This window comes from Oncorhynchus keta, chromosome 34 (genome assembly GCF_023373465.1).
Source record: "Oncorhynchus keta strain PuntledgeMale-10-30-2019 chromosome 34, Oket_V2, whole genome shotgun sequence".
Classification (NCBI taxonomy): domain Eukaryota; kingdom Metazoa; phylum Chordata; class Actinopteri; order Salmoniformes; family Salmonidae; genus Oncorhynchus; species Oncorhynchus keta.
The window spans coordinates 53,220,513-53,364,691 of NC_068454.1; the positions used below are offsets into that span (position 1 = coordinate 53,220,513).

At 43.7% G+C, this 144,179-nt stretch overlaps 4 protein-coding genes across 10 annotated transcripts; 2 read left to right on the forward strand and 2 right to left on the reverse strand.

Moving 5' to 3' along the window:
• Nucleotides 1-3,220: 3,220 nt before the first annotated feature.
• Nucleotides 3,221-42,070, reverse strand: LOC118367278 (protein dopey-1-like). Of its 5 annotated transcripts, none has more exons than XM_052494074.1 (39): nt 41,949-42,070; nt 40,130-40,325; nt 39,742-39,923; nt 39,163-39,333; nt 38,780-38,969; nt 38,285-38,383; nt 37,887-37,986; nt 32,749-32,858; nt 31,841-31,955; nt 31,399-31,519; nt 31,176-31,295; nt 30,820-30,925; nt 30,309-30,338; nt 27,181-27,402; nt 24,984-25,479; nt 24,453-24,736; nt 23,551-23,703; nt 23,312-23,412; nt 20,448-20,722; nt 18,930-20,210; nt 17,844-18,747; nt 16,584-16,695; nt 15,136-15,318; nt 14,459-14,584; nt 14,209-14,343; nt 13,313-13,368; nt 12,834-12,938; nt 11,942-12,008; nt 11,434-11,578; nt 10,970-11,049; nt 10,332-10,441; nt 9,977-10,126; nt 9,801-9,862; nt 9,504-9,656; nt 9,205-9,341; nt 8,756-8,811; nt 8,193-8,357; nt 7,706-7,835; nt 3,221-3,840 (listed from the first exon to the last, which is right to left on the reverse strand). In XM_052494074.1, exons 2-39 carry the CDS (start codon nt 40,265-40,267, stop codon nt 3,547-3,549), a joined length of 7,464 nt encoding a protein of 2,487 aa, XP_052350034.1. In that variant the 5' UTR covers nt 40,268-40,325; nt 41,949-42,070; the 3' UTR covers nt 3,221-3,546. The 5 variants fall into 5 exon arrangements, 4 of the variants coding, with proteins under 4 accessions (XP_052350034.1, XP_052350035.1, XP_052350033.1 ...); XM_052494075.1 differs by lacking the exon at nt 41,949-42,070 and adding an exon at nt 41,648-41,863 and having other exon boundaries at nt 3,221-3,837; XM_052494073.1 differs by lacking the exon at nt 41,949-42,070 and adding an exon at nt 41,648-41,863.
• A 154-nt stretch (nt 42,071-42,224) lies between these two features.
• Nucleotides 42,225-60,448, forward strand: ube3d (ubiquitin protein ligase E3D). 3 transcript variants are annotated; one of them, XM_035750580.2, is made up of 10 exons: nt 42,225-42,396; nt 45,296-45,501; nt 46,499-46,589; nt 47,005-47,239; nt 48,092-48,164; nt 48,522-48,600; nt 48,844-48,952; nt 49,165-49,352; nt 50,847-50,985; nt 60,151-60,448. In XM_035750580.2, the coding sequence occupies exons 1-10, from the start codon at nt 42,320-42,322 to the stop codon at nt 60,169-60,171; spliced, it is 1,218 nt and encodes a 405-aa protein (XP_035606473.2). In that variant the 5' UTR covers nt 42,225-42,319; the 3' UTR covers nt 60,172-60,448. The 3 variants fall into 3 exon arrangements, with proteins under 3 accessions (XP_035606473.2, XP_035606474.2, XP_035606475.2); XM_035750582.2 differs by lacking the exon at nt 42,225-42,396 and adding an exon at nt 43,042-43,609; XM_035750581.2 differs by lacking the exon at nt 60,151-60,448 and having other exon boundaries at nt 49,165-49,396; nt 50,847-50,983.
• Nucleotides 60,449-101,344: 40,896 nt separating this feature from the next.
• On the reverse strand, nt 101,345-103,109 carry LOC118367280 (trophoblast glycoprotein-like). The gene has a single exon (XM_035750583.2). The coding sequence runs from the start codon at nt 102,593-102,595 to the stop codon at nt 101,459-101,461; it is 1,137 nt and encodes a 378-aa protein (XP_035606476.1). The 5' UTR covers nt 102,596-103,109; the 3' UTR covers nt 101,345-101,458.
• Nucleotides 103,110-107,686: 4,577 nt separating this feature from the next.
• On the forward strand, nt 107,687-140,218 carry LOC118367282 (inhibitor of Bruton tyrosine kinase-like). Its single transcript, XM_035750585.2, has 26 exons — nt 107,687-107,855; nt 108,980-109,921; nt 111,484-111,580; nt 112,423-112,547; nt 115,196-115,306; nt 115,878-116,048; nt 116,332-116,449; nt 116,587-116,767; nt 118,971-119,094; nt 119,405-119,582; nt 119,910-120,063; nt 120,285-120,920; nt 121,074-121,160; nt 121,362-121,444; nt 121,737-121,774; nt 122,013-122,109; nt 122,440-122,541; nt 122,720-122,837; nt 128,041-128,101; nt 128,323-128,444; nt 128,647-128,759; nt 128,853-129,132; nt 129,208-129,462; nt 129,708-129,902; nt 138,721-138,853; nt 139,126-140,218. The coding sequence occupies exons 2-26, from the start codon at nt 109,592-109,594 to the stop codon at nt 139,249-139,251; spliced, it is 4,035 nt and encodes a 1,344-aa protein (XP_035606478.1). The 5' UTR covers nt 107,687-107,855; nt 108,980-109,591; the 3' UTR covers nt 139,252-140,218.
• The last annotated feature ends 3,961 nt before the right edge of the window (nt 140,219-144,179 follow it).

The window sequence follows — 144,179 nt, forward strand, 5'->3', positions numbered from 1 at the left end:
TTGAAGCATGGTGGTGGCATCATCATGCTGTGGGAATGTTTTTCAGCGGCAGGAACTGGGAGACAAATCAGGATCGAAGCAAAGATGAATGGAGCAAAGTACAGAGAGATCCTTGATGAAAACCTGCTTCAGAGCACTCAGGACCTCAGACTGAGACGAATGTTCAGCTTGCAACAGGACAATGACCCAAAGCACACAGCCAAGACAACGCAGGAGTGGCTTCAGGACAAGTCTCAATGTCATTGAGTGGCCCAGCCCGAGCCCGGACTTGAAGGAAAAATGGGAGAAACTTCCCGAATACAGGTGTGCCAAGCTTTTAACGTCACACCCAAGAAGACTCGAATCTGTAATCGCTGCCAAAGGTGCTTTAACAAAGTACTGAGTAAAGGGTCTGAATAGTTATGTAAATGTGATATCAGTTTTATTAAAGATAATTAACAAAAAACATTTTTTAACTGTTTTTGCTTTGTCATTATGGAGTATTGTGTGTGGATTTATTAGGTTAAAAAAATGATTTAGGCTGTAACCTAAGAAAATGTGGAAATGTCAGTGAAGGGATCTGAATACTTTCCGAAGGCACTGTATATACAGTATATAAATAACAGCCAGGCCTCAGAGGCAGCATGGGACCAGGTAAAGATTGTCCACGAGGATGACTACTAAATTTGTAAGTCCATACAATAAGACCCCTTTAGTATATGGTTATGTTTAACTGTGTACATAAAATGAAACTATCTTTACATTTTAATCTGCCAATCAAGAATGTTTTGGGCCTTTAATGTACCGTCGTGGCCAAAAATTTTGAGAATGAAAAATATTAATTTTCACTAAGTTTGCTGCTTCAGTGTCTTTAGATATTTTTGTCAGATGTTACTATGGAATACTGAAGTATAATTACAAGCATTTCATAAGTGTCAAAGGCTATTTTTGACAATTACATGAAGTTGATGCAAAGAGTCAATATTTGCAGTGCTGACCATTCTTTTTCAAGACCTCTGCAATCTGCCCTGGCATGCTGTCAATTAACTTCTGGGCCACATCCTGACTGATGGCAGCCCATTCCTGCAAAATCAATGCTTGGAGTTTGTCAGAATTTTGGGGGTTTTGTTTGTCCACCCGCCTCTTGAGGATTGACCACAAGTTCTCAATGGGATTAAGGTCTGGGGAGTTTCCTGGCCATGGACCCAAAATATCAATGTTTTGTTCCCCGAGCCAATTAGTTATCACTTTTGCCTTATGGCAAGGTGCTCGGTCATGCTGGAAAAGACATTGTTCGTCACCAAACTGTTCCTGGATGGTTGGGAGAAGATGCTCTCGGAGGATGTGTTGGTACCATTCTTCATTCATGGCTGTGTTCTTAGGCAGAATTGTGAGTGAGCCCACTCCCTTGGCTGAGAAGCAACTCCACACATGAATGGTCTCAGGATGCTTTACTGTTGGCATGACACAGGACTGATGGTAGCACTCACCATGTCTTCTCCGGACAAGCTTTTTTCCGGATTCCCCAAACAATCGGAAAGAGGATTCATCAGAGAAAATGATTTTACTCCAGTCCTCAGCAGTCCAATCCCTGTACCTTTTGCAGAATATCAGTCTGTCCCTGATGTTTTTCCTGGAGAGAAGTAGCTTCTTTGCTGCCCTTCTTAACACCAGGCCATCCTCCAAAGGTCTTCGCCTCACTGTGCATGCAGATGCACTCACACCTGCCTGCTGCCATTCCTGAGCAAGCTCTGTACTGGTGGTGCCCCGATCCCGCAGCTGAATAAACCTTAGGAGACGGTCCTGGTGCTTGGACTTTCTTGGGCGCCCTGAAGCCTTCTTCACAACAATTGAACCACTCTCCTTGAAGTTCTTGATGATCCGATAAATGGTTGATTTAGGTGCAATCTCACTGGCAGCAATATCCTTGCCTGTGAAGCCCTTTTTGTGCAAAGCAATGATGACGACACGTGTTTCCTTGCAGGTAACCATGGATGACAGAGGAAGAACAATGACTCCAAGCACCACCCTCCTTTTGAAGCTTCCAGTCTGTTATTTGAACTCAATCAGCATGACAGTGATCTCCAGCCTTGTTCTTGTCAACACTCACACCTGTGTTAACGAGAGAATCACTGACATGATGTCAGCTGGTCCTTTTGTGGCAGGGCTGAAATGCAGTGGAAATGTTTTTGTTGATTCAGTTCATTTGCATGGCAAAGAGGGACTTTGCAATTAATTGCAATCCCTCTGATCACTCTTCATAACATTCTGGAGTATATGCAAATTGCCATCATACAAACTGAGGCAGCAGACTTTGTGAAAATTAATATTTGCGTCATTCTCAAAACTTTTGGCCACGACTGTACTTCCAATGCCTCAACATGGACAGTCATTACAGTAAACAGAAAAGTTGGGAGGGAAATGTTTGATAGACACAATTTATGTTCATGTCTGCCCTCTCTTGCCTTGCACTGTACATATTGCCAGAAATTCTACCTCTCAACCACAGGAGACACCACGCAAGCGCTCCCTCTTTGTGAGGATGTTTTCATGCTTGAGGAAGACATCCAAAAAGTCCTCCTGCTGCAAAACCTTGTAGAGGAATGTATTCGTCTTAATATACTAATTTCATTGTAGTTTGTCTTTTTCAAATCTATCTAATATCATATTTCACAAAGTGGTGGATGTAACTGGTCAAAATGTGTGTCAACATTCTAGTTATTCATTCGATTAGTCATCCCCAACCCTATACATGAAATTATGCATACAAATGGCACACAGACTATTTATGTACAATAAGAGAGAGAACATGTTAAAGGCCCAGTGCAGTAAAAAGTGATTTTCCTGTTTTATATTTCCACAGTTTTGGTGTGAGAGCAGTTTGAAAAGACAGTGTGAATATCAGCCTGTTTGGTGGGATAGACTTTTGGCCTGACTGGTGAATAGACCAATAAGAAAGAGTTCCAAACCTCTCCGCAAATAACAGCTAGCTTTCAGTTTTCCCCTCTCCACTTCCAGACAGTCCTAGCGAAATTCTTGCTTGAGAAATTGCTCTTTGCCAAGAAGCTATTCATATTTTTCGACAATTTTAATTGAAAACAATCACAGTAAGAACATGTGATATTGAGATAAAAACAACTGCACTGGACCTTTAAGTGCTTTCCACTCTTTATGATGCTCAAACCATTTCAAATAACTTGTCTGTCCATGGTGAGGGTGAGACCAAGACACACATGGCATGTAAGATCTCATGGTAAGTCTTTAATTCAGTAAGTCACAACAATATAGAATTGCACAGCATCTTCACATTGTCCCAGAAAGGGCTTGCACAAACTGTAAGTTAGTCTTTACAGCTGCCCTGTATATACAATTAATTAAAAGCCTTTGGAAAGTAAAATACAGTCATTATAAATAGAATAAATAAAATGTACAAACTTGATTTATTTTTAGTTCCCATGGTTTATGTCCCTAATATGTTCCCTTATATACAAGATGAGTTGTATTCACTAGTGCTTTTTAATAATTTATTTCCATTCGGAAAATACATTTCCCTCTGTCCCTCTGTGTTCACGTCTTGATAAGGCCCTCTAGAAAGTCTTTCTCCACCATCTCCTCAATGTTCTGCCGTGCCCGACTCCAGAACACTTTTTGGCTCTCCAGCTTGCCCTCCTTGTTGGGGAAGGAGGGCCCAGAGTGGCTGGGGGCAGCATTGCGGCTGCTGGCCTTACTGTTGAACACCTGGCTGAGCAGGTTGAAGAAAGGGAGGAGCTGCTCCATACTGCGGATCACGTAGAGCGTCAGGGTGAGGTGGCCCGGTTCCCAGGACAGAGTACGCAGGGAACAGTCCTCCTCTGGGTTCTTCTATGCGAAGGAATGGATGGAAACAGATGACAGCAGAATGATCAAAGAGATGTGATTTTATATAGCTATGACTACACATATTAAACTCAACAAAAAAAAGAAACGTCCTTTTTTCAGGACCCTGTCTTTCAAAGATAATTCGTAAAAATCCAAATAACTTCACAGATCTTCATTATAAAAGGTTTAACTTCTCTAGGGTAGGGGGCAGCATTCGGAATTTTGGATTAAAAGCATGCCCAAATTAAACGGCCTGCTACTCGGGCCCAGAATATATGATATGTACACAACTGGTAGATTTGGATAGAAACCACTCTAAAGTTTCCAAAACTGTTAAAATAGTGTGAGTATAACACAACTGATTTGGCAGGTGAAAACCTGAGAAAAATCCATTCAGGAAGTTGTTTTTTTTGTTGGTTTTGCAGTTTTCTATTCAATGCCATTACTGTATCCATCGACTTAGGACTCAAATTGTAGTTCCTATGCCTTCCACTAGATGTCAACAGTCTTTAGAAATTGTTTCAGGCTTGTATTCTGATAAATGAGAGAGTAAGACCAGTCTGAATGAGTGGACCCTACCGTTTCACAGAGCTTTTTCATGCGCAATCCCGAGAGAGTGCCTTTCTTGTTTACCTTTTATATTGACCATCTTATTGTCCGGTTGAAATATTATAGATAATTTAGGCTAAAAACAACCTGATTATTGAATATAAACATCGTTTGACATGTTTCTATGAACTTTACAGATACAATTTTGATTTTTTTGTCTGCGTTTGAGCCTGTGGATTACTGAAGAAAACACACAAACAAAACTGAGGTTTTTGGATATAAAGAGACTTTATCGAACAAATGAATGTCTTCTGAGTGCCACCATATGAAGATCATCAAAAGGGATTAATTTTATCAGCGCTACAGGGAGACAGGACGGACAGCTGATCGTCCTCACAGTGGCAAACCACGTGTAACAAAACCTGCAGAGGATCGGTACATCTGAACATCACACCTGCGCAACAGGTACAGAACGGCAACAACAACTGCCCAAGTTACTCCAGGAACGAACAATCCCTCCATCAGTGCTCAGTCTGTCCGCAATAGGCTGAGAGAGGCTGGACTGAGGGCTTGTAGGCCTGTTGTAAGGCAGGTCCTCACCAGACATCACTGGCAACAACGTCGCCTATGAGCACAAACCCACCGTCGCTCGACCAGACAGGACTGACAAAAAGTGCACTTCACTGACAAGCCGCGGTTTTGTCTCACCGGGGGTGATGGTCGGATTCGAGTTTATCGTCAAAGGAATGAGCGTTACACCAAGGCCTGTACTCCGGAGCGGGATCAATTTGGACGTGGAGGGTCCGTCATGGTCTGGGTCGGTGTGTCAACATCATCAGACTGCCTGCAATGACAAGCTCAATCTCAACTCTGTGCGTTACAGGGAAGACATCCTCCTCCCTCATGTGGTACCCTTCCTGCAGGCTCATCCTGACATGACCCTCCAGCATGACAATGCCATCAGCCATACTGCTCGTTCTGTGCATGATGTCCTGCAAGACAGGAATGTCAGTGTTCTGCCATGTCCAGCGAAGAGCCCGGATCTCAATCCCATTGAGCATGTCTGGGAACTGCTGGATCGGAGGGTGAGGGCTAGGACCAATTCCCCCCAGAAATGTCAGAGAACTTGCAGGTGCCTTAGTGGAAGAGTGGGGTAACATCTCATAGCAATAACTGGCAAATCTGGTGTAGTTCATGAGGAGGTGATGCACTGCAGTACTTAATGCAGCTGGTGGCCACACCAGATACCGACTGTTACTTTGGATCCCCCCTTTCTTCAGGGACACATAATTCAATTGTTGTTAGTCACATGTCTGTGGAACTTGTTCAGTTTATGTCTCAGTTGTTAAATCTTATGTTCATACAAATATTTACACATTAAGTTTGCTGAAAATAAACCCAGTTGACAGTGAGAGGACAGTTGAAGTCGGAAGTTTACATACACCTTAGCCAAATATATTTAAAACTCAGTTTTTAACAATTCCTAGTAAAAATTCCCTGTCTTAGGACAGTTAGGATCACCACGATCTCGGCATTATATATATACAGTTGAAGTCGGAAGTTTACATACACCTCAGCCAGACATGTTAGCTCAGTTTTTCACAATTCCTGACATTTCATCCTGGTAAAAGATTCCGGTCTTAGGTCAGTTAGGATCACCACTTTATTTTAAGAATGTGAAATGTCAGAATAAGAGAAAGAATGAGAAAGAATTTATTTCAGCTTTGATTTCTTTCATCACATTCCCAGTGGGTCAGAAGTTCACATACACTCAATTATAATTTGGTAGCATTGCCTTTACATTGTTTAACTTGGGACAAACGTTTCGAGTAGCCTTCCACAAGCATCTCACAATAAGTTGGGTGAATTTTGGCCCATTCTTCCTGACAGAGCTGGTGTAACTGAGTCAGGTTTGTAGGCCTCCTTGCTCACGCACACATTTTCAGTTCTGCCCACAAATTTACTATGGGATTGAGGTCAGGGCATTGTGATGGCCACTCCAATACCTTGACTTTCTTGTCCTTAAGCCATTTTGCCACAACTTTGGAAGTATGCTTGGGGTCATTGTCCATTTGGAAGACCCATTTGCGACCAAGCTTTAATGATGTCTTGAGATGTTGCTGCAGTATATCCAGAATTTTCAAACATCATGATGCCATCTATTTTGTGAAGTGCACCAGTCCCTCCTGCAGCAAAACACCCCAACAACATGATGCTGCCACCCCTGTGCTTCACGATTGGGATGGTCTTGCAATCCTCCCCATTATTCCTCCAAACGTAACAATGGTCATTTTGGCCATACAGTTCTATTTTTGTTTCATCAGACCAGAGAACAGTTCTCCAAAAATGGTTTTATATGGTTTGTATTTACGTACTATTGTTTGTACAGATGAACGTGGTATCTTCAGGTGTTTGGAAATTGCTCCATAAGATTAACCAGACTTGTGGAGGTCTACAATTTTCTTTCCTGAGGTTTTGGCTGATTTCTTTTGATTTTCCCATGATGTCAAGCAAAGAGGCACTGAGTTTGAAGGTAGGCCTTGAAATACATCCACAGGTACACCTCCAATTGACTCAAATTATGTCAATTAGCCTATCAGAGGCTTCTAAAGCCATGACATGATTTTCTGGAAAGGCACAGACAATTTAGTGCGTCAACTTCTGACCCAGTGGAATTGTGATACAATGAATTATAAGTGAAATAATCTGTCTGTAAACAATTGTTGGAAAAATTACTTGTGTCATGCACAAAGTAGACCGACTTGCCAATACTATAGTTTGTTAACAAGAAATGTGTGGAGTGGTTGAAAAACTAGTTTTAATGACTCCAACCTAAGTATATGTAATCTTCCGACTTCAACTTTATGTGCTTTGTTGGTGTGCCATTATCTGACTTGATTGCCTGCCAGAATTTTTTTCTTTTTCAAATTAGCAGCTGACATTTACATTTCTCAAGTTTAATTTTTGTTGTCACGTGGGGAAAGCGCCCTAGCGCTCCCATTGGCTCAAGGGTGTGAAGTTATCCCTGACGCTCATCCAAGATTCTACATGTTGAATCGTGAAAGACTGCCTCACTCTGGACCACCGGCAGGTGTCCCCTGGAACACACCGCGGGGACTGCAGCTGATGTTCACCCACTGATGGCCTTCGGAAAAGATTTTCAGGCTGCTAAACTACTGACCTTAGGGGTACACTAAGTTGTCCCAAATGTCAGTAATAGCTAAAGTTACCAAGGTCATTGCGATTGGTCACTTTTGCTAATGTGGGTCTATGTCTAGCCTTGCATTATGTTGCTTTGAAGGTAGACCAGAGCAGTTACCTTGGCTCGTTTCCTCAGCAGCTTGGCTAGTCGGACAACGTAGGGTTTGAACTCTCTCTGGTGGGTCCCCTGGCGTCTCACCTCCAGGCCCGAGTCATCAGATGCCTCGGGGATAAAGGCCCAGCGGTACCTAAGAAAGAACACAACCAATGCCCAAACTTTACACACACACAATCCTTTTCACACTTCTGAACAAAAAAACACACACAATGTATGACAGAAAGGACAAAGTGACAGGAAAATATAGGAGCTATCACTGAATGATTTCGTTCAGTACAAAACGTGTGAAAAGGCTTGAGGACCTCACTGGGTAATAGTGATGCGACATACTTTCATGTGTTCTGAAACACAATCTGTGCTTAAACCTTTTATAACCTTCCAAAAACAAATCTAAAGGAGAGAGTGCAGTGTGCATTATACAGTCTTCAGATGAATGTACTGCATGCGAGTGTATGAACCCAGGCAGGAGTAGTGGGCTAGTACACACATCTGGAACTGGGGCAGGCTCTCGGAGGGCAGTGCCAGGGCCAGGTCCAGCAGTTTGCAGGCAGACAGGTAGAGGTTGAGCCAGCGCTGGCTGTTGTAGGAGGTGGAGAAACCGTTCCCTCCAGAGTAGGTGGTCTCCAGGCCAGCCACCGATGGACCCGACGTCCTACAGGTCAAACCCAGATGGAAACATGACCAACGCATACACACGGCATAGACTCAGACGGAACGGACCAGTTTCCTGGACACAGATTAAACCTAGCCCTGGATTCAAATGCACTTTCTGTCAAACTGAGAATCTCCATTGAACATGCGTTTAAATTCAGGTCTACTCTTAATCTGTGTCCAGGAAACCAGCCCTACAGGTTGAGGATACACATTGGTAGTGGAAGTTTCCCCACCATACAATCTAAAGCGTGTTGAGCACCTGAAACTCAATAAATCCAATCCATCATCATCATCATCATCATCACGGCACATCATTTCTATGGCAGGAAAAACACACATTCTCTCACTGTCATGTATTAATCAATGTCCACTCCCATTTGGTGGATTGACAGTTACCTTGACATGTCCTCATCTGCAGTAAGCTCCTGCTCCATGAGTAAAAATACCTGAACCTGAGAGGGAGGGAATACATAGGTAAGTAAATAGGAAAAAAGCCACACACTGTTAGGATTATATATAACGATCTATTACCTTGGTCGACGATCTATAGTACAGTAGTTCGAGACAAAGGGGATGATCGCCACAACTCAGTAATCGAAAAAGTATTGCAAGAACAACAGTTGGGCTTATTTATCCAATCAAGACACCCATTACTTCACTTAAAAAGCCGACATTATCTCTTGGAAATTCTATCAAAATATTTATAAACAGCGGGACAAACAAACGCAGAGGTGTTTGAGGCTTGGCGTAGGCCTTCATCAGGCTGCCCATCGGCAGATGGCGCTTGTGTCTGTGTGTGACTAAGTGCGGTGTGTGTTCTGTAGCGTGCTCTAGCTCTCTCTCACCAGTTCAGTGATCATGGTGGGCCACAGTGAGGTGAGGTGTTGAGGAGACATACGCAGCAGTAGAACTCTGAAGAACAGGAACACTTGGGCATGGAGGATGGGCACCTGGGGCAGACGCAGACTCTCCACCAGCCGCTCTGATGGGGGAAACACGCACTCATGCAAGTCAATACACCATCCGCTGTGTGTGTAAATATTTGAAAACAGAAGGATGTGTGTGTTTGTGTCTTAGTAGTGTGTGTTTGTAAGCTTGGAGGGGGGGTGTTTGCGTGCGTGCCTGTCTGCATGTACGTGTTTACCCTGTATGTCAGGTAGGTATTTCTGGTACTGGTCCACCTCGCTGCTGTAGATGGTGAAGGCCAGGCGTTTGAGCAGCATGGCTCTCTGCTCCAGCTCTGCGTCTCGGTTAGAGAACAGATTCAGAGAGCTGCTCTGAGCCACCGCCACACGAGCTGCAGACACACACACACACGCCTTAAATACTATACTATAACAGTTATAATATAAAGTCGACCCATATATTTACCTGTAAACCTCACATACAACTACACACAGAAATTCTCATTTAGAAGAATCAGGCTACTAATTATACTTACTCATAAGATCTCTAAACGTGGTCTTGTCGTGGGTCATAAGATGATCAATGATGGCTCTCCAACTGGAAAATGCAGGAGAGGATGTCAGATAGAATCCTATTATATGAAGCACATATAACAATAATACACAAACCCCTGTCCCCTCCCCCACACACACTCAACAATTGTCAACTCACTGGCTGACACAGGAGGAATCCATCTGGAAAAAGGTGTGGTCCATGAAGAGGTCGAAGGCTTCTTTCTTCCAGGCCCGCCGGGTGTACTGGTACCCACTCAGGCTGCTCAGCAGCTGGATACATGCCCGGTAGCTGGGGGCGTTGTGGGCACTGCCAAGGAAGAGGGCACAGAGACACAGTGCACATTAGAGATAGGACCCAGACATGACCAGACCAGGAAATACCGGGCCCTAGTCATACAGCGTGGGAGTGTTTCCTAGGCAGATCTCATGGGCATGTTATTTAGTAACTGAGGAGCCGGGAGTGCTCAAGGCTCTAGCGGAGGAGTGTAGTGTATTGGCTGGTCCATCCCTACCTGTGGTTGCGGAGGTAGGGCACGACATAGTGCATAATGTTCACCAGTAGAGGTATCACCCTCTCTTTCTCGTCACTGTAGAACACCATGTCTAGGAGATGGGCCAGCACCTGACAACACACAACCGCTACTCTCAATACTCGGCACTGTTCAGATAGGATACATGGAAACAGCGTGCTACCCTAAAAAGTACTATAAAACCTAGCACATTGCGATATTGCTTTAAAGATACATCCGTGCGCTACAGCAGACATAAAGCGACCAATAAACACTCACGCACCGCAATGAGTAAACAGGTAAACAAGTAAACATGAGTGACATAAGCTTAAACAACGGGAAGAGAGGGAGGGCTGTTTATAACACTAAAGCAAGAGAGGCACAGTCAGTGGCTCCGGTTTATATTTGGCTTCAACAGCGACTGTGGCCAGAGAAGGATTTATTGCTTTGCTAATAGTGATTGAGGTTGGGCTTGGGGAGGGAGAGCTGATCGTAAATCAGCTGAGTGCGAGTCGACTGTGTGTGGGTCCCAATAGCAGAAGCAAGGCTGTTGGTAGCCGTGAGTAGAGAGGACGCACGGATGGACGGACACACCCCGACAGACAAGGCGGCCAGACAGAGCAGAGCGCTTGGTGTTTTACCTCCGCTAGCAGTGTGAGGGCGTGAACGCTGTACACAGATGGAGTGAAGCTGGACGCCTCCATCACTGTGAGCATTAGATCTGAAACACACACACGCGATTAGTGGCACATCATATGCAGCAGACACACATGCAGACGCACGCTTATACGTGAGCACAATCAAATGTCCACACTAACATAACCTACCATTTTGAATGCATTCCCAATACATCAGGTCATTGTAAGTGGTATGATAGTGTGGATATTGAAACACAGCCATACATTGTCACACAAGAAACACCTCTGAAATCGGCACATTCCTGATTAAGGGTGTGTTCATTAGGGGCCAAATGGAGGAAAACGGACTGAATCAGGGAGGGACTTCGCTGGACTTGTCCAATAAGAATTTGGTGCCCCAATGAACATGAAGCTGACGTATTGTACACAACTAGCACAGACAGCCAGGGTCCTCTCATCGCTCCTACCCTCTACGTCTTGCTCCAGGCTGGTCCCGTCCACCACGATCTGTGGCGACGCCTTGACCTCCAGGTTCCTCCTCAGCCACGTGGTCTGCTCCAGAGAGGAGCCTGCGATGGTTCCGATGGCCTCCACCACCTTGTGGGTCACATCCTGCACACACACACACGGACACAGACAGTGAATAATCATACTGGCTTCATTACAATACTGCCATACCACTTAAGTAAAACGCATGCCCAATACATTGCTTCAATCCAATTGGTATGCTGGGGTAAATAATGGAACGGAACTCTTGAATTGAATTTATTTGGGTAAAAACATGTTCAGCAATATGTACATTGTATTCCCAGAAGATAGCACATTCAAGTATTATTCAAAACACTTGATTCCGAAGTGGTCCTCGATGGGGCTTACCCCAATGAATATTATCTTATATTTTCTAGGAGATAATTGTGAATGTCATCTTTAAGACAAAATAAATAGTGAATCCTTTTGCATGGGACTGAGGCTTACTTGCAGCTCCCGCTGGTCCTTCTTGCTCTCCAGGTTCGGGTTCTTGAGGATGAACTCATTCAGAACTCTGGGGAAGAGACAGATGGATAGGTTAGTCTGGTAGCTGCATATGTACAGCGTAGATAAGGGGACGGGAGTGATGTTGGAAGGGAGAGAGGGCAGAGTCTCCGAGAGTGTTGTAAAGCTCAGTTATATAGTAAGGAATCGCAGAGCTCTTCCCCTTTGTGGTTGTAGCTTCCAAACAACAGGCTCACAACGTCACGTGGATATCCACGTATCCAGCAGTGTCAACGATAGCTTGCAAGATTCTCCCTCCTCCTCCAATTAGCTAATTCGAGCCCTGAATGCCCTGAATGCTGATTGGCTGAAGGCTGTGGTATATCAGGTGCTTTAATTACTTCAGTAAGCAGATTATAATAGTAATAAGGCACCTGGGCATTTGTGGTATATGGTCAATATAACACGGCTAAGGGGTGTGTCCAGGCGTTGCATTGCGCGTAAGAACACCCCTTAGCCGTGGTATATTGGCCATATACCACACCTCCTCGGACCTTATTGCTTAAATGTATCCTTGTGTCTTCATCCCCTTATTGAAATTGACTGGTCTTCGGTAGCTTGATCACTAGAGGTAGTGCCTGGTATAATTTATATTTATTTTATTTAACTAGGCAAGTCAGTTCAGAACCAATTCTTATTTACAATGACTGCCTACCCCGCCCAAACCCGGGCGACACTGGGCCAATTGTATGGCGTCCTATGGGACTCCCAATCACAGCCGGATGTGATACAGCCTGGATTCGAACCAAGGACAGTAGTGACGCCTCTTTCACTGAGATGCAGTGCCTTAGACCGCTGCGCCACCCCGGGAGCTGGTGTGTGTGTGTGGTCTAACCCCAGTATGAGGAACTGTCCAGGAGCAGGCAGCCCCAGCTGTACCGAGTCCTTCAGTAGGGCCAGCAGAGACGGCCAACTGTCCACCAGACCGGACACAGGGATCCTACATGGACCGACAGGCAAGATACAGTCACAAACAATGTTCTAATGATGGGTCAAGTAATAATTTAAGTCCGATACCTTTATAATCAGTTTCGTAACAATAATAGTAACGCTACAGAACTCAATGAATTAGACTATCGAAGTAATGAAATTATCTGAAATTAAATCAATTGTATTCTAAACGATCAACACACTTGACATACAAAAATGTCAAACTAAACATGACATCGCATGAACTAAACTACAAAAGAGGTGAAACTCAAACTAATTGATTGTTTTAGGATTCACATGGATTTTCATTGCCAACATCTCATATATTTGCTACCTATGCTCAACACACTTGACAGACAGGTGGAGGAGGGCAGTTGGTCTCACCTCTGAACGTAGGCATAGAAGAATTGCAGCATGCACACCTCCAGAGACAGATGCTTCTACGGTGAGAAAGAGGGAAGACGAGTGAGAGAGGGGGAGAGAGGGTTGAGGAAGAGGTGACACTGGACTACATTACATTTCATTAGAACATAATGAGGTTGTGGCAGGGAAGCTGCCAGTTTACTTTGATATACTGTAACAATAACATGGTATCTGTCCAATCAAATCAAAATCTAATTTTATTGGTCACATACACATGGTGAGCAGATGTTAATGCGAGTGTAGCGAAATGCTGGTGCTTCTAGTTCTGACAGTGCAGTATTATCTAACAAGTACTCTAACAATTCCTCACCAACTACTTAATACACATAAATCTAAAGGGGTGAATGACAATATGTACATATAAGTATACGGATGAGCGATGGCCGAGCGGCATAGGCAAGGTGCAGTAGATGGTATAAAACACAGTATATACATGTGATATGAGTAATGTAAGATATGTAAACATTATTAAAGTGGCATTGTTTAAAGTGACGAGTGATCCATTTATTAAAGTGTCCAGTGATTGGGTCTCAGTGTAGGCAGCAGCCTCTCTGACTTAGTGATGGCTGTTTAGCAGTCTGATGGCATTGAGATAAAAGCTGTTTTTAAATCTCTCGGTCCCAGCTTAATGGTAACATGTAATAGTAACAGAGGACCGACATTAGAGTGAATTCGGACTAACGCAAGCAGGAGGCTAGGAGTCGTGCAGCTTTTTACATAGTCATAAACTGTAACAAGGTTAGCGTAGCACAGTGTGTTCTAAGGGTATGTATTGGGAAACGAATATGCCTTGTTTCAACGGTAAAACAGAGCATGCCAGTTTAGATTGCAGGCTATTGGGAGACCGCAGCACCAACCTTCTCTTTGGCAATGGCCGGCGGCTGCTTCAGGACCTCTTTGACCGTCTGCATCACGGTCTCAGTCCTCATGGCGCTGACCGACCGTACCAGCTCCACCAGCAACAGCTGCTCCTCACTGGCAGTGGGGATCACCTACACACACACACACACACACACACACGGGGTAAGAGACCTCTGCGCCCTGCCATTAACCACAAAATGTATGTGTTTAGTAAGGGTTTCTGTCATGTTGGTTTCTGGAGCTTACCTTGTAAGCGGTAGTGGTCTTGACCTGCTTCCTCTCGTTCCACACGTAGGCGATAGCTGCCATGAAGTGAGCTCCATGGTTCATGGAGATGGGTCCTAGCAGCTCCAGGATCTGCTGACGCAAGTTCTGAGGAGAAAGAGGATCGATTGAGCGCTCTACGCAGTGTCAGAAATAAGACCAGGCCGACGGGCAGTGGACGGTCCATCCTCCTTCAACAATGTTATGGTCCTGGGGAAACACACATGTTGTGCAAGCTTTTGTTCCAGTCCAGCGCTAATGGATACTTCGCCAAATCCTCAAATCAGGAGTACTGGGCTGAAACAAAAGCCTGCACATCCTGTAGGGGGCATAGGAGCAGGATATTTACGAGCTAGTAACATAGGCATTTTGCTGCATCCACTATGACACCTGCTAAACTGTGTCCACTACCAAGAAAAACTTTGTTTTGATTATATTGAAGAACAATGATCTGGGTATCAACTGCAGGCACTCTTTTCACAGTATCGTGTAGACCCAGACTGAACTGTGCTGGCTATTATCACATTGTCCATTTCAGCACAGTTCCAGCAACTCTGGATGGATGAGTAACCAGAGCAGCTCAGTACAGCTTGGTTCGGCTCGCCTTAGTTCGATTCAGTACTGTGAAAAGGCTTAGGGTCAGGGTGTAGACGCAGTACCTTGGTGGATCCCAGGTTGATGTTGGAAGTGGATGCAGCGGAGGCGGCGGCTGGCCGGTCAGAGCAGTCGGCCTGGTACAGGACGCTCCACAGCAGGGTGACGGAGGACATGATGGTGTGGAGGATGGACAGGATCCCTGAGCGAGCCTCCGCCAGGTGCTTCTGGTCTACACTCGCCTGCAGCTGAGAGGAGAGATAGGGACATGGAGATACAGTCACTGGTTAAAGTCTGCACACCCCTTGCAGTCTTCATGTTTAGTTGCCTTAAAATTACATCTGAAAAGGGATTACATTTGATTTTTTCACCCTACCAACATACACAACCTACTCCACATTTTCAAAGTTAAAGAAAAATGATAGAAACATGAACAAATTCATAAAAAAATGTAAAAGGAAGATGTATTGTCCTCACACCCCAGGGTTAACACTTGGTGGAAACACCATTGGCAGGCATATATTTTTTTTTGAATTGCTCAACTCAGTAAATGTGGATGGGAGACATAGATGGACAGCAATATTCAAACCTTGTCTCTACATTTCCAAGCAGATTTTCAAGTCAGGACTGAGACTGGACTGTTCAGGAACACTCACCACCTCTTGGGAAAGCCATTCTGGTGTGTCTTCGGCATTAAAGCTTGTGTAATTGTCACACTGAAAAATAAAACTCTATCCCAGGGTAGAGAAACCCCTCTTTTGGGTTTCCCTCTAATGTTTTTACCTGGGCTTTGCTTCTTTCATATTTATTTTGATCATGACAAACCTCCCAGTCCCTGCCGGTGACAAGCATACCCATAACTTGATGCTGCTACCACAAAAGCCATGATAATAGCAATCACGGTTTGAATATTGCTGTCCATCAATGACTCCCAACCAAATACACTGAGCTTGAGCAATTTTGACAATAACAATGGATATATGTTGCCCTAAGTGCAAAGTTGGTAAAATCTTATTCAGAATGATTTCCAGCTTTAATGGCTGCCAAAGGTGCTTCCACCAACTATTAACTCTGGAGTGTGAGGCAATCAAGACATTGTATTTTTTTATTTATTAATTTGGGAAAATGTCCTATAATTTTCTTTCACTTTGAAAATGCTGTAGTAGGTTGTGTAGATCTGTACAGATAATGTCATACTCTTTAGATACAATTTTAAGGCAGCAAATTGTGAAGACTGTGCAAGAGGTGAGCAGACTTTCACGAGGCACTGTCAGCACACGCAAATCCTGTGACAGAGTAAAATACATACAAATACATAAAATGATGGAAAAGAACAAGCACACATAGCTCTCTGAGAAGATGTAGGGAGGAATGAGTCAGAGTGCGTGCATGCAATGAAGGGGGTCTATCGATGTGTAAATATGTGACATCAGCATTAAATCAATGCAGATATGACATGTCTGTCTAATAATATATGCCATTTAGCAGCAGCGTGGCTGACTAGCGCCCTCACCTGGTGATACTGGGAGGATGGGTCCAGTAGACAGTAGTGGATGATGGCTGTCACTCCTTCCAGTACTGTTAGAATCAAATCTGGCGGGATGCACAGGGCCATCCACTGAGGTCTGGAAGAGGGATAGTGGGGAAAGTATAAATGAATAGTCGCCGTTTGGTATAAAAAAAAATATTTTGCTGCAAACAATTCATGTTGTCATAGAATATACAGTAACAATGTAGAATCTACTAAGTCATTAGTCAAAGGTGGGTAATTTGAGGCAACTGCTGGTCAAGAGAGCCATTTTGTGGCAGCATCACTTTGTGGCAGCATCAATTTCTTACAAACAAACCCTCTGCTACAAAGCAGCTGTAAATCTATTGCCATGGATATGTACTTCAATTAACCAATTCATCCTCATACTTCACTTCACTAGCTAGGTTCATCCAATAGGCGACAGATTTTCAGGTGAATACTCAAAAATCGTTATAAAAGAACTGTCACAAAAACTGTTAAATAGCAAATGTGCCCACTATGGTCTTGGCACGTGCGCTGTAGACAACAGTTTGCAGATACCTATATGATGACATTATTATGAAGATCAGTTTTATTTGTCAAATGGCAGCCAAGCATCAATTATCATGTCACCAGAATAAGACGAATGATATTTATTGTAAAGGCGCACCAAGCTCATCACCGTGCACTTTCACCAACCTTTTGAAGTTCATCATAACTTATTTCATCTGTAGCCTAATAAACTGCATGCTTTCTACGAGTGGTAGTGGGAGGACCACACAACATATCATCCATCGCGTGACTCCAAGTTTACTTTGGTTATTATATCAAATATTTGCGCATAAATCCACATTTTACTGACACAAAAAGGTCCCACCATGTCGAATCAACCAATTGTCCCCCGACATTTATGAAATTGTCCCAACATTTCCTGTTTCTATTAGCCCGGTCGTGACTTCAGGTAATTCATGAAACGTTTGGATGGAAACCTGGTTACTAACAATCTGCTTGTAATTGTCTTCACACCAGATCCTGGTACAACAATATTCCCACTTTTACACTTCAGTTATTTATCAGACACTTTCATCCAGAGTGACTTACAATCAGTGCATTCAACTTAAGTAGGTAGACCTAAAAACACATACAAACCCTTCAATACAGCCACTAACCAGTACTGATGGATGGGTGGATATGGATGTCTCAGCACCATCTCAAAATGCCTAGCTCATATGCGCCTATAAGAAACTATCCTATAGCAGTTACCTGGTGTCTGTGATGGCGGTCTCATAGCGGTACTGCTGAATGAGGTTATCCAGGTTCCTACAGAGCTGCAGTGTGACCGAGGCCACCACCCTGCGCAGTACCTTGCCCATATAGGGCAGCGTGGCCGTGATCAGGCCGATCCACTGCGGGTGCATCTTACACGCGTGGTGCTGGTGCAGCGCCCGGATCACCGCACACAAGAACATGCCCTGCGCCGTGATAGGCTGCCCGTGAAGGTACTGCAGCGACGTCATTGGCTGCTGTGGGTTCATGTGCTCCACCTCGCCTCCCAGCAGTTCGAAGCCCGACCCTGCCCCGCTCCCAGTCCCTAACGTTACACCCCCTAATGTTACACCCCCCGGGACGACCACGGGCCCCCCGTCGGCGCCCTCCTCGGCGGGCACTAGGACCCTGTGCTCCAGCACCACCAGGCTCTGGAGAAGCCTCAGCAGCTGAGACTGAACGGCGCTGCAGCCGTCCATTTGATCTTCTGAGAGGTTGATGACACTGTCCTCTGAGAGACCCTCCTCCTGGGAGGCCACGTTGACGGAGGCCGCCCGCTGCTCGTGCCACTTCTGGGCCGAGAAGATGGAGGAGAGCAGGCAGTGGAGCACCACCTTCTGGACCTTACACTTGGACAGCACGTCGCTGATGAAGCTGGTAAAGCCTTTGGCCGAGCCGCCGGTCACCTTGGACAGCTCGCTGAAGAGGAGGGTGAGGACCTCCAAGCTGGTCAGCTGCATGGCCCGGTTGCCCGCCAGGTCGGTGGCAGCCGTGCCCACGTGGGCAGAGTAGTAGGAGCGCAGGAAGTAGAGGCAGAGGGAGATGATGATCTCTAGGAACATGGCGCTGCGGAACGAGTGGGAGTGGCTGTCCTGGGAGATGGGGCAGTAGAAGTCCTTACCTGGGAGGAGAAGGAGATTGAACACCACATTATTCTACATTCTAATAACAAGAAACATCCGATTGTATGGCTTTTAGGGTAGCTCTTATCCAGCACAACTTACACCTCTGGAATACGTTTGAATTGTTTAGTTAATTTGTGTTTAACTGTGTATTTATGGATCTAAAAAAAATATGACTTGCCCATGACGGAGACGCGGTGGCGTGCCAGCAGGTTCTGCAGCAGTGACAGCTGGGGTGTGTAGGTGTTGTTGATGCTGGTGGTGGAGATGGCGTCCACGAAGTCCGATGGCACCGCCCGCAGCATGGCGGCAATGGCCGAAAGGGCGTGCAGCGCGCGGGATGAGTCGTACAGCTGCAGGTAGAGCAGCACGTGCTGGTAGAGGGGGTGGATGTTGAACCGAGGCGGTGAGGCAGAAGCTCTATGCCCCACTCTCCCGTTGGGACCATTGTCCCCGCTCACGTCTCCAACCCCACTGGGCGAGCCGGTGTCACTCTCGATCTCGGACACCTCACCTTCTCCGCAGCTGTACCAGTTCTCCAGATCCAGGCTGTCTCCGAAGAAGATGCTGGGCGGCCGGAGCTTCTCGGCCTGCACAGCTTTCCTCTGCCTCTCCTCGTCCTTCCTCTTGCTCTTCTTCACTTTGGGCTTTGCGCCGGGGGACTTGTCTTGCAGACGCTCCATGATCTTCCCCTTGAGGCTGAGCTGGGTGCTGCTGTGGGAGCGCTTACGGGCCCGCTGGTCCACAACGTCCAAACGGAGGCTCCGGTCGTGAGGGGTGGCCGGGCCCGAGCTATCCTGTAGGGTAACGATGGAGGGGGACGAGCTGTGGCGAGTGATGACCTCGTGGTGCCTCTCCCCCTCCTCCCCTGTCTGGTCCGGTGGGGTGACATGGAAGAACCCCAGGGTGCCACCCGCTAACATCTCAAGGCGGTGAGAGGGGGCGTGGGGGCCTGAATCGAGCAGAAGACCGGTCGGCGTATCTGACGAGGAGCTATCGGAGTCCGTCTGCGCCCACGCTTCAGAGGGGGACGGTGTTTCAGGTGGCCCCTCCTCCTCTCCCATACCCACCACCCTGTCTATCAACTCATTTAACACTGACAACACAGCCTCTTCTAGTGAACCCTCCTCATCAGGAACCATACTGTCTGACTCTATAAGGAAAGGGACTTGGTCGGAACCACATCCGTTCACTGTGCTGCAGGTGCTGTCTGGCTCCTCAAAGCTGCCATTGTCTATGGAGGAGGAGTGCGAGCTGCTGGACTCAGAGCCGTGGTGGTGGGGTTCCCCCTGCTGGTCAGGAGGATGGCAGTCACCCCTCATCACCAGGTTCTCACTGCTCAGGCTGAGCAGGGACAGGCTGTCACTCAGAGGGTTGACTGTCAGGCAGAAGGGCTCCATGTCGCCCAATGGCAGCCCTCGGAGCCCTGACTTCAGAGAGTCCCCTGGCATCTGGCTGAAGTCTGAGAAAAGGATGTGACATACTGTTTATGCAAATAAATTAGGGAGTCGAAATGAACAGAACTAGATTCCCTCCAAACCAACGTTCACCAAACGACACTGATCCTTTAGAGCTATAGACTTTTCTTCCAGCCCAACATTAAACAATCATGAGATGAGTGTTGAATCTATTAGTGCTGGGCTGGAACAAAATCCTGCACTGTCCTGTATCTCTTCACGACCACCACCCCTCTACTCACTGTCACAGACTCCCGAGTCCCTCATGTAGATGGGTTCTGAGGTGTCCTGTTCGGCCTGGTCGTTGTGGTTAGGGACCTCCTGGGCCCAGTGGCGCTGGGCCTGGACCCGCTGGATGGACACACGGTGGGTCTTGGGGTGCAGAAGCAGCAGCAGGAGGGGCTCCAGGACGCGGGCGATGTCGTGTCTCTGGAGCACCTGGTTGAGCCAGGCCCGGCTCACTGCGCTGGCCGACGCATCCCAGTAACTTAGACTGTCCAGCATGATAAACAGAGACCTGGGAGGGAGAGAGAGAGAGAAAAGAAGACAGAAGATATTCATTTGTAATGGCAAAGGGGTAGCGTTTCTTTGGTGTGTGTGTGTGTGTGTGTGTGTATATATATTCCCTCCGCTTCTGTAGTTAATGCATTGGTAGTACCCAACTCGCTAACTGCCTGGTACTCAGCACTATTGTCCCTCTAATCCGACTGACAAAAAAAATTACAGCAATAATCCCATCAAACATTTCAAGACTGAATTATAACAATCTGAAAGTGGTGATGGCGGAAGTTCATTCATCTTCATCAATGGCGGTCAAATTATTTTGGGTGGGTGTTTGGGAGTAATCATGCTTGTAAAACTCAGCATTAGGGTACAATGGTTGACCTCATTGTGATCAATCAATTCGAAGAAAGAAATTAAACAACAGGTTGAAACTGAGTGGGAAAACATGGTAGTCATGGATCTTGTTTCAAAGCCGCAACAAATTGACAGCTGATTATTAATTCAAAGCATTTAAGACGTCACATGCGCATATTAGAGCTCATGCATATGTATAAGCCTATAAATCAAATCTTATTCGTCACATACACATGGTTGGCAGAAGTTATTGCGAGTGTAGCGAAATGCTTGTGCTTCTAGTTCCGACAGTGCAGTAATATCTAACAAGTAATCTAACAATTTCACAACTACCACACAAGTGTAACGGAATTAATAAGAATGTACATATATATGAACGCAAGCCCCCCAAAAAAGCCTCAATTAAAATAATGATTGTGCTGTTATAAAATACATATAGCTCTGCCTAAGGCTATCTTAAAGCTTATACATACACTGAGTGTACAAAACATTAAGGACACCTGCTTTTTCCATGACAGACTGACCAGGTAAATCCATGATCCCTTATTGATGTCACTTGTTAAATCCAGTTCAAATCAGTGTAGATGAAGGGGAGGGCACCGGTTAAAGAAGGAGTATTAAGACTCAAGGCAATAGAGCCATGGATTGTGTATGTGTGCTATTCAGAGGGTGAATGGGCAAGACACTGAGTTTTCTAAACATCTTGTGTATATAAATGCCCCTATGCGGTTGACCTCAGACAGTGACGTTTATATCTCACTCTAAAATACTGAGCAGCTGTTCTGTTCCTCTTGAAAGATAATAAAATATCTACTGCTGCACCGTACAGGCGCTGTACACCCCGGTCTCATCATTACCAACACTCCAATCTCTCCTGTCATCTGTCACTGGAAGGTCTATTCTCCTGACTGTCAGGCCTGCCCCCTCTGACACTCCATCAACAAAAGATTTAAGTGCCTTCTAACGGCGTATGTTAGTAGGTGCCAGGCGCACCGGTTTGTGTCAAGAATTGCAACGCTGCTGGGGTTCACACACTCAACAGCTTCCCGTTCGGATTGAGAACGGTCCACCAGCCAAAGGACATCCAGACAACTTGACAACTGTGGGAAGCATTGGATTCAACATGGGCCAGCATCCCTGTGGAACGCTTGACACCTTGTGTCAACACTTGAGTCCCAACGAATTGAGGCTATTCTGAGGGCAAAGGGGGCTGGGGGTTTACTAGCGATGTTCCCGAATAGATTTCACTTGGTTTTCGATGTTGTGGCTTAAGTGGGCTACTGTCCGTTACCAAATTAAGCACTGGGTAGCTTGCAAGGACAGGGTTGGAGTCTGGCATACGTAGTTTGAGCTGGTTAATGCGTGGAGTGAAAGACATTCTTATAAGCCCACAAATTTGTACATGCAATCCCGCTGTAGCCTACAACCGGAGTAGCCTACCCGGCATGATTGAAAAAGGAAGCATGGGAAAGCGCATCCTCCATATCCTATTTACACTATTAGAGTGCATACGGATTACTTGTCTTTTTTCCCCTGTTCCTGCCTAGCTGATAATGGCACCATTCTAAGTCAAAAACAATCATTCACAGTTAAAGTTGCCAAATAACTATAAATCAACCGTACAGGACCTCCATGTACGCACTCAGCTCAATAATCGTTTGGGGAAAATGTCCTTTCTATTTTATTCTGGCTAAGATCAAATATATTCGTATAACTCTAAAATAATATAATGGTATGGGAATTAAGCATATCTTGTCTGCTCAATGAACTAGTCTACAGCCTAGGCTGCCATTCTATGCTATTCAGTTCTTCTGAGACACATTCCATTCATATGTTTCTTCATGGATTTATTGTCATGGCGTATATTAATAATCCACTGAGCGTCAATCTAAGTAACCTCATTTAAAAAAGATCCCTATCAAAATAGGGTCAGATTATGGTAGAGACATGTTTTTAGCATGGGCTGCATCTCAATCCATCCAATGTCAGCAACAGTGGCATTTGTCGGACCATTAGACATCCCGAAAATCGGTCCTCTCACAAAAACATCTGTAGCCTCCGAAAGGTATGTGTGTGTGTGTGTGTGTGTGTGTGTGTGTGTGTGTGTGTGTGTGTATGCGAGAGACAGAAAAAGAGTATGAGACATGTATCACATTAATATATGAGCAGCTGTTTTGTCCACACTTGATAAAACAAGGGACAAAACCAAACTTTTACAGTGGCAAGTCAATAGAGAGGGAAGGCCTACCTGTCAAAGGTACGGTTGAAAGGGGAAGACTTGGTGATGTTCAAGTCTCTGGTCAGATGCCAAAGCACAGAGAACTTCACATGGGCCTCGAGACGGATTTTCTGAGAAAACACACAGAAGTCTTTAGATGACGTGTGTGTCGGAGCATATTCCTTCAGGCATACAGGACTCTTACAAGCATACCGTGAAGCTGTGTGTGTTCCTATGTGTCTGACTGCACATGTACTGGGCAGACCAACCTTGTCTCTGTGCATGAGCTGCTGGCTGATGACGTCCTCACAGGTGCTGGAGGAGGGCACCAGGTTGTGGAGCTGGTAGAAGAGCTCCACGCTGCGCTGGTGGTGCTGAGGGGCCCCCTCCCCCAACTGTCCCCAGAGGATAAGGGCCACACTCTGGAGAGGTGAGGGGGAAGGAGGAGGGAGGTCGTGTTACAGAGAGACCTAAAGCTTGTGTCATGGTGAGAGATTTCTTAGGATAGGTTTATTACCATTTATCATGCTGAAAAATGTATTTATCAACATACGTTTCTACCATTTATCATGCTGAAAAATGTATTTATCAACATACGTTTCTACCATTTATCATGCTGAAAAATGTATTTATCAACATACATTTCTACCATTTATCATGCTGAAAAATGTATTTATCAACATACATTTCTACCATTTATCATGCTGAAAAATGTATTTATCAACATACATTTCTACCATTTATCATGCTGAAAAATGTATTTATCAACATACATTTCTACCATTTATCATGCTGAAAAATGTATTTATCAACATACATTTCTACCATTTATCATGCTGAAAAATGTATTTATCAACATACATTTCTACCATTTATCATGCTGAAAAATGTATTTATCAACATACATTTCTACCAGAGACCTAAAGCTTCCAAGATGTGTCATACTTATCAACATACATTTCTACCATGTATCATGTTGAAAAATGTACTTATCAACATACCTTTCTACCATTTATCATTTGACCATTTACCATGGTGAGCAATGACAAAGAGAAAGTTTCTTCCATTTATCATGCTGAGCTACACTCTGTGTCCTCTGTACTGAACCACCTCTAAGCATCTCAACCATATCAGATGCAAATAAGCCACACATTTCCTCCCTGTGACTTACCTTGAAGAAGTCCGTCTTCTCTGCGATGTACTTCAGGATTCCCTGCGTGAGTGGTGGCCTGATCACCACAGCAACGCGGCCCTGGCTGGGGCTCATGGGCTGGGTGGAGTCGGGGTTACCGCCGGCGATGCTGCCCTCGGCGGTGACCATGGCGACAGACTGGGTGAGGCCCACCAGGTCCATGACCAGGGAGATGGCCACGGCCTGGACGCTGAAGTCACTGGCCAGGCAGCAGGCGTCCATCAGGGTCTGCAGCCACACGGCAGGACACATCTGCTCGCTGTCTGCAGGAGAGAATAGAAACGATACCGTATTGAGAAAAAGGGAGAAGACATACAACAGTAAATAGCTATAGTCCAGATGTGCTCATCTAACACAAAGTAGATATGCTTAACATATGGAGAAGGGTATGGGATTATCATATCAAAATGGAATGTAGTTAACCGCTTCTCCAGCCATAGTGGAAATCTGTTAATCTGCACAGAGCCGGTATTGTAACTAAAACGTGGTCAGACTGTCCGTCTGTCTTACCAGTCTGCTCCTTAGGCGGAGGCGTTGACTTGAGGTTGCCCTCGGCGATGTAGACGGGGAAGCTGGAGCACTCCAGGAAGAGCTGGCAGGCAGCGGTAAAAGCCGCCAGACACTCCCTTTGCCCCGGGACCTCAACCACGTCACGGCCGTTGTGCTGGGCACCGCCCTCTGGTTCCGCTCGCACCACATCGCTCCTCTCGCCCCCAGGTCCCTCTACCATCCCCGGGGTGATGTAAAGGGTGACCAGGCGAGAGAGGAAGTGCTGGAAGTGCTCCAGGCAGCACTGCATGACGGGCTTGTCCTGCGGCTTGTTCTGGGAGGCTGGGAGGGAGCTGCTGCAGCCCGTCTTGAGGGAAGGCTGAGTAGGTGCTGGTTCCTCAGAGGCCTGGTACTGGACAAAGTCTGTGAAGCCACTCTCGGAGGAGCGACTGCTGTTGGGGTTCTCCCCTATCTCAAACACCTCACCAGTGGGGAGCTCCAGAGTAGCAGGCAGGGGCTGGGGAGAGAGAGCAGGAAGAAGAGAGGAGAAAGGAGAAGAGAATCAAACACAGACAGTAACAATACATATCAGGAGTGGAAACAAAAGGTGTCCATCTTAAAAAATCTGGAAACCGAAAAGAGTACCCCTGTATTAGGATGGCCAGCGGGGACCAAAGTGCATCATAAGAGTGCAGATCTCTCAGGAGACTAGGAGGGAGAGGATTTCTAAGCACTCCCTGACAGACCCCCCTCCCTCCACCTTGGGCACCCACAGCAGACAGGGAAGTGCACAGCTGATGCCCCAAACTGAATGGACTCCTCTACTACACCCTACATACAGCTCCCTCCCTGCATCATGCCAGCCAGCTTAGGACAGATCGACAGACAGCCCCACTCCCACATTGCCATGCCACAAGAAAGCTCCAGGGCATTCTCAGCATGCAGTGTAGCGGGCTGAGGCTACACATTCTGGCGCCAGGACTCAGATGGCAAACTACGTCCTGTAAATGTCCCCAGGAGGGTAGCTGGAGAACAGGAGGAAGGGAGAGAGGGAAGCCTTCCACACCAATGGAGCAAACAGACCCAAGGGGAAGCCATCGGGTGGGCTGATCCTCCTCAGAGAGAAAGAGAGGCTCAGCTGTTTGTTAGTTACCACTTGTGTGTGTCTCTATGTGCTCCCCTCCCCTGCACCTCTCCCAGGCCTCTACCTCCAGCCTAGGATTCTGTCAGCTTTTAGTCAAGCCTTACTGAGCACTGAAACACTACCAGACCGCCAGGTAACAGACAGGGGGGCGGAGAAAGTAGACTGATCCAAGCTTCTAACACCTCTGTCTGGGGAGAGAGGGAGGGACAGTGCTCCAGCTTCCCTCCAGTCCTGGAGCGGGGACCACCCAGCCAAATTGAGGGGGTAGAAGGGTGGGGGCCAGCTCAGGGACCAGGGAACACCATGAGGGCCTTGGATGGTTGTTTATGTTTTTGAGGGCGAGGGAAGCAGACCAAACTGAGGAGCCCTGCTCTGATGGCTTTATTTGGCAGGAAGTGAAAGAAGTGACATTCGTGTACTACCAAAGGTAGTCAGTCATCAGTTTGGAGCTGACAGATGGACAAAGTTTTAATTTTCAAAGTGAGAATCAATGAACGTGGGTGTGTAGGGGGAAGTATGTTTGCTTTTGAACATAATTTGGTTCCATTTCATCTCCGCTGGACAAAGACAAAAGGCAAAAACTATTTAACCTTCGCATGGATTTCACATACTGTTCAGAGATAAAAAAGGAACCGTTTTCTTTTATGATCAACCAAACGCTCAGAGACAATACGCTAAAGCAAACTGTGTTAAGGCAGGGAAGAACTAGGATGACAACAGGATGCTTTCAGATTGAAGCATGATTGAAGCTCATTCATCACCACCAAAAGCTTTACGGGATCAACTGGAACTGGGTTAAAAGCGTAAATCTGGATAGACAGTTAGACAGTTGGTTGTCATGAAAAGGTAGCCAAAAGATGATCCTTATTACCTGGGAAATGTCTGCAGAAAATATTGATTCATCATAAATCTAAGCATCTATTTTACATACATTCTACATATGCATACAATGATAAAAAAAAAAACTCACATATAAACAACAAAAGCTATAGAATATGCTCTGGCTGTAACAACCAAGGTTAATCTAACTCGTATAGGTGTCCCGGGCTGGGGCACCATCTCAGTACTTCTTACCCGTTTCTCCTCCTTAGCAGAGGCTGTGGAGGCGAGGGGGCCCGTGGGCAGGGACAGGGGGGACACCAAGGGGGGCTGCACCTTGCTGAGGATCTTGGAGCAGAGGCGCAGGCAGTGGGTGAGCTCCCCAAGGCCCAGGGCCGGGAGGTGAGAGGTCAGGGCACAAACCATGCGCAGCAGCAGCTGGGGAAGGTGCTCCGTCTGGATCTCTATGTAGGTCTCCTGAAGGGAGGAGGAAGAGGGTGAGAGGGCTCTGGAGAATAGGGGAGTCGCCACTCGCCTGGTGATGGAAATTAGATGCCTAGATTAATCTGGTCAATGCATCACATTACTTGATTTGTGTTTAAAATTGTGAATAGTCCCTGTCAAATAAATGTAATAAAATAAATCGTCAGCATCAAGTATGTCTGAGAAAGCTCTTGTTGGAGATTGAAGTAATTAAAATCAAATTCCGAATCTATATTAGATGTTTATTATTATTAGTTATCGGCACAACGCTGTGGTTAGTCTCTCGATTCTTTAAAATAAGTCTACACATTAGAGAAATAATCTGTGGTTGTTTTGGACCCCAGTACCACGTCCAATGAGTGAAAGGGGGACACCTAGTCAGTTGTATAACAGAATGCAAAAAAAAACTCAAATGTGTCTGAATACTTATGTCAATGGGATATATTTCTGCATTTCATTTTCAATAAATTTGCAACACATTCTATGAACATGTTTTCACTTTGTCATTATGGGGTATTGTGTGTAAATGGGTGAGAACATTTTTTTTTAATCCATTTTAAATTCAGGCTGTAAACAACAAAATGTGGAATAAGTCAAGGGGTATAAATACTTTCTGAAGGCACTGTATATCCTTCCATCAAGACAAAAAATGGAGGCAAGGCAAAAAAAAGGTACATTTTTCTTTTCTTTTTTATTGTTGCCTGCTGCATCTCGGGCTCTGTAGTCGTCACGCTGTTTCTCTTTACAAGAATCCAACCGTTCTTACCTTTCTAACAGTACTAAGCAGGTGCTTGTAGGACTTCAAATGTATAGCGCCTTCAGAAGGTATTCACACCCCTTTTCCCACATTGTGTTGTGTTACAGCCTGCATTGAGATTGTGTCACTGGCTAGGACGAGGGAAGTATTTTTGTTAATACAAATAAATGGAATATGGCTAAGCACAGGCAAAATCCAAGAGGAAAGCCTGGTGCAGTCTGATTTTAGAAATGTTTACAAATGGGTTAAAAACGAAAAGCTGAAATATCTTGAGTCAATAAGTATTCAACCTACTTGTTATGGCAAGCGTAAATAAATGTAGGCGTAAAAATATGTTTAACAAGTCACATAAGTTGACTGGACTCACTGTGTGCAATAAGTGTTTAACATGCTTTTTAAACGACTACCCCCCATCTCTGTACAGTTATCATACAATTATCTGTCCTTCAGTCCAGCAGTGAATTTCGTGCACAGATTCAACCACAAAGACCAGGGAGGCTTTCCAATGGTTTGCCCAGAAAATAAAAAAGTTGACATTCGAATATCCCTTTGAGAATGGTGTCAGTTATTCATTTTACACTCACTACAAAGATACAGATGCTCTTTCCAAATCAGTTGCCAATGCCCAATGGTGATTTCAAAACAGTTACAGAGTTTAATGGCTGTGATAGGAGATAACTGAGTGAGGCTCTAACACTAACATAAATCCAAAATACTAAAGCTTGTACAAAACATAAATATTCCAAAGCATGCATCCTGTTTTAAATAAGGCACTTGTAATACTGCAAGAAATGTGGCAAAGAAATTAACTTTTTGTCCTGAATACAAAGCGTTATGTTGGGGCAAATCCAACAAAAACCCATCTGCGAGTACCACTCTTCATACTTCCAAGTATGGTAGCGGCTGCATCATGTTATGGACTAGTGAGTGCTTTGGGGATAAAAATTAGCAGAAACCAGGCACAGGCAAAATCCTTGAGGAAAACTTGGTTCAGTCTGCTTTCCAACGGACACTGGAAGACAAATTCACCTTTCAGCAGGACGATAACCTAAAACACAAGGCCAAATCTACACTGGAGTTGCTGACCAAGATAACATTGAATGTTCCTGAGAGGCCTAGTTACAGTTTTGACTTAAATCTGCTAGAAGATCTATGGAAAGACTTGAAAATGGCAGTCTAGCAATGATCACCAACCAAGTTGACAAAGCTTGAAGAATTTTTAAAAGAATACGGTGGAAATATTGTACAATCCAGGTGTGCAAAGCTCTTGGAGACTTACCAAGAAAGACTCACAGCTATAGACGCTGCCGAAGGTGATTCTAACAAGTATTGACTCAGGGAATCTAATCAAGATGTATTATTGTTTTATATTCGTTTAAAAATATATATATTAGGCTTTGACATGAGTATTTTGTGTTGACAGTTGACAAAAAATTACAACTAAATCCATTTTTATCTCACTTTGTAAAAAATTAAAAAATATTTGGAAAAAGTCAAGGGGTGGGAATACTTTCTGAAAGCATTGTATTTATATGAGGATGGTACACAATATTACACATTGTTTTAGTAAAAGCCATCAGAGGCTTTTACCCTTTGAAAAATACAACCCCCACTAAAATATTTAATCATGAGCAGGCTTCCTCAAATCATTGTCATCTTACATTGTACCTTTTCCTTGAATATTGTAATGGGCATTTTCTTTACTTTAACAAAATTAATGCTAAAAGAAAAAAGAACAATGGGCAAATGAAGAATAAACTCACATGAAATGTTCAAAAAGCCATAGGCTACTTAAAATATGTGAGCAATGGGAGCATATTATCCTGTGCATGCAGGACAATGAAACACCAGGCTGAAATGTCATTTTCACAACATCCCCCACCAAACTAGGAATATATATATAGTATATTCCCACAAAAAATACAAATTCTATTGGTCTAGGTAGAAATTCCATATTTCAAATAATACAGGCCTATTTCACTCACTCTGGAGTACAATAACCATAATCAAAACAAGAAAAATAACTGAAATACAAATTTGGCTTTAGGAATGTTGCTGGGACGTTGCTAAAATGTTATCCAAGCCATAGTAAACCAGGCAGGCGGGATGAAGGGTGAAGAAGCAGGAGAGAGCCGTACTTTACCTGGCAGATTACCCTCATGCTTCTAGTAGGCTTCAAGGAGAGAGAGAGCAGACAGATTGAACAGACAGGAGCAAGCAGAGCATAGGCCAGAGGACACTGTGTGCAGAACATACCCACGCACAGAAACATCTGCACGCACGCACACCTGCGCACGGCCACAAGCAATCGCACACAGACACGCACAGTAGTACAGGTGTCAGGGGCTTTCCAACCTAGTCTGAATGGAAATGAAGAGAATCATTCTCTCTACTAGAAGATGCAATTACACAGAAGACAGGCAGGTCTACAACCTGTTAATACATTGCACGCGCACACACACACACACACACACACACACACACACACACACACAATAAAGGGATTGCCATGAGCACTCACATTCAGAAACAGACCTATAATTAGTAAATATTCTATTGTATGAGTGCTGATATTTCAATGGCTGTTGTTCTGTTTTGAGAGACTATAGTACAAGTGAGAAAGGAAGGCGGGGTGAGAAGTGTGTGTGTCTCACCAAGGACACAATGTCCAGTAGGAAGTCCACCAGCTGACAGAACTCCACCAATGAGAGCCCTGAGGAATCCGTGCTCCCAGCATTCCCTGGTCCATTTTCTGCCTTCCTGCAAGATGGACAGAGTGACCCATTTACGTCAAACTCAGTTCTCCCATTTACAAACACAAAACAGGATGGTGTTCATCCCGCAAAAAAAAAAAAAAACAGGGTAAAACTTGTCCAATAAGAAATGCTTAAATTTATTGCCTGTTGCAAAACATTTTGCTACGATGTGGCCTAATGGACACCGACTCGGGTTCCATCTCGCAATCTTACTATGTCAGCATACACACATGGAGCAGCACATGCACACAGACCTGCAGCAGTCCTCCAACCAGCGACTGATGTAGTCCCACATGTAGTATGGCTCAAAAGAGTTGAAGAGGAGATTGGCCGTTTTGATAAGCTCTGCAGTTTTCTTGTTCTCTCGCAGTTTGCTGAGGGAAACGATCAATGCGACCCTTAGCTTACAATGGTTATTAAAGCTTTGGCTTTTTTTTTTTTTTACACACACACACACACCACACCACACACACAAACCTGCTGAGATGAGCATGGTCCTTGCTGAACGGGTGGTGGTTCTGCAGGTCCAGCTCTGCTCGGCACTGTGTGTGTAATGTCCTGAACACCTCGATCAGAACGTCCTCCAGGATGGCTGGTCCTGGAACACACAGGATTACAAATCAGTCACTGATCATGTCCATTTACAAATGTATCTGGAACAGTCACAGGGAAAGAGGGTCATTAGGCACCAAATGGAAGGAAATGGACTGAAACGGGGAGTGACTACCTGGATTTGTCCAATAAGTGCTAATTTTAGTTGTCCGTTGTGAAATGTTTTGCTATGATGTTCCCTACTGAACACAGACCAGTAGTGATATGTGGGTCACTATGACCAAAATGTTGTGTGTGTTCTATTCAGTGTGTAACAGTGACATGAATGATATTCACTGCATTGATCTGATGTAGTAAGATACCGTACCGAGTTCAGGTTTGTCCAGCAGGCTGATGAGAATGCGGAAAGGCTTGAGGTCATGCATCAGGACGCTCTCCTCCTCCCCACCTCGGGCCTTCCCTTGCAGGATCCCCACCATTGCCTGCACACACACGGTCAAAACTTCTGGATCAAACCGCATTCAAAAAAAAAAACTGAACGACCAAAGCAACTCCCGAGACAAGACTGCAGAACATGGTTAGCGATATAGTTTCTGGTTGAGATTACATTTTTGGGTTAGGGCCGGAGGACATTTTCCACAGCAAGTCTTCTTTCTGCCCTTCAGTGTGTGTGTGTGTTTCACACGCCTCGTCTAACACAGAAGCGGATGGGGCCCACGGAACAGGCGGTCCCCTGCAGTAGCCCCATTTCCCAGCGGGGGGAGACCCAACAAGTGTCCATGAGCAGATGGCAGATGAACAAATTAAAGCCCTGGTCTGTCTGTCCCAACCCCTGGAGTAACAGGACACATCACATGTCGGTCCCCGCCGTCATATGGGCCAATGCTGTTGGAGCGTGACATTGCATTACAAGGGGGAATAGTGTGTGAGTGTGTGATCGTGGCCCAGGCATGGAGCAGAGTTTGGGAGAGCTTCAAAGGGAAGGCCCCTGGGATTAGGAGGGGTGTGGAAGAAGGGGGCTACAGGCAAACCCCTAAGGGTGTGTGTGTGTGTGTGTGTGTAGGTGGTGGTGGGGGGGGTAGTTTAGAGATTGAAATGGGGCACAGAGGGGGAGCAGTAGGGGTCTGAATTTCACCTGCTGAAAAATGTAAGGCATTTACCTTGTTCCCTTTCAGAAGACCCACTCAAACTTTGAGGTTTTTGAAAATAATAATTTATGCAAATAACTGTGTGTGAGTGTGTAGGTGGGTGGGTTTTTGTGCGTTCAAGGCATACCTGGACCAGCATGTCTTTGGAGTAGGTATTGAAATAGTGGGTAGCGTGGTCCTCAGGGTTGCTCTGTCGAGAGCTGCGAGGGCCTGTCCTCACACCATTGTTGTCAAAGCCTAGGAGTACAGTACAGTACAGTACACACACACACACACACACACACACACACACGACGACAAAAGACAAGGGAGAAGAGGGTGGGGTGAGATTGAGTTACCAGTCATTCAGCAAACAATCAAGCTTTTCTGAGTGTAAAAACATGAGCCCTGCTCAGCCAAGTAGACACTTACCAGCATTTTTTTTTTAAATCCACAGCGAGTAAGAAGCAAATAAGACAAAACAAAGTAGGGAAATAAGCACTGGGATATATGACAACAAGACATGTTACTGCACAAGACATATGGCCAGATGATCATTCCAACAGGTAAAGTCCAACAGCTCAACTGTACGAAGTTGTACAGAACGCATGCAGTGGTATGTATGTGTGCATGTGCTTGTTTGTGCATGTGTACCAGGGTTCCCATTATGAAAATGTGGCGCCGGACTTTTGACCGGCAGCACTTTAATTTACCGGAAATATACTGGACCAATATGCATTGGGTGCATGACCTGATTAGGGCTTCCACCCACGGTGATCAGAATGACATAAATCACATTTTGATTATGGTAATTCATATTCACCCCAGACTTGACTGCCCTTGACCAGCACAAAAACATCCTTTTAGCATCGAATAGCCCCCGCGATATGAAACTTTTCAGGGAGGTCAGGAACCAATATACTCAGTCAGTTAGGAAAGCTAAGGCTAGATTTTTCAAACAGAAATTTGCTTCCTGTAGCACTAATTCCAAAAGGTTTTGGAACACTGTAAAGTCCATGGAGAATAAGAGCACCTCCTCCCAGCTGCCCACTGCACTGAGGATAGGAAACACTGTCACCACCGATAAATCTACGATAATCGATAACTACAATAAGCATTTTTCCACGGCTGGCCATGCTTTCCACCTGGCTACCCCTACCCTGGCCAACATCTCAGCACCCCCTGCAGCAACTTGCCCCCCCCGCTTCTTCTTCACCGAAATACAGACAGCTGATGTTCTGAAAGAGCTGCAAAATCTGGATCCCTACAAATCAGCTGGGCTAGACAATCAGGACCCTCTCTTTCTAAAAATGATCTGACAGAATTTGTTGCTATTACTAGCCTATTCAACATCTCATATCGTCTGAGATCCCCAAAGATTGGAAAGCTGCAGCGCTCATCCCCCTCTTCAAAGGGGGAGACACTCTAGACCCAAACTGTTATAGAGCTATATCTTTCCTGCCCTGCCTTTCTAAAAATCCAAGTTAATAAACAGATCACCAACCATTTCGAATCCCACCGTACCTTCTCCACTATATGTCAACGGAATTTCATAATTCCTATATGTGTTCATTAATTAAAATCACTTGTCTGTTTCTAAGAATTTGTAAGATTCTTATTTGCATAAAATAGACAGGGACCAGTCTTATCAAAATTAGATAATAGTATTTATTCTCGGAGCGCGCTGCCATAGAACCAAGAACAACAGTTTATATACAAAATATGACATCATTGGTTATAGAATGAATCTCCTCCTCTCGACCAAAACAAAGCAGGTTCAAAAGTTTATTCCAACCCACTAGTGCACAATCCTGACACACACTATATCAAGATTAACTTCTAAAGTCTCACCATTATCTACCATTACTTAGTAGACAGTTCCAGAAACAGAAAACCTGGAGAGGCTCTCGCTGTCTTATTTAACAGCCACAGAGTTATAGCTGAGTGGGTACTAATGATCTCCTTTGCTTACTTCAAACACACCACACATACCTCTCCAACTAAGTTGGAATGGTGTTTATTATATTTAATTACTCCTTGTTCATGCTACATAATCTATTCCTTATGAATTAACATTATTAATCAGATATTGTAAAACAGGGTAGAGTTTAATTAGTTATAGTTATATATATATTTTTTTTAACCTTTATTTAACTAGGCAAGTCAGTTAAGAACAAATTCTTATTTTCAATGACGGCCAAGGAACAGTGGGTTAACTGCCTGTTCAGGGGCAGAACCACAGATTTGTACCTTGTCAGCTCGGGGATTTGAACTTACAACCTTTCGGTTACTAGTCCAACACTCTAACCACTACCCTGCCGCCCCATTATTTAAATATAGATATTGTTTAGTCATTATTCATAAAATTCCTATCACTATGCAATCTGGTTACCAAGCTGGTCATGGGTGTACCTCAGCCATGCTCACGGTCCTAAACGATATCATAACCGCCATCGATAAAAGACAGTACTGTGAAGCTGTCTTCATTGACCTGGCCAAGGCTTTCGACTCTGTCAATCACTGCATTGTTTCGGCAGAATCAATAGCCTTGGCTTCTCAAATGACTGCCTCACCTGGTTCACCAAGTACTTTTCAGATAGATTTCAGTGTGTCAAATTGGAGGGCCTGTTGTCTGGACCTCTAGCAGTCTCCTATGGGGGTGCCACAGGGTTCAATTCTCGGGCAGACTCTTTTCTCTGTATATATCAATGATGACGCTCTTGCTGCTGGTGATTCTCTGATCCACCTCTACGCAGACGACACCATTCTGTATACATCTGGCCCTTCTTTGGACACTGTGCTAACAAACCTCCAAAAAGGCTTCAACGTTATACAACACTCCTTCAGTGGCCTCCAACTGCTTTTAAATGCTAGTAAAACTAAGTACATGCTCTTCAACCGATTGCTGCCTGCACCCTCCTGCCCAACTAGCATCACTACACTCTGGAGGGTTCTGACCTAGAATATGTGGACAACTACAAATATCTAGGTGTCTGGTTAGACTGTAAATTCTCCTTCCAGACTCACATTAAGCATATCCAATCCAAAATTAAATCTAGAATTGGCTTCCTATTTCGGAACAAAGCATCCTTCACTCATGCCACCAAACATACTCTTGAAAAACGGACTATCCTACCGATCCTTGACTTCGGCGATGTCATCTACAAAATAGCCTCCAACACTCTACTCAGCAAACTGTATGTAGTCTATCACAGTACCATCCGCTTTTTCATCAAAGCCCCAAGTACTACCCACCACTGCGACCTGTATGCTCTAGTCGGCTGGCCCTCACCACATATGCGTCGCCAAACCCACTGCCTACAGGTCTTTGCTAGGTAAAGCCCCGCCTTAGCTCAACTCACAGGACACCATAGCAACACCCACCCGTAGCACGTGCTCCAACAGGTATATTGCACTGATCATCCCCAAAGCCAAAACGTACTTTGGCCGCCTTTCCTTACAGTTCTCTGCTGCCAATGACTGGAACGAATTTCCAAAATCACTGAAGCTGGAGTCTTATATATCCCTCTCTAACTTTAAGGATCAGCTGTCAGAGCAGCTTACCGATCACTGTACCTCTACACAGCTAATCTGTAAATAGCACACCCAACTACCTCTTCCCCATATTATTACTTGCACATCTATCACTCCAGTATTAATGCTAAATTGTCATTATTTTCACCTCTAGGGCCTATTTATTGCCTACCTCCCTACTCTTCTATTGCCTACCTCCCACACTGTACATAGATTTTTCTACATTTGTTTTCTATTGTGTTATTGACCTTACGTTTGTTTATGTGTAACTCTGTTGTTTTTGTCGCACTGCTTTGCTTTATCTTGGCCAGGTCGCAGTTGTAAATGAGAACTTGTTCTCAACTGGCCTACCTGGTTAAATTAAAAGGTGAAATAAATACATTAAAAAAATAAAAAATAACATGCAATTCTGATGTGCACTTTGAAGATGTTAGAATAACTGTCCATATTCACTTTTCCTCAGCCAACAAGGCGAGCGAGTGACAAACAGCCAAATCACTAGCCTATGTCAATCTACTATCCCCTCCAAAGTAGAAAAGTTGACCTATTCTATTGGTCATCTTGTCGTTCTGTGCGAGAAAGAAATAACCTATTCCCAAACGAGAGCTGGGACTGTTGTGGGACAATAGAGCCTAAATTCATATAACCAGTAGACCTACATTTAAAAAATAAATAAGTTAAAAAGCAAAGATTCCGATGCAAAAGATCAGAACTTTGAGCTTAAAATGTTGATCAACTATTATTTCTTCACATTATAAGCGCAGCAATGCGCACAAGGCAGCAGGTTAAGCGTGAATGTTTGTTACATTACGCAATTAGTGGGAAAACACAGTGGTCGAAAGCTCAACGCACATTCTAGTGGTTTCATGTGACAGGGAGAGAGGAGATCTGATATGCAGCCTCTTAGCATGGGTTGCTAATATGACTAGGATTGTGCCTTTGGCTACTGGACAACGAAAGAAAGTTGAAAATACCTGCTCTTTCTGTGACAGACTAACCAGGTGAATCCAGGTGAAGGCTGATTCCTTATTGATGTCACTTGTTAAATCCACTTCAATCAGTGTAGATGAAGGGGAGGAGACCGGTTAAAGAAGGATTGTTAAGCCTTGAGACACAGATTGTGTGTGTGCCATTCAGAGGGTGAATGGGCAAGACAAAAGACTGCAGTGCCTTTGAACAGGGTATGATGGTAGGTGCCAGGTGTACCGGTTTGTGTCAAGGACTGCAATGATGCTGGGTTTTTCACACTCAACAGTTTCCTGCGAGTATCAAGAATGGTCCACCAGCCAAACGACATCCAGCCAACTTGACACAACGCATTGCAAATTGGTGTGACACACTGATGAAGCCTGCCTTCCACTGGCTATGCCTTTGCTGTTTGAGATGATGTAGCAGCAGCTATCGCACTGTCTGACAGATTCTCCACTGAAAGGCTGTGTCTATATGCTGTACGAATGTGACAAATAACAAATATATTGAACACGCGCAAATTTAAATCCACTAAATTATGTAAATTAACTTATAGACCGATAAGCATGACCAGTGAAATGTATTTACATAGACTGGTATTTCCATCAATGAATAGGCTAAAAAGCATTATTTCACAATGGGATTTTTTCGTCTTCTTCTTCTCCTGGACAATTGGCCGGCGTCAATTTTATTAATCGGATTATCAAAAAAAAATGTGTCTGCCAACAGCCGGCTATTACCGGCTAACGGAAACCCTTGCATGTGCATGAATGCGTCTTTTACCCAGCAGCCAGGCGTATAGTCTACGGTTGAGTGACATGTCCCTCCTCAGAACCACGTGCAGCGCTGCAGAGAGGATCCGAATCATGTCTGGACGGGTGGCCTGGAACAGCAACACACACAACAAAAATAAGGAAATAATAGGAGATTTCAGATGAGTTCTGACTTAGAAGAAAGGATGCCATCATTTGGGCTGTTTGGGCTCTGAGGCACATTGTGCTTCGATGATTGAATAGAGAGGTGAACAGCCAAACAAGCATCCTCTGAGTCACTGCATGCTCTCTTTCCCTCTAACTAGATGTCAGATAGCCTCATCATCAAGAATGGCCAGTTCCCAAAAGTGCTGTGACTGCGGTCTTGTGTGCTGAGCAGTGCTGACAGTTGAGCATATCTGTCCTTACCTGACTCATGTGAAATGGGAAGCAGAAGAGGATCAGGTCCAGGGTGCTCCTCTGGACCAGAACACTGGAGTCCTGCACTGATATGCTGACTGCCTCCACCTGCAGGGAGCGACACAACACACAGGGTTAAATCAAGCCCCATTTACATCTATCTAATGTACTGCAAATAAATGAGTGAATATGTAGAATTTCAGAACAACCATACTTGGTTGACTCCTGTTGCATTTTCTGCATGTTCTTCAGGAAAAACTAAGGGCCTGAAGTTTTTTCATGTTTTTATTTTTTTATTAGGAAAAACTCTTGGCCCTACTCAATACAAGTAAGTTCACATGACTTAATTTCTCAGTCTGCATCATGAATACACTACTAATGATTTCTAAATGTTCCCCAAACACAGGCACTTCAAGCTCTACTTGGTGCGTGTGTGTGTCTTGGGGGGGTTGGGATAAAGGAAAAAGATAAGGGTCTCTGAAAACAATTCTTCTTTTCGTGTACCATGAGCTCGATGTCACTGCCCATGACGTAGAGCTGGTCCTCCATGGAGAGTTTGCGGTTGAGGTGTAGCAGAACAAAGGTGACCCCGGGCAGACGCACAGCGGGGCTGGTCAGGATGCTGCCCCAGAGGGCGCTGTAGAAGGCCGACTGCTCCACCGCCACAGCCACCTTCTCCAGCAACGTGTTGGTCCTGGAGAGGATTGCATCGAATTGAAATCAATTCATTTGGATTGCATACTTTGACAAGACAATTTAATCCCAGATGATTGAATTGTTACTAAGGTTGATTCTGACTGAATATATTTGTATTTTTTCTCTCGTAATTAGCAATTCACTTCATTCAATGACATCCATTTCTCTTTCTCCAGCCCTCCATCTCTTACCTATCATAGTATTCAGAGCCCTCCTCCAGGCCTGGTAGTACCCCAGTCAGCAGCCCCTGCAGGCCAGGTTTGAGGGTCTTTCCCAGGGGCAGGTAGTAGGTCTCATACAGGCCCAGCAGCACCGGCTTCACAGACATAGCAGCATTGGAGAGTAGAGGGAACAGCCCAGAGCTGAAACAGAAAGCAGGGTAGAGGTTTTAGGCGGTGGGGTAATAGAGTAAAGGGGAAATTATAGGGTTGATAGGTCAACTGAAGAAAAATAACTATTGAACAAAATCCACATGCATTAATTTTATTATCTTACTAGTTCAAAGGAGATGGATTAAGGGTAAGGCCCTACGGTAGACTAGCGTTTTGTTCAGGAGGTGTACTTGTACATCAAGCTGCCTCACGCTATAGAAGCAGGAGAAACAGGCTCCTGCCCTATGGACCCTTCTGGCTTGGACAAGGCTTATTTACTTACTTAACTAGTTCACATTCAGTTTATGACATGTTCACCAGTTACAATAAAGCTACTGTACTTCTCTACTACTACTACTGTCCTAAACAAGTGTTGACATCCTGTAGCCTAGTCAGTACCTGTAGAGGAAGAGGTCTTTGGCCAGCCTCTTGGGCCCTATGATCTTGAAGATGAACTCGTAGGTCTCCAGGGCCTTGCGATGCACCCCGCTGGGCAGAGCTGGGTGGAGGCATTGAGCCAGACGCTTGCCTATCGTCAGCTTCTTGGGCACCACCTGGTACTTAGCATTGCTTTGCAATACCTGAGAAACAGATTCAAACATCAGATGTGGGGTACCAGCTCAATCTACATCTTTCCACAATAGCTGGCGGTAAAAATGTATGCATTTAGTGCATTAGAGACTATGCAGATCCGGTTTTAATTGCAGATGTGGTCATTGTGTATCCATTCCAAAACAAAATGTACATATGTGAAATATCCAAACAGGTAAATGTTTGTGGTAGTTACCTTGTTGAGTTTGCCCAGTGCAGAGATGAGGTCTGCCCATTCGCTGGAGTACTCAAAGTTCTTGAGGGCCTTGTCCACCGCCGCCACATAATTCCTGTACTTGGAGTCACTGAGCAGCTCCACTTCCTCTGCATTCATCCTCCTGGGTGGTTATTCAGCTACTTGCCAACACCAGGCTCACATACACACATCACACCTGGAGTGAATGGGTAAAGGGGGGTTCGTTACTCTGAGTCATAGTGCGTGGATTAATCAGAACTTTACGTATGGAAGCATTAGTCTCAAACTACATGTGTCCTTAATGTGCAGGCCGGCCAATCTGTCAGAATGAGAGTTACAGAGGAGAAGCACATGGGTTGATGATGGTGCACAGATGGAGCTGTTTATTAACCAGTCATGTACAAATGACACATGTTACTTAGGAGCAAAGTCTGACAGATTACAAGAATTTGATACGGTTAATGTTGGCATGTGAAGATAGTGCTAAATCATTGGTGTCTTCTTCCAGACATGTCTTAGTGAAACAGATTCCTTGGGGATGGGAGAGGTAGATAGATGTGCTTCAACAGACAATATAGAAGTCAAGTGAACAAAGAGATGTACATGAGAGAGTTGGGTTCCAACTACAATCAAATCACATTTTATTTGTCACACACTTCGTAGACAACAGGTGTAGACTAACAATGAAATGCTTACTTATGGGTCCATTTCCAACAGAGCAGAGTTAAAGATTAAAAATAATAATAAAGAAATAGTGGCACAGTGAACAGCAAATAAAAATAGTAAAAATAACATGCCTATATATAGGGAGTGCCAGTACAATGTCATCCTTTCACCAAAAATTGATTTTTTTTCATGGCATTTCTATCAGGGAAGTGACAGACCTGAGTGGTACAGTACATGCATCACATGTCAGCCCTGCCCAGTGCCTCACAATGAAATGTGTTATTGGTGGGGTGGGCGACACAGGAAACTATGGTGGGGTGGGCGACACAGGAAACTAAATGACAGCCCTGGTCTTTGTAGTTGCAGCTATATGGATCTCTAGCTAGTTGTCACGAGTTGAAATATTTGGCAAGACAGCCTAATTTTAGGACGACACACCTACTAGATATACTGACAAGAACAATAGAACGACATGCAAATTATATAAAACGCTAGATCAATCTATCTAGCAAGTCATCTATTTAACAAGATGGATACAAAAAAATATATAATTAATTTCTATAGCCAACAAGGTGAAACACTTAAAAAAGGCATAGGACATAACTCGCAACCAAATATGAATGACATCACCTATCGTAATAAGTCCTGCGTGGTCAGCAATATCGAAACCTGCCCTCCATGTAAGTTAAATGTGCTAGCAAGGCAGCGATACAACACCCAGGTGGCTACAATAGTACCAAGTAACTTAGACGTAACGTTACAGCCTGACTAACTCCCGATGTTGTATCCCGAAACTAGCGTAGCAACGACTGTCTTATTTAACGGCCGCGACAGCCGACGATAAATGCTTACCGTTAGAAGGATATTTGTAAACCCACACTGTCAGTAAATGTATCCCGCTTGACGAATTAAAAATACAATAAAAATTCAGCCTGCGCCAAATGGCTCAGTGGGAAATGTATCCTTGATAGCTATGTCCGTATTATTGATGATGTTGTTGTTGCTGCTGCCGGGCCCCCGACGTCGACTCGGTTAAACCGTGTCACTTGTCAAGTAAGCATACAACGCTCACGGGTTAAATAATAAGTGTATCCTACATATTTCAAGGTATCGATGTCTTTGCTTGAAAAACAAACCAACATCAAAACCACACCTGCCCTACGTTCAGGTTCACAGAGCCAAACAATCGCGTTCACAGTTGTCCCAGACTGCGTTGCAGATTGCTTGCACGCCTCCTTCATTTGTCCGACTGCAATCCCTCCTGGCGGTAGAAAGGTTCCGGCTCGTGTTGATAGCTAGTGGAATATATGCCGTAGAAGTCTTCGCTGTTTTAAATTTATAGGCTGATGATTTGTATTGCTACATTTGCTTTAATTCGCCATACTGACAATCAGATGTACGAAGCCATTTCGCTTTGGACTCCGTTACCTCTATTAGAGCGAAAAGTCAACTGCACGTGTCTTCGTTGTTAAACCAGGTTAGCCAGCTAGCCATTGTGAGCAATAGAAGATAACGACACACACCATGGGCGAAAATGCCAAAGGAGCTGGAGTGTTTCTCGAACTAAGGAAACGGCTGCAAAGTGGTCTTCTTGTTCTCTGGTAATTATTTGCGAAATAGTTAGCTACCACTAGCTAGGTATCTAGTCTTAGCTAATGTCGGCTGGTTGCGCTCGCAGGACATGATTGAGGACGAGTTCCTGCCGTGAACAAACTGCGCAGAACAGACGCATATAAATGTATTTAACATCTCAAGGACCACACACACGTGTGACTCTTAGCCTACATTTGTACAACATCAACTCCGAGCCCTATATCAGGGACTTCATCAGGACCTGGATGATTGTGGGTGAACCACGAATCGTTTGCGCTGCTGCAATGGTGTAAAACAATTGTACTACTGTTCGTCAACTGAATGCACCACTCCGTTCATAGAGCGGTGGTTACGTATAACACCCGAAGTCATCCAACCGTTATAGTCAGGGGTGTAAGTGTTGCTGGTGCGTAGCGACGCTCCGCTACTTCTCGTGACTGTGATATGTCTCGCAAGATCACTTTGATGATTTAATTAGTATTCTACATGACAAACCGAATATAATGGCATAGATAATGTCCGGTTACTGTTATACCAAAAACACCTATTTTTTTAATGTCAGTTTTAAGATAATCGTGCTGAAGTTGTTGCATTTTTGTTTTGTTCTGTTGGAACCCCATCTGCTAGAAAAATCGATTAAATAGTAGTTAGGCCGGTTAGCCATCCCTAGAAGGTCTAAATGAATATTCCCATGGAACGGATTGGGATTAAATGGTTGGCATGCATGCAGCATGGGTGTTTAATATGTAAAACGCGAAGGATTATCATTCACGAACGAATCGCGATGACGGCCTAATTTATAGTAATTGGTGTTTTAGGATTTAAAAAATAGAGCGTTCTCCTTGAGCCACGTACATACTGTGATTGCCTACGCGGTATAATCGTGTAATTTGGATGATGCATTGTATGTATATTCTAAAATGATTTTTATACAATAGGCTTCATATCGGTGCCAACTTTCATTCAGGAGTGACGTAATACAAAATTGCGCTCCGTTAGGCAACCTAAAATATTGCGCTACACCACTGTTTTTAATAAATGCAAAGCAATTGCCGTATGTGGTCAACTGATAATACCAGCACCGTTTTGATTGAGACAGCATCATTGCCTGTCTTGGGTTACGCATGGGAGCTCATCTTGATAAATCAGTCAATGTCCGATTTTTGTTTTCAGTGAATCTCCGTTTGGATATTTTGTTACAATTAGGCTGGGAAATATTAGGTGAGTGATGATCATCTTTAGTCTAGCAAATGAAAGCAACTCAGATATTCTCTACACACACACATGCATTAGGCCTACAGCCTACCTGTTGAGCTTCGCTAATGTTTATTAATCTATTGGGCCAACATGTTCTCATGGATGTAATGCTATATTTTGACACCAGGTGGGGTTGTGGAGTAGGAAATTAACATTTTCATCAACATTTTTTTAAATCAAAATAAATGGGCCATTCAAGCTGTGGCAGTGAGTCCGACTTAACATGGAATTGAGTCCATAAAACATTGACATAAGTCATAATGTTTTGTTTTAATAACCGGCCGTGATTGGGAGTCCCATAGGGCGGCACACAGTTGGCCTAGCGTCGTCCGGGTTTGGCCGGTGTAGGTCGTCATTGTAAATAATTTGTTCTTAACTGTCCCTGGCTAGTTAAATAAATAAAAAAGAACAGAATCAACTGCCTTTGCATAGGTAATTAAGACAGTTTATTTGTGAGAAAGTGTTAAAGTTAGCCATTGTTATGTAAATGCAGTCTGAAAAGTTCCAGTGGCCTGGCTTTTCCCTCAAGCAGGTCTAGTCATGGCCTAGTGAGACACGGGTGCTGTCCCGTGTAGCAGGAAATAGAAAAGTCTAAGCCTTTCGGGTTAAACACTTGGGTAAATCCTGAATGAAAATGCACCATAAATAGAATCGTGTCCAGGTGCTGGATCCTTTGGGAGCCTCTACATTTGATACTCGTAAACATTGGTGTGGGATTCTGTAGGTTAGGCCTATAGCCTAGTCTGTGCTTTGCTGCATTGCCTAATTGTTCTATAGTTGGATAAAAAGAGCAGGTTTACTGTTTAGAGACTCCTTGTTTTACCAGTCGCTTGTGTATTGTCTGGTGTGACAGGCTGCTACTGTGGTTCCTGGCTATAGTTCCTTCCAGTTGTTTGCTGTTGCTTCCTCCACTCGGTTGGAAGTGAGAGAATTCAATGCAGCCAACCAAGTTGTGATTTTAAAGCGGCCTTCGCTGGGTAATGTTCCTGGGGGACAGCACTTGTGTCAAGCATGGACAGAGACACATTGCATGGCTAGTGAAAATAATTGCATCGAACCCAGAGATTGAGCAGAGGGCAACGTATCTTCCGTGCATCAGTGCATCAGGGCTGTCACTGCAAGATAAAAAAAATCTGGATTAGCCAAACATTGTACATGCACTTTACCCTACACACCATTCCTTTTTTCTTCCTTTGTCTCACACACACACACACACACACACAATATATCGCTTTATTTCTCTCTCCCTCTATGTCTTCAGTTGGCCTACGGCTGTTTTCCTTTGCCCTTCTTCCATCAGAGCAGTGAGTGCATCCTCTCTCTCTGCAAATGTTCCTCTAACTCATTAGACTTCTACTTTGAGCTAAGACAGCAACAGGCAGGAGGTAGAGGAGGATAAGGACAAGTTGGAAGGTTATGATAACTTCAGAACTGTCACACACACACACACACACTGGTCTACCATTCACTTGTTTGTCATCCACTTGTCAAGGAACGCAGTCCCATTTGTGTCTCAGCCATTGCGCAAGAGGCCTGCATTACGCTGAATCATTAATCCAATTGTATATGTTTTGTTACCAGGTTTACCTGTCCATATCAAAATATGACATGTTGCTGAACATCATGTCTGTCTGTCTGTCCCTCCCTCAGGAGAGATGTGGCGAAGAGCTATGCAGAGGTGAGGGTTACAGGAGGAGATTCGTCTCTCCACATCCGGACTCCTCGGGGCCTGCTAATCGTGGAGCTGCCAGCAGGGGTCAGCCTCGTGGAGGGCTCCTGCAGGGAGGCACCTGAAAGAGGAGATGAGATACACTTCAGAATGCGCCTCAATGTGGACCAGCACACAGATGACACAGGTAATGGTGAGGCTAGCTGTATGGACACACACACACACACACACACACACACACACACACACACACACACAACAAACAGAGACAGAATTACTCCCATGTAAATGTTTGTTTCTCACATATCATAGCCTAATTACCATCTCCACTTCAGGTAAGACAGAACAGTATCAGTAGATAATTTCTTATTTATGGCTGATTATATAATATATTCTCATCTGGCTTGAGTCAGTTACTCCGTGGCTGTGAAGCCTTCCTTCGAACTGAGACAGTGGAGGAGTCCTCCTGTGTATCCCCTGTAGCCTGATCAGCCCACACAGTACTGATCTATAAAGGACTGAGTCATGAGCTCAGTAATTTGCCCGTCATGTCTGGTGCCTAAAACTACACCCACTGATGGATATACAGACACTGTGAATCTTTGACCTGAATCAGCTGTAACCTGATTTTTCGTGGAGTAATACTCTACCATCTTCCCTGAGAAAGAACTGAGTGCATGTTTTGGTGCTACTGTGCAGGGAACGGAAAGCAAAACTAGAGTTTCTTATTGGTTCAGGTAGTCAGTCTGTTTTCTTCCGTTTGGTGTCAAATGAATACACCCCAGGTTTACTTTGTCTCACTCCATCAGGTCTTGCTTATATTAACTGTAGAGTCACTGCACTGACCTGGGAACCGGAGGAGATTCCCCCCATGTCTCTCTCCCAGAGAGAACAGGGCCCGTATCCACAAAGATATCTGATCTACGGGGGAAAATTGGATAAACACTGGGGTGGTGGCGGACTGGCAGAGGGGAAAGCAGCTTGGAAGAAAGGTGGCAATGAGTCTGTTTTTGAGCACTCCTCTGAAAAGCTTTGTGGATATGGGCCCAGACCCCTAATACCCCAGGCCTTCATCTCTCTGTCCGCATTCACTCTGCTTATCGACTTTTACTCCGTCTCGAGGTGAAGCTCTTTTCCGCCGATAAGAGTTGTTTATGTGCTCTGTGGCTACTCTCTCCTAACAGGGGCCCTGGGGAGTGTGATGGAGAGGCTGCAGGTCCGTGAGAGTTATTCCTTCCACTGCCAGTCCTGTGGGACCAGGGTGCTGGAGGAGAGGTGAGACGACCACAGGGAGGAAGTTGGTTTGTTGGTTCATTTACGTCCTCCGTTCAGACACAGGAAGTGGTGCCGCTCACAGTAGTGGAGAATATGGGTTCAGTCAGGGAGATGGATGGCTGTTTGAGCTAAAGGACAATGCTGTGCTCTGTCTCATCTCCTAATGTCATGTTGACATTGGATAGGTGGATACACGCACACCCACACACACCTGCCAAAACGTAGAGAATACATATGTTCGTGACATTGTCACGGAAAATGGGTAAAATTGGAATATTGCCCAGCTTTCCCTGTTAATGCAAATATCTTTTTGATTGATTTGTGCAAATAGGTTTTTGATTGAAGTTATCAATTCATTTCATCAGTACAAATAGTCTCCATTGTATAGCAATGTAATGTCATTGATTTTTCTCAGGGTGTTCAAGCGAGTGCTCCCTCTCCCCAACTGCAACTGGAGCTCCCTGGTGGATGACTGGTGCTGCCATCCGGACCCCTTTGCCAACCTGAAGCTGCTGCCCCGAGCGGAGGACTGTTTACTGGGCGACACTCACTTCCTTGTGCCCCTGGATAGAGGCTGTGAGGAGACTCTCACCCAGGAGCTCAGCCCCATCACCAACAAAATGGCTGAGGGTCAAAATCAGGACACACCGGTGAGAGGAGGCAAGGGAGGAAGGAACGTCCGTGGCAGAAGATCAATGCCGTTTTAGCAGTGATCATCACGTTGATGGTTGTTAGATACATAATTAAAGATTTTGGCATTTCACTTCGCTCTCACTCCCTCCCCAATGTGCTGTATACTTACCGAAAAGTAAAGCTAAAACATTGGTCATTTTCAAAAGTTTCCCTCATGTTTGTCGGGAAGTGTACTGTAGTTACATCAGTAGTGTCTGTGCTTCAGGCTCCTTGTTAGTCTCACACTATCTGTATACCCCCATCCCATTGGGCCTGAGACTGGCAGGATGAGATGGACACACTCTACTTCACAAGCAGCAGCAGCTAGCAGCACTCCCTTTTTAGAGAGGAAACTTGAGGAGGCGGGCAGACAGGCAGCACATCAACACACATCGTGAGCCACTTTAACTCGAGCCTACAGCCAGGCCTGGTGTTTGAAGCCAAGCTTCTTTTTTTCTCTCTGCCTCTTGCTCTTTCTCTCTCTCTCTGCCTCTCTCTCTCTCTCTGCCTCTCTCTCTCACTCTGCCTCTCTCTCTCACTCTCTCTGCCTCTCTCTCTCTCGCTCCATCACTATCTGGAGTGGGATTGATTTCGCTCTCCATCTATTAGTCACTATCTGTGGCTCAGCCTGGGCCTTTTAGTGTGGCTGTGGTTGAGTGGATGGGAAGTGGAAAGAGGGATGAGGAGAAGATTTATGCCTGCCCATTGCTCTCTCCTCTTTTTAGGTTGTTTGATTGTAGTTATCGATTTCCGTTTTGGAGGAACTTAAATTAGAACTGTGTGTTCTTGTCTTTTAGCTTTATTTTGTATTTTTCTGTTCTTTTTTGTAGAAACCCAACCGCAGGCGTACGCTTGTCTCCTGTAAAAGCTGCACAGCCGGCCTGGGAGAGGTTGTGGCACCAGGTACACAACCGTTTTTATAGAATAGATACTGTATATTGTAAAAAAAAAAAAATCAACAGGAATTTATTGATTTGCTGTCATACACACACATACACACACTGGTTGGGAGCAGCACAGCGTCTACCTTAGTGGCACTACCGGAGCAAATTTAGGGCTTAACTTCCTTGCTCAAAGGCACAAAGGCAGTGAATGGCATGGGACCAGCAGCCCTTCATTTGCCAGTTCAATTCCCACTTGTATCATTTACCCTGGGACTTGAACCATAAGAAAGTTGCATTGCATTAGAAAAGATGCCCAGGTCAGGTTCTGTCTGCATGGGGGTTGGCTCAATAGTAACCGTTTCTGTAAACGTTGCAGGGACCTTGAAACTCTACATCACAGAGGTGACGGTGAGACCCAGTGTGGGAGACAGCCAGTTTGATACCTCTCCAGACAGGTAACTATGGTGCTGCTTCTCAGACTGGTGCATGTTGCTGTAACATCTGTGGATACTCATCCTCATCATTCGGATACTCAGCTCCTCAAAGTGCAAATCGATGTAAATCTATAGTTTTTCACTATGCAGATGCAATATATGCCCTTTTGTTGCTACAATGCCAGTGTGCGATGTAGAATATTATTTTAGACATAGCTAGGTAGAATTCTTATTGAGGGTTAACCATGCCCTACTCTTCCACAGGTCACTGTTCCTGGAACAGACAATTGCTGCCAGACTGGTGGAGCTGTCCTCCTCACAGAGCGTGTTTCGTTTCTCTATCCAGGCATCAGATGGAAAAGCCTTCATATTGGTAAGAGGTGTGTGTGTGTGTGTGTGTGTGTGTGTGTGTGTGTGTGTGTGTGTGTGTGTGTGTGTGTGTGTGTGTGTGTGTGTGTGTGTGTGTGTGTGTGTGTGTGTGTGTGTGTGTGTGTGTGTGTGTGTGTGTGTGTATTGGGTGTGTGTATTGGGTGTGGCTTTAACAGAGCGGGTGTGAAGTGTTAAATAACTTCTTCTGATCCTCAGCTCTGGCTCCTGAACAGCGACTCCCTCATTGCCTCGTTCTCTGCCACTCCGTCATCGACTGTCAGAGGTGATGCTGTCACATCTCCCGGCCACCGCCAGTGTTCTGAGTATCAATCACCCACTGAGGCTGGCAGCGCCGTCAAAGTTCTCTATCTCCCCTGTTCTCTCTCTGCCAGCACACACCAGGAGTAAGACAGCCTACATACCCATCTCCTGCTGCATTTCTGATAGAGTATGATTTATTTTTTTTTGAGTTGGGGGGGTCTTTCAGTGCAGTTTGTACAGGATATTTGACTATAACGGGTATTTGTACTATTGGTATTATTTTTATTATAAAATTGTGTTTTGCAACTGAGAACAGAAATGAGTCACGGATAGATGTGGTGGGTGCTCCATGTTCCTCCGTGCTGAGTTCCCCGCAGGAGGATTCTTCTCTTCTGTTATGATTTCCTTCTTCCTCTCCCGCTTCACCTTTTGTCTTGTTTTGCTTCGTATAACGTGACAGCCCCTCCAGCAGACTGGCAGCAGAGCTGTAATTAACAAACTGTAGATGAAAGGAGAGGACTCCTCTCCGCACAGCACTCCAGTACAGCGTAGCTCAGCACATCACCGCTGTTGACTGTGTGTAGGATGGGAAATTGCCTGCTGTTTTAAGTGTGACACTAGCTCAGGGGTTGGAGAGCCCTGACCTACACTAGCTTAAACCGGATCACTCCTCCAACATTTTGGAAGAAAACAACGTGGCGGTTGGCTGACACAGCTTGTATGAAGGTGGGGAAGTGTTAGAGAAACATCTGTTTCCTCTAGGCCCTACATACTGTTACATCCGTGACATTCATCCCTTGACCATGTTTTAATTCAGTCAGCCGTGTAAGTCACTGAGCACCGTCTGTCTTGGTTGAACGCACTGGAGGTGACGTTGGAGATGCACGCCAGTAACGTGTTGGGTGGGAGAATCAGTGAATCTCTGCTTAATTGAATTGTGACTGTCACCGAGGGCGATGACTTGATTAGTGTGGAGTTGACGGCTGCAGAACTAATCAAATTTACTACCAGCGGTGTTTTCATTAGGACAAACCGTAGCAAAACATTTTGCTACGAATACGAGGGTTTCTCATTGGACAAGTTCAGGTTAGTCCCTCCCTGTTTCAGCCCATTTGTTTCTTTTTGGACAATGGTTCCTAAACACTACACCCTTGGGTGACCGTTGAGGTTTTATAACCAGCGTTCAGATTTTCTTTACTGTAAAAGCAGTAGCATTCACCGTATACTAAGTGAGTGTTACTTTCTATACTAAGGACTTATCAGCATTTTAACTCAGAGTGTCTGTCGCAGAGCCACTGCACAGATGGCCAAATGTAATGAAAAAACCTAGATCGCTTCCACGACCTGTGACAGGGAATCAATCTCTCCCTCAATTTCTCATTCCTCCATCCATTTCAAACTCTCACTGTTCAACATTACCCAGTGATAGATTATAATGATTTGATTAGCATCATAATGCTTCAAACTGGGATTTATGTCCCCTTGCCTAGAAGATGTGAACCTCGGGGAGATATTTGACTTTTTATGTATTATTCTGACTGATGCAGTGTTGTACATTTTCTCTCTTTCTTCGTGTCTTTCTCTCTGTCTCATTATTTTTCTTTCTCTCGCTATCCCTTATCTCTGTGTGTGTCCAGTGTTGTAGACACCTGGGAGAAGGACATCGGTGTCCACCCCCTAGAACTGCCCCTGACCACGTGCCAGGAGCTGTTGTCGGTGCTGACAGCCAGTACTTCCTGTCTCCCTCCGTCGCTGCATTCCATGAACTCCTACCAGGTGAGAGAGCCTCTGGGTAATGAAGGCAGAGCTTGTCCCCTTGGCAGGATGAACATGACACTGTTTTATTCCATATGGCTGATATCCATTATTTACAGCCTCTACCCTAGTAGCTATCGTTGTGACCATTTAAAGATTTTAAAAAATGTAAGCACATTTTCGAAAAGAAGTTCAGAGGGATTTTGTGACAAACTATTCTTAGAAGATGCTGGAGCACCACCAATACTACTGGGCAGTCTAGCGTTTTAGTGCCCACAACAACAGTCTCCTCTACAGTACAAAAAGGGAGAGTTTTCTTGCACCAAGGCAAGACTAGGAGTTGTAAAACTTGGCTGACTTCACCAGGGACTCTCCAGAGACATTCCAGACAGTTGCACAGTAATTACCACCATTGTCTCATCCCTGCCTCTTTACCTGTCACAGCAGCACTCACCTGCGAGCACGACATCAGGTTTGAGAAGTTGAAGTAGCCTAACATTTTTTTTAAATAATGTAAACAAACATTTGAGATCCTGCATATTCAACGTGGCTGAAAATAAGGCCACTGGCTCCTGTCTCATTATATAGTTATCATGACTCTGGGCCCTTTGATTAAAATGCTTACCAGTTTTCACTTCCCACCACTACTATGTTACCAAACCTCTACGAGACTGCTTATTATATTTCAGCACTCCCTCTCTTTCTCTCCCACGCTCTGCAATCTCATATTTTGTGTTCCTTCCCTCTTTCACAAAACTCTGTTACTTGCCCTCTGGGTCTGTACAGGGGAGGAGGAACTCATTTTGACTCTGGCAGACGCTATCAATTCCACTTAGATGGAGGGGATTGGAGAGAACTTCTTTCCTTACTTTTTCCATTTATCTTCAGTTTGTCGTATTTCAGTCTGATAGGCTTGTAGGGTGTTAAGAGTGAGTCATTCGGTACATTCCAGGTGTTGCAATGTCTTTTTAGTTAAAAAAAATATATATATATTCCAGAGAAACCATCAATTGTCTACAGTTGCGATGCCATACTCCCCCATGTTACCATGTTCCCAAGTCCCGTTCTTCACTCAGCTGGAAAGTCTGGAAATCGAGGATATCAATGTCTTGTCCTGACCGTGAGTGATTATGCTACTGCTGAAAAGGGACTTGTTTTAGGACGGGGGTACTTTAGACTGACTGCATGTCACTAAAATGGGGAAGAGACGAGAGGGACTAAGGGGAGTGATGAAGAGTGTCTGATTTAGCCACTTAAATACCTCCACTAGAGAGATGGATTCACTGCTCTGCTGTAGACCTAGGAGTACCAGAGAGTAATGCGATCACGTAGTCAGATAGAGTTACAGCGGATGAGGGCTGAAAACTCCCAAATTGATAATGTAGCCCTAATAGTGTGTGTGTGGGCATGTGAAATGGTGAGTGGGCCTTCCAGTGCCAGTCTATTGTGTTAGCCCTCTTAACCAGATCTAGCCTCTCATTACTGGAGGAGGAGGAATGGTGTGTTGTCTGGGATGTTGTGTTCCACCTCCGAGCTGTGCTGCAGTGTAATGGGGTGTAAAGTACTTCCAGTGCAGCGTGCCACCCCTGCCACAGACCCTCCCCGCTTGCCAGCTCATTAATCTCCCACACAGAGAGGCACACTGGAAGATAAAAACTGGACAGAAAAAGGCAAGGGGCAACATGCTGGAAAAATGAGATCTATATCAAGTCTCACCCTGACGATGTCTTGCATACTCCTGTGTCGTATTGTTGAAACGATTTACCTCCCTCAGGTACACGCGCCTGAGGGAGGTAAGGGAATGCATGAAAAATGGGATTTGTCAGAAGAAGAATTCTCTGCTAACCAGCACTGAATGGCTTGTGACACTCAGTCAGTGTGGCTGGTCCCCATAATTTAGATTACTCGGTCAGTTGCTGTGGCACTCCTCAATCAGTAGTTTAGACCACACTTTCAGAAATGCCTTATTCCCTACAGAACACAGTTTCAGTGTAGGCAAACTGCTTTCACTTCATCAGCAGCACCATTCACACATGTCATTTGTGCCCCCCATTTATATTTCTCGTCAAGTGGAGTAAATAATATTCCCTCTGTCACCTCGCCAAGATGTTGAGTGTTGTGGTAACAGAACGCCTGTACGAGAGCACCGAAGCTGAGCATTTAGCTTCTGAGGCTGCTCTTTTCTAGTCGTATCAGCCTTTTTTAATGCTGACAGATAAACACCCCGCTGTGAATACTACTACCTCTGACAGAAAAAGAGCCATAGTACAGTGATGGAAAGGAAATAAACTGTACTGGCAAATGCAATCTCCTGGTACGGGAAGAAGTGTTTCTCTCATGTATCTAAAAGAAAATAATAATCATATCCCTAGGAGAGTAGACGTTTTTCAACGAGGCGGGCTGAAATTGTATTTTCATTATTAGAATTTGTAGCTGCGGTGAGCTCACGACGAAGCTGTGATGAGAAACCGTTTCACCCCTGGGTAGTACATCAGCACATCACAACTATTCTTGGAATGTATAGCAGGACCTTGTGTCAATAATAATTCATTTAATTGAAAGTGTTTGTCTCACACCCAAGGTGGCATTTTCTTTAAAATAATAAAAACAATCCAAAGAAACAGAACATGGCCACGGACAAGAAACAAAGCTATATACAGGTATCATCAGGTCCGGAGGACATGAGAACGGAATTAGCAGAGGTCCGTGAAAAGCTTTTGTGAACAGCATTGTCTTGAGCTGTGTTTTCAAGGAGGACCGAGACACTGCACTAATAATGTCTGGAAGAGACTGTACCATAATAGTGTGAGCCCTGTCATCTATAGTTTTTTAGTCTGCTTCGGGGCTGCTGAAGGAAGACGGACCTGGAGGGAGCGAAGGGGGCGTGTGAGGCAGGAGGATAGAACAAGGTCAGACAGGTACTTGTGTCCAGAGTTTAGGATAGGTTGGTAGGTGTGAAACATGATTTTGTAGTTGATGCGTGACTATATGTGGAGCCAGTGGAAGTTGAATAGCGCTGGATTGATGTGCTCACGGGGGAGGTGTGGGTGAGGACACGTTCTGGACATATTGTAGCCTGTTTAGGCACCTGGTAGCTAGTAACAAAAGGGGTGTTTTTAAAATGAAATAAAACTGTGGATGAGTTGCTCAGCTGCAGGTTTTGATAGCATAGGTTGTAACCTGGCAATGTCTCAAAGATGGGGAAATTAGACTTTGGCCACACTCTTGATGTGGGCTTCAAACGAGAGCGGACTAAAAATATCACACCCAGGTTGTGAACCTCACTGGAGGGGAGGACCTTGACACCATCAATATTAAGGCTGTAGCTGCTGATTTAGTCAATGATGATGCGACTGCCAATCACTCGCATAAAAAGACATCTTCAGTATCGGTGTCCCTTCCACGGGAAGGTTGAGCTAATGTAGGCTAATGCGATTAGCATGAGGTTGTAAGTGACAAGAAAATTTCCCAGGACATAGACATATCTGATATTGGCAAAAAGCTTAAATTCTTGTTAATCTAACTGCACTGTCCAATTTACAGTAGCTATTACAGTGAAATAATACCATTATATTGTTTGAGAAGAGTACACAATTTTGAACAAAGTTTATTAATAAACAAATTAGGCACATTTGGGCAGTCTTGATACAAAATTTTACAGAAATGCAATGGTTCATTGGATCAGTCTAAGAATTAAGACATATACGCTGATGCCATCTAGTGGCCAATATTTAAATTGAACCTGGGCTGGAATAATACATTATGGCCTTTCTCTTGCATTTCAAAGATTGTTAAAAAAATACGAAAGAACGGTTTTTGGTTTTTCTTTGTATTATCTTTTACCAGATCTATTGTGTTATATTCTACTACATTCCTTTCACATTTCCATAAATGTCAGTGTTTCATTTCTCCTTGCTTCAGGGCCTGAGCTACAGGCAGTTAGATTTGGGTAAGTCATTTTAGGTGAACATTTTAAAAAGGGGCTAATCCTTAAGAGGTTCTGCAGGAAACTAAACGGCATTGTCGTTGTTTGTCGGTTTTTGTGGAGACATACAGCTGAGTGTTATCAGCATAGAAGTGAAAGCCCAGTCCGTGTTTCCTCAAGATGTTTCTCAGTGGCAGCATGTAGATGCAAAACAATAGTGGCCCCAGAACAAAGCCTTGACGGGGACACCTTGTTGGACCACAACTGTCTCACCTACTAGGACCGATGGCTACAAACTGGTAGCGAGCAGTGAGAGAGAGACTGTTCAGGTCCTGACAGGCCCAGGTGTTTCTCCATGCAGTCCAGCAGGATGGTGTGGCTGACCGTGTCGAGTATGAGGATGATGGCAGGCTCAGAGTTAGCATTCATGAGGAGGTCATTGGTGGCCCTTACCGGGCCAGTCTTGGTGCTGTGTCTAGCTCTGAAACCCAACTGGAAGGGCTCAAGTAGGTTGTGAGTGGCCGGGTGGTTTTGGAGTTGGTCAGAAACGGCATATTCGAGGAAGGAGCTTACTCAGGAATGGCAGGTTGGAAATAGGCCTGTATTTCTGGAGGTTGTTAGGGTCATATTCAACCCTTTTAAGTACTGCTGTGACTGCGAACAATTTTGAGCTGAGGAGGGACACATCCAGGGATGAGGGACTTGTTGATCATTTCTGTGAAGAAAGGCTCTAGAGCAGGTAAGCAGGTGTTTACAAGGGAGGTGGGGATAGGGTCAAGTGAGCAAGTGGTGGGCCTCATTGTTCTAGCCAGCTTACATCAGCTGCAGTGACTGTGGTGAAGGTGGAAGACCTTGACTCGGAGCGTAGGACTGGGTAGATCAACTACAGGGGCTGGAGAGGACAGGATGGTGTTTTGAGGTTTTACGTTTTGCTTTGGAAGAAGCACAGGTATTTGTTGCACTGTTCTAGGGAGGCTGAGGTAACCAAATTGTTGTCAGGTTGGAGGAGCTTACTCACAGTAAAGAACAGCACCCGGGAGTTACCACTGCAAGGTCCTGAGCAGTTGGAAGAGGTAGATTGCCCAAGCTGCATTTATGGTCTGTTTGTGTTCTTGCTGATGTTGCTCAAACATCTGCGCATGTACTGTTAGCCCAGTTTTCTGATACTGTCGTTCTAGACGACGGCCCGTTGCTTTGAGAGAGTGTAGCTCCTCAGTGTACCAGGGAGAAGATTTGGAGAAAGACACCAGGTGGGTTTTCAAAGGAGCAACTTCATCCAGTATGGAGGCCAAGGCAGTGTTTATATTGAGCCGCAGATAGTTCCACAAGAAAGTCAGGTGAGTTTAGGAGGCCGATAAATCAGCACAGCAAGTACTGATACATTGCCAGTGATTTTGAAAGCCATGCATTCAAAAGATGAGACAGCTCGTACTGGAGTAGACTTCACAGTGAATGTCTCGACCTCTATCAGTGATGTCATTCATTAGTAAGCCTTTGTTGTTTATGGATACATTTAAAAGCCTCGGTTGAATTACTTTGGAAGTTGCCTGAAGGGGAACCTGCAGAACTGGCCTTTGTCCTTTATCATCCACATCCAGTGTGCATGCATGATCTACTGTTCGCATTGCAAGTGCACACAAAATATTTAAGTCTGTTCATTTAGTCTCCTACCGCCCATTCGATCTCGCCATCTGTAGTTTTTCCAGAGGATCCCATATTGCTCCCTGCACAGGGTTGTTTTAATATGTTCATAAACATCTGAGGAATCATTGGGTGTAGTGAGCGATAGTTGCTGCCATTTCTGTATATTTTGGTTCAGCCTTTGGCGCAGTAGATAAGAAGATATATAAGGATCTGAGCTGGTATTTTAATCCAAATTATTAGCCAGTTGTAGTCAAATATGTTAACTAATTTAATGTTGTTGATTTAAAAAAGAAAAACTAATGTGTTCAATACAAAAAACTAAGTTTGTTATTTTAGAATGCACATAAACACCTAATAATTAAGTTTGCAGGAGTAAACTACCAAGTCTGCCACTAGGCACTATTGCACAGGAAACTAGTCACCTTTCAGTGGAATTTGCTGTTTTGAATCCGAAATAGGTGACCTACGTGATTTGTGTAGATCCGATGAGTTTTTTTGGGGGGTCACTACTGGCTGATCGAGTGATGCGCGTTTGGAACAATACTGGCTTTATATAAAGCTCAGCCAATCTTTCACATAACAGAATGCAGAGCAGCACGCGACTGAAGAAAGAAGAGACCACCAATTTAGTCGTTACAACATCAGTGCGTGCTCTGGAAAGGCAGCTTGTCAGTTACAGCAGCGCATCCCCTGAACGATAACGAGTAACACTGTACCCAAACTGGCAGCTTGCAAATTGATTTTGTCCCCCCACACCAAACGCAATCACAACACACAGGTTAAAATATCAAAACAAACTGAAGCAGTTATATTCATTTGTGGAGAGATCTTAAAGCATTAAACATTTATGGCAATTTAGATAGCTTGCAGTTGATAGCTAATTTGTCCTATTTAGCTAGCTTGCTGCACATTTGTCCTGGAATATAAATGTTCAGTTGTTATTTTACCTGAAATGCACAAGGTCCTCTACACCGACAACTAATCCACACATAAAACGGTCAATCAAATCATTTTTAGTCATCTCTCCTCCTTCCAGGACTTTTCCTCTTTGGACTTTTACATGGCGATTGGCATCTAACGTTCAGAGTTACAACGACGATGACCAAACTCAGTTCATCTTTCAATCACCCACGTGGGTATAACCAATGAGGAGATGGCACGTGGGTATCTGCTTCTATAAACCAATGAGATGGGAGAGGTAGGACTTGCACCGTGTTCAGCGTCACAAATAGAACTGACTTCTATTTTAGCACTTGGCAACGCTGACGCTCGTTGGCGCACTCGAGCAGTGTGGGTGCAATAGTTGAATAACATGCATGTTTAAATTCATTTTGCGACGCACGCAACACGGTCAGCATGTTAGGTGAGAAGCCTGGCCACAGAGACGGGGTTGAGAAGGTGATGAAAAACAACTGGCATTTGGAAAGTTTGAGGTGAGGGAGAAAGTGTGGTGGAAGAAGTATTAGATTTAAGTATATAAGTCCAAAGAAGAGAAAGCCTGGAAGGAGGAGAGATGGCTATAACCGATTTGGGTTGACCGTGTTTATGTTTGGAATAGTTGTCGGAGCAGAGGACCTTGTGCATTTAAGGTAAAATAACAACACAATGTTTATATCACAGGACAAATTAGCTAGCGACAGAAAGCTAGCTTAAATTAGCTAGCAACTGCAAGCTAGCTAGCTAAAGTGCCATAAATGTTTAATGCTTTTCGACTTGTCCCCAAATGAATATATTTGGTTTAGAGTTTGTTTTGATATTTTAACATGCGTCTTGATCGTGTTTGGTGTGAGGGGACAAAATGAATTTCCGCACGATGGTGCATGCGCGCAGCCGGTGTGGGTACGGTGTCAGCCCTTGGCAACACAGACGCTCATTGGCACGCGCGAGCAGTGTGGGTGCAATCACTGAATTACGTGTGTGTTAAAATGTATTTTGCAACGCACACGATGCAAGCGGTGCGGTCAGCATGTAACCAATTCGCGATAGTATTAACGAGTATACGAGTCCTTGCCGTTTCTCAAGTTGTAACGTGTTAGTTGCTTACTGGACCCTGGAAATCTGTGTGAAATGTTAACTAGTTAACGAACTAACCACTATCTGTTAACTAATGTTTTCCCTCTACAGTATGTGGTTAATTTTCGGAAGGAGAGAATTAGGTGAAAATGAGCGTTGCTTGATAAACAAGTGAATTCAGGGATCAAGTGTAGCTGGGCCTGGTTTAACCTGGATGCCGCTATAGAGGTGAAAGGAACACCACACACTTTCCCTCTTTCTCACTTTTGCTGGCACATTGTAGAACAGATGTCCACAGGCAGAAAGTGTACAATGTAATAATATGCAGTGTAGCCCAAAGATAGTTTTTGTTGTTGTGTTGAACATGACAGTAACACGTGTGCGTAAGTGAGGGGGGGATTATAATTGTTTTTACTCAGTGAACGTTATTTTTGCACACATGTAGCCTTGTTCACTTGATCGACGTCTATAGTGGCCACTATAATAGAGCAATTTGTGCCTGTTTGTTTCATTCTATTTCTACTTAAGATGGGGGGGGGGGGGTTTCCCCTCGAAGTGCAATATGTGTGTGTGGTCACAAGCGTTCTATTATAAAGGCTAACTGCAATATTAGTGTGTTGTTTTTTCTCAAGACTTGAGTGTCATTTGCAGTAAAGTCTAGGCAACACATAACATTGGGTTGCTTTCTTTACATTTTTTTAGCTGTGGGTTCGGTTCACATGAACCACTTTATATTTGACACAGAGACTGATCCTGCAGAACATATTCTCTGTTTTAATTAGTTAAAACCTGCATTTCTCCCTGGAGAGGATTTTTTGTTTGTTGCATGTTTCAGTGCAACAAAAAAAAGGGTCACCTTTTTGGGTCCTTACCAGTTTGCATCCCTGATTGCAACCATCTATCAATGACAGCAGCTGGTTCAAAGGTACATACTTGAAAGCGTTAGCGTTAGAGGTTGAGGTTCACTCTCTTAAGTCAATGGGAATTAATAGTAGCTTGTTTCTTGCTTCGTTTTTCCTTGTATTTTTCTTTGGGGGCTTAGCTATTTTGTAGCACGTTCACCTTTGGGCTTAATCTGCCATCAGACTAATTTGTTATCATTTGTGTTAATGAGTGTTGATGCGGTGTGCAGGCTGAGTCATGAGTTTCGGGGGGGAGCCTTCAGTGAAGCCAATGCCCTCATCCATCATCCCAATATAGCGGTCTCGCAGGAGATCCAGTCAGGCAGAGCTGTGACCCTCTTCCAGGCAAACAACCAGGACTAGGAGATGGCTTTAAGTTGTATGTGTGCGTGTATGTACAAGACCTGCACTGATATGTCAGGCATCTGACCATGTAAGAGAGGACAGGATGTGCCACGAGCCGACAAAATATCCACATTTCATCTGAACACATTGTTTACCTAAATGTCACTGTTTTTTCATTTGTTTTAACACAATCCATACAGTATACTCATCATAAGTCAGTTTCATTGTACGTAATGAAGATATACATTTTTTTTTCTGGCTGTATATCTTAATCTACATGTACAGGTGAGAAAAGTAATACTGTATCTCTTAATGTTACACTAGGGATCTAACCCAATCTGTCTGAATTGTTTACAGGTGGCGTACATGAGACTGTAATGTCAGAGGTCAAGAGCCATGGATCCACTCATCTTTCCTAGAGGGAGGATCAGCAGAAGAAACACTGGAACACTAGAGTACAGTTACTTATCTGTCTTAGGCTGTGTTCAAGACGCACGTAATGGAAAACCAAGTTCCATTGCCCAAGTTCAGCTGGTGCATACCTCCGAGTCGAGCGTTCTCCTCCTAAAAGAACGATCATTCCTTTATACGTTTTGAAAAGGTTTCTTCAATTTGGTCCTACTGAACATGACCCTGATAGCTGCTGTAATGCAGACCATGTAAAAAAAGACTTGTACCTAATCATTCCAATGGAATGACTGAGTTATTGATGACCTGCCCAGATTAAATAGTGAATCTGACTAACATGCCCGTGTTGAAGTTCATGTTTTTTAGCGAGGGAGGGGGTCACTTTTATTGTAAATAAGAAAATAATATGTTTCGAAACACTTCGGCATGAATGTGGATGCTACCATGATTGTGGATTATCCTGAATGAATCGTGAATAATGATGAGTGACAAAGTTACAGATGCACAAATATCATACCCCCCCAAAAATGGCTTGGGGGTAGGTATGATATTTGGGTCTAACTTTCTCACTCATCATTATTCACGATTCATTCAGGATTATCCGTCTATTCTTTAAAAAAAAAAATAACAATAAAAGTGACTCAAAAATGACACATTATTTACATTAATTTCTGTTGGGCACAAAATCATTTGAAACACAACCAAAACAAACAGCAAATGCATCCAAAAAATTGTAGTCACAAGCTTGATGTAGTCAATGCATGCTATGGATATGGGACCAAATACTTCACTTTTTACTACTTTAATACACAAAAGTAAATTTGTCCCAATACTTTTGCTCCCCTAAAATGGGGGGACTATGTGCAACAACAAAAAACGGTTCACCCGATATGGATGAAAATACCCTCAAATTAAAGCTGACAGTCTGCACTTTATCCTCAGTCATTGTTTGATTTCAAATCTAAACTATTGAAGTATAGAGCCAAAAGAGGAAATAATGCTTCACTGTCCCAATAATTACGGAGGGCACTGTATGTAACCTCTGTGACAGGCGGTACCTTTTTGGACAGGCTTTTCATTTTACCTCTCAACCACTTTTCCTCACCACACTACCTACTGCTGTGTGAGAGGAAAATCAGCTGACAGTGTCATTATAATAACCGCTATAATTACTTAAAAAATATATTATTTTTTTTCTAGAGAGCTAGTAATTATGTGGTTGGTTATGAGTTTTCTGAATGTCAGCTAGCAAAGCTTTAATTACAAATACTTCCCTAGATTCATGTGCACTAGAAAATCAGCCAGCTTTACAAGTACATGACAACATATGGTCGATGCAGAATGATTATACATTATGCAGAATATTCTTCTAACGCTCCATTAGACTCGAGGAAAGCCAGTGTGATTCTGTTTCAATTTGAGGATTTGAATGTTCTCTTACAGTGGCTCTATAAACAGGGCATAGCCAATAATAGGACACACATATTGTGCATCCCCATGGGCTATAAGGAGGTCATTGTTGGTAGCAACTGTAAACCGAATGGCAATGAAGTGGAACAGGGTCTGCACTACTAAGAATAAGGGAAGAGTTATATTCAGTATCACTTAATGTCTATAGTTAGGAAGCTGAAAGGTCATGATTTGAATAGCAGGAGCTGAGCTTCATGAAAAACGTTACCCAAATGTACTGATTTTTATTTTTTTTCTCCTCTATTTTGAGGCTTTTCAGACCCATCTTGTCTCATGGTTTTGTTAACCAATATAAGGACACAACTATAGTGAATCCCAACACGGTACAGTATAAGGTGGTCCTTGTTGGTAGCTGTACAACAGCAAGGAACTGTAACAGGGTCTTCCCTAGCTGATGCAGAGTCAGACCAGCTTGTATCTGTCTATAGTAAGATAGACGATAACAGTACTGTATAACGGGAACGGGGGGGGGATGAGCTTCTCAACACGGATCCAACAGAAAGAACAAATGTATCAAGCACTAAGCTCTATTCCTGGATATTTTTTTTGCTGTCTCTGTTTTGGAGCTATTCAGGCCTACCCCTCTCCATTGTCTTGTGATTAAAACAAGCTATCTGCATAGGTTTTATAGCAGACAATGAGAGACAATTCAGCATTGTCTCTGCCAACGTAAGGTGTCATGTTATTTTTACAAGCTCCCCAGAAGATGTAGATACCCCTGTTTGCCTCCCTGGATCTGCCATGTGCTGATGCGGCAACTGACAATTCCTTTAAAAAAAATACAAAGGCACATTGTGCTCACTGAGGTGGCAAAGCAGAGAGTGAATTGGCTAATTAAATATATCCAGTGTTGAACAGTCAAGAGGGTCTCGGCTCTCTTTCCAGCCCTTGTCACACGAGAGACAATTATGTGAGCTCTAAATAAACCATCAGCGTGAACCGAAGCAGACTGAGTGGGAAGAGGTACTGGAAGAGTTGCCCTCGTTCTGAGGACACACACACACACACACGACACATACATTAACAGTGTTTATTGTAGGGAATCACTGCGTTTTGCAGCTTCTTTCATTCCCCTCATCTTTGATCAAAGAAAACGGTATCAAATGGGAAAAAATGATCCTCCATGGTGACGTCGGGCTGCCCCGTGTTGTCATTGTACTGCTCATTAGGCTCCTCAGCTAGTTAATAAGTCAAGAGAGATGCACAACTGAAAATCTTATCATTTTCAGGAATCATTTTCGACCTATGATTTGGATATGGCTTGACAGGTTTTTTTTCATCTCAGAGGGATGCCTTTTAGAAAAGGTAGAAAAGGAAGAGATTGAGAGAACCCACCTTGAGAGAATAAAAGGTTATAACTAGCCTTTATTACTGTAACTCTCAAATGTGATTACGGTCTTACATTTGTATCTAATCTAAGGGGTAACACTGGCTGCGTGTGACTGTGTGTTTGTCAAACAGGGAGCTTGTATGTGATAGCAAGATTGAAAATGTGTTGCATGGGAGATTAGGCACACACTACTTCTGGAGAACACACACCAATTTAAGAAAGGGGAACCATTCAAACTCATTCAGTTGTGGATGGCATTAACACCTTTCATAGACATTTCTCCCCTTCCTCACTGACTCTCTCGAGTTCTCAGTGCCCTCAAAACAGACACAGATTAAGTCCAATCCGGGACTAGGACACATTTTCAATGGAGAGTGATTTTGTAATTTTTTAAAATCTGTGTCTTGGAAACCGTCCAGTGAGAATAAGACACGGATACCCCATTTTACCCTCCAACCCCTGCTAGTGTTTTCAGTTTTCTCCCAACTCCCATTGTAGATAGTCCATTATTAGATAACATCACATACGTATGGACAGACCCATTCAGAGCTTTACGATATCATTTTCAGATTGGATGTTCCAGGCATGTGCCCAAATGAATTCGTTCTGTATTATTTTTAGATTAACTGGGACGGGTGGTGTCTGCGATTACATGTGACCTGTGTAAAGGGTGAGATCCATTGGTATAAAGTCAGGAACCGAGCTCCTACCTCATTTCTTTTAGTCAATGAGGCATCGGATAGAGTTCCTGCTGCAGTCAACCAGCCCTAATGTTTTCTCTGCCTAAGTGCATCTTCAAGCTTATTCCCCCTACAAATGATTCCTGAACCTTTTGATATTCTCTCTTTGTGAATCAGTGTCATTACTGGGTTTAAAATATATGGGTAAAAAATAAATGCTATCAAAAGCAGGTGGAATTAATATATCTTTCTTTGCTGTAGGGAACGCTAAGATAATATTGCCATCTTTTATTTCTCTCTTTTCTCCCTCTCTGAGCATGCTTATTACTCTTCCCATCTTTTTATAATTCGTCTTGTTCTTTCATTTTCTCGTCTGATACATTTCTCTTCTTGCTCTTACGACTACATTGTCAGCTTCCTCTCTTCCTCTCCTAACCCTTTCCTCATCCCCCTCTGTCCTTCTCCAAACCTTCAGCTACTTCCGCTATTACCCTCCTATGCTGCTTATCCTCTCTCCCCATCCCCCCCTCTCTCTCTCCTCTGCGCCTCCCTTACTCCCTCTCCCTCCCTACCGCTCACTAATATGACACCATGGTGTGTCTGCGGTTCATCTATGACTCATTCCTTTGCCCATTGGCCTGGGTGCCACCCCCGAACGAGAACCCGTGAAAATGCCATGCCCACGATGAAAGGTTTGAGCATTCAGTAGTGCCAGCCCTCCCCTGGGCAAGGGTGGTACCACTACATCTGTGGGCATGAGATGCTCAAGATTAAATCTTGCTCTGGATTCTGTGCTACTGTTCTCCAAAACATAAAAAGCCATAATATATGGGTAAATTGCATAGCAGACACACATTACAATCATAAACACTACTAATGTATGTTACATGTTAATTAACTGTTAATTGGCGAGCTGTACTCCCACAGCTGTCCACGAAAACTCATGATAGTACAAGATGGTGTGATGGCATTCAGTCAGTCAATTTTAACATTCTAATCGAAACAATCTGAAGCAGCATCTGTGCACTCAGTATCTATATTTTATGATTTATACAAGGCATTAGGAACACCTGCTCTTTCCATGACATGGACTGACCAGGTGAATCCAGGTGAAAGCTATGATCCCTTATTGATGTCAATTAAATCCACTTCAATCAATGTTGATGAGGATAAAGAAGGATTTTTAAGCCTGAATGGGCAAACCAAAAGATTTACGGTTGGAAGTCGGAAGTTTACATACACCTTTGCCAAATACATTTAAACTCAGTTTTTCACAATTCCTGACATTTAATCCTATAAAAAAATCCCTGTCTTGGGTCAGTTAGGATCACCACTTTATTTTAAGAATGTGAAATGTCAGAATAATAGTAGAGAGAATGATTTATTTCAGCTTTTATTTCTTTCATCACATTCTCAGTGGGTCAGAAGTTTACATACACTCAATTAGTATTTGGTAGCATTGCCTTAAACAATTTAAACTTGGGTCAAACATTTTTTGTAGCCTTCCTCATGCTTCCCACAATAACCTGGGGGAATCTTGGCCCATTCCTCCTGACAGAGCTGGTGTAACTGTCAGGTTTGGAGGCCTCCTTGCTCGCACACGCTTTTTCAGTTCTGCCCACAAATGCTCTATAGGATTGAGGTCAGAGCTTAGTGATGGCCACTCCAATACCTTGACTTTGTTGTCCTTAAGCCATTTTTCCACAACTTTGGAAGTGTTCTTGGGGTCATTGTCCATTTGGAAGACCCATTTGCAACCAAGCTTTAACTTCCTGACTGATGTGTTGAGATGTTGCTTCAATATATCTACATAATTTTCCATCCTCATGATGATCCTATTTTGTGAAGTGCACCAGTCCCCCCTTTGTTTCATCAGACCATAGTACATTTCTCCCAAAAGTACCATCTTTGTCCCCATGTGCAGTTTCAAACCGTAGTCTGTTTTTTTTATGGCGGTTTTGGAGCAGTGGCTTCTTCCTTGCTGAGCTGCCTTTCAGGTTATGTCGATATAGGACTCGTTTTACTGTGGATATAGATACTTATGTACTTGTTTCATCCAGCATCTTCACAAGATCCTTTGCTGTTGTTCTGGGATTGGTTTCCACTTTTTCGCACCAAAGTACATTCATCTCTACAAGACAAAACGTGTTTCCTTCTGACCCACTGAAATTGTGATACAGGGAATTATAAGTGAAATAATCTGTCTGTAAACAATTGTTGGAAAGAATTACTTGTCATTCACAAAGTAGATGTCCCAACCGACTTGCCAAAACTATAGTTTGTTATCAAGAAATTTGTTGAGTGGTTGTAAAACGAGTTTTAATGACTCCAACCTAAGTGTATGTAAACTTCCGACTTAAACTGTAGGTGCCTTTAAACAGGGTATTGTATTAGGTGCCAGGTGCACCGGGTGGAGTGTGTCAAGAACTGCAATGCTACTGGGTGTTTCACGCTCAACAATGGTCTACGACCCAAAGGACATCCAACTTGACACAACTGTGCGAAGCATTGGACTCAACATGGGCTTGTAGAGTCTTTGCTCTGGCGAATTGAGGCTGTTCTGAGGGTAAAAGGGGGTGCAACTCAATACTAAGAAGGTGTTCCTAACGTTTAATACACGGTATATCTATCTATATACAGGTAACTGCCAAAATAAAGGACACACTTGAGTAATTGAGGGATACAAAGTATATTTAAAGCAAGTGCTTCCACACAGGTGTGGTCCCAGAGTTAATTAAGCAATTAAAACATCCCATCATTCTTAGGGTTTTGTATAAAATGCCCAGTTGCCTATTATTGTGGCTACCATGACTCGAAGAAGAGATCTCAGTAAATTTGGAAGAGGGGTCTCAAAGGAGCATAGGGGGTTCAAAAGGTGTGTGTGTCTCAATCACCAGATCTCAACCCAATTGCCTGAGACAGCGTTTTCCACCACCATCAACAGAACATCAAATTATGGAATTTCTCATGCAAGGACAGTGTCGCATCCCTCCAATAGAGTACCAGACACTTCTAGAGGTGCATTGAAGCTGTTCTGGCAGCCAACGCCCTATTAAGACACTGTGTTTCCTTTATTTTGGCAGTTACTTGTATATCTAAACTATATAAGAAACATTTGAACACCAATGTGTTGTTGTTTTAGTATTTGTTTAAAACCTTTCCTTAAAAGCAGCGTGGAGTTCTCAGTAGATTGATGGAGTGTCAGAGGGGGCAGGCCTGACAGTCAGGAGAATAGACCTTCCAGTGACAGATGACAGGAGAGATTGGAGCGTTTGGTAATGATGAGACCGGGGTGTACAGCGCCTGTACGGTGCAGCAGTAGATATTTTATTATCTTTCAAGAGGAACAGAACAGCTGCTCAGTATTTTAGAGTGAGATATAAACGTCACTGTCCGAGGTCAACCGCATAAGGGGCAAGTTAGATGTACGGAGTTTTTGAAACATCTTGTTCTTGCCCATTCACCCTCTGAATGGCACACATACACAATTCATCTCTCAATTGTCTCAAGGCTTATTCCTGCTTTAACCTCTCCTTTGAAGTTGATTTAACAAGTGATATCCATAAGGGATCATAGCTTTCACCCATCCAGTTTGTTCTTAATGTTTTGTATACTCAGTGTATATTACTGTCATTACATACACATAGTATAAATATGGAAAAGTTCCATGATGTGGTAACCATAGAATATGGTGGTGATCAACCTTGGTCATAAAGACCCACAGGATATAGAGGCATTGGTTGCGGCCCGGCAATAACCTGAGATGAGTAGGTGTTAAGTAGAATCCTATGTTTTACAGGTGTGGTATATGCTGATTAAACAGCATGATCATTACACAGGTGCAACTTGTGCTGGGGACAATAAAAGGCCACTCTAAAATGTGCAGTTTTGTCACACAACACAATGCCACATATGTCTCAAGTTTTGAGGGAGCATGCAATTGGCATGTTGACTGCAGGAATGTCCATCAGACCTGTTGCCAGAGAATTTAATGTTCATTTCTCACCCATAAACTGCCTCCAATGTCGTTTTAGAGAATTTGGCAGTATGTCCAACCGGCCTCACATCCACAGACCACTTGAAACCACGCCAGCCAAGGACCTCCACATCCGGCTTCTTCACCTGCGGCATCATCTGGGGACGGGGGGGACGGGGAGTGCTGAGGAGTAGTTCTGTCTGTAATAAAACCTTTTTGTGGGAAAAAACTAATTCTGATTGGCTGGGCCTGGCTCCCCAGTGGGAGAGCCTATACGCACACGGACCCACCCTTGGCTGCACCCCTGCCCAGTCATGTGAAATTCCATAGGTTGGGGCCTAATGAATTTATTTCAATTGACTGATTTCCCTATATGAACTGTAACTCAGTATAATCTTTGAAATTATTGCATGTTGCGTTTTATATTTTTCGTTCAGTATATATTAACATGGTCTTCGGCTGTGTGAGTTCTGGTATCTGAGGGTTTGTATGACTAGTTGGACTAGCTGAGGTCCCCATGACAAAAGAAAGTTGGGATGATAACCACTTACTCCCAACACAGGGACGAATCTCTCACCAAGTGCCAGATGACATGGCAGTAAAGTGAACTGCTTAGCTGACTTGACCTCTCTAGGTGAGTGCTACATGAGAGGTGAATAGATACATGGATGGATGGAGGGGGTTATGGACGAGGCAATCTGTTAGCATCCAAAGCCAAGATGAATGGCCCTATTTGAGCAGGACAATGTCTTTTCTTTTTGCCTCATGGCATGCCTCCCTGCAGCAGCTGTGTCCTGAGCCTACGTTACCCATGTAGGAGCATCGGCACAGAGGGAAAAATGTTCTGTCACCTAAAACTGCCGGGTCATAGCAGGATCAGAAAATTAGGTCTGTAGAGAGAAATGTCTTTCTCTCGCCCTCTCTCTCTCTCTCCCACTGACTCTTCCACTCCTACTTCGTCTCTCTGTTTTCAGTTATCATGGTCCTGATGAGAGGGGCTGCTGTTTGTGCGGGAGACAAAGCCTCAGGACACGGGAGCAATATCCCACTCATGTGATTAGCTCAAGAGAGCTGGAAACCAAATTAAATAATGTCCAGCAGCTCGTCCTGCTGGCCAGTATCCCGAATGTGTGTCTGTGTATGGCTAAAGGCTGTCCTAGTACTGTTAAGTTCTGCAGAAGAAGTCTCATGCATTTCCCTGGATTCATCTGAGTTTGGCAGGATACTTGAAAGTCATCCTAACCAAAAACCTTTCTTTTGCTTGCTGAATTGAGGCATGCACTTTCCACATTATTCTGATGCGCTGATGTGCTTTGTGATCTGTTAGTTCTGTCTCACAGAGCAGTCTGTGATTGCAGTTCACCCCAAACAAAGGTCTCGGATGCAGCTCGCTCTATCCGATCGCAGACTTTATTCTGGGTTGGAGATGTTACCGTGTCTTCTGACAGACTCAACCAAATGGGGTGAGGAGGAAGTGAGCGGGCTCACCCTAACAAATAGAGAGGACAATATACATTTATTTCTTGGTCTCACTCTTCAAAGCGCCCCCTGACACCCTATTTTCTTTTGATGCAATGTCTGTGCTGCTGTGTTGCTGCTTTTTCCTTTTTTTAAATCCATCTTTATTTCATCAGTCAGTTAGCTGCCATTTTGACTTCTGAAATTCAAATTGCAGCTTCTCATCAAAAGCTAGGAGATTGTGTAGTGTATTGTAACTGGAGACCATGTGGCTTTTCAACATGTTAACACATTTTTATCTTTGTATCCCATGGGCCTTGCTAATTCACGCGCACACAAAAAAGTATAAAATTCCAGTTCGCTATCAATAGTTTCAATTTTTTTTTAAATTCCATATGCCCTCACACTTACAGTGGTTTCTGGCTGTCATAGTGAACTGTTAGCTATCATTTATCCCTAGCCTCCATCTGACGTCTCACAAGCCTGTCTCCATCTCTGAATTAGAATGTCTCTCTCTCTCTCTCTCTCTCTCTCTCTCTGTCTGTCTCTCTCTCTCTCTCTCTCTCTCTCTCACTTCCCTCTCTCTTTCTATTCCTCTGCTCAGATGCCTGTTTCTGCCATGCAATACCAGGGCACTCTGTTCAGATGAGCGGGCCGGAGGATTGGTTTGTGGGGTTGACTGGGTTCCATATTATTGGAATGGAGTTTCCTGCTGCAAACCGCAGTGAGGAGTGGAGTCCAAACTCACAGTCTCACATCAGAACACTATAGGCCATTAGTTTGTGCATGTGTGTGAGCCACCGACGTATGTTCATACGCATATAAGTCAAACAAATCAAATAAAGATGCGTGTATGAGTACACATTTTGTATAAGCATATTGATGATGTTGCATTATGTTTGAGTGCCATTATGATGTAGGTAGAGAGAGTTTAATACTTACACCAGGGCCAGAACTACTACATTTTTGTGACATAATATCTCCAAAATGTAGGTGCCCGCGGTCATGTCCCTGACTCATCCGCCCTCTCAGCCCTCACTCTGAGTTCATTTTGTGGCTCAGCGTTGATGAGACATTGCCTAAATGTTTGCTTAATGAGAACCACGTGGAGGAAACGGTCGTTTAACACAGCAGATGCCAGATTGACTCCGTCTTTACAACCCCCTCGATCCCCCTTTTTATTCCCTCCTCCTGATTTCCCCCCTTTCCCTCCCTCTCACAGCAAACATTTTCTCTCTTCTATCCGTCTTTCGTAATCGATCCCTGTAATTACTGCCGGAGCCTCACCTGCTGTCTTGCCGGGCTGAGTGAGCTTGTAGTGTAGCACTTTGTTTTCAGTCTTCAATGCACTTGAATATTCTCACTGCATGGTCAACCTGAGCTAAACAAAGGAGACCCGAGCTGAATACAAATGCAGAATGAAAGATATTTGAATTGAATGGTCTGCCTGTGGTTGCTCTGATCATCATATATCCACTCTAATCGCAGAGATATTTACAGAATAGTTCCCAGCATGCAGTGGGCTGTATCGTGTTCCTCCTTCATGCACTTGGAAGGAACAGTGCCCTGCAGCCATTGTTTTGGAAGATTTCCTCCCCAGATCTTGGCATATTTGTTTTTTGTGATGTGATTAAAATGATTAATCTGAATTCAGCATTGTTCAAGTTGCTCTGGGGAAAGAGAGAAGAAAGAGAGAGACAGAAAACATAAGAGGGATATAAAGTAAGTTTTAGACCAGCCTAAATTCATTTTCAGTGGCAGAGAGCATACACAGCAGATTATTGGTATAACGTATTCCTGATTCTTATATCTGTACAGTATCCACAATATACAGTACAAGTTAAAAGTTAGGACACACCTACTCATTCAAGGGTTTTTCTTTATTTTTTACTATTTTCTACATTGTAGAATAATAGTGAAGACATCAAAACTATGAAATAACACATATGGAATCATGTAGTAACCAAAAAAGTGTTAAACAAATCCAAATAGATTTTAGATTGTTCAAAGTAGCCACGCCTTAATGACACTCTTTGGCATTCTATCAACCAGCTTCACCTGGAATGCTTTTTCAACAGTCTTGAAGAAGTTCCCACATATGCCAACTCATCCCAAACCTTGGCTACTTTGAAGAATCTCAAATATAAAATATATTTTGATTTGTTTAACACATTTTTGGTTACTACATGATTCCATATGTGTTATTTCATAGTTGTGATGTCTTCACTATTATTCTACAATGTAGAAAATAGTAAAAAATAAAGAAAAAGCGTGGAATGAGTAGGTGTGTCCAAACTTTTGACTGGTACTGTACTTATTATTGTTTAAGCTACAGATGCCAGTTAAGTTGGTGAATGACAGCATAACAATGATTAAAACCACAGATTCCTAAATACCCACTCAAGTACCATTAAAACCTCTTAGATGTCAAGTCTCCTATTTGGGGGACTTTGACCGGTTCTGGCTGGTTCCGACTGACATTTTGGTGTACAAAGTGCTCTGTGAACATAGTATGGTCCCGTGTCCTATATTGCAAGATAGCCCCCCCCAAAATATTAATTTGTTTGGGGGAAATAAATGATTTAATGAAAAAGGAGAATCTGGCAGATGCAACAATACTAGTTTAATCTCGTTGTGGATTTAGAGCTCTCAACATGAAAGAAATCGTAAATCATTTCATAGAATGAAATTAAGACCACTTTCTCTTGGTCACAGATAGATAAAACCCTTCATGCTTGAAGCTGAAGTTGTAATGAGTCTGGCCACATTTGAACGGTGTCTATGTGCAGTTCAGTGGACGTTTAGGAGAAAATTATTTTCCGGCGGATATATGAAATACTGCCACTAATTTTACAGTTCTAAGAAATGTGAAATCTTATAGTAAGTTGTATTGTTACTATATTTAGAAAGCATTCCAGTCATTTCAAGCCTTATTATTGCCTACTTTTGTTAAATAAGAATATACATATTTTCATCATATTTGTACTATGTACTTGAGCTTGGGTCCTCAAAAATGAGTACACCTCAGCAATTTACTATTTTACCAGAAAGGTGAGTTCCAGAAAGATTTAATGTTTATGGCCATCTCTTGGGGAAAAAAATACTTTTGGGGTGTCTATTTATGTAGAAATAAAAATGTTGCCCTATCATTCAACTTTTTCTTTAATTTATTGAGTTTATTTTTTTTACAGGTACAGTGCACATTAATCAACGTTTCAGTAAAAGTGCCTGTTTTTTTGCCAGCCGGTTTTAGCCAGCCAGCTAATTTTCAACTGCAGTCCCTGGACAGGTTATTGAATGAGGTTGGCTCATTCACCTCCCTCTTCTCTCCTGTAATTGTTCCCCAGGTCGTTGCTGTTTAGGGAGTTTTTCCTAGCCACCGTGCTTCTACACATGCATTGCTTGCTGTTTGGGGTTTTAGGCTAGGTTTCTGCACAACACTTTGTGACATCAGCTGATGTAAGTAGGGCTTTATAAATACATTTGATTGATTGATTGACTGTAAATGAGAATGTGTTCTCAGTCAACGTAAAATAAGGGTTAAATAAAATACATGTCAAAACTCAAGGCGAAGTTGTCGTATCGGGTTTAAAAAGAAACAGTTTAAACGTATATTGGTCTATTCACCGTTTATTTTCACATAGTTAAGGGGATTTGTTGGAGAGCACAAGAGATTAATCCTCTCTACAGCTCTGCTCTACTCCAGCGGATTTCAGGAATTTGCTTTTATCAGGACAATTTGGATTTCCATTTTGAAATCACGAGTCGTGAGTACAACAGTCAACCCTTGCAACTGGAGAGCACTTATGTCAGTGTTTGAAACAATAAAGTACCTGGGTGTGGTCTGTGGTTAGACATGGGCTGGCACAAGGGAGATAGGCAAGTCCCTGCAAACCTAAATTAGCTTTAATCCTTGTCATCTCCTCTGAGCTCAAAGACTTTTATTTTGTATTTATTTACTTAACCATTATTTTACCAGGTACCTGGGGAATAGTTACAGGGGAGAGGAGGGGGGAAGAATGAGCCAATTGGAAGGGGTTAGTAAGTGGAGAGGGGCAAAATTGCACAAAACGTTGGATTGTAGACTATAGCGGGAGGTCTAGTCAAGTGCCACATAATTGATCTGATATCTACATGTAATACTCAGATTACACAGCACTTTAAGAATATTGCATTACATCTGTCGCGACTCGGGAGGCGGTCTGTGGCTGTGTCTCACTATCCCAGGCCTATTTCATTATTCCCCGTGTCGACTGCCAGTAAGCTTCCCTGGTGAGGCGACTCGTCTCATTTCATAAAGAGAATGGAAAATGACAAGATGGAGATCAGGCGGGCGGAACGGCGATGCAGTTGACAACAGGGAGCTGATATTGTAACCAGAGAAATGTAGTATGGGAGTGTTTCCACTAGCACTCAGGTTCCATGGATGGACTCGGGGGTTGTCGTGAATGTGCAAGTGCATAAATGCATACACACATGCATACACCACACACACACAAAGATACACACCCACACACACAAATGCACGTAAGTGGTGAATGGCATGGTATGTTCATGTCGTTTCAGACATAGAACACTCCACACCTCTTAGACCCAGGCGGGAACTTGTTGGCACCTAAATAGAGAATAAGATCCGTGTTAATATATTCAACCGGGCTTACAATTATGAGCCATAACGCCTTTGGGATAAGTGCATTTGAGTTGAATCAATTCGCACAGCATCTGTGTGTAACACTGTAAAACATCATAGTGTATCTCAAATAGAATATCACAGAGACAGATTTCCGTAAGTAGCTTTAACCGTTCTCCAACATCCAGACAGACAGATCAATGGCAGGGACACAGCTTTTGTATTCAGGAGGGACTGCCGCATTGCCTCTTCAAGGTCTGTTGAGTATTTTAATTTGGAAGAAATACATTTTTTAATATGATTGCCTCCATCTGGCCTTGGTAGTGGCTCCGCTGTGCCGTGCCGTGCGGCGTGGTAGAGCTTCCTCCCTCTGACGCTCTAGCCTCCACCGCCATGCCTCTGTGGTGGTGATGTCATTATTCACTGTGACATGCACTGGTTTGCATCATATTACCAGAAGTTTAATAACACGTTTAATAACCTTTACTGGTTGAATAAACATTGTTTCAACGTAATTTGTCAATGTATTGCGACGTGGAATCAACGTGGGAATTGGATTTGAAAAAGGTAATCAAGCAGTACTGTTTTCATCTAATTTCATCCAGTGTTGTAAACATTGAAATTAGGGTAAGCTTCAACTTAAATACATTCACTTAACCTGACTAACAAATTGTTAGATCAATCTAATTTCAACATAATCATTAAAATTATGTATATGTTGAAATTGCATTGAAAATTCCACATCATTTCAACCACCCAATATAGAATGATTTTATGTAGAATTTCATATTTGATCAGACAGATTTTATTTCACCTTGTTTCAATGATAAATAATATAATAATAATATATGCCATTTAGCAGACGCTTTTATCCAAAGCGACTTACAGTATGGGTGGTCCCGGGGATCGAACCCACTACCCTGGCGTTACAAGCGCCATGCTCTACCAACTGAGCTACAGAAGGACCACAAATGGTATGTTTGAATCAACGTCATTGTTTCAACATCATGCTACTGTCACAACCTGGCTCTTAGATTGGTGACAAGAAAGGGAGTCCACACGTTGGCAATTAAGGAGTAACAAAAATATTTATTAAATAACTAACCAAGCATAAAACTACAAAGGAAAACTAACCTGTGACGTGTGAAAGTAGGCATGGGAGGGGTGTAATGGAGATGCATGGATGAAGGTAAAATGTGTATAAGTGTTGAAAGGTGCACCTAATCAAAAAACATCAACCAGATCACAAAACAAAATGGTGCTTGTGGAGAGAGAGAAAGCCAGGACTGGGCACCAGGAACTTGTATCTCCGAGTTGATCTCAAACCCAGGTGCAAATTGTTACCTTAACGACCCAATCAGCTCCACCTGTCCCCAATCTGCAAATAAAAGCACTAACACAGAGGCAGGGAGAGTGAGGTGGGCATAACACTGCAGTATCAACCTAAATAAAGAGGTACATTGAAATACTGTGAAGCCACAGTCCCAAGATTTGACTGAACAGTGACTCCTACTGGTATATGAGGGGCAATGCACTTCAGTGAGAACAAGTCTATCATCCAGATACCTACAGTGACTTGCGAAAGTATTTGGCCCCCTTGAACTTTGCGACCTTTTGCCACATTTCAGGCTTCAAACATAAAGATATAAAACTGTATTTTTTTGTGAAGAATCAACAACAAGTGGGACACAATCATGAAGTGGAACGACATTTATTGGATATTTCAAACTTTTTTAACAAATAAAAAACTGAAAAATTGGGCGTGCAAAATTATTCAGCCCCCTTAAAACTTCTTAAGGATGACGCAGAATACAGTTCCCATGCAGGAACATCACTCAGCGGAATTAATACTTTGTAGCGCCACCTTTTGCTGCGATTACAGCTGTAAGTCGCTTGGGGTATGTCTCTATCCCCACCGGCGAAGAAGAGGTATTCGGCTGTAAACTTCTAGTTTGACTCAGGAGGCGTGCACACCATCCACGGCTTCCGAGTATATTACCCACTAATGTTCAAGTCCCTGGACAATAAAGTAGATGAGCTCAGGGCGAGAATCTCCTTACAGAGAGACATCAGGGACTGTAACATAATCTGTTTCAAGGAATCATGGCCTTCTCTGGATATACTGTCCCCTATACAGCCATTGGATTCTCAGTACATGCAGATAGGAATAAAGAACTCTCTGCGAAAAAGAAAGGGGGAGGTATACGTTTCATGATTAACTGCTCATGGTGTATTTGTATTTATTATGGATCCCCATTAGCTGCTGCCAAGGCAGGTATTCTTCCCAGGGTCCAGCAAAATTACGTCAGTTATAACATTTTAAAAACATTATAATATATTCACAACAGATTTCACAACACATTAAGTTTGTGCCCTCAGGCCCCTACTCTTCTACAAAACAAAATCCAAAGGTACGTGTGTGTATAGTGTGAATGTTAATTATACCCAATTGGTAGCTACAGTCCTATCCCATCGCTGCAACTCCCATACGGACTCAGGAGAGGCAAAAGTCGAGAGCAACCCCCAAATCAACCCAGCCAAGCCGCACTGCTTCTTGACACAACGCCCACTTACCCCAGAAGCACCAATGCTTCAGAGGAAACACCGTACACCTGGCAACCATTTCAGCGTGCATCGCGCCCATCCCGCCACAGGAGATGCTAGTGCACAATGGGACAGGAACATCCCAACCAGCCAAAGCCTCCCCTAACCCGGACGATGCTGGGCCAATTGTGCGCCACCCCATGGGTCTCCCGATCATGGCCGGCTGCAACAGAGCCTGGACCTCTAGTGGCACAGCTCGCACTGAGATACAATGCCTTAGACCACTGCACCACTCGGGAGGAACTTGTCTGTGTAAATGTTTGTGTTGCTTCACAGTCCCGCTGTTCCATAAGGTGTATTTTTATCTGTTTTTTAAATCAAATTTTACTGCTTGCATGTGTTACTTGATGTGGGATAGAGTTTCATGTAGTCATGGCTCTATGTAGTACTGTGCACCTCACATAGTCTGTTCTGAACTTGAGGACTGTGAAGAGACCTCCGACAGCTCGGTGCACTCAACATGTCAATATCTCTCACAAATACAAGTAGTGATGAAGTCATGTCTCTCTTCCACTTTGAGCCAGGAGAGATTGACATGCATATTATTAATGTTACCTCTGTGTGTACATCTAAGGGCCAGCCGAACTACCATGTTCTGAGCCAATATACATTTTTCTAAGTCCCTCTTTGTGGCACCTGACAACATGCCTGAACAGTAGTCCAGGTGCGACAAAACTAGGGCCTGTAGGACCTGCCTTATTGATAGTGATGTGAAGAAGGCAGAACAGCGCTTTATTATGGACAGACTTCTCCGCTTCTTAGCTACTGTGTCAATATGTTTTGACCATAACAGTTTACAATCTAGGGTTACTCCAAGAAGTTTAGTCTCCTCAACTTGCTCAATTTCCATATTATTAATTACAAGATTTAGTTGAGAATTAGTGAAATATTTGTCCTATATCGACATAACCTGAAAAGCCGCTCAGAAAGGAAGAAGCCATTGCTCCAAAACCGCCATAACAAAGCCAGACTACGGTTTGCAATTGCACATGGGGACAAAGATCATACTTTTTGAAGAAATGTCCTCTGGTCTGATGAAACCAAAATAGAACTGTTTGGCTATAATGACCATCGTTATATTTGGAGGAAAAAGGGGGAGGCTTGCAAGCCGAAGGACACCCTCGCAACCGTGAAGCACGGGGGTTCTTTGCTGCAGGAGGGACTGCTGGACTTCACAAAATACATGGCATCATGAGGATGGATAATTATGTGGATATATTGAAGCAAAATCTCAAGACATCAGTCAGGAAGTTAAAGGTTGGTCGCAAATGGGTTTTTCCAAATGGACAATGACCCCAAACATACTTCCAAAGTTGTGGCAAAATGGCTTAAGGACAACAAAGTCAAGGTATTGGAGTGGCCATCACAAAGCCCTGACCTCAATCCTAAAGAAAATGTGTGGGCAGAACTGAAAAAGCGTGTGCGAGCAAGGAAGCCTACAAACCTGACTCAGTTACACCAGCTCTGTCAGGAGGAATGCACCAAAGTTATTGTGGGAAGTTTGTGGAAGGCTTCCCAAAACATTTGACCCAAAGTTAAACAATATAAAGGCAATGCTACCAAATACTAATAGAGTGTATGTAAACTTCTGACTCACTGGGAATGTGATGAAAGAAATAAAAGCTAAATAAATAATTCTCTCTACTGTTATTTTGACATTTCACATTCTTAAAATAAAGTGGTCATCCTAACTGACCTAAGACAGGAAATTTTTACTAGAATTAAATGTCAGGAATTGTGAAAAACTGAGTTTATATGTACAGTGGGGGGGGAAAGTATTTAGTCAGCCACCAATTGTTCTCCCACTTAAAAAGATGAGAGAGGCCTGTAATTTTAATCATATGTACACTTCAACTATGACAGACAAAATGAGGAAAGAAATTCCAGAAAATCACATTGTAGGATGTTTTATGAATTTATTTGCAAAATATGGTGGAAAATAAGTATTCATAGGCCCTGTCATAGGCCCTACACTGAAACTACACTGAACTTTGGGCAAACTGGAAACCGCATATCCCGAGGCCACATTTATTGTAGCAGGGGATTTTAACAAAGCAATTCTGAGAAAAACGCTACCAAAGTTCTATCAACACGTCACCTGTAGTACTCGCACCTTAAAAACTCTCGACCATAATTACTCTCCCTTCCGGGATGGCTACCAGGCCGTCCCCCGCCCTCCCTTCAATAAATCAGATCATAACTCCATTCTTCTCTTCCCTTCCTATAGGCAAAAACTCAGACAGGAAGTACCAATACTAAGGCTTATTCAATGCTGCTCTGACCAATTGGAATCCTGCTTCAAGATTGTTTTGATCACACAGACTGGGATATGTTCCAGGTTGCCTCTGAGAATAACATTGACGTATACACTGACACGGTAACCGAGTTCATAGGGAAGTGTATCGGGGGTGTTGTTAGCACTGTGACGACTACCCAAACCGTTGATTCACACAAAACTGAAAGCTCGAACCACCGCATTTAACCACGGCAAGGTGACTAGGAATATGGTTGAATACAAACAGTCTAGTTATGCCCTCCATAAGACAATCAAACAGGCAAAACGTCAGCACAGAGTCAAAGTGGAGTCGCAATTTAGCGGCTCAGACACAAGACATATGAGGCTGGGACTCCAGACAAGGCTGGGACTCCAGCCACATCACGGACACCGAAGTCTTCCTCCCGAAGAAGCTAAACAACTTTTTCGCCCACTTTGAGGATAACACAGTGCCATCGACACAAGCTGCTCCCAAGGACTGTGGGCCCTCGTTCTCCGGAGCAGACGTAAGACATTTAAGTGTGTTAACCCTCGCAAAGTTGCAGGCCCAGGCGTTTTTCATATTTTGTTGCATTACAACCTGTAATTTAAATTGATTTTTATTTGGATTTCATGTAATGAACATACACAAAATAGTCCACATTTGTGAAGTGAAATTTAAAAAAATAACTTAAAAATAAATAACAATTTCACAAAAAAAAGAAATGGGAAAGGAGTGCATGCATATGTATTCCCCCCCTTTGCTATGAGGCCCCTAAATAAGATCTGGTGCAACCAATTACCTTCAGACGTCACGTAATTAGTTATATTGCACACAGGTGGACTTTATTTAAGTGTCACATGATCTCAGTATATATACACCTGTTCTGAAAGGCCCAGAGTCTGCAGCACCACTAAGCAAGGGGTACCAGCAAGCAAGCGGCACCATGAAGACCAAGGAGCTCTCCAAACAGGTCAGGGACAAAGTTGTGGGACAGTACAGATCAGAGTTGGGTTATAAAAAAATATCAGAAACTTTGAACATCCCACAGAGCACCATTAAATCCGTTATAAAAAAAACAGAAATGGCAACACAACAAACCTGCAAAGAGAGGGCCGCCCACCAAAACTCACGGACCAGGCAAGGAGGGCATTAATCAGAGGCAACACAGAGACCAAGGATAACCCTGAAAGAGCTGTAAAGCTCCACAGAGGAGGATGGAGTATCTGTCCATAGGACCACTTTAAGCCATACTCTCCACAGAGCTGGGCTTTATGGAAGAGTGACCAGAAAAAAGGCCATTGCTTAAAGAAAAAATAAGCAAACATGTTTGGTGTTCGCCAAAAGGCATGTGGGAGACTCCCCAAACATATGGAAGAAGGTACTCTGGTCAAATGAGACAAAAATGTAGCTTTTTGGCCTTCAAGGGAAACGCTATGTCAGGCGCAAACCCAACACCTCTCCTCACTCCGAGAAACCCATCCCTAAGCATGCTGCTAAAGCAACACTCGAGTGGTTAAGGGGAAACATTTAAATGTCTTTGAATGGCCTAGTCAAATCCCAGAATCTATGGTATGACTTAAAGATTGCTGTACACCAATGGAACCCATCCAACTTGAAGGAGCTGGAGTAGATTTGCCTTGAAGAATGGGCAAAATCCCATTGGCTAGATGTGCCAAGCTTATAGAGACACCCCAAGATACTTGCAGCTGTAATTGCTACAAAAGGTGGCTCCACAAAGTATTGACTTTAGTGAGGTGAATAGTTATGCACGCTCAAATGTTCTATTTTTTTGTGTTATTTCTTGTTTGTTTCACAATTTAAAAAAAAAAAAAAAATAATAATAATATATGCCATTTAGCTGACGCTTTTATCCAAAGCGACTTACAGTCATGTGTGCATACATTCTACGTATGGGTGGTCCCGGGAATCGAACCCACTACCCTGGCGTTACAAGCGCCATGCTCTACCAACTGAGCCACAGAAGGACCACATCTTCAAAGTGGTAGGGATGTCATGTAAATCTATTTTAATTCCAGGTTGTAAAAGCAACAAAATAGGGAAAATGCCAAGGGGGTGAATACTTTCGCAAGCCACTGTATACCGAAGAAAGCAAAGGTGTCACACCCTGACCTTGGTATTCTTTGTTTTCTTTGTTATTTTGGTTAGGTCAGGGTGTGACATGGGTGATGTATATCAGAGTGGTCATACCTTCCTGCGTGGTGTATTTTGTCTTGTCTAGTGTTTTGTATGTTTATGGAGGTGTGCCTAACTAGGTGTTTTTGTAAGTCTATGATTGCCTAGATTGGTTCTCAATTAGAGGCAGCTGTCTATCGTTGTCTCTGATTGGGAACCATTTTTAGGCAGCCATATTCTTTGGGTATTTTGTGGGTGATTGTTCCTGTTCCAGTGTTCACGTTACAGGACTGTTTTGTCTTCGTTCCTTTTGGCGGTTTGTTGTTTTTCTTCTTTGTTTAACTATTCCAATTAATATATGGATTATCATCATGCTGCATCTTGGTCCTCCTCTCTTTCACCTAAAGACATTTGTTACAAAAGGTCACTGAACAAAATGACTATCACCCCGTAGCACTCACTTCTGTCATCATGAAGTGCTTTGAGAGGCTAGTTAAGGATCATATCACCTCTACCTTACCTGACACCCTAGACCCACTGCAATTTGCATACCGCCCCAATAGATCCACGGACAATGCAATCGCCATCGCACTGCACTCTGCCCTATCCCATCTGGACAAGAGGAATACCTTTGTAAGAATGCTGTTCATTGACATACAACCCCATAGATAGGGCGCAAGCACAAGGAGACTTGAACGATGATGTGATGAAATCGAAAATGACAGACGGACTTGATACTGATGTCTCTGAATGGAGAGAGATCTGGCACTCGGCATACAAATTTTACTAGACAACTTTTAATTGTATTGTCTAATTGTATTATTGAATTGAATGTTATCAGTTAATATGGGGAGGGAGAAACCCTGTGTATTCTGCACCAGGACCAGGGAACTCCTGTTGAATATGGGACACCACGCAGGAAGGTATGACCACTCTGATATGTTTACCAAGAGAGCCCCATTACCACCAGATAAAATGCCAATATGCACAGTATCTGAGGAAAGGTGCACATTGTTATATTAGCAGAACACTGATTCTATGGTTTTATGTAAAGGGTTGTTTATTCTACATGGAACTGTTACAACATTTGCAAGTTATCAAAACACTTAGTTTAGAATATCTACATAAATTCAGCAATTGCAGTCTTCTCATATTACTCTGTAGGCTACTGACCTATTCAAAACTTCCTCCGGCATCTTACCATACATGTGCCTGTAGTTATTGAACTCAACCTGCAGAAGTTTTTTTTGGTTGGGACTGAGTTTGGGGAAACAGCCTCAAGGTTCTGACAGATGGGTGTGTCTTGGTCGTGGCAGGGACACACCCAAGAAACATCCACATCAAACTGCACACCCAAGTCAACTCATGTTTGGTTTCTGTCACGAACCCCAGCATTTCCTGAGGAGCACGCCCAAAAACGAGGCTAAATCAGCAGGTGCAGTTCTCCTTTAACCCATTTGACCTCTTTACCACTCCTGTTGTAAATAACTCCTAGCATCCCGTAGCTTCCCCAGGCTTCAAAGCCATTAAATCGGTCACTGCTTATTTGGACATTTTTACATTTTTTAAATACAGTTGAGGTTCACTTAATCAGTCTTTCTCCCCTCTTCTCTCTCTCTCTCTCTCTCCCTTCCCCTCTCTCTCTGTCTTTCTTTTGCTTGCTGCTGTGGCCCTGTATTGACAGGACACTGGGGAAGGAAGGTGTGTGTGCGAGTGAAGTCCCTCCGCGGTTTCCTTCCTCTCCGGCAACTGAGTTAGGAAGGACACCTGCATGTAGTGACTGGGTGTATTGATACACCACCCAAAGTATAATTAATAACTTCACCATGCTCAAAGGGATATTCAATGTCTGCTTTTTTTTTACCCATCTAACAATAGGTGCCCTTCCTTGCGAGTCATTGGAAAAGCTCCCTGGTCTTTGTGGTTGAAAGGACCTTACAGGGACCTTACAGATAATTGTATGCGTGTGGGGTACAGAGATTAGGTCTTTCAAAAATCATGTTAAACACTATTGCACACAGAGTGAGTCCATGCAATTTATGTCACTCGGCTCCCGAGTGGCGCAGTCTAAGGTACTGCATCTCAGTGCTAAAGGCATCACTACAGACACCCTGGTTCAAATCCAGGCTGATTTTAAAAACCTTTTTATTTATTTTTTACTTTAGATTATTTAGTAAATATTTTCTTAAACTGTATTGTTGGTTTAAGGGCTTGTAAGTAAACATTTCACGGTAAGGTCTACTTGTATTCAGCGCATGTGACAAATACAATTTGATTAGATTTTTATTGAACGGTATTGAAAACAAGGGTGTCACTAGTTTTGACCCCTACTTTTTGAGAAAATAGATTATTAATTGTTAAACCAAATCTCTTTCTCTGAGCAATTGCAATAGTATAATATAATTTCCCAATTTTGGGGGGGCATACAATACCCACTGGGCAAAAACAGGTTGGAATCAATGTTTTTCATTTCTACAACAACAAAAAATGTGATGACGTTGAAACAATGTGGAAAATTGGATTGGATTTGCAAAAAGTCATTGACGTAAGGGAATTTAGTATTTCACCCATCTTTTAACCTAAATTCAATGACACAATGAATTATTTTGTTGATTTCATGTTAAATTCACCTTATTTGATAAATAAAAACTAGACATTGAACTGACTCTCTGTGCCCTGGGGGTATAGCTAATTATTTGAGTTAATAATAATTTTGGACCCCACACTTACACGTCTGACAGGAATCACATAACACAAGTATTTATGAGCTATTACATGGTAGGCCTACACTACCAAGATTTAAAATGTAATGACAGTGGTCAAATTGTTTAGCCTGGCTAGCATGCTCTAAATGACATGTTTAAGTTAAATCAACTCAAGGTAGCTTGTCTACTTTTAAAAGTGGTATATGCATGTAACACTAATGTAGCTGATGCTGTTTTTACACAATGTCATTTACATTTACATTTAAGTCATTTGGCAGACGCTCTTATCCAGAGCGACTTACAAATTGGTGCATTCACCTTATGACATCCAGTAGAATAGTCACTTTACAATAGTGCATCTAAATCTTAAAGGGGGGTGAGAAGGATTACTTATCCTATCCTAAAGTTTTGTGAGTTGAAAATGTCTTCCCCCTCAGCACTGGCACTAATTCCTGTTCTCTCCCAGCCCAGCTCTCTTCTCTCCTGGCTGGCAGGTGCTCAGTGGTGGCCTGGCAGGCCCGGTTCAGCGAGGCAGGGATGTCAGATCAAATTTGTCTTCATTTGGGAGGATGCATCTTTAATAAAGCCCAGCATGGCCCAACAGGAGGCTGCTGCCGCAGCCCGCTAATGCGTGACACCATAAATTCCCTTTAGAATGGAAAGAAGCATCCCATGTGGAGGGAGAGGCGTATTACAGAGAGGGGCTGGCTGGGGGTGACAACCATCATGGACTAGAACAGACACAACAACACCCAGCTAGAGAGAAGGCCAAAGTCAGAGGAGCTGCTACAGCCAGGGGCATCATGACCACTGAAAATGAGGGTGGGGGACGGGACAAGGTCCCCTCAGTTTGATCAGAGCCCCTTCAAAGAAATGAGGTGTGTGACACCTCTGGCTGTAGCGACTGAACAAAATCAAATCTATTGTTCAAAGACTGTTGTGTTTTGTTATCGGGTCACATGGCAATATTAATCCTGATTCCACCTAACTCAGTGTGTGTGCCTGCAATTCATGAAGATAATTTCCATCTAAGTGGCTGGGGGTGCTTGCCAGGGGCTTGTGAAACAAAAGAGCAGAGCGGTGAATGTACACAGAACAGAAACGCAACATGCAGCAATTTCAAAGATTACAGGTTACAGTTCATATAAGGAAATCAGTCCATTTAAATACATTCATTAGGCCCTATTCTATGGATTTCACATGACTGGGAATACAGATTTGCATCTGTTGGTAACATAAATGTTAAAAAGAGGTAGGGGCATGGATCAGAAAACCAGTCAGTATCTGGTGACTCTCTCCTTCGCATAGAGTTGATCAGGCTGTTTGTGGCCTTCAATGGCTATGCAAAGTTTCTGGATATTGGTGGGAACTGGAATACGCTGTTGTACACGTCAACCTAGAGCATCCCAAACATGCTCAATGGGTAACATGTTTGGTGAGTATGCAGAATTATTTTGGCTGTGCACACCCAGTTTCATTAGCTGTCCACACGGCTGGTCTCAGATAATCCCGCAGGTAAGGAAGCCGGATGTGGAGGTCCTGGGCTGGCGTGGTTACACGAGGCCGGTTGGGCAGACTGCCAAATTCTCTCAAATTACACAGAGAGTTATGGTAGAGAAATGAACATTGAATTATCTGGCAACAGCTCTGGTTGACATTCCTGCAGTCAGCATGGCAATTGCACGCTCCCTCAAAACTTGTGACATCTGTGGCATTATGTTGTGTGACAAAACTGCACATTTTAGAAGTGGCCTTTTGTTGTCCTCTGCACAAGGTGCACCTGTGTAATGATCATGCTGTTTAATCAGCTTCGTGATATGCCACACCTGTCAAGTGGATGAATTATCTTGGCAAAGAAAAAATGCTCACTAACAGGGATGTACCAAATTTGTGGACAAAATGTAAGGCAATTTCAGGGATCTTTTATTTCAGCTCATGAAAAACATGGGACCAACACTTTACATGTTAGGTTTATATTTTTGTTCAGTATAATTAGGGACTCTGACCATCTGATAACAACTTCAATTTTTCGACATTGGGAGAGAGCACTGGCATGTGAAATGTGGCTTGACAAACATGAGTGTGAGCAGGGCTGTGTGTGTGTATGTATATATATATATATATCTTACTGGAAGTACAGTATATGTTCTGTTGAGGAGTGAGTAGACAAGGGGGATTGTATTAGTAGAAAGTGGAGACGAAGAGAGATGGAAATCTGTAGGGAACATATTGGGAAGGAGGATGGCAACAGGAGAGGCAAAAGAAGAAGGAGAATGTCTCACTGTCACTCTCCCTTCACCTAGTGTATCTGTAACAAGGCTTCTAGTCTGTGACAGGAACAGTCCTGCTTTCTCTGAATGTGAATTGGATTCTGTCAACAGGCTGGTGTGTGGTAATAAAAAACCCAGAGACAGCTTTCTCTTTGTCTGATAGACTCCTGCCTTGCTGGCCTGGCCTCAACAACATAAATCAAGCAGGTGTGATGAGGGACTTGTTGGAGCTGTTTGGAGACCTGTTTTAACAAGCACAAAAGGGGCACTGTCTGTGTGATTGAGTCAGAACACTCCCTCTCCTCATCAGTCTCACTTCTCTCCGCCCCCTGCCCCCGTTCAACTCCTCACATTGTCTCCCACGTAATTACACCTGCTCCTCCAAGTATGCCCAGGGGTGCGTAGCATACCCTTATTATTAAAAATATGCAGAGTGCTGTTCCTCGCAGAAAGTCATTGAGTGGCGTGAGTGAGGGCTGAGATGGTCGCCGTGGAAACGTGAGATAGTGTAGCGTGGAGTGTGTATTGTGCAGCATGCACCTGTATCTCCTCCCAGGACAGAACACTCCCCAGTTGGGAGGAGAAGGTGGGGCCTACTGTACGTCTGCTGGCATTCATCCACTGGTGCCTACGCTAGGCTCCTCGCCAGTCTCCACATACGCGCACGCACACACAGGGCTCTCTGCTATTAAAAAGACCCCATCCCAGCTGATTTTGGCGGGGGTTGATTTAGCAGACCCAAAAACCAACAAAGGAACAAGTGAAATCCTCATCAAATGAGAGGTCAGACTACAATATTTTGGGGTAACATAACTGAAATATGTTGACATAATATTATTCCAATTCTGATTGCTAACACAGACCAGTCCAGCCACATTAACAAAATACAGTGCTTTCAGAAAGTATTCACACCCCTTGACTTTTTCAAAATTTTGTTGTGTTACAAGGTAGGATTAAAATGGATTTAATTGTAATTTTGTTGTCAACAATCCACACAAAATATCCTGTAACGTCAATTTGGAAGAAAAATTCAAACATTTGTCAAAATAATATGAAAAGTAAAACACAATTACATTGTCGAAAGTTTACATACACCTTAGCCAAATGCATTTAAACTCAGTTTCAGAATTCCTGACATTTAATCCTACTAAAAATTCCCTGTCTTGGGTCAGTTAGGATCACCACTTTATTTTAAGAATGTGAAATGTCAGAATAATAATAGAGAGATTTATTTCAGCTTTGATTTCTTTCATCACATTCCCAGTGGGTCAGAAGTTCCCCATACACTCAATTAGCATTTAGTAGCATTGCCTTTAAATTGTTCAACTTGGGTCAAACGTTTCAGGTACTCTTCCACCAGCTTCCCACAATAAGTTGGGTGAATTTTGGCCCATTCCACCTGACAGAGCTGGTTTAACCGAGTCAGGTTCGTAGGCCTCCTTACTCGCACACACTTTTTAAGTTCTGCTCTTCTGACTGATGTTTGAGATGTTGCTTCAACATATCCACATAATTTTCCTTCCTCATGAGGCCATCTCTTTTGAGTAGTGCACTAGTCCCTCCTGCAGCAAAGCACCCCCACAACATGATGCTGCCACCCCCGTGCTTCACGGTTGGGATGGTGTTCTTCGGCTTGCAAGCCTATCCCTTTTTCCTCCAAACATAACGATAAGTCATCATGGCCAAACAGTTCTATTTTTGTTTCATCAGACCAGGGGGACATTTCTCCAAAAAGTACCATCTTTGTCCCCCTGTGCAGTTGCAAACCGTAGTCTGGCTTTTTTATGGCGGTTTTGGAGCAGTGGCTTCTTCCTTGCTGAGAGGCCTTTCAGGTTATGTCAATTTTACTGTGGATATAGATACTTTTGTACCCGTTTCCTCCAGCATCTTCACAAGGTCCTTTGCTGTTGTTCTGGGATTGATTTGCACCAAAGTACATTCATCTCTAGGAGACAGAACGCGTCTCCTTCCTGAGCGGTATGGCGGCTGCGTAGTCCTATGGCGTTTACACTTGTTCATTTGTACAAACAATAGTGCGCGTGGTGCCTTCACACATTTGGAAATTGCTCCCAAGGACGAACCAGACTTGTGGAGGTCTACAATTAATTTTTCCAAATGTGGCTGATTTCTTTTGATTTTCCCATGATGTCAAGCAAAGAGGCACTGAGTTTGAAGGTAGGCCTTGACATACATCCACAGGTACACCTCCAATTGACTCAAATGATGTCAATTAGCCTAACAGAAGCTTCTAAAGCCATTAAACAGCTTGTAAAATTCTAGAAAATGATTTAAAGGCACACTCACCTTAGTGTATGTAAACTTCTGACCCACTGGAATTGTGATATAGTGAATTATAAGTGAAATAATCTGTCTGTAAACAATTGTTTGAATAATTACTTGTGTCATGCACAAGGTAGACGTAAAACTAGTTTTAATGACTCAAATCAAAGCACGACTAGGATTTATACATAAATGCCTGGACTATTTTAATTTTGGTGAATCTCTTATACAATGGGTTAAATTATGTACAGCAACACCAGGTGTAAAAGTATTGAGCTGTCAAGAGTAAAACAAGGCTGTCCGTTGTCTCCTTATATATTTATTATGGCCATCAAAATGCTAGTTATTAAAACTGGATCCAGAAATCCAGGAATTAAAAACAAAAAAAAGTGTCAGTGTATGCCGATGACTCAAGTTGATTTTGATCTCATTGAGATCTAGATCACTTTTCTAGCATCTCTGGACTAAAACCAAATTATGGTAATTGTACCATATTACGTGTTGGATCATTAAAAGATAACGTTTACACTCCCTTGTGGTTTACCAATAAAATGGTCTAATGGCAAAGTAGACATAGCTGATATTCATATATCTAAAAATATACATTATTTTATCAACCCATGGAGGTCTGGATTTGGAGTCACACTCAAAATTAAAGTGGAAAACCACACTACAGGCTGATCCAACTTTGATGCAATGTCTTTAAAACAACTCAAAATGAGGCTCAATAGTGTGTGTAGCCTCCATGTGCCTGTATGACCTCCCTACAACACCTGGGCATGCTCCTGATGAGGTGGCGGATGGTCTCCTGAGGGATCTCCTCCCAGACCTGGACTAAAGCATCCGCCAACTCCTGGACAGTCTGTTGGTGGATGGAGCGAGACATGATGTCCCAGATGTGCTCAATTGGATTCCTGTCTGGAGAACAGGTGGGCCAGTCCATAGCATCAATGCCTTCCTCTTGCAGGAACTGCTGACACACTCCAGCCACATGAGGTCTAGCATTGTCTTGCATTAGGAGGAACCCAGGGCCAACCGCACCAGCATATGGTCTCACAAGGGGTCTGAGGATCTCCTCTCGGTACCTAATGGCAGTCAGGCTACTTCTGGCGAGCACATGGAGGGCTGTGCGGCCCCCCAAAGAAATGCCACCCCACACCATGACTGACCCACCGCCAAACCAGTCATGCTGGAGGATGTTTCAGGCAGCAGAACGTTCTCCACGGCGTCTCCAGACTCTGTCACACTGTCACATGTGCTCAGTGTGAACCTGCTTTCATCTGTTAAGAGCACAGGGCGCCAGTGGCGAATTTGCCAATCTTGGTATTCTCTGTTGGGCTGTAGTAAGCACAACCCCCACCTGTTGACGTCAGGCCCTCATAGAGTCTGTTTCTGACCGTTTGAGCAGACACATGCACATTTGTGGCCTGCTGGAGGTCATTTTGCAGGACTCTGGCAGTGCTCCTCCTTGCAAAAGGAGGAGGTAGCGGTCCTGCTGCTGGGTTGTTGCCATCCTACGGCCTCCTCCACGTCTCCTGATGTACTGGCCTGTCTCCTGGTAGCGCCTCCATGCTCTGGACACTACGCTGACAGACACAGCAAACCTTGCCACAGCTCGCATTGATGAGCTGCACTACCTGAGCCACTTGTGTAGGTTGTAGACTCCTTCTCTCATGCTACCACTAGAGTGAAAGCACTGCCAGCATTCAAAAGTGACCAAAACATCAGCCAGGAAGCATAGGAACTGAGAAGTGGTCTGTGGTCACCACCTGCAGAACCACTCCTTTATTGGGGGTGTCTTGCTAATTGCCTATAATTTCCACCTGTTGTCTATTCTATTTGCACAACAGCATGTGAAATTGATTGTCAATCAGTGTTGCTTCCTAAGTGGACAGTTTGATTTCACAGAAGTGTGATTGACTTGGAGTTTCATTGTGTTTAAGTGTTCCCTTTATTTTTTGGAGCAATATATATATATATATATATATAGAGAGAGAGAATACAAATATATTTTGTTGCGAAGGGAGATGTTGCTTCTGGTCACAGATTCAGGAATGTCAAAAACAATCACAACATTAATTTAAAATGAACCCTACAAATAACATTGTTTGGTGATTTGGAAAGCCATAGTCAATCAATCAATTATATAATAAGTTGTCAAGGTTGTCATCTTCAGCTCAAAATTGGTGGATACCATGCGATTACAAAGATAAAAAATTCATGTAAAACATCACAGCATAGTTGAAATATGGCACGATGGTGGTCTACGGTGATAGGTGGAATGCAGGGCCTGTCCTTGTCATTCTGAAGCCCTTGGCGAAACCAAAAAAGTAAGCAAAATGACATTGAAAAGATGTAAAACAATATACGTATTTTCCAGACGAAGTTTGTATTCAGAACTTAAATTGAACCAATGTAAAATTTTATTTTCCATCTGTTTAAAATATATTTTACAGGATGTTGAAAAGGCGTCTTTTCCGGACGTTGAAAAATACATATTCTCCAGACATTGAAATCAGGTTCATTTTCAGATCTGAATGAAAGTTGTAAATAGGCTACTTTTTTCCCCTATGTTGAAAATATGTATTTTTCAAATGTTGATCTTATCTATTTTATGGATGCTGAAATCAGGCAAATTTGGGGTTCTGAATAAAAGTTGAAAATAAGTCATTTATAGACGTCTATGTTTGGGCCAAATCACGGCTGATCCAGACGGACCAAAAACCAATGTCTCTGGATGTGGAAATTAAGTCTGGACTGCACCAAAACAAGCTGTTGGGCCGTACTTACTGAGGTGTCACCGACAGCGTTGCCTGAAATTCAATTTTATGAATGCCCATCCATGTTGTCGGCGCACCGTTTGTAAAACATGCTGTTACATTGGCTTTATTGGTCCTGATTCATGTTACTAATCAATGTCTATTTAAGTTCTGAATATCAGCTACCCAACTTTCAAGCAATATTCGTGAGCCTATTTGCAATGTCTTTACACAGCGGGAAATGCAGGGGTATTTTCTTTTTTGCGATCAGCTTGTCAAAAATTGATGGACACAAACTTGAAACCACTGATCATGACAATGGGGTGAAACTCCTGGACAACAGTTGTGATTGTCTGTTCCATATGGTCCATTTGACTTTGATCTGTCCCGTTGTTAGGATATGTCGTTTGTTAACGTGACAGCACATTTCTTTATTTGATTGAGCGCCATTTAGGTTAGGCTATTTGATCAGAGAAACCTGCATAATGTTAAAAAAGGGTGCGTCTCATTGCATTGTCATACATTTTATCTCCAGCCTGCAGGCTTCAGTAAAGGCCACAATCTTTCTACCATATCCTATATCTGCTACATGATTTATGTTAGATTCTTTTTTTGACACAATGTTGGTGGAACGCCGCAGCGATGCGTCTCTACAACAGCATCCTGGAGAGGCGCGCTGGGAATGGACAAACAAAATACTTTGCGCCCCTGCCTTTGATAAAGTGGGCACTGCTTGTCACAGAGCGGCATCACCTAAAAATCCCACATGCAACTGGTTAAGAGAAATTGTCCGTTTTTTTGGCAGGTTGTGTGTGTTTTTGGAGATGCGTTTTGGGTCAGTTTACCTCAAATTCCGCCCATGTCAATCTACCGCCATAGACGGCGTTCTAATTCTGCCTAATGAGCATGGTGGGATGGTCTGAGAGGAGCTGAGGAGTGGGATTAAGGAGCTCATGATCGGTAATGGTATTACTGAAAACACTACATACATTGTATACCAGAGTAACATCTAATGTATGCAGTGGCGACCCGTCATTGTTTTGAGCCCTACTTTCCACATCAGTTTGCAAACAATGTAACAAAAAATGTAACATATCATTGAGTTAATAAAGCTGCATACAAACATGGTATATTTTTTGTTTTCTTGAGTAAGGCATGTGTTTCAGCCTAGCTCGGTGCTTTCTGTGGTGATGGGGGCCAGCCAGCAGAAAATACTGACTTCAAATAAATCACAGACCGTGTCACCAGCAAAGCACCCCCACGCTTCGCGGTGGGAACTACACATGCAGAGATCATCCGTTCACCTACTCTGCGTCTCACAAAGACACGGCAGTTGGAACCAAAAATCTCAAATTTGGATTCATCAGACCAAAGGACAGATTTCCACCGGTCTAATGTCCATTTCTTGCATTTCTTGGCTTAAGCAAGTCTCTTCTTATTATTGGTGTCCTTTAGTAGTGGTTTCTTTGCAGCAATTCGACTATGAAGGCCTGATTCACGCAGTTTCCTCTGAACTGTTGATGTTGAGATTTGTCTGTTACTTGAACTCTGTGAAGCATTTATTTGGGCTGCAATCTGAGGTCCAGTTAACTAATGACCTTCCGTTCCTATTTTTTTATTTATTTTTATTTCACCTTTATTTAACCAGGTAGGCTAGTTGAGAACAAGTTCTCATTTGCAACTGCGACCTGGCCAAGATAAAGCATAGCAGTGTGAACAGACAACACAGAGTTACACATGGAGTAAACAATTAGCAAGTCAATAACACAGTAGAAAAAAATGGGCAGTCTATATACAATGTGTGCAAAAGGCATGAGGAGGTAGGCGAATAATACAATTTTGCAGATTAACACTGGAGTGATAAATGATCAGATGGGCATGTACAGGTAGAGATATTGGTGTGCAAAAGAGCAGAAAAGTAAATAAATAAAAACAGTATAAAAACAGTATGGGAATGAGGTAGGTGAAAAAGGGTGAGCTATTTACCTATAGACTATGTACAGCTGCAGCGATCGGTTAGCTGCTCGGATAGCTGATGTTTGAAGTTGGTGAGGGAGATAAAAGTCTCCAACTTCAGCGATTTTTGCAATTGTTCCAGTCACAGGCAGCAGAGTACTGGAACGAAAGGCGGCCAAATGAGGTGTTGGCTTTAGGGATGATCAGTGAGATACACCTGCTGGAGCGCGTGCTACGGATGGGTGTTGCCATCGTGACCAGTGAACTGAGATAAGGCGGAGCTTTACCTAGCATGGACTTGTAAATGACCTGGAGCCAGTGGGTCTGGCGACGAATATGTAGTGAGGGCCAGCCGACTAGAGCATACAAGTCGCAGTGGTGGGTGGTATAAGGTGCTTTAGTGACAAAACGGATGGCACTGTGATAGACTGCATCCAGTTTGCTGAGTAGAGTGTTGGAAGCCATTTTGTAGATGACATCGCCGAAGTCGAGGATCGGTAGGATAGTCAGTTTTACTAGGGTAAGCTTGGCAGCGTGAGTGAAGGAGGCTTTGTTGCGGAATAGAAAGCCGACTCTGGATTTGATTTTTGATTGGAGATGTTTGATGTGAGTCTGGAAGGAGAGTTTGCAGTCTAGCCAGACACCTAGGTACTTATAGATGTCCACATATTCAAGGTTGGAACCATCCAGGGTGGTGATGCTAGTCGGGCATGCGGGTGCAGGCAGCGATCGGTTGAAAAGCATGCATTTGGTTTTACTCGCGTTTAAGAGCAGTTGGAGGCCACGGAAGGAGTGCTGTATGGCATTGAAGCTCGTTTGGAGGTTTGATAGCACAGTGTCCAATGACGGGCCGAAAGTATATAGAATGGTGTCGTCTGCGTAGAGGTGGATCAGGGAATCGCCCGCAGCAAGAGCAACATCATTGATATATACAGAGAAAAGAGTCGGCCCGAGAATTGAACCCTGTGGCACCCCATAGAGACTGCCAGAGGACCGGACAGCATGCCCTCTGATTTGACACACTGAACTCTGTCTGCAAAGTAATTGGTGAACCAGGCAAGGCAGTCATCCGAAAACCGAGGCTGTTGAGTCTGCCGATAAGAATTTGGTGATTGACAGAGTCGAAAGCCTTGGCGAGGTCGATGAAGACGGCTGCACAGTACTGTCTTTTATCGATGGCGGTTATGATATCATTTAGTACCTTGAGTGTGGCTGAGGTGCACCCGTGACCGGCTCGGAAACCAGATTGCACAGCGGAGAAGGTACGGTGGGATTCGAGATGGTCAGTGACCTGTTTGTTGACTTGGCTTTCGAAGACCTTAGATAGGCAGGGCAGGATGGATATAGGTCTATAGCAGTTTGGGTCCAGGGTGTCTCCTCCTTTGAAGAGGGGGATGACTGCGGCAGCTTTCCAATCCTTGGGGATCTCAGACGATATGAAAGAGAGGTTGAACAGGCTATGGCGGTCCTCATGAGAGCCATTTATCATAGCGCTAGCTGGTTTTTGCGACTGCACTTGAAGAAACTTTCTTGAAATTTTCCATATTGAGACTGACCTTCATGTCTTAAAGTATTGATGGACTGTCATTTCTCTTTGTTATTTGTGCTGTTCTTGCCATAATATTGACTTGGTCTGAAACCAAATAGGGCAATCTTCTGTATTACCTGAATGACCTTCTTGATCCAAATCAGTCAGGTTTCAAGACTAGTCATTCAACTGAGACTGCTCTTCTCTGCATCACGGAGGCGCTCCGCACTGCTAAAGCTAACTCTCTCTCCTCTGCTCTCATCCTTCTAGACCTATCGGCTGCCTTCGATACTGTGAACCATCAGATCCTCCTCTCCACCCTCTCCGAGTTGGGCATCTCCGGCGCGGCCCACGCTTGGATTGCGTCCTACCTGACAGGTCGCTCCTACCAGGTGGCGTGGCGAGAATCTGTCTCCTCACCACGCGCTCTCGCCACTGGTGTCCCCAGGGCTCTGTTCTAGGCCCTCTCGTATTCTCGCTATACACCAAGTCACTTGGCTCTGTCATAACCTCACATGGTCTCTCCTATCATTGCTATGCAGACGACACACAATTAATCTTCTCCTTTCCCCTTCTGATGACCAGGTGGCGAATCGCATCTCTGCATGTCTGGCAGACATATCAGTGTGGATGACGGATCACCACCTCAAGCTGAACCTCGGCACGACGGAGCTCCTCTTCCTCCCGGGGAAGGACTGCCCGTTCCATGATCTCGCCATCACGGTTGACAACTCCATTGTGTCCTCCTCCCAGAGCGCTAAGAACCTTGGCGTGATCCTGGACAACACCCTGTCGTTCTCAACTAACATCAAGGCGGTGGCCCGTTCCTGTAGGTTCATGCTCTACAACATCCGCAGAGTACGACCCTGCCTCACACAGGAAGCGGCGCAGGTCCTAATCCAGGCACTTGTCATCTCCCGTCTGGATTACTGCAACTCGCTGTTGGCTGGGCTCCCTGCCTGTGCCATTAAACCCCTACAACTCATCCAGAACGCCGCAGCCCGTCTGGTGTTCAACCTTCCCAAGTTCTCTCACGTCACCCCGCTCCTCCGCTCTCTCCACAGGCTTCCGGTTGAAGCTCGCATCCGCTACAAGACCATGGTGCTTGCCTACGGAGCTGTGAGGGGAACGGCACCTCAGTACCTCAAGGCTCTGATCAGGCCCTACACCCAAACAAGGGCACTGCGTTCATCCACCTCTGGCCTGCTCGCCTCCCTACCACTGAGGAAGTACAGTTCCCGCTCAGCCCAGTCAAAACTGTTCGCTGCTCTTGCCCCCCAATGGTGGAACAAACTCACTCACGACGCCAGGACAGCGGAGTCAATCACCACCTTCCGGAGACACCTGAAACCCCACCTCTTTAAGGAATACCTAGGATAGGATAAGTAATCCTTCTCACCCCCCCCCCCCTAAAAGATTTAGATGCACCATTGTAAAGTGGCTGTTCCACTGGATGTCATAAGGTGAATGCACCAACTTGTAAGTCGCTCTGGATAAGAGCGTCTGCTAAATGACTTAAATGTAAATGTACCTCCCTACCTTGTCACAACACAACTGATTCGCTCGAACAAATTATGGAATGAAATTCCACAAATGAACGTTTAACAAGGCACACCTGTTAATTGAAATGCATTCCTCATGAAGCTGGTTGAGAGAATGCCAAGAGTATGCAAAGCAGTCAAGGCAAAGGGTGCCTACTTTGAAGAATCTCAAATGTAAGCATGAAGGGATTTCAATTCATCTGTGACCAAGAAAGTGGTTTTAAATTAACTCTATATAATGATTTATTATTTAGTTCTAAATCCATCTGAAAATACCAGAGATGAAACTAGTATTGTTGCATCTGCCAGATTCTCCCTTTAAATAAACATTTTTAAAAGTAATTTATTCCCCCCCTCAACAAAGGGGGGGGGGGGGCTCTTGCACTATAGGACACGGGACCATACGACGTTCGCAGAGCACCTTGTACACCAAAATGTCAGTCAGAACCGGTCAGTCACCCAAATAGGAGAATTGACATCTAAGAGGTTAATGGTACTTGAGCATGAAATAGGTTTTAAATCATTGTTCTGTCATTCACCAATTTAACTGGCATCTGTAGCTTAAACAATAAGTACAGTACCAGTCAAAAGTTGACACCTACTCATTACAGGGTTTTATTTTTTACATTGTAGAATGAAAACAAACTATGAAATAACACATGGAATCACATAGTAACCAAAATTGTTAAGCAAGTCAAAATACATTTTATATTTGTAGAAAACAGTAAAAATATAGAAAGTCTGGAATGAGTAGGTGTCCAAACTTTTGACTTAGATATCAAATCACACACACACACAAATTGCGCTCAAAACGGTGCCCACAAACTGTTCGGGCCTACATAAGCTGTCCCAACACCTTACCACTGCTACACCTGGCTCTTTGTGGCGTCTTGTCTAGCAGCGAAACCGTTCATTCAGCCTCATTTACTATATTATAAAAAACACATCTAACTAATGTGATTTCTACTGACAATTGAGATGTACAAACTATGCCATAAGGGGACGACAAGCGGATAAGAGGCAATCCGTAATTTCGATGAAAACATTTACGAGCGAGCTAGGACGGACGAAGAGATCCGTATAACCATTTGTTCAGCACTTTTGAAATGTATAGCAACAGAATTCAGAACATGGGCCTTTCTTAGTGTTCTCCTTGCACACCAAGTCAGAACCGCAGGATAAATAAAAGGGGGCATATAAGCACTTGAGATATCCTTAGACAGTAGAGGCAGCCAGTGACCTCCATACCAGGGCACCAGACAGGAAGATAGTGCTACAAATCACTTCCTATCCCATTTCAAAGAGGCAGTGCTACAAATAATTTCCCATCCCATTTCAAAAGGGGCACTGAGAAATACTGTCTCCACTAATAAATCAAATATAGATCTCCAGCCATTCAAAACCTTGGGGTAAGTTAGAAATGTCCTTGTTTTGAAAGAAAAGCTATTTGTCCATTAAAATAACATCAAATTGATCAGAAATACAGTGTAGACATTGTTAATGTTGTAAATGACTACTGTAGCTGGAAACAGCTGATTTAATGGAATATGTACATAATGGGCCTCTGTACACCTATCAGCAACCATCACTCCTGTGTTCCAATGGCACGTTGTGTTAACGAATCCAAGTTCATCATTTTAAAAAGGCTAATTGATCATTAGAAAACCCTTTTGCAATTATGTTTGCACAGCTAAAAACTGTTGTTCTGATTATAGAAGCAATAAAAACTGGCCTGCTTTAGCCTCTTAAGGATCTGCTCCTTTTTTTCCAATTTTCACCTAAAAAGACACCCAAATCTAACTGCCTGAAGCTCAAGCCCTGAAGCAAGGATAAGCATATTCTTGGTACCATTTGAAAATTAAACACTTAAGTTTGTGGACATATGAAAGGAAGGTAGAAGAATATAAAACAGATCTGGTATAAGATAATACAACAAAAAAAAACAACCGTTGTTTTGTCTTTTTTTGTACAATCATCTTTGAAATGCAAGAGAAAGGACATAATGTATTTTCCGCCACAGGAGCCATTTAGATTTTGGCCACTAGATGTCAGCAGTGTATGTGCAAAGTTTTAGACTGATCCAATGAACCAATGCATTTCTGTTACATTTCTGTTACCAATGCATTTCTGTTATTTCTGTTAAGTGATGCATCAAGACTGCCCAAATGTGCCTAATTTGTTTATTAACAACTTTTCATGTTCAAAACTGTGCATTCTCCTCAAACATTAGCATGGAATTATTCACTGTAATAGCTACTGTAAATTGGACAGTGCAGTTATTTGAACAAGAATTTAAGCTTTCTGCCAATATCATGTCTATGTCCTGGGAAATTATGTTGTTACTTACAACCTCATGCTAATTGCATTAGCCTACGTTAGCTTAACTGTCCCAAAGAAGTTAGACTAGCTGAGTATCTGGAGCATCAGCATGTGGGTTCGATTACAGGCTCAAAATGGCCAGAAACAAAATACATTTCTTCTGAAATGCAGTCTATTGTTGTTCTGAGAAATGATGGCTATTCCATGCGAGAAATTGCCAAGAAACTGAAGATCTCATACAACACCGTGTACTACTCCCTTCACAGAACAGCGCAAACTGTCTCTACCCAGAATAGAAAGAGGAGTGGGAGGCACCGGTGCACAACTGAGCAAGAGGACAAATACATTAGTGTGTAGTTTGAGAAGGACACCTCAAGTCCTCAACTGGCAGCTTCATTAAATAGTACCAGCAAAACACCAGTCTCAACGTCGACAGCGAAGAGGCGACTCCGGGATGCTGGCCTTCTAGGCAGAGTTGCAAAGAAAAAGCAATATCTCAGACTGGCCAATAAAAAATAAAAAAAATCGAGATGGGCAAAAGAACATAGACACTGGACAGACGAACTCTGCCTTAGAAGGCCAGCATCCCGGAGTCATCTCTTTACTGTTGACGTTGAGACTGGTGTTGTCCGGGTACTATTTAATAAATCTGCTAGTTTTCAGCTGTGCTAACAATTGCAAAAGGGTTTTCTAATGATCAATTAGCCTTTTAAAGTGATAAACTTGGATTAGCTGACACAACATGCCATTGGAACACAAGAGTGATGGTTTTGCTGATAATGGGCCTCTGTACGTCTATGTAGATATTGCATTTTTTTTTTCTCTCAGTCTGCAGTTTCCAGCTACAATAGTCATTTACAACATTAACAATGTCTACACTGTGCTTCTGATCAATTTGATGTTATTTTAAAATGGACAAAAAAAATGACACCAAACTTTTGAACGGTAGTGTGTGTCTATCTCTCAACGGTGGTTGGCTGGAAACTAATTAAGATGACAAAACAATGATTTCCTGAAATGGATAGCTAGCCTCTACTCCTGATACCTTATTGGCTTATTTAAAAGGCATGTCAGGGTAGCCTAGTGGTTAGAGTGTTGGACTAGTAACTGGAAGGTTGCAAGTTCAAATCGCCGAGCTGACAAGGTACAAATCTGTCGTTCTGCCCCTGAACAGGCAGTTAACCCACTGTTCCAAGGCAGTCATTGAAAATAAGAATTTGTTCTTAACTGACTTGCCTGGTTAAATAAAAAAAGCAAACAATGCCTTGGGAAGATTGATTGCAGACATAAGAAATATGTGATAGGCCTACATATTTCAAACTCACAAGTCAATCCGGGGTTAAAATGAATCTACTGTGTAATGGTGCATTATTCTTGTTTTACCCTGCAAACAGACTGTCTTTATATTGAGAGTACCCTGCAAACAGACTGTCTTTATATTGAGAGTGAGGGACAAAGAAACATGGTTAACACCCACACACTGCATTAATTTGGACAATCTCTATGATCACAAACCTGGGAAATAAAAAAATTGTTTACACAAGAGCCACTTTAACATTCAAACACATTGCCCGAAAAGCACATACCACCAGTGACTGAATGAGGGATGTCTGGGCATTGTTATGGTAAGAGGATTTGTTCAGTAGCTCGGGGCTATGCAAAGGTAGTAGTTAGTTGTGCACAGAGACTTTGTGCGTTTCTGTTTGTGCTCGTTAGCTCACACTACCTCCCGGGTGGTCTTCAATGTGCATGGTGAGGTAATGGCCAGGTGTTTTACTCAAAACGTTCACCAACTCTGCAGTTACTTCATAATCCAGATTATGAACACTTATCCTGTAAAATAATGTTCCACATTTGATATTTACTCGTACGTACTTGACGACCAGAAAGAAAAAAAGCAGCATTTAGTTAGCAGGAAAGTAAACAATGCTTGAAAAATAAGATACTTTAAAAACGCCACACACCTAAAACACTGCAGATTAAAGCAGAGTATGAACTCATTTCCATACCATACTGCCTGTAGAGTGCCCTCCTGGTAACAACCTTGGGTACTGTGTACCTTCATTAGCATTTGCCAGGAAAGACAACCCTTAACTTTCCCCCTTTGGGCTCACAACGTCGGAATGCTTTGAATGAGTGCCAATCCTGTAACTGGTGTAGTTGAACCAAAGAGGATTTGGATGGAAATCCACTGACCATGGGCTACACCTCAAAATATTATTTTGGATGGTTCTGAGGTATGCAATCATTTGACTATCGCGCCAGGGATTTCTAACCGAATCCTAGTAGGGATTTAATTGGACAGGAACATTCAGTCACGTCTCGCTTCCCAAATAGAATGGAAGTTGACTTAACAGTAATTGGAAAGTAATTAAAATCAATTCATCTTCAAGGTAAATTCTGCCACCTTCAGAAGTCCCAGTTAGCCTTTTCTCACCTCTTCTCACCTCTTCAGAGTAAAAATTGGAAAGTCAACAAAGGCTGCTGCCTGTAAATGTCTCATCTGCACGAGCTGACAGAGAACGAGTTAATGTATAAAGGTGACATGTGAAGTCTTGCCTGTGTGGTATGGTCGGTGCTGGCTGTGGCATGATGACCTCTGTTTGCATGCATGTGTTTGAACCTGCAACGAGGGAGTGGGCACTTCTCCATTTCGTGACCGTGAATCTCTCTGGTGCCCAAATACCTGCACATTCCTCAGTCACTGGAGTTTAAAAGGACCTCAGTCGAGAAAGGAAAACAGCAATGCAAGACATTTTATTCAGCTGTACATGAAAAATGTTGATAATGTCCACCTAACAAGTGCAATACTAGTGAGATAAATTAGCAAGTGCTTTAATAATTATATTAAAAAGGAATAAATACAACTAAACAAGCATAGCAACACTGTGCAGTGGGAGGAAAGTAGAAACAGAAGTGTTTAAAATATAACCAGCAGAAAGGATATATATCCTATGTATATAGTCTAGTTACTACCAGTCAAAATAAGTCTGTTTAGTTGGGAGTTCTACATACCATCCTCTTTTGCTCAAGGAAGGGAAAATGTTATATTACATAGAGCCCTCTCACAAACCCCATCCGAGTCATTATTCTCAGTCCATGGAACGTTGATCTACATGAAAAGGTGTAAAAACAAATAGACACTGCATTGCAGGGGCCAAGGGCATGCGTGGTGGCAGATTGTGGGTCGTCATGACTGAGGCTACTAAGAGTCATGACTGGTGTAGAAGTCTGGACAGTACTATGGGGGGGTTGCAGGCCGGAGCCCCCCGGAAATACAGAGATGCTCATGCATATCCTGCTCTTGACAAGTCATAATGCCTCAGTCACTGTGGGGGCCTGGCTCACATAGCGGTCCTCTTAAATGTCGGAGTTGAGACTGAGGTTGGCCAACCTGGGGTCCGAGCTGATCTCATACCTGTAATGGTACCCCTCCATGTGGTCCCTGCACGCGTCCCGAATATTGTATATCCAACGCTTTATCCCCTTCCTGTTGAGATAGAGGACCAGCAGAAATATCACTCCGATCAAGGCCAGCACCATGCCCAGGAAGACATACGAGGTCTCCAGCACACTTTTCATTTCACCTGAAAAGGTACAATCCAACTCCAAGTTCTCTATCTGGAGCAACGGTAACTGCCGCAGAACCTCAGGGTCAGAACAGGTCATATTCTGCTTGTCTGTGACCTGCTCAGAGCTCCTCAGCCAGGCCACAAGGTCCTCGATATTGCAGTCACAGAGCCAAGGGTTCCCTGCCAGATGCACCTGAAGCCCAGGCTTGAGGCTGAAGTCCATCAGTGTAGTGTTGGGTAGTTGCCTCAGGGCATTGTCCCTCAAGTCTAGCTCACGGAGGGGAGGAACACTCAGCGTCCCGTTCCGGATGAAAATTAGGGAGTTGTTTTGTAGGTTGAGGATGGTGAGGTTGGGGAGGCGGGAGAACATGCCCTCGGGGAGGACAACCAGGTCATTGTTAGACAGGTCTAAACGGGTAAGTTGAAGGGCTCCGCCACTCCGTAGCAGGCTGAAGAGCTCATCCATGAAAGAATGGTTGTAAAAAGCCCTGCTGAGGTTAAGATCCAGCAGTTTGTTGTAATCAGGGAAGGCTTGAGCACTAAAATTCAGAATCCTGTTGTTACTCAAGTCTAGCAGCCTGAGATTTGGCAAGTTGTTTAATACATTGTGGCCCACCAGCTCCACCTGGTTTCCCGTGAGATACAAGTCTGTTAACTGCTCAAGAGGCACAGGGAAAGACCCAGCTGTGAGATGAGAAATATTGTTCCCAGTAATAAACAGGGTTTTAGTGTTTGCTGGCAATGGTTGCGGGACCATGAATAAGCCCTGGTTCACACATTTGACCGTGGATGTGAAACAGACGCATTTGTCAGGACAGGCTGAATCTGAAACAAGGATGGCAAAGAAAAACCACAAACGAAGCAGAGTCGTATTTTCCCGGGATTCTTCAAGTTTACAACATAACAATGAGCTCGCAAAACGCATTTTTTCACCTGTGGTTCCAATGAATCTGATAGATGAAACGAAGCACAGTGCTTATTTACAGTGCACAAATGTTTTTTCCCCCCGAGTCAATCCACGTTCAAGTTCCTGTCCTCCACGTGGAAAAGGCTATTTTTCTACCTTTTTCCGGGAAATAGCTCTACTTTCGATTGAAACTGGGAGGCAACGGCTACATTCATTAGCTAAACAGCATCCTCGCAATACATTTACATTCAGAGAAAAGTTTCGGTTGCCAATCAAGTCTCTCACCATGATCCTCGTGTTATAGTGGGGGCTTTCAAATCCGCTTGCAGTTCGTTTGATCGCACCGTTCTCCCTCAAATATATTCGAGTAAACCTTTGAAGTGAAGTGCGTAAAAAGTCATTAGATTTCGAGGAGATTTCCCAATAACGCCAAGAACACACGATACAACAAAAGCATCTGTGCACACACTTGGTCCAACACTGCTTCCCTCGAATCAACTGAATACACTCTTCTCCAAGTGGAGTATGCGAAAATTAGTCCGCGGCGGCACAAACCACTGCTAGGGCTATACCATGTTAAATTACAACGGGTGAGCAAGGAAACTTCAGTAAACGGGTGTTGTCGTCCAACAAATGAAACATTAGTTATATATCCTTGTTATTGCTCACATTTATTGTTTCCTTTATTTATTTAAATGCATACACAATCACAATATGCGCAGTCTCTATTGGGCGTTTCACTGTGGTCAAGAAAATTACATGGCCAAAAGAAACCACCGCTTCATAGCTGAAGTAGCCTGGTCTAATCTAATGACAGGTTTTCGATCCAAAATCAAATGCATCATCAACTGTACTCAATTATTAGGAAACTGTAAACAAGTATTGCATATGATTTAATATCGTAAATTACATCTCATATACATTGTAGATATCAGGGCCACTCAGCCAATGTGCTGGAGAGCTAAGGGAATGCAATTTTAAACCTCAGAACACAAAGAACCCATTAGTCTCAGACTTTATGTTTCTATTGAAAGATTATTGTCAAATGAAAATTCATCACTTGTTGTGTAATGCACTTCCTCACTTAGGCTATTATGTGCTTTTAGAGGGGAATGACAATCGAGAGCTGTGGGTGGTTTAATGTACTATATCCTACTGGGCTGCAATTCGTTTGAATAGCCAGCAGTAACATGTAAGCACAGCCATGGGAAATAGGGGTGCCGATGGTGCTGCAGATAAATACATAAAAAATATATAATAATTTATAAAATATTACTATATTTTTTTGTCCCACAAAATGAGTGTACTAGATCCCCCTCACCCGACAGCACGGCCATACAGTACATGTGTTAATTTAGACAGTTATCATTAATTCAGATTAGTTAACAGCCAATATATAATCCTAATTGATTGAAGAGGAGCACATAGTCCCCTGGGTCCAGGGCATAACACTGATGAAGTTCTTGGTTGGAGAGAAACCAAGCACTGCTGTTAGTGTGAAGAAGCCTGCGTGTGTGTGTGTTTGAGAGAGACATTACATAGGTTTACACAGTCAATTTCATGCTCTTATACATGTAGTTACATGTATGTCATTTAGCAGACACTCTTATCCAAAGCGACTTACTGGAGCAATTAGGGCTAAGTGCCTTGATCAAGGGCACATCAACAGATTTTTCACCAAGTCAGCTAAGGGATTCAAACCAGTGACCACTTGGTTACTGGCCCAACGCTCTTAACCGTTAAGCTACCTGCACTGTAATTACTCTTGTAACAACATTCTATTAAAATGTTAATTGATAATAATCTATTAACATCATTTTTAGTGATCCACTGTAATGTTTTTGTAATTATATAAGAGAAACGTATCCCCTTTTAAAATAGCTAAACTGCTGGTCACCGGGATCTTCCGGTTCCATGTCCGAACTTAATCTGGCCCAAATAAAGGAGAGCAGCATGAAAATAGTTTTTTTTCAAAAAGGTTTAATATCAACCAATTTTTCCACATTTGTGTTTTTTCATCAGAAATAAATGCTTATGTGTACCTTTATGTGTGTGACAAATTTGACTGATTTTTAATTCATAGATTTTAGATGTGTATTGAAATGTTGTTGTTTTTTGTTGCAAAATGCTATATATATCCCATTGTTTAACTGGAATAGTATGTTTGTATCCTGTATATTTAATATGTAAATTCTATCCATAATAAATGTAGCCTCATGCTATAGCGTTTAGTTGGCCTCGTCCCAAGTAGCACCCTATTCTATCTTGGCCAGGTCACAGTTGCAAATGAGAACTTGTTCTCAACTAGCCTACCTGGTTAAATAAAGGTGAAATTCTCTGTATTGTACACTACATGTGACCAGAGCCCAGATCTCATATGACTGATAAATATAGGCCATTTTTTTCTGGGAAGGATTTCCACTAGATGTTGGAACATTGTTGCGGGGACTTCCTTCCATTCAGCCACAAGAGCATTAGTGAGGTCTGGCACTGAAGTTGGGTGATTTGGCCTGGCTTGCATTCGGCATTCCAATTCATCCCAAAGGTGTTTGATGGGGTTGAGGTCAGTGCTCTGTGCAGGCCAGTCAAGTTATTCCACACCAATCTCGACTGACCATTTCTGTATGGACCTCGCTTTGTGCAAGGGGGCATTGGGGCGGCAGGGTAGCCTAGTGGTTAGAGCGTTGGAATAGGAACCGGAAGGTTGCAAGTTCAAACCCCCGAGCTGACAAGGTACAAATCTGTCGTTCTGCCCCTGAACAGGCAGTTAACCCACTGTTCCTAGGCCGTCATTGTAAATAACAATTTGTTCTTAACTGACTTGCCTATTTAAATAAAGGTACAATAAATAAATAAAATAAAATTGTCATGCTAAAACTGGAAAGTGCCTTTTGGAAAACTGTTGCCACAAAGATAAAAGCACAGAATCGTCTAGAATATAATTTTATGCTGTAGCATTTATATTTCCCTTCACTGGAATTAAGGGGCATAGCCCGAACCTTGAAAAACATCCCCAGACCATTATTCCTCCTCCAAACATTCGGGCAGGTAGCGTTCTCTTAGCATCAGCCAAACCCAGATTCGTCCATCGGACTGCCAGGTGGTAAAGCGTGATTTATCACCCCAGAGAACGCATTTCCACTGCTCCAGAGTCCACGTGGGGCATTGCACATGGTGATGTTAGGCTTGCTTGTGTGTGGATGCTCGGCCATGTAAACCCATTTCATGAATCTCTTGACGAACAGTTATTGTGCTGACGTTGCTTTCAGAAGCAGTTTGGAAATCGGTAGTGAGTGTCGAGACTGAGGAAAGATTATTTTTGCTTTATGCTTTATGCTTCAGTACTTGTCGGTCCCGTTCTGTGAGCTTGTGTGTCCTACCACTTCGCGGCTGAACCTTTGTTGCTCCTAGAAGTTTCCACTTCACAATAACAGGACTTACAGTTAACCAGGGCAGTCTAGCAGGGCAGAAACATGAGGAACTGACTTGTTGGAAAGCTGGCATCCTATGATGGTGCCACATTCAAAGTCACTAATCTCTTCAGTAAGGCCATTCCACAGCTAATGTTTGTCTATAGAGATTGCATGACTGTGTGCTCAATTTTATACACCTGTCAGCAACGGATATGGCTGAAATAGCCAAATTCATTAATTTGAAAGGTTGTCCACATACTTTTGGGCATGTATTGTATCTCGTTTTGCAACAAAATGTGATTGTTTGTCTCTATGAAATAAAATCATCTAGTGATAGATTTCAAACAAATACATGTCTGTCCTTAAAAAACAACAACATTTATTTATTTAACCAGGCAAGTCAGTTAAGAACAAATTATTATTTACAATGACGGCCTACCAGGGAACAGTGGGTTAACTGCCTTGTTCAGGGACAGAACGACACATTTTTATCACGTCAGCTCAGGGATTCAATCCAGCAACCTTTTGGTCATTGGCCCAACACTCTAACCACTAAGCTACTTGCTGCCCCATTTAGCAATCCCATGCCATGATTAGATTCTGAAAAAACACACCAATCTCCTTCCTACGTTCTTTAAACTTAAAAAGCCTATTTACCAACATTTCTGAAAATTGATATATAGCGTTTGCATTGAAACTATTCTTAACTACACAGGCATAGGCACTGAATAATAACCTAATGTGAAGTTTTACCAAAGTATTGTACCAAAGTCTTTCTGGCTGCACTTTCCTCATTAATAATAATAATAATAATAATATATGCCATTTAGCAGACGCTTTTATCCAAAGCGACTTACAGTCATGTGTGCATACATTCTATGTATGGGTGGTCCCGGGAATCGAACCCACTACCCTGGCGTTACAAGCGCCATGCTCTACCAACTGAGCTACAGAAGGACCACTCATTAGTGGTGGTTTCTGAGGACTGGCCTCCTGATCTTAGTCAGTAGCAGAACTGTTCTCCTGGGATTATGCAGGATAATGCTGCTATCCAGTTTATAACCCTAGCTCTACCCTTGACCCCTTACATATTCTTAACTGGAGCCCACATGACCATCAATTGAAACTAAGAGACGTGGAGGAGAAATCATTTTTCCTTTTCAGTAACCTTCATGCATTTATTAATTAAAGTCATTATTTATTATTTTCAAGTTGAAAACCAGTGGGCCAAGGGTAGACAAACCTGGACCTACTCTGCCCCCCCCAATCAATACATTAATGTAACTAGTCTATTCCCAGCTCTTAACTCAGAATACGTGTCACTTTTCATTTATTTAAAGACAGCCAATTTCTCCAAGCAGTGACGTCAATCAATCGAGTGGAATGATTTTGACGGTATGCCAATCATCTGTGACAGGGGGCGCTATATCAAGGACCTACATATGTGTCTAGATGATATACCTTCTCCCGTGACTGCTGCACATATCGGTGTTCATATTTTTAATGCAGTCATTCAGTACATGTGCCGAGTTTACCATTTAAAGTGCTTAATCAACTCCACATTGACAAATGCAACCAGACTCTGAGGTCTCGATTAGACTTTCGTATGGTAATTTCACGATGACGCAATGACACTGTCCAATTGTAAACGGGATTGTAAGATCTCTCAACCAATCAGAAGTCTCCGTGTTACCCAGCCACCCTTCTTTTTTGGTTCCTTACATAACTGCGGAGTAGGTTTGTTCTTGCCAAATATCCAGGTTTAATAAGAGCTTTTAGGGATGCATATTTTTGAAACGATGACATTGTCGGTGTGTACCGTTGGAGCAAGCTTCATCACCACTTTCGTCTTCATCTAGCCGCAGGTGAGAAAGCGGAATGTGGTCGTGGCAATCTATTTTCACTGCAACTCGCTAGCATTGCTAATTTAACTGAGTTTATCGATGATGTGTCAGTAGCATCATTCAGATCTCGATGGTCACATCAGGGTAACAAGCCAACAATACGTATATAACAAGTTTTAATTTAGATTAAAGTATTTGAGATTGTCCAATATGTTAATGGTTTGTAGCTAATTTAGTTAGCCAAGTTCAAATGCTCGCTAGCTGTCAATGTAGTAGGTAACTAGCCAGGATTTAGAGAATGAACGCTTCATTCGCTTGTAGTAAACTGTTAAATCATGGTGTACATGCATAAAACTCGTTGTAATACCACTGGATTACATTGTAGCTAGCTGCCCAGTGAGTAAAAATTGTAGGGCTAATGTCTGTTGCTAGTCTCCTAAGAGACTTAACGTTAGCTAACTAGTTAATAACATAGTTGTACGAAGTAGCAAGTATGCTAGATGGAAGCAGCAACGACTGGATCCGCTACTAACTTCGCTACGTAGCTAATCAACATATGTTAGCTATGTTAACTACACCGTGGACATCTAATGCACACCATACATCTGACAGGTATTTTGCAGACCAATGCATCTTTATTTAAATACCTTTTTTATTATATCTAAAAACATGTTTTTCACTTTCACAACTCCAAGCTGTGCATGTTGTGAAAACAGTATTTTTTTTCGTGTTACTAAAACTTTTGTGCAGTATTTTTGGCCTGGAGTCAATAGACATAGCTTAGCTGGACTACTATTATAGGTATAGTAGGGTCAAGTCAATTGATCCTTGCTGGCTGTCCCTGCCTATCTGGGGTGCTGAACTGAACTCTGACCTCTGTTGACCTTTCAACATAGATTAAACCGGTTAAAACCTAGCAAGCCATATAGCATAGTACAGTTCAAGAGCAAGATGGGTATGTTGGATTTTCCAGAGCATGCATTTGTTCTTGGCACTTTGAATAGGCCTGTTCTGTGGCATTGTGGACAGACATTTAGTACATGCCATGTTTGTGTTGTGTAGCTATGAATCCAGTTGTTTTCTCTACCTTGCATGTGCTTCCAGTGTTTTACAACTAATGACTTTGTCCACCCTTTATTCCCCAGGTTCCCAATACAATTATGGAGTTTTGAGAAGGGTTTTGTGTGTTTTTGGGGGGGAAAGGGGGTCTTTCCCCTCAATTTTGATGGACTATTTGAAGGGACTTTCTGGAGGGTTATTGAACCTGCCTTTTGTAAAATATTGTATATTTTTTTGAAGTTGTAAAAGGAGAAAATATTTTTTGTAATATATTTATAGTATATTTGTATTTTATTTTATATAAGTGTAGAATTTATATATACGTTTATTGAATTCCTGATGCCATTGTATGTTTCTAACACATTTGGTTGTGTTGAGCTTTGGGTCTACATTGTGGACTAAGATGACCTAAAACAAGGCCATGGGGTTGCTAGGGTGCTGTGGAATCTCAACACAAGCACAATTCTAGCACCCCATAACAATCTCCCACCTTTTTCTATTTTCTTCAGAGAGCAGCTACTTACAAAACATTATAATTTCAAAGTCACATTGACTTGACCTAAAGCATTCTCTTAGGGTTTGTTGCTGTTTCAGTGTTTGTTTTAGAGTTAGGAGTGGGGGGAGCAGGGTCTCCGTGACTGGGTAAGTTTGCTGCTTTAGAGCAGGGAGTTTACTGCAAAGTTTAGAAGTCTCTCAGGATGAGCGTGGTGATGGCAAACCCGGACTGCACGCCAAAATGCCGCTCCGTGCGGCATGCAGATGAAGTGGTGGCGGCGCTGACGCGGGGTTCAGAGGGGAGCCTGCGGGCCTTCCTCAACGCCCACTGCCACAACGCGGCCACACTGAGGGACGCCTTCGGTCGCACGGCCCTGCACCTGGCCGCCTCACTGGGCAAGAGGGCCCTGCTGGAGTGGATGCTGGAGAGCAAGAGCCCTGACCTCATGGTGAAGGACAAGGAGTCTGGCTGGACCGCCCTGCACCGCAGTGTCTTCTACGGACACATTCATTGCCTCATGTCACTCATTAAGGTGAGTCTCCCTCTGATTCAGAACTAATGTTTAGATGACTGGGCCTCCTTTGGCCTCTACATACAGTGGCATGAAAAAGTATGTGAACCCTTTTTGTATTTCCTGGAATTCTGAAACAGTATGTGAAACCTTGGATTTTATAACTGGTTGACCCTCCTTTGCCAGCAATAACCTCAACCAAATGTTTTCTGTAGTTGCGGATCAGACCTGCACAACGGTCAGGAGGAATTTTGGACAATTCCTCTTAACAAAACCGTTTCAGTTCAGAACTTTTCTTGGGATGTCTGGTGTGAAATGCTCTCTTGAGGTCATGCCACAGCATCTCAATCAGGTTGAGGTCAGTATTTTGTTGTTGATTTGGTTTGTTTTGTGTCGTTGTCCTGTTGCATCACCCAATTCTATTGAGCTTCAATTGGCAGACAGATGGCCCTGCAAAATGTCTTGATAAACTTGGGACTTCATTTTTCCGTTGACGATAGCAAGCTGTCCAGGCCCTGAGGCAGCAAAGCAGACCCAAACCATGAAGCTCCCTCCATTGTACTTTAGTAACTTTACAGTTGGGGAATGGTTCTGGTATTGGTGTGCTGTGCTGTGCTCTTTTTAATTTTTTCTTCTCCACTCAATGATGTGTGTTCCTTCCAAACAACTCAACTTTAGTTTCATCTGGCCATAGAATATTTTGTCAGTAGTGCTGTTGAACATCCAGATGCTTTTTTGTAAACGTCAGATGTGCAGCAATGTTTTTTTTGGACAGCAGTGGCTTCTTCCGTGTTAGTGTTGTACGTATTGTGGACTCATCAAAAGAGATGTTAGCATGTTCCAGAGACTTCTGTAAGTCTTTAGCTGATATTCTGGGATTCTTCTTAACCTCATTGAGCATTCTGCGCTGTGCTCTTGCAGTCATCTTTGCAGGACGGCCACTCCTAATTAGAGTAGCAACAGTGCTGAACTTTCTCAATTTATAGACTATTTTTCTGACTGTGGACTGATGAACATCAAGGCTTTGAGATACCTTTGTAACCCTTTACAGCTTTATGCAAGTCAATAATTCTTAGGTCTTCTGAGATCTCTTTTGTTCGAGGCATGGTTCACATCAGGCAATGCCTCTTGTAAATCGCAAACTCAAATTTTGTCTGTTTTTTACACCGGGCAGGGCAGCTCTAACCAACATCTCTAATCTCGTCTCATTGATTGTGCTCCAGGTTAGCTGACTCCAATTAGCTTTTGGAGAAGTCATTCGCCTAGGATTTCACATACTCTTTCCAACCTACACTGTGAATGTTTAAATTATGTTTTCAATATAGACAAGACATACAATAATGTGTGTTTATTAGTTTTAGCACATTGTGTTTGCATATTGTTGTGACTTAGATGAAAATCAAATCAAATTTTAGTACCAATTAATGCAGAAATCCAGGTAGTTCCAAAGGGTTCACATACTTTTTCTTTCCACTTTAAATTATTGCTACTCTATTCTTAACTGCTACATCACTTACAGCTATATGTAGTTATAGGGAAATAGTATACTGGCCCTAGTCTAGAATGGTGCTTCTGTGTTGCAGCATGGTGGCATTCTCTCCACCCAGGATAAGGAGGGCCTCTCTGTCCTGGACTTAACCATGAAGGACAGACCAGCACACGTGGTGTTTACGAAGACTGGTGAGGATCGCTTATCGTTAGTTTCCTATCCATCTCTCATTTAGACAATGCATGACTAAAAAGAGAAAAGGTGGATGTTTCTTTAAAGCACATGGTAAAGACGGCTGTCAATCGTTGTCGTTTACCTGTAGAAAATGGTGTTGGAAGTCTTGGCTAGGGATGCACAATATATCTGTGAACATATCGGAATCGGACGACATTAGCTAAAAATGCCAACATCGGTATCGGCCGACGCTAGCTAACTATAGCTACTGAAACAGATTGTCGTTATGTGACGTGTATCTTTTTTGACACGCAAAGACCCAAACGACGTTCTGTAGAAATCCTGGTGGAGAATGAAATGACTGAATAAATTAACAACAAAATGGCACAGCAAGTTAGTGAAAGAAATAGGTTTTGATTATGTTTTACTGGTAATGGGGACATGCGTAAATGCCAACAAATTAACTTTTTGGTCAGTGTGGTGTGTGTAACCTTTATTTAACTAGGCAAGTTAACAAAATCTTATTTACAATGAGGGCCTGGACCATGCTGGGCTAATTTTGCGCAACCCTATGGGACTCCCAATCACGGCCAGATGTGATACAGCCTGGATTTGAACCAGGGACTGTAGTGAAGCTTCTTGCACTGAGATACAGTGCCTTAGACTGCTGCTTCTGTGTGTGTGTGTGTTAACTGTTTAACCGTACTAGAATGCTTAAGGCCGCAAAAAAAATTCAATATCGGTATCGGATTTTGTTGGCAAGGAAAATATCGGTATTGGCCAAAAATGTGATATTGGCGCATCACTAGACTTGGCTGTGACAAACATTGTTTTGTAACTTTTGTTTTCTCTCTCTCAGACCCCACTGAGGTTTATACTTGGGGGAACAACACCAATTTCAGTCTGGGGCACGGGAACCAGGAGAGCAGGCATCACCCGGAGATTGTGGATCTGTTTGCCCGTACCAGGGTTTACGTCAAACAGGTAAACAAACTGACTACTATAGAGATCCAATAACTGTTCTCTTTAATTATTTGCAGTCTATGCTCTGTTCCTTTCCTCTTAAGGGGAGGTGTTCTGCCTCTGTTTGCCACCAGCTATTAGATAGTCACATGAGTCATGATAGGGCTTCCCCACCTTCAACATCCTAGTCTCCTGGGGATTCCTCCCTCCACACAGACTTGGCCTCGATATATGGCTCACCAGGGGGATCCATCACAACAATGCTTATGTAAACACGGTTGTCCCATTTGGGTCTCCTGGATAACAACCCCCCCTCTCCTGGCAAAACAGACCCCCTCCTGGGATATTCCTACAGGCTGTTCTCCTGGGAACAACGGGCATGGGTAGGAACTAGGAAACAAAGGTGTTCGTATAAGTTGGCATTGTTCTTATTGGGTGGTTGTGTACGGTATAAGGGGTAAAATCACAGCAATGGTAGCTGGCTTATGTAGCTCTCTTGTAACGAAGCTAAAATCACATCAGGAGACCACTTTTGAAGTTTGTCTTATGTGTAGTTACCTTTTAATTCAAGTGCACATGCACCTAGCACTGTTTTAGTTTGCAGTGTTTTTCTGTAGCACACGTGATGGAGTTGGCATAACAAATGCCCACTGGATTGACGCAAATAATCATGAAATCATTCTATCAGGTAGGCATAGGCTACTTTTAACTTAACATATAGTTGAGTATGTTTTGGGGAAAGCCTTTACATCTACCAGAAGACAGTTATCACTAGCATCGCTATATATATGTTTTTACCGTCCCTTTTTTTCGTTGCTGGGGTGGCAACAGTTTAGAGGCAATGTGCCGCTGCTAAATGAATACCGGGGAAACACTGACTGACATCATTGTCCTCCTATCACTATGGATTTGGGGGTTTTAGAAATTGAAATATAATTTCTAAGCTCCTTCTTAGTGAGAGGGTGAATGACTGAGAGGAGTAGGACAGGTGCACTGGGCTTGGGTTCTGTGTCTGGCTTTGTCTAGCCCAGCTCTGCATGGTTAAACCCACGTTGGCCTTATGTGCGGTCCCCTCTACAGTGTCCCTGATGGCCATGTGGAGGCCCTTAGAGTGATTAAGGCTATTGGCACCAGACAGCACCTGTGTTACTGCCCAGTCTCTCTTTCTTTAGTACAGAGCAGAGTTCCCCAACTTGTGGCCCATTCTTTCATTTGGCCCCCAAGTGTTTGGAGGGAAAAAAATATATATTTTCATTGTTGGACACAAGAATGTAAAAACAGCAGGAAATCAGCTCCAAGTAATTTTAATAAATCTGTTCCAAGTATTCCTGTGCGTAATAGAGAGATGTGATCGTTTACAAATTTAAGCAAGGTTTGAAATGATTGTTTTAGTCAAACATTATCTGTTTGGGCTTCTTGCGGTCAATTTGCGGTCTACATATTATTTTGAATTAGGTTCCGGCCCCTGAACATCTGCTCAAAAACATATCGGGCCGCGGCTGAATCTAGTTGACGATCCCCGGTGTTCTAATTATCAGCGTAAGAACACTATGAAAGCTATATCAGTGCTGCCACGTGATCGTTTCCCCTGCACTTGGCACATTCCAAGCTTAATTGCACCCCTCATACATCTTCCTCCTACAGATAACCATTCACTTCTGGTGTAGACCCTCTAAACCTAAGCACTCAATATTTCAATATGATACCTGATAATTAACCCTATTCCAAGTTTAGGAGTTAGAACCCATCACTGGTATAGATGGTGCTGAGAGGTCTGAGGAAGAAACCTTGTAAGATAACTTTGTGTTTTTTAGGTAATGTTGTAGAGATCTATGAGGTCATTTTGTGGAGATGTAGGCCCCAACTATGGTTACAACTGTTTTCAAGCGGTTATTTAGACTCTTGACAGGAAGGACCTTTTCACAGGGAGCGATGCTAGGGAATTAATTCCTATGACATAATCAGCTCTCGTGCTCTGCTACAGCTCATGATGTCATAGGGTGGCATGCATTCCTAGTTAAGTACAGATTTTGACTAAAGTCTCTGGGTTAGATATGTTAGAGCTATATCTGATGTAATATTGAAAGGTAATGACCCAACTTTTGATTTTATCTAAGTTTCATTATTGTCCTATGGCAGGTTGCTGTTTAGCATCTACATTTTATACACATTTTCATGACCTTTGCTCAGTGGGGAGCAGATCCCATTTCAAGACCTCTCAGTGACCTACTGGTACCCCTACATGGAGTCAGAGCCTTTGTCCTCAGTGCAACCTGCCCACAGTCCAACAGGTGCTCGGGGTTAAATATTTATCCCAGTATGACATGCTTTAATTAAATGAGCCAGGTATGTGTGTGGGGCTGTCTCGTTATCAATGTGATACATCGGGGAAACATCCCCTTCGCCCTATTGAGAGCTGGAGGGGACAATGCATTAGTAATGATGTTTACTTTTCCACTTGTGCCCCGGCCTATAGTACCACCACTATTTGACTATTACTACGAGAGGGCTTCGTTTGGCCACGGAAATCAATCAACAATCAATCAAACATGCTGCGGTCTTTTTCTTTGAGTTCTTGTGATGAGAATTTGACAGTGGAGCAAAATTGTCTCACTGAATAGACCTACATTATTGATTACCCCCAAAAAATGTATTTCCTTTCCTCTCAGGTGGTGCTGTGTAAGTTCCACTCAGTGTTCCTGTCTCAGAAGGGGCAGGTTTATACATGTGGACACGGGCAGGGAGGTCGGCTGGGACACGGGGACGAACAGACATATCTGGTGAGAATACTATATTGTATCTGACCTATCAAATTTTATTGGTCACATAAGTGTATATTCTACCCATGTGTGAATTGGACTTTTTTTTTTTTTTTTTGTGCATATCCCACTCCCCCTGAGACACCCTTCGAGAGGGGGTCATGACCAGGGATCAGCCATTATTGACAGCGACCCAGGAGCAATTAGGGTCAAGTGCCTTTCTCAAGGGCACATTGACAGTTTTTTTCACCCAATTGGCTCTGTGATTCGAACCAGCAACCTTTTGGTTACTGGACCAGCACTCTTAACTGCTAGGCTACTTCCTGTATGTCTGTTTAACTCTGTTCACATGCTTCTAGCTTGATGAGCTGTAACCACTCCACCCTGAGTGTACCTGGGGTTGATTTGCACACCTGTGCTAAACCTGTGTTAACCTGGTTTGAAATAACTTTTTTTGAAATGTGTTTGAGCTTGTCTGGCACAATGTAACCAGTGGAATCGTCCCAAAAGTGTCCACTTCAATATTGCCCCGTTTTTGAAGGCACGCCAGGGCAGGCGCAAGCAAACGTTCAAAGTATTTATCATCGGTCAGGTTCCTCGGATGGTGGAGGGGCTCCTGTCTCATCACTGCTCCCAGGTGGCTGCAGCCAAGGACCACACGGTGGTGCTGACCGAGGAGGGCTATGTCTACACCTTCGGCCTCAACACCTTCCACCAGCTGGGACTGGCTCCCCCGCCCGCCTCCAGCCACCTGCCCAAACAGGTAAGAGAGACACCTGGCCAGGCATGGTGCCCACATAGACTACATAGCTAGGCAGCTAGATGGGGCGTTGTCCCTAACCACGTGAGCGGAGTAGGACAAGCTAAGGAAAAAACTCCCGGGGCCTCATTTAGCAATATATATGTGTGTGTTTGTTATGACAATTGCATGAACAAATCCAATGCATCAGAAGACAAACATGTACACAGCAGACTTGAATCTGAGGGACGCTGAATTGGTGTGGATTGGTTGTTGACTGACGTTGGTCTTGTCCAATGGGATGTAGGTATTCTCCAAGACTCTTAAAGGCAGGACTGTTATTGGTGTAGCAGCGGGGAGATTCCACACAGTTCTGTGGACCAGGGAGGCTGTCTACACTGTGGGACTGAACGGAGGGCAGCTGGGTAAGTCATGATGACTGGCACACCATAGCATAACATTGGTTTCCAATGACTTTGAAGTTAAGCCAAGGCAACTAATATGCTCTATCATTCCCTTACCTTGACTTTATACGTGGTGATGGTTGGCTTTTGACCTTTAGGCTACCTGTTGGACCCCAACGGGGAGAGGTGTGTGACCGCGCCTCGCCAGGTGTCTGCCCTCTACCACAAGGACGTCACCATCGCCATGGCAGTGGCCAGTAATGGGGCAACGTTGGTGGTGACAGAGAAGGGAGATGTCTACCTGCTAGCTGACTATCAGTGCAAGAAGTTGGCATCCAGGTGACTATACAGATAGTGGAGAAGTGACTACCAGGGTCACGGTTAATTCCATTTCATCTCAGGAAGTCAACTGCAATTCCAGTTTCTCATTGAGGAGAATTGGAATACACATTTCAGTTTACTTCCTGAATTGACCGAATTCCAAGTAACATTTTCTTTATGAGGGAGAGATGATGTTGATCGAATTAGCATAATACAAAAATCCCCATTTAAAAATAATTATCTTTAAGCTAGAGATCTGTTTTGCATTGGATGTGTCTCAATCCACCGCATCTGCCTATTTAACACTGCATTTGCGGTGAAAGGTGACAGAGCTAGAGCCAAGTTTGTCAGACCATGAGACATCCTGAATATCGGTCTGGAGCACCCGACCTGTTTGGCCTACAAACTTTTATGACCACTCGATGGAAATATGAGTTTCACGAACACGATGGTGTTTACTCTGCGACCCACACAAGCGTCGTCTGAAGTCAGTACAGCCAAACTCCCAACTTCTGTCTGTAGCGTCAGAACAGTTTGGGCTACATACTAATATGACCCCTCTGTGTCAAGGTGAGACTCTCATGAACACGTACATGTTGGTTGTTTTGCTCTCATTTATGAAAGTACACTACATGACCAAAAGTATGTGGACACCTGCTCGGCCAACATCTCATTCCAAAACCATTGGTATTAATATGGAGTTGGTCCCTGCTAAAACAGCCTCCGCTCTTCTGGGAAGGCTTTCCACTAGATTTTGGAGCGTTGCTGCGGGGACTTACTTCCATTCAGCCACAAACATTAGTGTGGTCGGGCACTGAAGTTGGGCGATTCGGCCTGGCTCGCATTCGGCGTTCTAATTCACCCGAAAGGTGTCCAATGGGGTTGAGGTCAGGGCTCTCAGCAGGCCAGTCAAGTTCCACACCTATCCCCGACAAACCATTTCTGTATGGTCCTCGTTTTGTGCACGGAGTCATTGTCATGCTGAAGCAGGAATGGGCCTTTTGCAAAATGTTGCCACAAAGTTGGAAGCACAGAATCGTCTAGAATGTCATTGTATGCTGTAGCGTTAAGATTTCTCTTCACTGGAACTAAGGGGCGTGGCCCGAACCATGAAAAACTGCCCCAGACCATTATTCCTCCCCCACCTATCTTTACAGTTGGCACTATGCATTGGGGCAGGTAGCGTTCTCCTGGTGCCCGTCGGACTGCCAGATGGTGAAGCGTGATTCATCACTCCAGAGAACGCGTTACCACTGCTCCAGAGTCCAATGGTGGCGAGCTTTACACCACTCCAGCCGACGCTCGGCATTTCGCATGGTGATCTTAGGCTTGTGTGCGAATGCTCGGCCATGGAAACCCATTTCATGAAGCTCCCAAAGAACAGTTATTGTGCTGACATTGCTTCCAGAGGCAGTTTGGAACTCTGTAGTGAGTTTTGCAACCGAGGACAGACTATTTTTTCTTACACGCTATGTGCTTCAGCACTCGCTGTTCCGTTCTGTGAGCTTGTGTGGCCTACCACTTTGCGGCTGAACCATTGTTACTCCGAGACATTTCCACTTCACAATAACAGGACTTACAGTTGACCGGGAACAGCGCGAGCAGTGCAGAAATCTGACAACTGATTTGTTGGAAAGGTGGCATCCTATGACTGTGGCACGTTGAGTCACTGAGCAGTTCAGTAAGGCCATTCTACTGCCAATGTTTGTCAATGATGATTGCATGTCTGTATGCTCAACTTTGTACACCTGTCGGCAACGGGTGGTTCTGAAATGGCGGAGTCCACTAATTTATATGCGTGTCTACATACATACACAAAAGTATGTATATGTATAGTGCCATTAGAAAATTATTATTATTTTCTACCTTTTTGTTACGTTACAGCCTTATTCTAAAATGGATGTAACCTTATTTTTTTTTCATCTCTGCAATCTATAGACTACCCTATAATATGAAAGGTTTTTAGAAAGTTTAGCAAATTTATGAAAAACATTTTTTATACTTCAAGGGGTCTTTAAAAATCAAATGGTAAAATGATCATTGGTATGACAATTCCATATAGCTTAGTAGTTACCCCCCTCCTGGCTTAAACAGGGCATAGACAATAATGGGTTAACAGGAGAGAGAGCGAGATATATGTGATGATCATTCTACTGTCACTCGCTCTTTAAAAAAAAAAAAAATTATTTATTTTTTCCCATGCCCGATGTTTCTCTTTCAGACAACTGAACATCCGGAAGGTCCTTGTGAGCGGAGGCAGCCTGGACCATCGTGTGGACCCCCAGGTCCTGAATGAGGGAGGGGGAGAGAAGGTGGCCATCCTGGCCCTGGATGAAGCTGGGAGGGTAAGGACCAGCTGGGTACAATACATTGAAAAATACCAAATACTTAGTGGTGACGAGCGACAGTCATTTTGTTGGTGGATTCTTCATGTTCAAACGATTCACTCCATATGATCACCCCTCAAGCTGATGTATTTGAGCCATTGATTATCTTATCCCGTTCTTTATTACTTAGTTTTTTTCTGTTTGGATGATGATGTGTGTTGATCTATGTTTGTTCTATGCGTTTGTTGTCACCACAGACTGACAATGCCTTTAATTGTCCCTCTGGGTTACTAAAGTGCTATTGAATTGATTTCTCGCTCTCCGTCAGGTTTTTTGCTGGCGCTCAGTGGGCGGTTCGGTGAGACAATGCAGGTGGGCATACGGGCGCCAGGTGTTCATGTCAGACATCGCCCTGAGCAGGAACAGCATGATGTTTGTCACACAGGAAGGGGAGGGCTTCAGCGGACAGTGGCACGGAGAGTACAGGAAGAGCGTGGAGAAGAAAGGTGAGTTGAGAAAATGGTTTACTCTCATAGCTCAGCGACGACACAATGATACTTCTGAGTACAACCAGTATTCTTTCACTTTCCTCGTTTACATGTATGGTGGATGATTAACTTCATGAGGTATGGAAAAATAGTAAACAAGACTTTGATTCAAAAGTACTGTTTTGCACCCTTGAATGTAAGTAATGTGTACTATTTCTCTGTTCTTCAGGATGTTTATCATCCCAGCATAAATCAGAATTTGTTTGGATTTGAATCATTGGGAAGTAAGTTAGAATCACTGCGTTTTGTCATTTTACTAAAGCATTTCTCCCTTCTGTGCTTTAGATGGGAGTGTGGAGGTGTGTGGTTACCCAGAGGGTGGAACTGTGTACGAGCGAATCCGCTTGGAGAAGCTCCCCTATGTCCACCGTGCGGTCAGCATCACCATGGACTCCAAGGGACGCAACTTTGGAGTGCTGCAGTCTGACCCTAAAACCAGGTACCGTTCCTCTGTGTGTTGTCGCACCTTTTTTAAACATTTGCACTGTGTCTTTATTAGGCCACACTGTAACAAAATGTTTTTGAAATGGACAATAAGTGTTTGTTGGGAAGTTCAGATAGTACATCCCTGTTTAACTACGTTTTGGAGCATTTCGTGCCTAGTGAACATGACCCTGATTCGTGAACAAAATGTCTGATCTCTGTCCTTCCCCCACCCAGCCTGTTTGAGATTCCCAGCGTATCTCCCTCCTCCTTCTCCCAACACTTCCGGGGCCTGCTGGAGGAAGCGGACGAGACGGACAGCATCCACGACTTGACCCTGCAGGCTGGAGACCGCACCTTCCCCGCCCACAAGTACCTCCTGTCCATGAGGTCTGAGTTCTTCAGGAAGCAGCTGGTGCCGGACGGGGGGGAGGGTGACGGGGAGGTGAGGAGGAGCGAGGATGCGGTGGGCTGTGACCTGCTGGTGGTGGAGACGGTGAGCCCTGAGATGCTGGAGCAAGTCCTGAAGTTCATCTACACCGACTCCTGTGATCTGCTGGTGCAGGGCCACCGGCCTCGAGTCTTCGGTCAGAACCAGAATCAACAGGGCCCGGAGCAGGAGCAGCTGATCAGCAGCCTGCAGGACCTGGGCTTCCATGAGGGAAACCTGAGGGACCGCTTGGCCCTGGAAGTGTACCGCTCGCTGACCCCATCGGCCCGAGGGGACGGAGACAAGCCCAAAAGCAAGGGCACCAAGCCTGGGAAAAAAGGCAAGGGAGGCAAGGCTGGAGCTGGAGAGGGAGGAAGAGTCAACCCGGTCAAGACCTTACAGGGCGTGGCCAAGAAGCTCGGCATGGGGAGTCTGTCGGCACGGTGAATACTGAGTTGGTTATGATTGTTGTCCCCCACGATGAAATCGGGTAGTGGGTCGGTCCGTTCGTACGTTTGTCACACGCGATATATCTCAGACCGCAGTGGCCCATGTTATAACCCATAGTGTATTTTGTTAAATACATTTTATTACAGTTTGGATGGAGTGCAGTATGACAACGGGAAGATCAATGTAGTGCTTAAGATGACGGCCAACAAGCCACGATATAACCAGAAAAAGTGGTGAGTAAATTGCCGCGTGGCAGATTAACTGAGACAATATTGTGTTCTTAGAAAGATAATTACTAGAATGGACATTCCTATTCAAGTCAATGTTCTGTGACTCTATTCAGTTGTGTGTGTCGTTGTCAGAAAACCAGGGTAGTAAAATGTCAAAGCGGAGATCTTGTTCCCCGTCTAAGCTGTATCTCTGTCTCCCCCAAGCTCCTACCTCTGTGATGTCACTCTGAGGTCTGAGGATGGCAAGGAGTTCCCCTGTCACAAGTGTGTGCTGTGTGCCAGACTTGGTGAGCTACTATGTGTCAACATATTGTTGCGTTTCTTGGAGTTTGAGGGGTGAACTGTGGGTTTAGGTTATTCAAGGTTGTAGACATCTGACACTAGATTGGCCAGTCATTTGTTAAAGCCGTGGGACCAGTTTTCGGGTACACAGATTAAACCTAGCCCTGGAATAAAAGCATGCTCAATGGGGAATCTCAATTGAAAATGATTTTTAATTAAGGAGTAAGATGTGTCTGGGGGATGATTTTTGGATATTTCTTAGTGGCAGTTCTATTGTAAACATGTCATGTGTTTCAGAGTACTTCCACAGTATGCTGGGGAACCCCTGGATAGAGGTATGTTATGTTTTGTCTTTGATGTTACTTCATGTTTATCAATCCATATTAGTTTTTACAATTTATAAAATATCTGTTTTAGTTGCTGGCAATTGGAGGTCTTGCTCATTGTACACTAAAGCTTAATTTTAATATTGCCAGAAGTAACCGTTGGCTCTGAAAACATTGTCTCACATTGTGCTTGAGTAAGTGTGCTGCTACTTGTGATGGTGATGTAGTTGTTGTGTGCCCCCCACAGGCCACTTCTTGTAGTGCCCTAGAGATGCCCACCAGCTCAGAGATACTGCAGGTCATCCTAGAATATGTCTACACTGACGAGTCTCCCACTATCAAAGGTACAGGACACACCAGGTCATGCATATACAACCTGTACACACACACACACACACACACACACACACACACACACACACACACACTCAGTGAAAAATGCTTTGGAACTATGGATGGAAATGAGCTCTCTTGCTAACTTGGGTACATAAACATTGACACTGTAATGTTGCTAAATGTGCACTGTCCCTGTCAAATAAGTAAATAAAATAAATATTGAGTTTTAAAAAAGTATACCACGTGGCTACCTCTAATAATATTTACGAACCTCATGTTGACTTTGATCTTGATGCACAAGGTAGTTGGAAGCTAAGTCTGTCTCTATCCACTTCCAGAGTCTCTCAATGTGGAGTTTGTCTGCAACGTGTTGGTGGTGGCCGATCAGCTTCTCATCACCCGACTGAAGGAGATGTGTGAGGTGGCCATCACTGAGAACCGTATGTCCTCATCTTCCCTCTGGTCCTCTTAGCCCTCTCTGCTCTCCTCCCATGCCTCTGTCCTCCTCTCTTTCTCTCCTGCCTGTCAACATGTCAAACAGCTTTGTCTTGAAAATCACCCGTGTGAGAGCACTGTCCTGTTTGTTTTAAAAAATGGCTTCCACTTCCGTCTCCTCAGTGACGCTGAAGAACGCTGCGGAGCTGCTTCAGTTTTCTGCCATGTACAACGCTGAGCAGCTCAAACTGTCCTGCATCCAGTTCATCGTGCACAACATGGCTGCCCTGCTCGAGTCCAAGTGAGTGTGTGTATAAAGTACATTCGGAAAGTATTCGGACCACTCTACTTTTCCCACATTTTATTATGTTATAGCCTTATTTATTTTTTATTTATTATGAGGTAAGCAACACTGAAGCATGCACGAGAGCACCAGATGTTCTGGATGACTGTGATAACGCTCTCGGTAGCAGATTCGATCAAAACCTTTAAACAGGTCAACATTCACACAGCCGCTGGGCCAGGCGGATTACCAGGACTTGTACTGAAAGCATGCGCGGACCAACTGGCAAGTGTCTTCACTGGCATTTTCAACCTCTCCCTGACCGAGTCTGTAATGCCTAAATGTTTCAAGCAGACCACCATAGTCCCTGTGCCCAAGGAAGCGAAGGTAACCTGCCTAAATGATTACCGCCCCGTGGCACTCACGTCGGTAGCCATGAAGTGCTTTGAAAGGCTGGTCATGGCTCACAACATCCACCCTTCACCCACTCAATTTGCATACCTCCCGAACAGATCCACAGATGGCGCAATTTCAATTGCACTCCACACTGTCCTTTCTCACCTGGACAAAAGGAACACCTATGTGAGAATGCTGTTCATCGACTACAGCTTAGCGTTCAACACCACGAAGCTCATCAATAAGCTAAGGACTCTGGGACTAAACACCTCCCTCTGCAACTGTATCCTGGACTTCCTGATGTGCTGCCCCCAGGTGGTAATGACGAGACTGCCTATAGGGAGGAGGTCAGAGAACTGGCAGTGTGGTGCCAGGACAACAACCTCTCCCTCAATGTGAGCAAGGCAAAGGAGCTGATTGTGGACTACAGGAATGGCGGGCCAAACCGGCCCCCATTCAACATCGACGGGGCTGTAGTGAAGCAGGTCGAGTTTCAAGTTCCTTGGTGTCCACATCACCAATGAACTATCATGGTCCAAACATACCAAGACCGTCGTGAAGAGGGCACGACAACCTTTTTACCCCTCAGGAGACTGAAATGATTTGGCATGGGCCCCCAGATCCTCAAAAGGTTCTACAGCTGCACCATTGAGAGCGTCCTTACCGGTTGTATCAACGACTTGTATGGCAACTGCTCGGCATCTGACCATAAGACGCTACAGAGGGTGGTGCGAACGTCCCAGTTCATCACTGGGGCCAAGCTTTCTGCCATCCAGGACCTATATAATAGGCTTTGTCAGAGGAAAGCCCATTAAAATTGTCAGTCTTCAGTCCCTTAAGTCAGACTTTTCTCTGCCACCGCACGGCAAGTGGTTCCAGAGCACCAAGTGTAGGACCAAAAGGCTCCTCGACAGCTTCTACCCCCAAGCCATTAGGCTGCTGAACAATTCATAAAAATGTCCACCAGACAATTTACATTGACATCCCCTCTTGTACACTGCTGCTACTCGCTGTTTGTTTACCTATGCATAGTCACTTCGCCCCCACCTACATATACAGATTACCTCAACTAGCCTGTACCCCCGCACACTGACTCTGTACCGCTGCCCCCTGTATATAGTCTCGTTATTATCATTCTTACTGTGTTTGTATTATTACTTTTTATCTTAGCCTACTGGGAAAATATTTTCTTCTTGAACTGCACTCTTGGTTAAGGGCTTGTAAACTAAGCATTTCATGGTAAAATCAACACTAGTTGTATTCGGCGCATGTGGCAAATGTTTGATTTAGATTTCTTCCATCTTTCTCTGCAGATCCTCTCAAGCTCTGTCAGGTTGGATGGGGAGCTGTTTTCAAATCAAATAATTTTGTTGGTCACACACACATGGTTAGTAGATATTGTTGCGAGTGTAGCAGTGCTTGTGCTTCTAGTTCCGACAGTGCAGCAATATCTAACAAGTAATCTTAACAATTCCACCACTACCTAATACACACATCTAAGTAAAGGAATGGAATAAGAATTTATGGATGAGCAGTGACAGAGCGGCATAGGCAAGATGCAATAAAATACTGTACATATGAGATGAGTAATGTAAGATGTGTAAACATCATTATTAAGAAAGTGACTAGTGATCCATTTCTTAGTGGCCAATGATTTCAAGACCATGAAGGCAGCAACCTCTGTTAGTGATGGCTGTTCAACAATCTGATGGCCTTGAAACAGAAGCTTTGATGTGCCTGTACTGACCTCGCCTTCTGGATGGTAGCTTGGTGAACAGTGGTTGTTCTTGATGGTCTTTTTGACCTTCCTGTGACATCTGGTGCTGTAGGTGTCCCGGAGGGCAGGTAGTTTGCCCCCGGTGATGTGTTGTGTAAACTGCACCACCCTCTGGAGAGCCCTGCGATTGAGGGTGGTGCAGTTGCCGTACCAGGTGGTGATACAGCCCGACAGGATGCTCTCAATTGTGCATCTGTAAAAGTTAGTCAGGGTTTTATGTGCCTAGCCAAATTTCTTCAGCCTCCTGAGGTTGAGGCGATGTTGCCCCTTCACCACACTGTCTGTGTGGGTGGACCATTTCAGTTTGTCTGTGATGTGTATGCTGAGGAACTTTAAAAAAAACTTTCCACCTTCTCCCCTGCTGTCCCTTCGATGTGGATAGGGGGGTGCTCCCTCTGATGTTTCCTGAAGTCCACGATCATCTCCTTTGTTTTGTTGACGTTGAGTGAGAGGTTGTTTTCCTAACACCACACTGAGTGCCCTCACCTCCCTGTAGGCTGTCTCGTCTTTGATGGAAATCAAGCCCACTACTGTTGTCGTCTTCAAACTTGATGATTGAGTTGGAGGCATGTGTGGCCACGCGGTCGTGGGTGAACAGGGAGCACAGGAGGGGGATGAGGACGCACTGTTGTGGGGCCCCAGTGTAGAGGATCAGCGAAGTGGATATGTTGTTTCCTACCTTCACCACCTGGGGTCAGCCCGTCAGGAAGTCCAGGACACTATCACACAGGGTGGGGTTGAAACCCAGAACCTCAAGCATAATGATGAGTTTCGAGGGTACTATGGTGTTGAATGCTGAGCTGTAGTCAATGAACAGCATTCTTAAATAGGTTTTCCCATTGTCCAGATGGGAAAGGGCAGTGTGATGGTGATTGCATAGTCTGTGGACCTATTGGGGCGGTATACAAATTGCGGTGGTTCACTGGTAAAGTGGAGGTGATATGACCCTTGACTAGTCTCAATCACTTCAGTTCTCTCCAGAGATGTTCAAGTCCAGGCTCTGGTTGGGCTACTCGAGGACATTGAGACTTGTCCTGAAGCCACTCCTGCGTTGTCTGAGAACATGCTCCAGAGCGCTCAGGACTTCATCAAGGATCTCTCTCTACTTTACTCCGTTCATCTTTCCCTTTATCCTAACTAGTCCCCCAGTCCCTGCCGCTGAAAAACATCCCCACAGCATGATGCTGCCACCACCATGCTTCACCATATGGATGGTGCCAGGTTTCCTCCAGATGTGACACTTGGTATTCAGGCCAAAGAGTTCAATTTAGGTTTCATCAGACCAGAGGATCTTGTTTCTCCTGGCCAGAGTCCTTTTGGTTCCTTTTGGCTCCAAGCAGGCTGTCTTGTGCCTTCTTATTGTGGGGTGGCCACTCTACCATAAAGGTCTGATTGGTGGAGTGCTGCAGAGATAGTTGCCCATCTGGAAGGTTCTTCGATCTCCACAGAGGAACTCTGGGGCTCTGTCAGAGTGACCATTGGGTTCTTGGTCACCTGTCTGACCAAGGCTTTTCTCCCCTGATGGCTCAGTTTGGCTAGGCGGCCAGCTCTAGGAAGAGTCTTGGTGGTTCCAAACTTCTTCCGTTTAAGAATGATGGAGGCCACTGTGTTCTTGGGGACCTTCAATGCTGCATGAATATTTTTGTATCCTTCCCCATATCTGTTCTTCAATACAATCTTGTCTTCAGCTCTACTGACAATTCCTTTGACCTCATGGCTTGGTTTTTGCTCTGACATGCACTGTCAACTGTGGGACCTTAAATAGACAAATTCTTTGTGGATCTGTGTTAGGAAGTGCAGCTCAGTTTACGAGTCGTTTTGTGGGCAGTGTGCACAGAGCCCGTCTTCTCTTGAGAGCCAGGTATGCCTATGGTGTCCTTCCTCAATAGCTATGCTCACCGACTCTGTACAGAATCAAAGCATTCCTTAAGTTTGGGTCAGTCACAGTGGTCAGGTAATCTGCCACTGTGTACTCTATTTAGGGCCAAATAGCATTCTAGTTTGCTCTCGGTCAAGTGTCTTTTTTTTGTCTCAATTGTTTGGGTCTAATTGTTGTCCAGCTTGCTTAGGGGACTCTTCTCCAGGTTCCTCTCTTTGTAGGTGATGGCCTTGTTTTGGAAGGTTCTGGAATCGCTTCCTTTTAGGTGGTTGTAGAATTTAACTTCTCTTTTCTGGATTTTGACTATTAGTGGGTATCTGCTTAATTCTGCTCTGCGTGCATTATTTGGTGTTTTACATTGTACACAGAGGTTATTTTTGAATAAGTGATTCAAATATTCTTAGCCAGATCCTAATTGGTATGTTTAATTTTATGTTCCTTCTCAGATTTGTGGAAGTTAACTGTGGCGCTGATGTTTAGGCTGAGGTATGTTTAGGCCTTTCAGGTTATGACGATATAGGACTCGTTTTACTCTGGATAAAGATACTTTTGTACCGGTGTCCTCGTATCTTCAGAAGGTCCTTTGCTTGCACTTTTCACACCAAAGTGTGACATTTGAGGAAATGTACTTGTCTGCTGTTAATGATAATGAATAGGATTTTCCCAAGGTTCCATGGTAGTTACTGGGGTCAAATGTGTCACTACTTTTGTGGATTGGCCCTTGCTTCCAAATATTAGGGAAGATGCCATAGCTAAGGATGTTAGAGATTAAGTATAGCCAATTGGGATTTGTGGTCTTTATGTTTTATCATTTCATTGAGGATACCATCTACACCACACACTTTTTTTGGGGGGTGGAGGGTTTATTTTGTCCTGTAAGTTCATTCAATGTAATTGGGGAATCCAGTGGGTTCTGGTAGCCTTTTAATAGTTGATTATAAGATTTGTATTTGATCATGTATATGTTTTTGCTGGTTCTTTGTAGGGCCAAAAAGATTGGAGAAGTGGTTTACCCATACATCTCCATTTTGGATAGATGACACTAAACAAACAACAAGAGTTTTCTAATTTTCCCAGATGAGGCAAAACTATGGATTCTTCTTTGAGAGTCTCTCTCTCTCTCTCTCTCTCTCTCTCTCTGTTTTCTATATCCTTATCTCTCTCTTCAGAGCGCTGGATATCCTGAGTGATGACGTGCTGGTGGAGCTCTCTGCCTCTTACAGGAGGATGGTGAGTCATTTCCCCTTTGTGCCGTGACCGTACCTGCATCATCTGTATAGTGCGATACCTGGCATATGTTCAGTAGGGGAACTCAACAGAAAATGAAAATAGGGTTTGTTATTGGAGGGTTTCTCAGATAGTCCCTCCCTGTTTCACTCATTTTCTTCCATGTGATTCTTACTGAACATGACTGTTGGTTCTTATTAACTGACCTGTTACCATCCTGTCAGATTCCGGCCATGCAGAAGCGACTGATCACGCCTTACCCAGACGCCCCGGACCTCACTGTGTACGAGGACATGGACTCTTCATTCAGCGCTAAAGCTGACGCTGAACTAGACTACTCCTGCAGGTACTATACCATCTATCAAACTACTATACAACACTGGCTGCATCTCATTCCAGAAGTTGCTTGTTCACTCCCTGGCATGAATGAGATGGGACTGAATTGGTGCTGAAAGTAGGTTGCAATGTTTTGGATTGAAATGCATCCAGCCAGTAACCTCCCTAACACTTGAACCGTGGCCGAAATTTGTTTCTCTTCCTCCTCTCAGGGAGACTCTGTTGAAGAAAGCTAAGTTGAAGGCCAAAAGAAAACCTAGGCGACGCTCCGACAGCTCAGGGGGTTACACCCTTTCTGACATCATCCAGAGCCCACCTGCTGCAGGTAGAACACACACTCTTTATCACGGCACACAATAATTATTTCCTTTAGTTGGAGTTGGGCTGATATGGATTATGATACACCGTCTCTTCTCAGTACTCTCTCCCAGCCTGGTCAAGTCAGGAAAGACCAACTCCGTGGAGTCTCTGCAGGAGCTGATGACATCTGACTCTGAGGGCAGCTACAAGGATGTGCGCAGCCCCCGAAACCTCCAGAGTCCCGTGCTCCACGACAGGCCCGAGGAGGGGAGGGCTGAAGGAGGTCCCAGGTTGAAGACGCCCCCCAGCACCCCCACCACCGCCACCATGCGGAACGGCCTCCCCGCCGAACCCCCAAAGAGTTCTGTTCCAGAGCACATCCCCAAGGTCACAGCCAGGTGAGCCAGGTCACTGTGGACCAGGTCAGGGTTCAGGCGTGGAACTGTATGTGACCTTGTGTCTTCTCTTTCCAGTCCTGCTCTGTCATGTCCTGTCTTGGATATCAGGGCCATCATGGATATGGAAGCCAGCTCAAAGACTCAAAGTCTCAGAGCCACTCCCAAAAGTCCTGTCAGTGTTGGCAGCAGTAGCAAGCAGTCCCCTCTCCCAGCCAAGCTTTCCCAGAAGCAGAGGAAGATGATCGCCATGGCAACCAAGGAGGGCAGTGCGGAGTGTGCCCTATCCAAATCGCCACCAGTCATTACTCCCTCAAAGAATGTGAAAGCATGGTAAGCCCCCCTCCATAAGGAATGCTCCTGATATCAGAGCCAGCACAGAAGGTTGGTGAGACAATCCCTATGTAATAGAGTAGGTCCTCTCCCGGTCTCATTTGTGTTGAATGTTTCATGTACAAATACAGAATCTGCGTATTCCCTCAGCTGTTAGTGAAAGTAGTGCTTTTTAATGCGCTGAAGTAGTACTTTTGATTCATCAAATGTTGTTGAATATGGTTCCACCTCCCTTCTCTCCTCAGGGCCACTCCGGTCCAGACACCCCCTTCGTCTCGAGCTTTCCGGGACCTGCTGGTGGAGGAGGAGAGCCTGGTCAGGAACGGGAGGCCAGGGTCCCCGGGAAAGCCAGTTGCTCAGGGGCCTCCGGTCTCTGCTGCCAGGAGGGTCAACTTCAAATGTACTGCTAAGCTCCCCAGCGAGCCAGAGAGACCTGCTGGGTAAGACTGTGTGCACACAGACACGCACAGATACGCAGTCGGTCATATTTTATGTTAGTTGTCACCAACGCACATACAGAAGTGTGTGTGTGTATATATCTCACACACACACACGCACACAATAGAGGAGTACACTAGCATGTATGGCCAAGGGATGAATGCCCTTATGGCCGATGAATCAATGAACTATCACTCTACCCTAAAGTACCAGTGTTGTCCACTAGATGTCTCTAGTGTGTCGCCATGCTCACGCAGATTCCTGTTTCTATTAAAGACAGGAATCTGACACGCACTAACAGCTCTACTAGCATCAATGTCAGTTGGTTACCTTGGTGATGCACAACTTCGTTGTAGTAAGAAGATAGAGAAGCTTGTATCTATGGTTATTGTGCCATAATTAGGCCTATGTTATAGCTGATGGTTTAACCATACAGGATTTAGTTCAGTCTGTGTGAGTTATCTCTTTAGAATAAACATAGTCATTAAGAAAGTGGCAAGTGACTGGCAGAGTTTCTCTGGTTATTCCCAGTTATTCCAAAGGGAAGCAGACGAAAGAATAAGGATTTGGAGGATTATGTTAAGCTTCCCGGCTAGTCCGGGAAACCAGTCCTGAGTCTGGTTTGCTTGAGCAGGTGCATCGGAAATGTTCAAATGTCATTGGAAGGTAAGAAGCTCCTGCACACTGGGCGTGCAATGTATCACCTTTATTGATGTCTAAAAGCTCTGATGAGATTGCAACAACAATAAGCATAGCCTTCTCTACATACACTCTCGTGAAACTCCTGCCAACATGGGTGCAAAGTGATCTATGCAGATGCACAGATGGCACAAAAAAAACCGCTGAACCGGTCATTGTTTTAGCGAGAGGAAAATATCGCCCGAACTCCCTTCGCTAAGCACTCCTCTGAATTTTGGGCAACCAATCGCAGCACTCCAATGGATAGGAACTGTCGTTGAGTCTGACACCTCAGACAAGCTCATGAACACATGAAAGCCAGTGGGGGAAAAACTGAGATTTATATAAAAAAATATATGTTTTGAATGGCTAAATAACAATATACCAGGGGTACTTGCCACTGTGTTTCCTGAAATGCAGAGGCTCTTGGAATATTTTGCTAATACGAAATTATACTTTGTTAGTGTAACAGTATAGCTTCCGTCCCTCTCCTCGCCCAAACCTGGGCTCGAACCAGGGACCCTCTGCACACATCAACAGTCACCCTCAAAGCATCGTTACCCATCGCTCCACAAAAGCCACGGCCCTTGCAGAGCAAAGGGAACCACCGAAACGCTATTAGCGCGCACCACCGCTAACTAGCTAGCCATTTCACATCGGTTACACTCACCCCCCTTTTGACCTCCTCGTTTTCCGCAGCAACCAGTGATCCGGGTCAACAACATCAATGTAACAGTGTAATTTTAGTCCGTCCCCTCGCTCGAACCAGGGACCCTCTGCACACATCAACAGTCACCCTCGAAGCATCGTTACCCATCACTCCACAATAGCCGCGGCCCTTGCAGAGCAAGGGGAACCACTACTTCAAGGTCTCAGAGCGCGTGATGTCACCGATCGAAACACTATTAGCGCGCACCACCACTAGCTAGCCATTTCACATCGGTTACATTAGCTCAACTGGTTAGCTACGGGCTCTCTCATTGAGCACCAAACTTTGCTAACGCTGCCTAGCTTGCTAACTACTTAACTTTCTCATAGTTAGCTTGCTAAATTGGCTATATTGGGAATATCATTTCTGCTGTCGACATCGGCAAAATATTTGAGAGCACTTATTAGTAGGGATGCACGATGTATCGGTGAACATATTGGAATCGGACGATATTAGCTAAAAATGCCAACATTGGTATCGGCTGATGTCTAGTTTAACGTCCCAATGTGCAAAACTGATGTGAAAGCTGACGTGCATACCTACATGATGTAATGACGCCACGTAAAATGTTGTGCTACACGTGCAACACAGCATTCCTAAACTAGCCCACAATGTCTGCTGTGTGGATTGAGCAGTCGAGAAGTCATTTGAAAAAGTAACAAATTTTCTGGGGCGGCAGGGTAGCCTAGTGGTTAGTGTTGGACTAGTAACTGGAAGGTTGCAAGTTCGAATCCCCGAGCTGACAAGGTACAAATCTGTCGTTCTGCCCCTGAACAGGCAGTTAACCCACTGTTCCTAGGACGTCATTGAAAATAAGAATTTGTTCTTAACTGACTTGTCTAGTAAAATAAAGGTAAAATAAAATGTGAAATCCAAATAAAGCCAAGATAATGAAATTCATTGCCCTTGACAATCAACCGTTCTGTCGTGGGTGATGTTGGCTTTCGCCGACTGGTCGAGCGCCGGTACACACTACCAAGTGCGCTATTTTTCAGATGTTGCCATACCGGAGTTACACAGTAATAGCGTCACGACATAATACTATGGAATGCCATTTGGGTCTTTGCGTGTTTAAAAAGATACAGTAGCACTGTCAGATGTACAAAAAAAGTCTGCAAACGCTTCCCAAGAATGTTGCGCTTAAAATACCGCGTTGGTAATAAAGCATAATTTGTTCGACCGCAACTTCTGGGGTATCTAACTTTAGCTTGGTACCTAGCTAGCACCAATACAACCAGCCTGAAAACAAGGAACAGTAGAACCTGAAGTCACTTTCATTATTCTTTACAATGATTTAGGAATCCTTGTAAGTATTAGCTAGGTAGCCACTTGTTGTTCACCTATTGAAATTGAACTTCAGTTCATGAAAATAAATAGCTAGTCAGCATCTTAGCTTTGGGCAACAGTGGTAACGTTTTCAGCCGCCAGGTAGCTTCATCTGGCTAGAGAGGCTTGGCCGCACCGGGTTATGTGTTGTGAAGCTAGCCACAATAAGGATTAGGCACAATAGTGGAATTTTCAGTTTGCCTTCAAAATAAAAGTATATTTGACAGTACTGCAAATGGAAATTGCAAAGTCCACTATTGTGGCTAGCTTCACATCCTTATTGTGGCTAGCTTCACATAGATGGATCCGACCACCATTAATCAAATAAGAACGGTCTTATAAATTAGGGGTATTTTAGATGACACCTAGCTATATAGTTTGCTAGCTAAATATAGCCACTGAAACAGATTGTTCTTCAACAAAAATATAGCTTTTAAAAAAAAATTATGACCAGCACTGTAGGTGAGCGTGACGACTTTACCAGCATTATAGCATACGTATCGATGAAATAATAGTGACAGTGTAATCAATGTGTAATAACTACTTAAAAAATGTATGAATCTGTTAAATTATTGTGATGTGCAGTCATATTCAGGTCCTGATTGGTCAATAAGCTTATTTGACACGTTAAGTAGTATATCTCTTGACACCCAAAGACCCAAACGACGTTCCATAGAAATCCTGGTTGAGAATGAAACGACTGAACGACTGAACAAGCAAGTAAGTGAATTAAATGGGTTTTTGATTGTTTTATTGGTAATGGGGGCACACAAATGCCAACCAAATAACTTTTTGATCAGTGATGTGTGTAACCGTTATTTAACTAGGCATGTCGGTTAAGAACAAATTATTATTTACAGTGATTGGCAAACCCGGACGACGCTGGGCCAATTGTGCGCCGCCCTATGGGACTCCCAATCTCGGCCGGATATGATACAGCCTGGATTCGAACCAGGGACTGTAGTGATGCCTCATGCACTAAGATGCAGTGCCTTAAATCACTGTCAGTGTTAACTATTTAACTGTATTAGAGTGCTTAAAACACAGCTAAAATGTTAATTATTGGGTATTTTGGCAAGGAAAATATCAGCCAAAAATTTAATATCGGTGCATCACTACATATTATCCCCCAAAGTGGTTAGTACCTTTGACTGCATGCACAGAGCCATTCAGTGGCTAGCCATACTACAAACACAATTTTAACAGTTTCCCGTACTGCTGGGCGATATGGCCAAAATATCATATTACGGTAGGCTGAGAGAGCCTGAACTGAGGGCTTGTAGGTCTGTTGTAAGGTAGGTCCTCACCAGACATCACCGGCAAGAAAGTCGCCTATGGGCAAAAAACCCACCATCACTGGACCAGACAGGACTGGCAAAAAGTGCTCTTCACTGACGAGTCTCAGTTTTGTCTCACCAGGGGTGATGGTCGGATTTGCATTTATCGTCGAAGGCATGAGCGTTACACCTCGGCCTGTACTCTGGAGCGGGATCGAGGTGAAGGGTCCGTCATGGTCTGGGGCGGTGTGTCACAGCTTCATTGGACTGAGCTTGTCATTGCAGGCAATCTCAACGTTGTGCGTTACAGGGAAGACATCCTCCTCCCTCATGTGGTACCCTTCCTGCAGGCTCATCGTGACATGACCTTCCGGCATGACAATGCCACAAGCCATACTGCTCATTCTGTGTGCAGGGACGTTAGCACGTTAGGGACCTGTTGGATCGGAGGGTTAGGGCCATTCCCCCCCAGAAATGTCCAGGAACTTGCAGGTGCCTTGGTTGAACAGTGGGGGGAACCTCTCACAGCAAGAACTGGCAAATCTGGTGCAGTCCATGAGGAGGAGGTGCTCTGCAGTACTTAATGCAGCTGGTGGCCACACCAGATACTGACTGTTACTTTTGATTTTTGACCCCCTCCCCTCTGTTAGTCACATGTCTGTGGAACTTGTTCAGTTTCTCAGTTGTTGAATCTTGTTATGTTCATACAAATATTTACACATGATAAGTTTGCTGAAAAATAAACGTAGTTGACAGTGAGGACGTTTATTCTTTTGCTATGTATGTAGTCAGCAAACCATTAGCTACATTTTATTAACTAGCTAGTGATTAGCGGCTAACAAGATTTAGACCCAACTTGCAAAGAAAATACAAACTAGCTGTTTGCAGATGTAAGAAACATAAACTGATATTGTAGTACTAGAACGCTAGGGGAATTTATATTAAGATTCGAAGTGAAAACCACATCCTTGTCAACATTGTTGCATGTGCTGCATGCAGACTGAACGCAAGTGTCTCGTGGTTGAGGAATAACACATGAGCTCCTTGAGTGACGGGTGTTGCTCGGTCTGTGTGGGTATCAGCATGGAGAGAGACCGGAGACTGACTCGAGCAGCGAAGTAAACTATAAAAATGTATAACACACAGCCTATCACATTTTCTAAAAACCCAACTTTCAAATAACGTTAAAGAATTTAATGTAAAATTCAATACCGGTATAAGGTCAAATACGGTGTACCACCCAACCCTATGTTCCTGTGAAGCATTTCATTCGTGGAAATGTTTTGGAAAACGAAAACAAGCGTTTCTTATTGGACAAGTTCAGGTAGTCCCTCCCTTGACCCAGGTAATGAATACTGTTGATACCTAAAAAGATATACACACACAATCCATCTCACTTAACCCTAAAACAATATGCCCCTATGGGCTCTGGTCAAAAGTAGTGCACTACAAAGGGTTGCCATTTGGGACGCTTCCATAGTGTTTCTTGCTAACTAGTGGACATTGTATTTTAACTTGATTGTATTCTGTGGTCCTTCTGTAGCTCAGTTGGTAGAGCATGGCGCTTCTAACGCCAGGGTAGTGGGTTTGATTCCCGGGACCACCCATACGTAGAATGTATGCACACATGACTAAGTCGCTTTGGATAAAAGCATCTGCTAAATGGCATTTATTATTATTATTATTATTATTATAAGCAATTGTAATGACAGTCCACTACAACATACCCAAGAGTTTCCTGATTAGTTAGGGGTCGTCTGTTTTTTTTAATTTCATTGTGTTTTAAGATCAGGGGATTTCGTCAGTGGTTGGAAGGGGAATTTGGCTTCCTGGGTTAATGTTGTCTGAGGTTCCAACTGTAACCAAGTGGGGCGGGGCTTAGTGAAGGGTCAATGTACTGAACGGGAAGCCGCTGCTTGAAGCAGGATGTAACTCATTGCTCGGGCTGTGGGGCCACCAGGCTGATGGTCACAATGACCTTTTCACTTCCCATTCATCAAGACTGACATGTCTAGTGAACTACTCCCTGGTTGGAACAGATCATATGATCAGCCCCCCCACCCCCAATCCTAACCTTAACTATTAGTGGGGAAAATGCTAAACTGACCCAAGATCAGCATCTAGGGGCAACTTCACCCGTGCACAGTGAACTACACCTCAGACACCAGCTGGATTGGTAGAGCTTTAGATGCCGAAAGAGCTGAATATTTGCCTGGTCCCAGATCTTTGTTTGTGCGAAGATAAAAAAAAAATAACCACAGGAGTTGGCAAGACAGCACAAAATGAGACCAGGGTAACTGAATACTGCGTACTCCTGATTTTGAAACGACAGTAAACGATACGATTTCAGCGTAATAGATTTTGGGGTGTTTTTACATAACGTTTGGAAGAGATTGTTCACGTGCTGTGTCCTGTAATGTTGACATCTAAATGAACACATAATATGGGCGGAGGTGTTTTAGGAATGCATTGTGGATGTTTTCACTTAAACTTTGGTAGCAATGTTTTTTGAATTGTGACATCTCTCAAATCATATCAGGCCAACGAATTACAGGAAGTGTGTGCACTTGTGTGACCCAAGGGTGTCAAACTCTGTTTTTGCAGAAGCTCTTGACTTTTGCTTACTTCCTCTTCTATCAGAGTCATTCGGGGACTCTGTCTTCCAGACGTAGATCTTTTCTCACTGCCCAGAGCCAAGATGGATTAAAGACCACAGACTGGGAACGCTCTCTTTCCGGTCTGTGACGTCCGCTCCCACTCTGCAGTCTCTAATGGAACCCTATTCCGTATGTAGTGCACTACATTTGGGTTCCCGAGTGGCGCAGCATCTCAGGGCAAGAGGTGTCGCTACAGTCCCTGGTTCGAATACAGGCTGTATCACATCCGGCCGTGATAGGGTGACCCAGCATTGTCCGGGTTTGGCCGTCATTGTTAATAAGAATTTGTTCTGACTTGCGTCATTGTATAAAATATATATATATATATATACATACACACACACACACAGTTGAAGTTTACATACACCTTTGCCAAATAGATTTATTTAAAATTCCCTGTCTTAGGTCAGTTAGGATCACCACTTTATTTCAAGAATGTGAAATGCCAGAATAATAGTAGTGATTTTATTTCAGCTTTTCTTTCATCACATTCCCAGTGGGTCAGAAGTTTACATACACTCAACTAGTATTTGGTAGCATTGCCTTTAAATTGTTTAACTTGGGTCAAATGTTTTGGGTGGCCTTCCACAAGCTTCCCACAACACGTTGGGTGAATTTTCCTCCTGACAGCTGGAGTAACTGAGTCAGGTTTGTAGGCCTCCTTGCTCGCACATTTTTTTCACACATTTTCTATAGGATTGAGGTCAGGGCTTTGATGTCCACTCCAATACCTTCTTTGTTGTCCTTAAGCCATTTTGCCTCAACTTTGGAAGTATGCTTGGGGTCATTGGAAGACCCATTTGCGACCAAGCTTTAACTTCCTGACTGATGTCTTGAGATGTTGCCTCAATATATCCACATAATTTTCCTCCCTCATGATGCCATCTATTTTATGAAGTGCACCAGTCCCTCCTGCAGCAAAGCCACCCACAATATGATGCTGCCACCCCATGCTTCACGGTTGGGTTGGTGTTCTTCGGCTTGCAAGCCTCCCCCTTTTTCCTCCAAACATAACGATGGTCATTATGGCAAAACAGTTATATTCTTGTTTCATCAGACCAGAGGACATTTCTCCAATAAGTGCGATATTTGTCCCTATGTGCAATTGCAAACTGTAGTCTGGCTTTTTTTTATGGCGGTTTTGTAGCAGTGGCTTCTTCCTTGCTGAACGGCCTTTCAGGTTATGTCAATTTTACTGTGGATATAGATACTTTTGTACCTGTTTCCTCCAGCATCTTCAAGGTCCTTTTGCTGTTGTTCTGGGATTAATTTGCACTTTTGGCATCAAAGTACGTTCATCTCTAGGAGACAGAACAGCGGTATGACTGCAGCGTGCTCCTATGGTGTTTACACTTGCGTACTATTGTTTGTACAGATGAACGTGGTACCTTCAGACGTTTGGAAATTGCTCCCAAGGATGAACCAAACTGATGTAGGTCTACAATTCAATTTCTGAGGTCTTGGCTGATTTCTTTTGATTTTCCCATGATGTCAAGCAAAGAGGCACTGGGTTTGAAGGTAGGCCTTGAAATACATCCACAGGTACAACTCCAATTGACTCAAATAATGGCAATTAGCTTATCAGAAGCTTCCTAAAGCCATGACATCATTTTCTGGAATTTTACAAGCTTTTTAAAGGCACAGTCAACTTGTGTATGTAAACTATTGACCCACTGGAATTGTGATACAGTGAAATAATCTGTCTGTAAACAATTGTTGGAAAATAGTAGATGTCCTAACCGACTTGCCAAAACTGTAGTTTGTTAACAAGAATTTTGTTTAGTGGTTGAAACACTTGACACAATTCGTTGATGTAAACTTCTGACTTCGACTGTATGTTTGACCATAGCCCACAGGACTCTGGTCAAAAGTAGTTCACTATGTAGAGAAAATGGTGTTATTTGGGATGTAACCTGGTAGTGGGCCCTGAATATGAATCAGCCTGTGAGTCTGGTGTAGTGATGGCTTCTGATCCTAATCGGCATTTGAGATGACTTCTATGTCACAAGTGATCACTCAGAACAGGAAGTAGGATCCAGTTTCTAATCTACTCCTCGTGCTTATGGATGAGCACAGAGGGAGGGAGATTTCAGGGCTGGGGAAAAGTGTAATATCCATATTTGTAGAATGTTCAACCTGTCACAAACTGACGGTCATTTTCTTTACTGACCAGCCCCTGGGTGCTGGGAGTGGCAGGCAGCCCCCCTACAGCCTCCATGGTAACCTTTGCTTCTATCGTGGAGGAGGAGAAACAGCAGGAGGCTGCACTGATCCGCAGCCGAGAGAAACTTCTGGCACTCATTCAGGTAACGTGTGTGTGCAGAAATTTGTAGCAGATGTTTATTTTGCACACTGTGCTTTTCCTTTCACTGTGAGCTTGTCAGTTCGAACTCACGTACTCAACATAATGATTCAGTACCTTGATAAATGTCTAAGAGGAAATCTGAAGGACTTAGTGTAGATCCCCCCCCCCCCCATCACCTCTGTCGAACTCATGTATGTAGGACCGCTGCCTTGACTTGGCTGTGGCTTTAAAGCACTCCAACTGTGTTTGTGTCTCCCGTCCCTCTCCTCGCAGATTGAGGAGGCAGCGATCCAAGAGCTTTTGTATCACTACGGCACCCGCAACAACCCCGACGAGATGATTGTGGTGGAGAGGTGTGTCCAGGGGCCCATCGCCATCCCCTTCTGGAACAAACACTGAGACGTCGCACGTCAAATACCCATCTCCTTATCCACCCGATGACCATATGGATCTCCTGTCAGTCATTGTTACGATATACCTCAGGCCTAGTTGTGCCAGTGGGCTGGGTCTGACGCAGGTCTTTTTATGCTTGACTCCAGTGTTCCTTAGGTTTGGTCACGGCTCTTCTTTTTTCGTGTTTACCTTTTTTTTGAGTGTGTCCCTGAGCAAGGAACAGTGGGTGAGAGAAATATTTGTTGCACCTTGCCATCAAAACATGAGTAGAGATACTCTTCCAAAAAGTTACAGCTGTTTTAAAATATGTTCACAGTTAAGTAGTTGCCAAAGACTAAGTATGTAAGGAAATGGAGCTGTCCAAACTACAAATTGGGTCCCGAACTACATTAACAAAGCAGGATTTGGTCTGTTTCAGCACTTTTTAGGTGAATAAGCTGTGCCAATTAGGAAAAGTACTATAGCACAAGTTCCTCTGAGAAGAACTATGCCTAAAGCCAGGGCCTGGAGTTCAGAGGCCAGCTTGATCTGGTTGCTACCTAGTTCTACTTTATGAGTTGGGAAATGCGTTGTGTTCTGGATATATATTGTGTGATGCAGGGTAGTTGAATCATGGAAGGAGGTGGTCGGGAGTGACTGTGTCATGCAGCCTGCCGTTTTCTAATGTGAGCTAATTGTATGAGTATTCGCTGGTTTCCCTTTATCAGAGTTATAGGGCAGGCTGTCGGGTTTGTGCCTTGCTTTCACCCTGACGATCCTCTGATGTGTACACACACACACACACACACTAATAATTTCTACTTTCTGGCTGGTTGTATTTGAGTTGTTTTACTTTATTTTGTGTTCTGGAGCTGATGTGTTGGCTTGGTGACCCAGACCATGTAATCCCAGTCTTTTTCCATGCAGAACCCTTCGTTTGAGACTTTGGATGTGAGAAAATGGCATGCAATAAAACAACTCACCTGTCCAATGACTATGTTTCCTGGTTCTGTTATTCTTTATTGTGGAATGGGTCTTATAATTATTTGTGCAATATTACAATAGGCCCATCTTGTGTTATGCGAAACAGAAGAGTGTGAATGTCCAAGGCTCATGATGGTCTGTCTAGTGTTGCTACAAGATTGGAGGCAATCGCCCTCCAACTCCCTGACCGATTCAGTGAGCTACATTTATCTCGATGGAAACAGTGCCTCTCTCCACTCTAACATCTGTGCTCTGCATAAATAAACAACAATTAAACACCTACCTGTGATAACCCTGCCATAAAAAGAGAGGGAAGGGTGGTGATTTAATGGGTCCTAATAGTTTTACGTCGATACAGTATGACATCAGGAGTCCGCCAGAGACCTGAGTTCCTAGTCATTATTCCATTAAGCTCCATTAGTCAGGACGGAGATGATGCCGTTACACAGAAAGGCTCTCAGAAAAGAAAAAAGGCACCATGTCAGGTCGGAATGGTCCAGCTAGGTCACTGACAGCAGGTCACCTCCTGCTAAAAATGTTTACCTCCGATGTGACGTAAGTGTTTACCTCGGTAGACGTTTACCTCCTGCTAATGAGCGTGACATACTCCAGAGATGCTCACCACCTCTGAATTTAACTATATGAATGTGGATATCTCCTGAAATTCTCCTTGTTCATAGCATGTAACAGCTGAAAATTCCATCTAATGGGGAAACTTTTTTTTACGTAACTTTTACAAATTAATCAATTTACTTGAGTTCCAACTTTGAGCATGTACAGTCGTGTCATCCCTGAGCTTTTTCATATCTGTGAAGCTGGAGTAAAATGCCTCTCAAAGCACTAAGCCAATCTCTCTCTTGCTCTCTCCTACCGCTGGCCAGAGCCACGATAGTGCCATCTGCCCCCGCTGTTTTCAGTCTTTTTAAGGATGTGTCCCAGATGACACCCTATTCTCTAAGTAGTGCACTACAAATAGTAGTTTACTTTTTAGGGAACAGGATGTGACTTGGGACATATCCTAGTAGTGGGGCCTGAATTGTAATCAGCCAATGAGTCTGTGATGGGGTGTAGTTAAAAATAAATACAAAAACAGCCTGTATTTGAACCAGGGTCTGTAGTGACTCTTCTAGCACTGAGAAGAGCCTTAGACTGCTGCCATTGATAACTTGCGACATGGAAGTCTTCTCTAGTCTACTCATGCTTATGGATGAGCACAGAGGGGAGGAGGGAGAGTGTTTTCTCTATTGCCGTACAGGGACCATCATCGTTTCATCTTGAAGTTCGAGCCTTGAGTGTTTCCACATCTCTTCCCCCAATCTCACTAATTTATTTCACAGACAACACACACAGTGCGTGTCAGTTGTAATTCACCCACCTTGTCCTCTTGGGTAGCCTTTGGTTACCTCTGTCACACAGCCTATATCCAGCTCAGACCTCCCTCTCTCTTGGTCTCTCACGGTCTTCTGTTCCTTAGTTTCCCCTTACCCAGAACAGCCACTGACGAAACCAAAGCCATCTAGTAATTTCCTTACAACCAGAGGGTAGGCGGTCAACAGTAGGTGGTTTGAGTAAAATAAATCTTGTTTCCCCTCTTTGGGAGTCACTTCATTTTTAGGTGGTTATAGAATTGAACTGCTCTTTTCTGGATTTTGATAGTGGATTTTGTCCTAATTCTAATCTGCATGCATTATTTGGGGTTTTATGTTTTACAGAGAGGATGTTTTTTGCAGAATTCTGCTTGCATAATTTGGCGTTTCTATTTTGTGAATTCTCAGTTGGTCAGAATTCTGCATGCACTCTCAATTTGGTGTTCCTATTTTGTGAATTCTCAGTTGGTCAGAATTCTGCATGCACTCTCAATTTGGTGTTCCTATTTTGTGAATTCTCAGTTGGTCAGAATTCTGCATGCACTCTCAATTTGGTGTTCCTATTTTGTGAATTCTCGGTTGGTGAGTGGACCCCAGATCTCCATAAAGGGCAATGGGTTCTATAACTGATTCAAGTATATTTAGCCAGATCCTTATTGGGATGTTGAATTGTATGTTTTGATGGCATAGAAGGCCCTTCTTGCTTTGTTGAAGTTACTTGTGATTCGGATGTTTAGGTCGAGGTAGATATAGTTCCGTGTGCTCTAAGGCAACAGTGGCTAGATGGAATTTGTAGTTCTGGCAACTGGACCTTTTTTTGGGACATCATTTTTGTCTTTCTGAGATTCACTGTCAAGGCCCAGGTTTAGTATTCTGTGCAGAAGATATAGGCGCTGCTGTAGGCCCTCCTTGGTTGGGGACAGAAGCACCAGATCACCTGCAAACAGTAGATTTTGACTTCAGATTCTAGTATGGTGAGGCCAGATGGTGCCCTCGCCAGTTCGTTGATAGAGGGTGGGGCTCAAGCTGCATCCCTGTTCCACCCCACAGCCCTGAGGATAGAAATTTGTGTTTTTGCTAATTGGACGTCTTGTTTGTGTGCAATGATTTTATAATATGGTTTTCCCCCCAACACCGCTTTCCCACAATTTATATAGCAGACCCTCATGCCAAATTGAGTCAAAAGCTTTTTTGAAATCAACAAAGCATGAGAAGACTTTGCTTTTGTATTGGTTTATTTGTTTGTCAATTAGGGTGTGTGGTGTGAATATGTGGCCTGTCGTACTGTAATTTGTTAAAAAGCCAATTTGACATTTGCTCAGGATATTGTTTTCCCTGAGGAAATGTAGGAGTCTGCTGTTAATTTTTCCCAAGGTTGCTGTTGATGCATATCCCACGGTAGTTATTGGGGGAGAATTTGTCTCCCCCAATTTATGTGGAATGTGGTATCGGTCCTTGCTTCCAAATGTTGGGGATGATGCCAGAGCTGAGGATGGAATCTGTGGTCTGTTTATTTTATAATTTCATTTAGGATACCATCAAGGCTACAGGCCTTTTTAGGTTTTGTTTGTATTTTGTCCTGTAGTTCATTCAATGGAATTGGACAATCGAGTGGGTTCTGGTAGTCTTTAATAGCTGATTCTAAAATTGTGTAATTGATCATTTTTATGTTTTTGCTGCTTGTTAGTTATAGGGCCACAGATTGGATAAGTGGTTTATCCATACATCTCCATTTTGGATTGATGGCTCTTCATGTTGTTTAGTGTTTTCCAATTTTCACAGAAGTGGTTAGATTATATGGAATCTTCAATTACCTTGAGCTGATTTCCGACATACTGTTCCTTTTTCTTAGTCTATTTCACTATTGTTTTAGTGTTTCACCACGGTGAAGGAATAAGTATTTTCTGGGTCTCTGTTACGGTTTTCTTGCGGTGAAGGAGAGGCGGACCAAAATGCAGCGTGGTAATTTTGATACATGTTTAATGTTTACATGTTTAATGATCAATTGTGATGCGAGACAAGGCTGCATACCTCCTCCTATTCTACTCGTCACCTTACCCTCATGTCCATTCATTTCCAAAATGAGGCTCCCAGTCTCACACAATGAGGTAGGGCTGAAACGAATAATAAGATGAAGACGACGACTGACTTCACAGTTGCTACCAAGCCTCAAATTCTGCTCTAAAACGGAGGGACGATGATTAAGGTCTCATTCAACTGAGTAAGTGAAAGGTGGGTGGGGGTGTAGCTTGGCCTTGGCCTGGTATGTTCCATCCCCGGGTTGGATCGGTGTTCCATATCACAGACTGGGAATGTGGGATGGAAGGAGATGGTATTCCGTGGAACGTATAGCATGTTCCCCTTTTTCCATAGATTTATTAATCCTGAGGTACGGTATCTCCTCTCTGGTTGGCCTGGAGGGTGACCGACGGTACTATGACTTTCCCATCTGCAGGATGGAGCAGAAACGGACAGAAATGCTGTCTGTCCCTCTACGGGAGGACTGTGCTCCCAGAAAGTCTGGCTGTCACGCCCATCAAGGTCATATTTATGAGAGCACAAGGTAGCAGAACGTTGTGCATCAGAAAACAAAACTAGTGTTTC

What these genes read in the sequence shown, in the direction of transcription:
- LOC118367278 (XM_052494074.1), bottom strand. Translation starts at nt 40,267, where the DNA reads ATGAATGCAGAGGAAGTGGAGCTGCTCAGTGACTCCAAGTACAGGAAT. An exon ending in GCTGGACAAACCTGAACTCG is followed by an intron (nt 31,520 to 31,840) that starts GTACGGTATCTT and finishes TGTGTGTTCCAG; the next exon opens with GACCAGCCATCCTGGAGGAC. An exon ending in GGACTCGGGAGTCTGTGACA is followed by an intron (nt 20,211 to 20,447) that starts GTGAGTAGAGGG and finishes TCCTTTTCTCAG; the next exon opens with ACTTCAGCCAGATGCCAGGG.
- ube3d (XM_035750580.2), top strand. Translation starts at nt 42,320, where the DNA reads ATGGGCGAAAATGCCAAAGGAGCTGGAGTGTTTCTCGAACTAAGGAAA. An exon ending in GTCAAAATCAGGACACACCG is followed by an intron (nt 47,240 to 48,091) that starts GTGAGAGGAGGC and finishes TCTTTTTTGTAG; the next exon opens with AAACCCAACCGCAGGCGTAC. An exon ending in TCTGCCAGCACACACCAGGA is followed by an intron (nt 49,353 to 50,846) that starts GTAAGACAGCCT and finishes GTGTGTGTCCAG; the next exon opens with TGTTGTAGACACCTGGGAGA.
- LOC118367280 (XM_035750583.2), bottom strand. Translation starts at nt 102,595, where the DNA reads ATGCGTTTTGCGAGCTCATTGTTATGTTGTAAACTTGAAGAATCCCGG.
- LOC118367282 (XM_035750585.2), top strand. Translation starts at nt 109,592, where the DNA reads ATGAGCGTGGTGATGGCAAACCCGGACTGCACGCCAAAATGCCGCTCC. An exon ending in ATGGGGAGTCTGTCGGCACG is followed by an intron (nt 120,921 to 121,073) that starts GTGAATACTGAG and finishes ATTTTATTACAG; the next exon opens with TTTGGATGGAGTGCAGTATG. An exon ending in GGTGGCCATCACTGAGAACC is followed by an intron (nt 122,542 to 122,719) that starts GTATGTCCTCAT and finishes CCGTCTCCTCAG; the next exon opens with TGACGCTGAAGAACGCTGCG.